General features: G+C 45.7%; 4 protein-coding genes, 2 long non-coding RNA genes and 3 other non-coding genes across 12 annotated transcripts in view; 2 read left to right on the top strand and 7 right to left on the bottom strand.

Annotated features, from left to right (window-relative positions):
- Nucleotides 1-1,565, top strand: part of LOC140460682 (uncharacterized) — a 12,189-nt gene extending 10,624 nt beyond the window's left edge. The window contains exon 3 of the long non-coding RNA XR_011954279.1: nucleotides 949-1,565. This is a non-coding gene — a long non-coding RNA (uncharacterized lncRNA). The remainder of the gene's footprint in view (nucleotides 1-948) is intronic.
- A 2,123-nt stretch (nucleotides 1,566-3,688) lies between these two features.
- On the bottom strand, nucleotides 3,689-6,682 carry LOC140460145 (uncharacterized). The gene is made up of 2 exons (XM_072554542.1): nucleotides 6,529-6,682; nucleotides 3,689-5,329 (listed from the first exon to the last, which is right to left on the bottom strand). Exon 2 carries the CDS (start codon nucleotides 4,949-4,951, stop codon nucleotides 3,689-3,691), a length of 1,263 nt encoding a protein of 420 aa, XP_072410643.1. The 5' UTR covers nucleotides 4,952-5,329; nucleotides 6,529-6,682.
- A 5,949-nt stretch (nucleotides 6,683-12,631) lies between these two features.
- LOC140460672 (uncharacterized) lies at nucleotides 12,632-15,192 on the bottom strand. Its single transcript, XM_072555304.1, has 2 exons — nucleotides 15,042-15,192; nucleotides 12,632-14,127 (listed from the first exon to the last, which is right to left on the bottom strand). The coding sequence occupies exon 2, from the start codon at nucleotides 13,731-13,733 to the stop codon at nucleotides 12,834-12,836; it is 900 nt and encodes a 299-aa protein (XP_072411405.1). The 5' UTR covers nucleotides 13,734-14,127; nucleotides 15,042-15,192; the 3' UTR covers nucleotides 12,632-12,833.
- Nucleotides 15,193-24,712: 9,520 nt separating this feature from the next.
- On the top strand, nucleotides 24,713-76,722 carry LOC140460663 (uncharacterized). Of its 3 annotated transcripts, XM_072555278.1 has the most exons (4): nucleotides 55,065-55,163; nucleotides 58,646-64,331; nucleotides 74,546-74,662; nucleotides 74,963-76,722. In XM_072555278.1, the coding sequence occupies exon 4, from the start codon at nucleotides 75,299-75,301 to the stop codon at nucleotides 76,640-76,642; it is 1,344 nt and encodes a 447-aa protein (XP_072411379.1). In that variant the 5' UTR covers nucleotides 55,065-55,163; nucleotides 58,646-64,331; nucleotides 74,546-74,662; nucleotides 74,963-75,298; the 3' UTR covers nucleotides 76,643-76,722. The 3 variants fall into 3 exon arrangements, with proteins under 3 accessions (XP_072411380.1, XP_072411379.1, XP_072411378.1); XM_072555277.1 differs by lacking the exon at nucleotides 74,546-74,662; XM_072555279.1 differs by lacking the exons at nucleotides 55,065-55,163; nucleotides 58,646-64,331; nucleotides 74,546-74,662 and adding an exon at nucleotides 24,713-25,214.
- A 1,901-nt stretch (nucleotides 76,723-78,623) lies between these two features.
- On the bottom strand, nucleotides 78,624-90,411 carry LOC140460691 (uncharacterized). Its single transcript, XR_011954288.1, has 3 exons — nucleotides 90,204-90,411; nucleotides 84,882-85,844; nucleotides 78,624-78,979 (listed from the first exon to the last, which is right to left on the bottom strand). It is a non-coding gene; the product is annotated as an uncharacterized lncRNA (long non-coding RNA).
- A 19,247-nt stretch (nucleotides 90,412-109,658) lies between these two features.
- Nucleotides 109,659-142,052, bottom strand: LOC140460676 (uncharacterized). Of its 2 annotated transcripts, none has more exons than XM_072555308.1 (2): nucleotides 140,370-142,052; nucleotides 109,659-110,721 (listed from the first exon to the last, which is right to left on the bottom strand). In XM_072555308.1, exons 1-2 carry the CDS (start codon nucleotides 141,645-141,647, stop codon nucleotides 109,894-109,896), a joined length of 2,106 nt encoding a protein of 701 aa, XP_072411409.1. In that variant the 5' UTR covers nucleotides 141,648-142,052; the 3' UTR covers nucleotides 109,659-109,893. The 2 variants fall into 2 exon arrangements, with proteins under 2 accessions (XP_072411409.1, XP_072411408.1); XM_072555307.1 differs by having other exon boundaries at nucleotides 109,659-110,747; nucleotides 140,402-142,052.
- trnan-guu (transfer RNA asparagine (anticodon GUU)) lies at nucleotides 129,046-129,119 on the bottom strand. The gene has a single exon. It is a non-coding gene; the product is annotated as a tRNA-Asn (tRNA).
- trnan-guu (transfer RNA asparagine (anticodon GUU)) lies at nucleotides 132,407-132,480 on the bottom strand. Its single transcript has one exon. It is a non-coding gene; the product is annotated as a tRNA-Asn (tRNA).
- Nucleotides 135,717-135,790, bottom strand: trnan-guu (transfer RNA asparagine (anticodon GUU)). Its single transcript has one exon. It is a non-coding gene; the product is annotated as a tRNA-Asn (tRNA).
- Nucleotides 142,053-144,179: the final 2,127 nt, after the last annotated feature.

Raw genomic sequence — 144,179 nt, 5'->3', positions numbered from 1 at the left:
ACTGGTCTTAAAAACTTTTTAAAAAACTTTCCCCGATCACCATCCACTTTTCAAAAATCAGATGAACTCAGCCTTGAATATATTCAATGACCCTTCACAACTGCAGGAAGACATCCCCACTTCTGAACTCAACTCCTTGCTAATATATCACTTGCCTTGCTGATTGCTTGTTTCACCTATCTGACAATTGGCATTGACTAGTGTAGAAGGACGCTGAGCTGAAAATATGTTGCTGGAAAAGCGCAGCAGGTCAGGCAGCATCCAAGGAGCAGGAGAATCGCCGTTTCGGGCATGAGCCCTTCTTCAGGAATGAGGAGAGTGTGCCAAGCAGGCCAAGATAAAAGGTAAAGAGGAGGGACTTGGGAGAGGGGCATTGGAAATGCGATAGGTGGAAGGAGGTTAAGGTGAGGTGATAGGCCGGGGTGGGGGTGAAGAGGTCAGGAAGAAGATTGCAGGTTAGGAAGGTGGTGCTGAGTTCGAGGTTTGGGACTGAGACAAGGTGGGGGGAGGGGAAATGAGGAAACTGGAGAAATCGGAGTTCATCCCTTGTGGTTGGAGAGTTCCTAGGCAGAAGATGAGGCACTTTTCCTCCAGCTGTTGTGTTGCTATGGTCTGGTGATGGAGGAGTCCAAGGACCTGCATGTCCTTGGTGGAGTGGGAGGGGGAGTTGAAGTGTTGAGCCACAGGGTGGTTGGTCCGGGTGTCCCAGAGGTGTTCTCTGAAACGTAGGCGGCCTGTAGAAGGCCTTTTGTACATCCACACATCATTCCTGATGAAGGGCTCATGTCTGAAATGTTGAATCTCCTGGTCCTCGAATGCTGTCTGACCTGCTGTGCTTTTCCAGCGCCACACTGACTCTTAATCTCTAGCGTCTGTAGTCCTCACTTCCTTTACATCCCAATGTGTCACTTTTAACAATGCAACTCCTTTCTGCTTTTTATTCCACAGTAAAGGCTATATTATCACATTGTGGTAATGCAATTGCCATGAGTTTGCCAACTGAGAACAGACCTGGACCAACGTTTCCGTAGTCCGTCCCCTCCCTGGATTCATTCCCTTTCCTTTCACTTGCTGTAAGTCAACAATTGAAGCCCAGAATGTAAAACAAGAAACGGAAAAGAGAGTGCTGTACCTCACAGATGTTGGACAGAGGAATGAAGTTGCAGTCTGGGGTGAAGCTCAACCATTGTTCAGGGAGAGAGTAGCAGCTTCCAAAGCTCATTGTCCAACTTCTGCATTCAGAGAATGGGGGAGCTCTGAATGGCAGGAGGTCCAGTCTCTTTCCGGTCCTCCAGGGCTCTCTATTGGTCCATCAAAAGAAGGTCGCAAACCGTTTTTGCGGAAATCCAGGAGTATGCACAGATTTTTGCTGACACCGAAGAGCATAAGCAGTCCGTTGCTGACTCTGTCACTCTTGTTCTACATAGTTGGAACCTATATCATAAGACTAGGAATACGCCATTCACCCATTACAGCCTGTACTCAACTGTGGCCCAACTGCGTATATTTCAAGGCAGGTTCAGAAAGGTGCCTGCAGCTTTTTAATAAAATTGAAGATGCTTTAATGATGTTTCTGAAGATATGATTTTAGCTATTCTTCATTTTAAAGACCAGCCATTTCTCATACACCCCCATCTCTCCTATAGACTCATCAACATCCATTCTCTCTCTCTCTTCTTAGAAAGTCTTGATACAGCAATCAAAGGAGTCTTGAGGCATAAGAAAGAACTGGGGGGGAAAAGGGAAAGAGAATGGCTGGGGGTCGAGAGAGAGAAAATGGACAGGGATTGGGGGGACAGGGAGAGAATGGACAGCGGGCAGTGACACCACAAACCCCACCTTTCCCAGGACCACAGCAGTCACTTCTCAATCTACATGTGGCCATGGCAGCAGAATCATATAATCCCTAAGCAGGGATGTACTACTAAGACTTTATAAAGCTCTGGTTAGGCCCCATTTGGAGTACTGTGTCCAGTTTTGGTCCCCACACCTCAGGAAGGACATACTGGCACTGGAACGTGTCCAGCGGAGATTCACACAGATGATCCCTGGAATGACAGGTCTAGCATATGAGGAACGGCTGAGGATACTGGGATTGTATTCGTTGGAGTTTAGAAGATTAAGGGGAGATCTAATAGAGACGTACAAAATAATACATGGCTTTGAAAAGGTGGATGCTAGAAAATTGTTTCTGTTAGGCGAGGAGACTAGGACCCGTGGACACAGCCTTAGAATTAGAGGGGGTCATTTCAGAACGGAAATGCGGAGACATTTCTTCAGCCAGAGAGTGGTGGGCCTGTGGAATTCATTGCCACGGAGTGCAGTGGAAGCCGGGACGCTAAATGTCTTCAAGGCCGAGACTGATAGGTTCTTGTTGTCTAGAGGAATTAAGGGCTACGGGGAGAACGCTGGCAAGTGGAGCTGAAATGCGCATCAGCCATGATTGACTGGCGGAGTGGACTCGATGGGCCGAATGGCCTTACTTCCACTCCTATGTCTTATGGTCTTATGCAGGCCATTTGGCCCATCTAATTCACACCAAACTTCCAAACAGCATCCCACCAGACCAACTCACCTACCATATAGCTCTGCAGCTCCCCCTGGCTTACCCACCCTAAACTGCAGATTATTGGACTGTTGGTTGAAACCACAGCACCCAGAGGTAAACCATGCACAAAGTCCACACCGGCAGTCCCCAGAGGCTGGAATCAAACCCAGGTCCCTGGTAATGAGAGGAAGCAGCACTAGCCACAGAGTCATTGTGCTGCCCATAGCTTTGGGGTTCTGCTTTGTCTTTGTAGCTTCTGACTGGCTGTCTTTTCCTGACATTGTTGGACCACACTCACTGCAGCCTCCCTTTCCCACTTCTCCAGCCCTGAGCATGTTGGTTCCTGAATCCTGATGCCATCTGGCCTCCTGCCAACTGCAGAGAACAGAGACTATCTGTCACTATTCTGTCTCTTACCACCACCTTCCCCACCCCCCCCCCCAACTTTGTTCTTCCTCCCACCACCCAGCCAGTTAGCTTCCCCCCCCCCTTGCAGCCCTCTCTGATCCCCTTTACCTGCGTGATTCACACTCTCACCCACCTGATCCTGTCCACTGACCCAATGTGAAGGCTCTGTCTGGAGATGAATGACCATCACCCGGAATAAAATGATGGTTAATTTTCCCCCTGATGCATATGCAGCCTGGCTTCCAGCTCCAACTCTGAGCCAAAGTCTTCCAGCATATGTTTGCTCTCATCCAGAGCCTCCCACCTTCTGCAAAGCAAAAGACAAGTCCCACCCTGCACTCTCCAATGTGTGTTGTGTAACTGCTCAATTGTTTTTAGTGGCCGAGCAGAGGCTGATCCTGCTCCACAGCTACCCGATGAAGAAGCAGTGCTCTGAAAGCTCGTGCATCCAAATAACCTGGACTATAACCTGGTGCTTTTTAACTTTACCCACCCCTGTCCAATACTGGCTCCTCCACATCGTTTCTCGTGAACACGGCCCACACACTTTACTGCTGCCAGGAAACTTTACACAGTGCTGAGGAAATGGTGCAGTACCTGCACTCCTGAAAAATTTACAATTTCTAACAATAGTATCTACTCATTCACTGCTCCATCTGATACATGACATTGGAAACTTAGTGCAGGAGGCTGGAAGAAATGAGCAGCTTTCAAACAAAAACCATTTGGAGCTCAAAGCTTTGAATGAGAGTCTGAGCCCAGCGGTAAGTTCAGGTAACTTTTATTGTGACCTAACTTTGTTACAGCTTCAGATTCCCCCCAGCAAAAAGGCATAGAAAAAGTAGGGTTTTTTTTAAAACACTCAAGGTCAAAGCGCACACACTCTCCCCACCCAACACCACCACCACCACTACCAACCCCTCCAACCCATTGCTCCTTCAATCCTCCTGCAATGGCATGTGAACTCGCTGGTGGCTCCGCGGGTTGAAGGAGCGGGTGAAACCCTTCCCGCACCGAGAGCAGGTGAAGGGCTTCTCGCCCGTGTGGACCCGCTGGTGGTTCAGCAGGTTGGAGGAATTGCTGAAGGCCTTCCTGCACACTGTGCAGGGGAACAGCCTCTCCCCCGTGTGGACCCGCTGATGGGTCAGCAGGTGGGAGGAACTGTTGAAGGCCTTCCCGCACTCGGGGCAGCTGAAGGGTCTCTTCCCCCGTGTGGACACGCCGGTGGGTCAGCAGGTTGGAGGAGTTCCTGAAGGCTTTCCCGCACTCTAAGCAGCTGAAAGGCCTTTCACCCGTGTGGACCCGTTGGTGGTTCAGCCTGTAGGAGGAACTGCTGAAGGCCTTCCCACACTCGGGGCAGCTGAAGAGCCTTTCCCCGGTGTGGACCCGCCTGTGGGCCAGCAGGGCAGAGGAATAGCTGAAGGCCTTCCCAGACTCTGGGCAGGAGAACGGCCTCTCCCCCGTGTGGACCCGCTGGTGCTTCAGCAAGTCAGAGGATTTGCTGAAGGCCTTCCCGCAGTCAGGACAGCTGAAGGGCCTTTCTCCTGTGTGGACCCGCCGGTGGGTCAGTAGGGCAGAGGAATCACCGAAGGCCTGCCCGCAGTCAGGGCAGGAGAATGGCCTCTCCCCTGTGTGGACCCGCTGGTGCTTCAGCAGGTCGGAGGAATTGCTGAAGGCCTTCCCACACTCTGAGCAGCTGAAGGGCCTCTCCCTTGTCTGGACCCACTTGTGGGTCAGCAGGGCGGTGGAATTCATGAAGGCCTTGCCGAACTCAGGGCAGCTGAATGGCCTCTCCCCTCTGTGGACCTGGTGGTGCTTTAGCAGGTCGGAGGATTTGCTGAAGGCCTTCCTACACACTGGACAGGAGAAAGGCCTCTCCCCGGTGTGGCTGCGCTGATAAGTCTCCGGGACAGACGGGGCACGAAAGCTTTTCCCACAGTTACCACACTTCCATGGTTTCTCCATTGCTGAAGCTTCAGCTGTATGCAAACACATGTACAGCCCCTCCCTGCTGTGAATTCCTGTTTTCAGGCCGTATAGCTGTTACACGCTCCACGCTCAGTGCACTGCAACAGTAGGGTCTCTCATCAAGTCCCACTAATGCTGAAAAAGTACTCAAACAAAAACCAAAAAGCTTGTTTCCTTCTCACAGAATCATAGTTGAAAATTGTTGCGGTCCTGATGGATTGGGTGACTGTCAGACATTGATGTCAAAGTGAGGACTGCAGTCGCTGGAGAGTCAGAGTCCAAAAACGCAGCACTGGAAAAGCACAGCAGGTCAGGCAGCATCCGAGCAGCAGGAGAGTCAATGTTTCTGGCATAACGCTTACACCTGTTCATTTTGAAACTTCTGTCTTCAGATCTTCAAATACGCTGCAAAAAGAAATAATAAAATTCATCACTGTCAGTGCAGGGTAGAAATTCAGAACAAGCAATTCTACTTTCTGCAGAATATTATTCTTCCACAAATTGAAAATACCATCCCACTCTCTCTCCCCCTCTGTTCTCACTCTGCTCTAACTAATTTTTACAGGGAAACCAACAAGGTGACTTTGTCACTGTATAAGTTTAAAATTAATATGAAAGTAGTCTTCGATAAGCTGTTGGCACTTAGAAGTTGACAAGGCACTGGGACTCGATGAAATGTATCCAAGGATCTTGAAGAAAGGGACGACAGAAATTGTGGGAGCACTCACCATAATTCAACGGTCCTCCATGGAATTGGAGGAAGTGACTGAAAAACTGCAAACATTGTAGCCTTGTTTAAGAAAGGTTGTAAACATATACTCAGCAATGACAGGGCAGCCAGTTTAAATTTGGTGGAAAAGCAGAAATAGTTATTCTGGTCAAAATTTGTAGTTTTATGGAGAAAGGTGGATTAGGAAGAGTCAGCGTGGGATTGCTGAAGGGGACATTGCATTTAACTAACTTGATGGTCTTTTTTGCAGACGTTACAGGCTTGACGAGGATAACACCTCAGCTCTCCTCTTTGTTATCCATCCTGGCTGTCCTAGGGAGTCTGGTACACCTACAGCCTTGACGTTATGCTGAATTTGAGGGGATTAAAGCACCAAAGTGAGACTTCAAATTACTTGGCTACACGGGTTTTGCTATCGTATCTCTCCCATAAAGGCTGACAGAACAGGCTGTGAGCAGGAGTCTGCTGGGCACCACCTTCATTAATCAAAAGGGAAAGAGCTACTGATTCAGCACCTCAGTAAATCTTGAGACAGTCTTGGCTCCTATGCATATGTTGGGATCCATGTAAGGAGATGTTTATATTTTGCTTCTGTACTTAGAATTCATAAATTGAAGCCAGTGTACATTTAAAAAATATTCAAGATCAAAGTACAGAGGAGATCAATATTATACAACAATCCAACAACCCCGCCCCAAGACAACATGCGCCTGACCCTCACAAAGATGGCGGCCGGTTGCCCGGGCAACCCGAGAGCGCCTTCGCCGGTGAAGTAAACACTGGGGCCTGTGGGGCTTCTATTGGAGGCCTCAGTCCTCCCCCTAGGAGTTTATAAACTCCCCAGTCTCCCTCCTCCCGCGGTTCCCAATCCTACCCTGTCTCACTGTCTCCTCTCCCCGGGGGCAGGAGCCAGGTCTTGGCGCTCGGGCCTGGCGACCTCCCCGGGATGTTTCTGAAACCTGGTCCTGTTCTGAAGGAGGATCACCGGGACCCGAAACCCGTCCTCACATTCCTCCCGACACGAGCTGCCGGACCTGCTCAGCTTTTCCAGCGGCTCCTGTTCTTGTTCCTTCAACCGCCGGCGCCATTCCTCCCCCACACTCAGTAACACGGTCTTTGTCCCATTGCACATGCGCCAAGTCACAGGGGGCGGGGTCCCTCCTGGTGACGTCATCACCCGTCGAAGTGGCGCGGTTGGAGGAGTCCTCCAAGAATTCGAAGACAATGGGGGCGGGGCGATCGTTTTCCCCGCCCTCAGCCACTTGAAAGGTGGGTTTCTTTTAAGTTTGAACGTATTTTCTTTCAATTTTCAGAAATGTTATTCCAGACCTCTGGAAGGCTGAAGCATTGAGAAACTTTCAGACATAAACAAATGGATACGAATAAAATCAATAAAAATAGGTAAGTTAAATTGCGAAATAAACCCAGCACAAAATATCAAAAAGAATAGCAAGAGCTTCTATTGGTTTGCTGAAGGGAACAAAATCGCTGAAGTAAATGTTGGTCCGTTGGAAGGTAATACCGCTGAGTTAATGGGGAACACTAAAATAGCAGAGATGCTAAATCAAAACTTTCCTCTGCTTTCACATTGGAGGACAGCAATACTATCCCTATTGGAACAGGCAAGTCAGAGGCTGTAGAAAGGGTAGAACTGAAACAATCAACGTCGATAGGTACACTATCAGGATTGAGGGTGGACAGGTCCCCTGGGCCTAATGGCCCACATTCTCATGTACTAAAGGAAGTGGATACGTTAGTTACAATATTCAAAAATTCCTTGGACCTAAGAAAGATTCATTGAGTTTATTGAAGACTGAGATAGGTAGATTCTTGATTGTCAAGGTTACGAAGAGAAAGCGCTAGAAAGGAGTTGACTTCAGCCATGATTGGATGAAGGAGCAGACTTGCTGGGCCGAATGGCCTCATTTCTGCTCTGATATCTTTTGAATCCACTGGAATGGGAAAATACTAATGTAACACCTGTATTCAAAAAGGGAGAGAGGCAATATGTGAGAAATTGCAGACCAGTTAGTTCAATAGCTGTTAATGGGAAGTTGTTAGAATCAATTATCAAGGAAGCAATATCAGGATGTTTGGAAAGTCAAAACTCTTTAGATAGCTCCTTTCAAACTACCACCGTGAAGAAGGTCAAGAGCAGCAGTTACATGGGAGACCATTACCTGCAAGTTCTGTTCAAAGACACTCTCTACTGAAGCAGCACACTCATCTCAACAGACAGAGATTACAAAGATAAAGGTGGGAGAAACCATTGGAGAGATTTGAAGACTAAAATAAGAATTAAAAAATTTGGTTGTTGATTGAATGGGCACCAGCACAGGTCAGTGGACACATGAGCCACAGAGGAATGAGAATTGTTGCCATGAAACAAGAGCAAAGTCTTAGATGATTTCAAGTTTACAGAAGGGCAAATGTGTAAAATTATTGATTGCATCATTGAAGTAGTCAAGCCTGGAGGTAAGGAAGGGACCAAAGATGATTCCAGCAGCAAAAGCTACTTTGAGAATGGGACAGGCTCGAATGAGATGACAGAGGCGGATACAGGAGGCATTTAGCTGGCACAGGTCAGAAGCTCCTCTCAGAATCCAATGCAGCAAGTTATGAACAGCCTGGCTGAATCTGAGAGTTATAAGGGAGAGGGAGATGGAGGCAGTAGCTCAGGAATGAAGATGGATGCAAAAACTGGAAAGCAGTAGCTTCATCCTTCCCAGTGTTTAATTGGAGTGGATCCATCAATATGAAGAATCTCAGAAACCAGAATGGACCATGAAACTGGTGAGTTTTGAGAAGGTTTGTAGCTCAGGGTGAGGTTCTGGATGTAGGTTTGCTCGCTGAGCTGGAAGGTTCAATTTCCTCACTGTACTAGGTAACATCTGCAGTGAGCCTCCAGATGAAGCACCAGTGGTGTAGCTCACTTTCTATTTAGATGTTTGGGTTTCTTTGGGTCAGCGATGCCATTTCCTGTGGTGGCATCATTTCGTATGGCGATGTCATTTCCTGTTCTTTTTCAGGGGGGTGTAAATGGGATCCAAGTCAATGTATTTGCTGATAGAATTCTGGTTGGAATGTGATGCTTCTAGGAATTCTCGTGCGTGTCTTGGTTTGGCTTGTCCTGGGATGGATGCCAGTCGAAGTGATGTCCTTCCTCATGCATATGTAAGGATACTAGGGATAGTGGGTGATGTCTTTTTGTGGCTAGTTGATGTTCATATATCCTAGTGGCTAGTTTTCTGCCGATTTGTCCAATGTAGGGACACCACATCCATCCTCGGATAAGGGTCTGTTTCTGTGTTGTTTGACTCTAACTCCTCTGTACTGGTCTTCACAACCATTTTCTTGTCTTCCCCAATACCCATCCAATTCATTGTTGTTTAAAATATCAGATGAACTCAGCCTTGAATGTATTCAGTGACCCCATAACTGCAGGAAGACATCCCCACTTCTGGACTCAATTCCTCTTGCTAATATACCGCTTGCCTTGCGCATTGCTTGCTGCACCTGTCTGACAACTGGCATTGATTGGTATGGAAGAACATGTTGCTGGAAAAGCACAGCAGGTCAGGCAGCATCCGAGAAGCAGGAGAATCAGCCCAAAATCAGCTTTTCCAGCAACACTCTCAACTCTGATCTCCAGCATCTGCAGACCTCAATTTCTCCTGGTGTGAAAAAACGCTGAGACCTCTTTGTCCATCCACACAGCATTCCTGATGAAGGGCTTGTGCCCGAAACATCAACTCTCCTGCTCCTCGGATGCTGTCTTTCCTGCTGTGCTGCCAGCGCCACATTTTTTGACTCTGATCTCCAGCTTCTGCCATCCTGACTTATTCCACATCCCAATATATGATCATTTAAGCAATGCTTTGTGCCGTTTTCTTTTTCCACAACACCGGCGATAACTTCACACTGAGGTAACGCATTTGCCATGTGTTTGCCAATTGAGACACAGACCTGGACCAACTTTTCCAGTCTGTCCCCTCCCTGGATTCCCTCCCTTTGCTTTTAATTGCTTCAAGTCAAAAATTGAACCACAGCTTGAAAAAAAGAGAATGGAAGAGGGGGGAGAGAAGAGAGATCGCTGTGCTCACAGATGTTGGACAGAGGAAGTTCCAGTCTGTGGTGAATCTCAATCTTCATTCATAGAGAGAAGCAGCAGCAGCAGCCGCTTGAGAAGCTAATGGTCCACCTTCAGACAATAGAGAGGCTGTGTTTAACAAGAAGACTAATCTCCTACCGGTCCTCCCGTACTCCTCATTGGTCCATCAAAACAATGTAGCTCCGTTTTTGCGGACAGCTACAAGCATGTGCGGTGTTTTTGCTGACACTGAGGAGCACGCGTAGTAGACTCTGTGGAGATGAAGTTACTGACAGTTTCTAACTGTCCAAAGGCCAATGGGAGAAAAAAAGATAGAGCCACAATGACCACCACCACCACACACACACACACACCTCCCCTCCCCCCACCCCCCATAGATCGACATATCAATATGTGCGCCTCGCTATTTTTGCTAATCACTTTACTACACCTCTCATGATTTTATATATCTCAATAAGGTCACCCCTCAACCTCCTCTGCTCTAGTGAAAGAAGTCTCAGCCTCTCCTTTTAACTCAAACCCTCCAGTCCAGGCAAATCTTTTCCGAACCCTCTCCAATAGTATTCTTCGTATATCAGGACAAACTGTACTCAGTACTCCAATAGTAGCCTCACCATCATCCTGTATAAACTCAACATTATGTCCCAACTCCTATACTCAATGGTGTGAACAATGAAGGCACGTGTGCTAAATGCCTTCTTAACCACCCAGTCTACCAATGATGCAACTTTCAAACTACTATGTACCTCAACACCCTCAGATCTCTCTGTTCTACAATACAACTCAGGGCTCTCCCATTAACTGTACAAGTCCTGTACTTCTTTGTTTTAGCAAAATGCAAGCTCTTGCTTTTATCCATACCTCTCAAACACACACCCCAACACTCTCAACTCCTGAGGCTTATACTCCAACACACCCACACTTTACGAAGCATGGTACGCGCACTCTGATGCACGAGGTCACATGCATACACACACATACACACATATATATAAAATCTATGGGGTGAATTTGCATTTGTAGAATTACATTTGCAGATACATGCAATTTCGCTCAACAAAGCACACAATCTGCAGACAGTTAATGCAGGCAGTCAATCCATGTAGTATTTTATAAATTCCTACTTTAGAAATGAAACCAGTCTGATTCAAGATGAGATACAGACAGACTCAAACCTCACACCTGCCATGCATTGTCTGAGCTGAGAATTCACTTATTTTTATAAAACCTTAAGTCATCATGAGATTGTAACTTAAAAGAAATTCTGAGATTTATACATTAAGGAAACCTGCAACCCATTCGAAAAGATGAAAGACTTAACAGCAATCTAGGTTTGTTCAATATATCCTATCAGTTGCATGACACTGTGATATTTTGCTTTAAAATCTGTGTGCTTTGATCCTGCTCCACAGCTACCTGATGAAGGAGCAGCACTCCGAAAGCTCGTGATTCCAAATAAATGTGTTGGACTATAACCTGGTGTTGCGTGATTTTTAACTTTATCCACCCCAGTCCAAGATCGGCTCCTCAAAACAGTTTCTAGCGAACACATCCCACACCTCCCTGAAATGATGCAGCACCTGCACTCCTGAAAAATTTACAATTTCTAATGATACAAGCTCCTCATTCATTGCTCCATCTGATACATGACATTGGAAACTTAGTGCAGGAAGCTGAAAGAAATGAGCAGCTTTAAAACAAAAACTACTTGGAGCTCACAGCTTTCAACGTGAGTCTGAGCCCAACGGTAAGTTCAGGCAACCTTTATTGTGACTGAACTTTGTTGCAGCTTCAGATCCCCCTAGCAAAATGGCATAGAAAAAAGTAACTGATTTTTTTTAAACAGCTCAAGGTCAAAACCCACACACTCCCTCCACTTTCTTTGCTATTGGTTAGCATCTAGTTGTCCCTTTGTAACTGGATCCTTGGTACAGCCTTAACCCATAGAAAGTATTGCTTCACTCAATAATTTCAACCCATACCCTGTATCCAAGTAAGTTTCTCCCTGTGTATGGGTGGGGGGAGCCGTGTAGACAACCACACTGCTGTAGGTCTGGAGTCAGTCATGCATAGGCCAGATCAGGGAAACAATGCAGCTGGGACAACTGAGTGAATCCTTTCCCCTAACAACAGTTTCCTTGTAGTCCCCTGCAACCGTAGATTGCGGTGGTTCACGGACTCCCAGCCCAACTGCTTGTTCTGTGGCACTGTGGAGTCCGTGGACCATGTATATATTGGGTGTGGGCGTTTGCACTCCCTTTTTGATTTTCTTAAAAACCTTCTCCTCTGCTTTTGGCTGCACTTCAGTCCCACGCTCCTGATCTTCGGGCACCCGGTACGGAGGAGGGAGGGCAGGTCCGAAGACCTCCTCGTAGGTCTGCTCCTGGGCCTGGCCAAACTGGCCATCAACAGGTCCAGGCAGCGGGCCGTGGAGGGGGTCGTTAGGGCCGACTGCTTGCCCCTCTTCCGGGGTTACGTTAGAGCCCGGGTGTCCTTGGAGAAGGAGCACACGGTGTCCACCAACACTCTGGAGTCGTTCAGGGAGAGGTGGGTGCCGCAGGGAGTGGAGTGCATTATTTCTCCCTCCAACTCTATTTTGATTTAGTCCCTGCCCTCCCCTTCACTGTTTGATCACACAGCATTGCCCTTTGATGTGAAGGGCAGTGCTTGTCACTGGCCACTCGGGTGTTTTCCTATCTTCCTGGTGGTGGAAATTGAATAAAGATTCGTGCACTTTGTGTCTTTCACTGTGTCTCACACCTGCCCACACACACCATGGGTGCTGGGGAAAAATAAGCACTACCACAGTTAGGCGGTTGTGTGTGTGTGTGTGTGTGTGTGTGTGTGGGGGGGGGGGGGGGGTGGGTTAAAAAAAAACAAAAATAAAAAAAAACAACAGTTTCCTTCCCTAAAAAGGACATGAGTCAGTCAGATGGGGGTTTTCTTCGCCCCCAAAAGTGGTTTCATCGTTAAATACTGAACTCCAGGTTTCTGACCGAATTCCATTTCCGTCTTCTTCCGCAGCAGGATTCGCCGCAACTGGGTTGTTAGTCCAGTTGATAATGGCACTAGGCCGTCATTCCTTCAACCTCCTGCGATGGCAAATGAACTCGCTGGTGTCTCCGCAGGAGGGAGGAGCAGGTGAAGGCCTTCCCGCACTCAAGGCAACTGAAGGGCCTCTCCCCCGTGTGGACTCGCCGGTGGGTCTGGAGATTAGAGGAATCGCTGAAGGCCTTCCCACACTCAGGACACCTGAAGGGCCTCTCCCCTGTGTGGATCCGCCGGTGGGTCTGGAGATTGGAGGAATCGCTAAAGCCCTTCCCGCACTCGGGGCACCTGAAAGGCCACTCCCCCGTGTGGACCAGCTGATGCCTCAGCAGGGCAGAGGAATCGCTGAAAGCTTTCCAGCACTCGGGGCAGCTGAAGGGCCTCTCCCCAGTGTGGAGCAGCTGGTGCTTCCGCAAGGTGCCCACTTGACTGAATCCCTTCCCACACTCGGGACAGCTGAAGGGCCTCTCCCGCGTGTGGACACGCCGGTGGGTCAGAAGATGGGAGGAATTGCTGAAGGCCTTCCCGCATTCGGGGCAGGGGAATGGCCTCTCTCCTGTGTGGACCCGCTGGTGGGTCAGCAGGATGGAGACCCGGGTAAAGCCCTTCCCACACTCGGGACACCTGAAGGGCCTCTCCCCCGTGTGGCGCCGCTGGTGCCTCAGCACGGAGGCTGCCTGGGTAAAGCCCTTCCTGCACTCAGGGCAGGAGAATGGCCTCTCCCCCGTGTGGACCTGCTGGTGCCTCAGCAGGGTAGAAGCCTGAGTAAAACCCTTGCTGCACTCAGCGCAGGAGAATGGCCTCTCCCTGGTGTGACTGCGCTGATGAATCTCCAGGGCAGACGGGACACGGAAGCCTTTTCCACAGTCACCACACTTCCACGGTTTCTCTACAGGGTGAGATTCCTCGGCATTCTCCATGGCCAAAGCTTCAGCTGCTCACAAATACGTGTATAGCCTCTCCCCACTGTGAATTCCTCGTTCCAGGCCGTATCACTCTTCCAGGCTCCACACTCAGTGCAGTTCAACAGTAGGGTCTCTCATCCAATCCCACTGATGCTGAAAATGTATTGAAACAGGAACCAAAAAGCTTTGCTCCTTCTCACAGAATCTAAGTTGAAAATTGCTGAGGTCCTGATGGATTGAGTGACTGTCAGCTATTGATGTCAAAGTGAGGATTGCAGATGCTGTACAGTGAGTCGAGAAGTGTGCTGGAAAAGCACATCAGTTCAGGCAGCATCTGAGGAGTAGGAGAGTTGATGTTTTGGGCATAAGCCCTTCATCTGTTGATTTGAAACTTCCATCTTCAAATACTCTGTAAAAAGAGATTACAAATGTCATCACTGTCTGTCCAGAATAGAAACTCAGAACAAGCAATTCTACTTTCTGCAGAATATTCCACAAAATTGAAAGCACCATCCCACTCTCTCTCTCTGTTCTCACTCCATTCTAACTAATTCTCCTGAAGGTATTGATTCAGGATCTTACAGGGGCAGAAAAGCAAAAATATCAAGACTGACATCTCTTTGAAGTTTGGATGACTCCACCTGAAAGTTAATATCTTCCACGACATTGGGATGCTGCTGAGAGCGAGCAGGTCTGATTTTGGGAAGCAAACAAAAATGTTAATTCAGGGTGAACCTGCCATGCAGCTTCTTGAGGAACAACCAGACACAAAATGGTTAATGCCCCTAGGAAGAGGGGAACAAAATGAGACATCAAGGCATTAACACTGACACCAGAGAGAAACTGAACATACAGATGTGACAAACATTAGTGGAAAGACAGAGTCATAGAGATATACAGCACAGAAACAGACCCTTCAGCCAAAGTCTTCCAGATACCCTAAATTAATCTATTTGCATTTGCCAGCACTTGGCCCATATGCTTCTGAACCGTTTCTATTCATACACCCATCCAGATATCTTTTACATGCTGTAATTGTACCAACCTCCATCACTTCCTCTGGCAGCTCATTCCAAACATGCACCAGGCTCTGCGTGATAAATTTGCCCCTTCGGATGCTTTTAAATGCCCACCCCACCCACCCTCACCCTCACCCTAAATCTTGTTACTATCTTGTCCTGGACTCCCCTATCCCAGGTAAAAGACCTTGTCTATTTACCCGATCCATACTACTGATGATTTTATACAAGTCGATAAGGTCACCCCTCAGACTCTGCCGCGCTAGGGAAAACAACTCCATCCTATACTTCCATCTTCACTCACCCAGGTAATGAAGATTCATAGCTGAGTTTGCTCCCTCCCTGGATTCACTCCAGTTGCTAAAGTGAATAAGTGTCCCTCCCTTCTCTCTCTCGCTCCCAGGATGAAGAGTTGCCCAGACGGAAAGAGTTTCACTCTGAAACTGACAGGGCCACTTCCGCGTTGTGACATCAATAATGATTCACAAGGGCGGACCTAGGCCAACACCCAGCCCCCGCACTGCGCCTGCTCCAGACGCCGGCGTCCCACTGACCTGCATTATGCCTGCTCCGGAGGGACGGCATCCGGCTGGCCCTCGCTGCGCCTGCTGCGGACGGACGGCACCCGGCTGGCCCTCACTGCGCCTGCTCCGGATGGGCGGTATCGGCTGGCCCTCACTGCGCCTGCTCCAGACGGACGGCACCCGGCTGGCCCTCACTGCGCCTGCTCCGGATGGACGGCATCCAGTTGGTACTCACTGCGCCTGCTATGGTCGGTGTCAGACTGATCCGCATTACGCCCGCTCCAGACGACCGGCGCTGCCCTGCACAGTTGGGAAAATCCCTTCCCTTCAACAAATCCCCATCGTGTGGAAACAGGCAATTCGGCCCAACGAGTCTACACCGACCCTCCAAAGGGTAACCCACCCACACCCATTCCTCTACATTCACCCCCTGACTAATCCACCCGAACCTACACAACCGTGCCACTATGGGTAATTGAGCATCGCCAATCCACCTTAACCTGCACAAAGTTAAAAATCACACAACTCCAGGTTATCGTCCAACAGGTTTATTTGAAAAGAGTAGCATTTGGAGCGCTGCTCCTTCATCATGTGGTTGTGGAGGATAAGAACATAACGCACAGAATTTATGAAAAATCATCACAGTGTCGTGCCACTGAAATGATCTATTGAACAAACCTGGATTGTGTAATCTTTCATCTTTTAGAATGTGTTGCAGGTATCACGAATATGTAAATCCCACAACTTGCTGCAAGGCACCTTCGAGATAAATAAGATTTTATAACACAAGATGCCATTTTTCAGAGTGGGGGGGAGGAGGAGAGTGGGGGGGAGGAGGAGCGTGGGGGGAGGAGGAGCGTGAGGGGAGGAAGAGAGTGGGGGGAGGAGGAGAGTGGAGGGAGGAGGAGAGTGTGGGAGGTGTGGGATATAGGTAAATTAATGTTACTTCTGCAATTCTGCAATTCCATCTTACAAAGTAAAATGAACTCACACCAGTGTATAATTGTTTTAGCCAAGAGCTGAGTCAACAAGAATGGAAACGATGTGGAGGAAATATATAATTGTTTTTGTATTAGCTAAAACTGTATGTCAGAAGGTAGACATTATGGGCAAATAGATAAGATGTTGTGAGGGGATGAAGTTAAGCTAGATACGCCTGTACAAACAGTAGATATAAACATGTGCTTCCCACTTTTACAAAAACACAGGAACAAACCCCAATTAAAAGGGTCATAGGGATCAGAACGGCCTCGGGTAAGGCACAGATGAAGGGGGTAGATAATGATGAAGAAAGAATATGCCCAACAATGACCTACAGCAGGATGAGGTCAAACAGCCTTGTGAGGCCAGGAATAAGCATTTTGTCACAGACAAGGCCGGATAAGGCAAGAGATAAACAGGGGTAATGGGGGCCAGTCTTAGGGAAGTGGACGATGAAAGCAGGGGAGGGAGCAGTGTAAAACAATAGACATCAAATCATATAAATGTTGTGTATGAATTGAATTTGGTGTGTATGTCCCTTGCCTTGTAGATAGTGGACATCACACCTACTTGCAAGTGTAAAATAAATGGCACTACTGATTCAGATCGTGTCTCGGACTGAAATTATTGAAGTGAGTGGGCTTTGTTTCTCACAATTGGGGGCTCGTCCGGGATTTTCTTCCATCACCGGGGGGAGTGACTGGCCTTGGACACTGGGAAGACGCGTCCTGTTCCCCATTGAGGAGCGGTCTCGTGTCCTGGTTTGGTCCGCTCCCTTGGGCGACTGGTACGAATCCCACCAGAGCGACATCTGAATCAGACAGTGATAGGAGCTCGATAGTCAATACGGCACAAAGGGGCCAGGCAACTCTGTGCACAGACCAAGGTAAGAAACCTGACTTTTAAGTATTGCCTTCGTGGCCAGGATTGAGTTTTAGTAGTTAATAAGGGACTAACGAAGGAACTCAATATGGGTTGTGCCGTGGGTAAGGAAAAAGCCTCCGGGAGAACAAAAGAAGGAAAAAGCAATGGAATTGGAGGCGGGGTCCCTTACAACATACCTCCAGAAAGTCCTTTGGGGAGGATGTTGTGGAATTGGCAAAATAATACTTGTACAGGGGAAAAAGATGATTAAATATTGTTGCTTCATATGGACTAAGGAATCCATTCTTCGTCCCGCCTCTTCTGGCCAAAATTCAGGTCGGACAAAGACTGGGTTTGTAAATATCTGAATTTATTTGTCAATGAGTGAGAGAGAGAGAGAGCGAGAATGAAGAGAGCTGTACAGCTGGTAGAAAGTTTAACCCTTTGTGATTTGGTTTGAATGCACATTTGTTTGTTGGTGATTGAATGTTTGCGTTTTATTCCCTGGAGCTTGAGTTCCGGGACTGTTTTGAATCTGATTTTTACGATGGAAACTTAACATGATTTCTTTTAAGGTTAAGGATTCTATAGAGATTATGAAAAAAAATGATAACTCCTGTTCTTCTGACAGGTCATGACTGCCTTACTATCAGTTTCTAACTAATCTCTTTTATCTTTACATAAAAGCGATTTATAGAGGACAGTTGAAGTTTCAGTTCAACATTAGATTGTAGTAAAAACAAGATCCTATGGTTAATATCTGTGACCTTGGTTTCGGCCATTGTTCATGCATTAGAAGTTTTTTTTTAACTTGAATAGACAAATAATTTTAAGGCAGCTCTGATTATTTCAAGACCTATAGTATTGTAATTGAGCATTGATTGGTCAGCACTACTTAAGAAAACTAATTTTGGATTTAAATTAAGGGACTAAAACTGGGTGATTACAGTGGATTTCAAAATTGAGAACTGTATGCATTTTACATTTTGAATATTAAATACTGAATAAATGAATGTAAATATATAAATATATTTACATGTTTGGAACAGGCTTTAAAGTTAGTCAAGCATGAATTGATGAATTGGTGTTTGAAGTTATGGGGAGCTAGAAATATTGCAATATTTCTTTTAAAAAAAAGAAAAAGGGGAAGAACGTAATGACTTATCCCCTTCGGGAGGTACCAATAGGGGACAAAGAGATTGGGTTTGTAAGTGTCCCCCTCAGCAGTGGGGAGGTCAGAAAATTTAAAAAAGAAATGAAGGTCCTGGTTGAGGATCCGGTAGGGTTGTCTGAACAAACTGATCAATTTTTGGGGCCCGGTCTGTGTACGTGGGCTGAGTTAATGTCTATTTTGAACATACTATTTACTGGGGAAGAAAGGGGACTTATATGGGGAGCAGCCATTAAAATATGGGACAGGGAACACCCCATTGGAGATGGGGATGCTGGACAGGGAGAGGTGAAGTTTCCCCTCAGAGACCCCCAGTGGGAAAATCAAAATCCGGAGCATAGAGAAGAAATGAGGGAATTGAAAGACCTGATTCTAAAAGGTATAAGAGAGGCAGTTCCGAAGTCACAGAATTTGACTAAAGTCTTTGAAGTTAGACAGGAGAAAGATGAGACTCCTTCAGCTTTTTTTTTGGCAGAGATTAAGAGACTCAATGTGGAAATATTCTGGAATGAACCCTGAGAACCCAGTGGCACAGGGTCTTTTGAAAGTACATTTTTGTGACAAAGGAATGGCCAGACATACAGAGAAAGATACAGCAAATAGATGGGTGGAGTGAAAAGCCGTTAGATGAATTGTTAAGAGAGGCACAGAAAGTGTTTGTAAAGAGAGAGGATGAGAGACAGAAGCAGAAGGTGAAAATGATGGTAGCTGCGGTTGATGAGGTAGTTAAGAAAAGAGTGGAACCAATAGTGAGCAACCGGAGCGGTGGGTGGCAGCATGTCGGACAGAGAGGACAAGGGGGAGCGTTTGATAGAGGGTTCGAGCGACAGGGGCAGAGCTGGAGGTCTCCACAGGCAGGATGCTATTATTGTGGAAAGATAGGGCACTTTAAGCAGGCATGTCCTGCTCTGAAAAGGGAAGAGAGGGCAATTCCGCTTATGAATTTTGATGAAGAATAGGGGTGTCAGGGGTTCTTGCCCCCGGGGACCCACCAGGAACCCTTGATAAACCTGAAGGTGGGACTCTGTAGGGAAGAGGTAGTCTTCCTAGTAGATACGGGGGCAGCACGGTCATCGCTGAATTTTAAACCAAAGAAAGTAGGAATGTCAACACGGTCAATTACTGTTTTAGGGGTAAAAGAGGAAGGATTTACTGTTCCAGTATTTGAACCTATGATGATAGAAGGTCCTAAGGATAGGGTCACAGGGGAACTGTTGTATATCCCTGATATAGGAAGTAACTTATTAGGGAAAGATTTAATTATCCTCTTAGGACTGGAGATTGGAATTCAGGAAAAAGAATTAGTTGTACAAAAGGCAATGTTGACAGAGGATGTGGAGAGAGAGATAGACCCTATTGTATGGGCTAGAGAAGGGAATTGTGGAAAACTACAGATCCCTCCCCTTGAAGTAAATTTTTAAAAGAAGGAAAGGGGACGTTTTCTGTGAGCGACAATATCCCATTTCCATAGAAGGTAAACGAGGACTGCAGCCAGTAATTGAAGGATTGATTAGAGATGGACTGTTGGAGCCATGTATATCTCCTTATAATACCCCAATACTACCAGTGCGGAAATCCGATGGAACTGATCGATTGGTGCAGGATTTGAGAACATTAAATTGAATAGTACAGATCATGCACCCAGTGGTGCCAAACCCCTCTACGTTATTAAGTGAGATCCCTCATGACCACAAATGGTTTAGTGTGATAGATTTAAAGGATGCCTTTTGGGCTTGTCCCTTGGCAGAGGAAGGTAGGAATTTGTTTGCCTTTGAGTGGGAAGACCCTAAGACAAGACAGAAACAGCAATACCGGTGTACTGTGCTTCCCCAGGGGTTTACGGAATCCCTGAATTTTATTTGGACAGATGTTAGAACAAATATTGGAGAAATTTAGCAGCCCCAAGGGGACTACCCTGTTGCAGTATGTAGACGACCTCTTAGTAACAGGAAAAAAAAGAGAAAGAGTAGTAGAAGCCACTAACAAATTATTGAATTTCCTGGGTCAGCAGGGACTGCGAGTATCTAAAAACAAACTACAATATGTGGCGCGAGAAGTGAAATACTTGGGACATTTAGTTAGTGAGGGAAAGCGAAAGATAAGCCCGGAACGGATAGAGGGAATAGTGGGAATGCCGCTGCCCAGCACTAAACGGGAGTTACACAAATTTTTGGGTCTCACGGGTTATTGCAGATTGTGGATTGATTCCTATGCACAGAAGATTAAGAAATTATATCTCAAAATATTAGAGGGGGAACCAAAATGTCTAAGTTGGGATGATGAGGCAAAAGAGATCTGATCCATGCCCCGTGTTAGCCTTACCTTTCCTAGATAAACCTTTCCACCTCTTTGCTTCCGTGGATAAGGGAGCGGTTTTGGGAGTATTGACCCAGAGGTGGGGGAAGGAATTAGTACATGAAGAATTGATTAAACGGGTCTTGGAGTCCCTATTACTTCCCCGAGAAATAGCAGTAGTGCATGTAAATGGTCATCAGAAAGGAAATGAACCAGAGGTTAGGGGAAATAGATTAGCCAATGAAGTGGCTAAGGAAGCAGCCCTGAACCCACAAGAAGTGGTGATTCATTCCCTAATACCTACTGTCCCAGGTCCTCGGGAAGCTCCTATATTTACTGAAAGCGAAGAAAATGAATTGAGAGATTTAGGGGCTGTAAAAACAGCAGACGGGCATTGGAGGTTACCTGATGGAAGAGAAATGTTGAACAAAATGATGATGCGAGAGATTATGGCTGTCCTACACCAAGGCAGCCATTGGGGAGGACAAGCAATGTGTGATTTGGTGCTTAGGGAATATGGATGTAAAGGAATATATACAATTGCTAAACAAATATGTGAGGGATGTATCATATGCAGAAAGGTAAATAAGAAAGTCTTGAGAAAACAGACCCCGGGAGGAAGAGACCCAGAACTGAGACCTTTCCAGAGTATACAAGTAGATTATACTGAACTCCCCAGGGTAGGGAGACTAAAACATAAGCTAGTCATAGTAGATCATCTATCTGGTTGGGTTGAGGCATACCCCCTAGCTACCGCCACTGCGAGTGGAGTGTCTAAAACAATATTGGAGCACATAATTCCCCGATATGGGCTCGTGAACCATATTGATTCCGACCAAGGAACTCACTTTACCTCTAAAGTGTTACGAGGGGGGGTAATGAAAGGGTTGGGAATTTCCTGGGAGTTCCATACTCCATGGCACCCACCATCATCGGGAAGGGTTGAGAGAATGAACCAAACACTCAAACGACAGCTCTCTAAATTGATAATAGAAACCAGACTCCCTTGGACCAAATGTTTACCTATAGCTCTCTTGCGAGTACGAACAGCCCCAAGGAAAGATTTGGAACTATTCCCCTATGAAATCTTATTTGGATTACCTTACTTGGGAACGAATGGAGAATTGCCAAGTCCCGAAACTAAAGATTTGTTTTTAAAGAAGTACATACTGGGCTTGTCCTCCTCTTTGTTTTTCCTCAGGAAACAGAGTTTATTGGCACAGACTCCAGCCCTTGAATGCACCATTCATCCCATCCGGCCGGGCGATTGAATCTTAGTAAAATCATGGACAGAGACTAAATTGCAGTCGGACTGGGAAGGGCCGTACCAGGCTCTTTTGACCCCTGAAACAGCGATAAGGACAGCAGAGAAAGGCTGGACTCACTACACTCGGATCAAAGGGCCAGTGGACCCTCCAGTTGAGGAAGAAGTCTGGACAGCCGAATCAACGCAAGATTCGCTGAAACTCAGACTAAAGAGACTTTGAGTAACTGATTATACAGTGGCGACGCGAGCGCGGGATTATTTCTGTAAGATTGTATATTCAGCATGATGGTTAGAATACTGGGAATGCTGCTAGAGATATGATGCTAGCCCTTTTAGTATTGGGATTTTGTCAAATATCATTTTCATATGTATTATTAACGGTCCCCAAGTCTGATAATCCACAACTAATAGACGCTGATGTATGCAGCGTAGTAAATTGTGGGGATGTAGATAATCAGAGACAGTACCGCAGCTCTGAGATACATCTTAAGTCCTATGGGGATGACCTTGGGGATGGTACTTAGTATAATGGTCTCGTCACAGTACACCGGGCCCCCTTCCGACCAGCTCGTGATTGTCCTGATAAAAAGTGTAACCCAATATACCTAACGATAAGGAAAACCACATGGCACGAAACAATCCTGGTGGGGGGGGGCACCTATGAGATACAATGAAATGAAATGTTTGGGATAGAAATGAAAGCAAATGGGAAGGATTTCTTGGGCTATTGTTTTTGAATTAGTGTAGGACAGGGAAAACGGGTAGAACTACTGGGTAATAAGATACAATCTTTCACCCCTCCCGCTGATCCTAAAGTAGTAAAATTTATAGAGGTAAAGGACTTGAAACAGACCATTGAAATAGAAACTGGGTACGGGGATGCAAATGCCTGGGTTGAATGGGTAAAGTATATTGTAAAAAGTCTGAACAAGAGCAATTGCTATGCATGTGCCTCCGGTCGGCCAGTGGCCCAGGTGGTTCCCTTTCCGCTCGGGTGGAAGCGAGACAGGAAGGGCATGAAATGTATGATAGCCCTGTACCAGGATGAGACTGCATGGAATGATAGGAATTGTACCTCCCTATCACTGATGTTCCCTCCCTTGGAGAAGAAAGATGTAAAAGATCCCCCCCTGTTTTCTGCCGCAGTTGGAAATCACACATCGTGTGTGTAGACGGGGTACAAGTCAGTCGAAAGATTTGGGGGGAGCTGAAATTATGTACAGAAATTAAGAATGTAACCGAAATGGAGAAGGGAGGGAACTACTCAGCACTGAAGGTTCCCCGAGCGGATCTGTGGTGGGAGTGTGGAGGCAAAATATAGAGACCCACCCTGCCTCCGGATTGGAGAGGGATATGTGCAATTGTACAATTGGCAATTCCATTTACCCTGGCATTTGAGAAGGAAAAGATAGGAGGGAAAAAGGGAAGGGGTAAGAGATTACAGTTAGACACTTCTTTCGATGACAGGATTTATCTCGATTCGGTAGGAGTCCCTAGGGGTACCTGATGAATTCCAGGCTCGTAACCAGATTGCAGCAGGCTTTGTGTCAGCTCTCTTTTGGTGGGTAACAATTAATAAAAATGATCATACCCTGTATACGAGGGCTCACCCAAAGACTGATTGAAACAGCCTTGATGAAACAGGTGCCCCTAAAAGAAAAATGCAGAAGATAACAAATGGTAATTAAAGAAAAGGGGGAAATTGTGGGATATAGGTAAATTAATGTTACTTCTGCAATTCTGCAATTCCATCTTACAAAGTAAAATGAACTCACACCAGTGTGTAATTGTTTTAGCCAAGAGCTGAGTCAACAAGAATGGAAATGATGTGGAGGAAATATATATTTGTTTTTGTATTAGCTAAAACTGTATGTCAGAAGGTAGACATTACGGACAAATAGATAAGATGTTGTGAGGGGATGAAGTTAAGCTAGATATGCCTGTACAAACAGTAGATATAAACATGTGCTTCCCACTTTTACAAAAACACAGGAACAAACCCCAATTAAAAGGGTCATAGGGATCAGAACGGCCTCGGGAAAGGCACAGATGAAGGGGGTAGATAATGATGAAGAAAGAATATGCCTAACAATGACCTACAGCAGGATGAGGTCAAACGGCCTTGTGAGGCCAGAAATAAGCATTTTGTCACAGACAAGGCCGGATAAGGCAAGAGATAAACAGGGGTAACGGGGGCCGGTCTTAGGGAAGTGGACGATGTAAACAGGGGAGGGAGCGATGTAAAACAACAGACATCAAATCATATAAATGTTGTGTATGAATTGAATTTGGTGTGTGTATGTCCTCTACCTTATAGGCACTGGACATTACACCCACTTGCAAGTGTAAAATAAATGGCACTACTGATTCAGATCTTGTCTCGGACTGAAATTATTGAAGTGAGTGGGCTTTGTTTCTAACAGAGCCATTGAGTTGTATAGCACAAAAACAACCCTTCAGTATGTGTTGACTAGATAGCCTAAATTAATCTAGTCCCATTTGCCAGCACTTTGTCTATATCTCTCTAAATCTTCCTATTCATATACCTATCCAGATGTCTTTTAAATGTTGCATTTGTACCAGCTTCCACCATTTTCTCTGGCAGCTCATTCAGTTCACACACCACCCTATACGTGAAAATGTTGCCCCTTGGGACCCTTTTAAATTTTTCCCCTCTCACCCTAAACCTGTGCCCTCCAGTTTGGGATTTCCCCTCCCCCCTCGGAAGAGAAAAGCAAAGGGAATGAGATGTGCAACCCCAGGGAAAAGAAATTGTGGCTCCCGCCATTTTTACCCCAAACTGCCAATTGGACACAAGATCTGTCCGTAACAACTAGCGCCGACCACCATTGGTCAGGTGGAGTAAGGTGCGCTCTGATTGGAGGAAGCGCGGATGACGCGCGTCACAGAAGGAGGAGACGGAAAGAAGAAGAAAAACAAAGATGGCGGCGCGAGGCTGCGGTTTTCTCATCGACTCAGCGGGCGGTTTCTGACGGAGGGAGGGGGCAGACAGGCATCGTTTACCTCAGAAAATACCTTTAAAATACATTTCAAATTAAAGCCGGAACTTTTCAAACAAAAGTTGTGAAGAAAAGGAGACAGTCCCCGGTGGTGTTTATTGTTTATTTTTGTATAATTTCCGGGGCCCGGGAAGGGGGAGGTGACGGTTACCGGGTGAACGAGAAAACAAATTAAAAATGTCGGCGGTGGAGGAGAGAGAGCCGGCGCCCGCGGCGGGAGGTGGAGGAGCGGCGGCGGCGGCGGCGGCGGCGGCGGGGGGTAAAGTCCGGCGCGGATCACAAGCTGGAGGAGAGGCTGCACTCGGTGCTGTGCTGGACCGTGTCCCTGGAGCTACCCGCGGCTTCACTCTACCAGGTACCGGGCTGGGCTGAGGGAGAACCCGGGGGATAAGGTGGATCACCATTAACCTGGAGCCACAATCACTGCCATTCCTAAAACAAACATAATTTATATTAGAATCACCATCTAATTCTCCATACACCTTCTGTAATCCATGTAGGAGGGCAGGCTGTACCATCTGACTGAACTGTTCCGATATTCAATTGTGTATAACGTGTGTACATATACTTCTTTTTATAAGATATACAATGTTATTTAACACATTTGGATATAAAATACTATCATCATGGGATTTGCAGCACTTCACAGAGCGCTGTACAAGGTCACAGGCAATATTGTGTACGAGAGCCTGTGTAAACCTCTATGGTTATGTTTTATTATTGTGATTTGAGGTAATCGCACGTAAAATGGGTAGGATTGTGTGTGTGTAGGTATGTTATTTAGATCCTGGGGTTTTGTCTTGTCCAGTGATGATTTGGCTGTGGGGAGGGGGGGAGGAGAGTGGGCATACTAATTAATCTTTCTGCGAAATCCAGCATTTTGTTGAAGAGCTTCATTTCTTTGCAATTGTCATCTTCCAAAGAATCAACCTACCCAGTATTTAAATGGACATGTGCATATGTATAGTTGTGTCTGAATGATGGAAATTTTTTTTTTTAAAATCCTTTTGTATATTTCCTGTGCTCCATGCATGGCGAATTGGACGTGTTTGATTTTTTTTCTTGCAAGTGCTGTGAAAAGTAGTCTGATCGTGTAAAAGTCGACCCTAGTTCTTCATAGACAACAGACCAATGTTTGTGAGACAGTGTGATGGCCGTCATGTTCCACTCCAGCTTTGCAGTCTGTCGGTTTTTCGGCTCTGTTCCCGTCTTCCAGTCCGTTCTCTGTATGTTCCACTCAGTTTTCAGAATTACCATAATTGATTTTTTTTTGCTTTATTCGTCAGTTGAGCTTCTCCTTATGATACGGTATGAATCTTGACAGGCATGAATTTCAGCCCCTCAAGTAGTATCCAAGTAACAGTCGACCCCCTAAATTTAACCTTAAAAAGTCGTCAAAAAATTGACTATTACTTGAGTATATACGATATAAATGAATTAATGTTCACTGCTTCGCCTTATGCTATTTTGCCTTATGAAAGGTTTCATAGGAACACTCCACTTTTGGATAGTGGGGAAACCTGTATCAGTACAATACAGCACAGTCACAAGCCCTTCTTATTTGGTTTAGGCACCCCTGTCAAGCCTGTGCCAATTCTTAATTCTCACTTGGACCTGCTATTTATTGCCCACGTGCGGTTTCTATCCTTCTGTTCATCTCGCGTTCATGTGTCTATCAAGATACACCTTAAACGTTGCTAAGGTGCCTGCTTCCACCACCCATTACCCCTCTGTCTGAAAAACCTTCCCCTCCACTTCTCCTGTAGACTGCCCTCCTCTTGCCTTGAACCTGTGCCCTTTTGTAGTTGATCTTTTCACCCTGGAAAATAAAATAAATCTCTGAGTAACATAGAATCCCTAGTGTGGAAAAGACCATTCGGCGCAACATGTGCACACTGACCCTCTGAAGAGTAACCGACACAGACTTATTCACCTACTCCTATTACGCAACATTAGCCCTTGACTAAAGCACCCTCTCCCAGAGCATCCATATCCTTCTGATAGTGTGGTGACCAGAACTGCATACAATATCCCTAATGTGGTTGAAATAAATAGCTGTAACGTAACTTGCCAACTCTTACACCCAGGAAAGGCAAGCGTGCTGTGTGCCTTCTTGACCATCATACCCACCTCTGTTTCCACTTTCAGGGATCTATACGCCCAGATCCCTCTGCATGCTAGTGCTCCTAAGAGTTCTGTCGTTTATTGTACAGTTCTTGTATTTCTTTCTCCCTTGTGTCTGTATCCAGCTTCCCCTTAATTCTACTCTCCTCTTCATCTCTTTGCCCATTCATCACCCCTCCACACATTAGCATATCATAAGACCATAGGAGCTGAAATTAGGCCATTCGCCCCATTGAATCTACTCCACCATTCAATCGTGGCTGTTAACTTTCCCTAGCCCATTCGTCCTGGAACCCTTGATACTCAAGAACATTTCTGTCTCCATCTTAAATATGCTTAATGACCTGGCCTCCACAGCCTTCTGTTGCTGTGAATTCCATAGATACACCACTCTCTGGCTGAAGAAGTTTCTCCTTATCTCCCAACTAGAGGGTCTTCCTTTTCTTCTAAGGCTGTACCCTCGGGTCCTAGTTTGTCCTAACAATGGAAACATCTTCGCAACATCCATTCTGTCCAGGCCGTTCAATATCCTGTAGGTTTCAATTGCAACCCCCCCTCATCCTTCTAAACTCCATATAGTCCCAGAGTCCTCAAAAGTCCCTCATATGTTAAATGTTTCATTCCAGGGACCATTCTCGTGAACCTCCTCTGAACACCCTCCTGGGCCAAAACATCCTTGCTAAATAGGAGGCCCAAAACTGCACAATGCTCCAAATGTGGCCTGACCAGAGCCTTTTAGAGTCTCAGAAGTACATCCCTGCTTTTGTATTCAAGTGCTGTCAAAATAAATGCCATCATTGCATTTGCCTTCCTAACTACTGACTCAACCTGCAAGTTTACTTTGAGAAAATCCTGATCTTGAACTCCCAAGTCTCTTTGCATTTCGGATTTCTGAATTTTCTTCCCATAATCCTTCTGTTCCAACAGTGACTGTCTGGTGTCAGGGTAGCACCAGTGATTTCCTGACATGTGGATTGTATTTGGGGATACCAAGGGATGTCAGGAACTGCGAGTATCTCAGGAGCAATCATTATTCCTGGAGGAGGCAGAGAGAAATGTGGTGTGGTCCTGTAAACTCCAGAACTTTGATAACTTAATGAGTCAGCAATAACTCCTTCTGGACTAAAAAACAAAAGGGCCAATGAGAAACTGCTACAAGACAGTTAACAAATAACATACATTAACTATCGTTGGGAAGGAGGAGGCAAAACAATGAGCTGTTTCTTTGGACAGATGAAATAATGGTGTTTAATAACTGTGTGATAAAAGGACAATTAATTCTGCTTGGAGAAGGAAGGCCTTGGCGTGAAGGGCATCTAAGGAGCAGGAAAATCGACATTTCGGGCAAAAGCCCTTCATCAGGAATACAGGATTCTGCTCCTGCTGTCTGAACTGCTGTGCTTTTCCAGCACCACTCTAATCTTGACTCTGGTTTCCAGCATCGGCAGTCATTGTTTTTACCTTGGCGTAAAGGGGTTAATTGCAGGACAGGCTGTTTCAAACAGGTGGAAAACCCTCAAGGATAAGAAGGTAAGCTACAGACCTGAGGTCTCCAGAAGTGTGGAGAGATGGTGGTTAGAATCTAAAGAAACGTTACACCACAAATCTGAAAGTGATGGAACTCCACCAGAATTCAACTCCAGCACGTTTCAGCTGCAGTGCTTGGAGGAACAACACTGCATCAAACCCCTGTAAACTTCCAAAGATGAGCACTGTTGGTAGAAACAATGTTAAATTCCGCCATCACTTGGGTGATAACCAAGATTTTGCGGGGGGAGAAAGAGTGGTAAGGGTGAATTTGCGTACTTGACGGTTTTTATATTTTGGTTGCTACCGACAATAAAGTGTAAATCATGGTTCAACACTTGGTTGTCTGTGCAGTTTCTGAGTCAGTATTCAAATTAAAGCGATTCACCCACAACCAGAGTGAGTGGCTGGGATTAATAATGACTCCTTTGCATTCAGCAGGATGGCACGTCAATACTGTTACAGCGAATGCTGAACTCCCTCCCCCTCTCTGAGATCTCAAACCAAAACACCAAAAGAGGAGTGCATTGCCCCATAATCTACATAAAATTAGTGTGAAAAGTGGTGTCATCTGCTCTAGTCTTAAAAACAAAAATAAATACCTGACACTTTAAAATCAACAAAAAGTAATTTACGTATCCAACTTGAGTGGTGAACAACTGAACTAAACTATTAACAAACCGAATAAATCCCTTCAAACGACTGACTATGCTGGCATAAAACAGGATTTTTGTCATATGCTGTTCCACTAAATACAAGACTCACTAATACAACAAGAAATAGAATTTAGTCTCTCAGATTACAGCCAGGTTACGTCTTCCAGAATATTCTAAGCATCCTTCTATTGAATCTTTTCTCAGGAATGCCTCCTCCAATTCCTGCTCTTCTGGTATTTTTGTAAATGATGCTGTCTCATTCACAGATGACTGTCAGAGCTGATGTCTCGCTCGAGTGCTGAGGACTCTTAGCTGTAGCAATGGGGAGTTAGCTCTGCGGCTCTGTCCAACTGTCCCCTTCTTTTATACCCTTGATGCCATATTGAGTTTTTACAATGGTTTTGATAACAGAGGACCAATCCTATCAGATTTAAGTTTAATAGGTATTGGTAGCCAAAGGACCTGACTTAAATTGATTGGCTAAATTGAAAAGTCATTATCTTGGCCTGTTAACTGTACAACCTTGTGATAGAAATGTTTCTGCTTGTGTGCTCTCTTTTGTGATGATGTTACTCCTTTAAGAAGATTATGTCATCTTGATTTTTTTTCCCCAAGAGGGGTTGTAAAAGGCAGAGGGTCCAATTCGACTGGGCTAAGGGACTTCACTAATGGCCAACAGATATTGGCAAAGGCAACAATCGGAAAAAGGTTTGAGATTTTTTTTCTGAAACACTCTACAGTGAAACAGTCTGTAAGGTCACCCCTCAGCCTCTGACCCTCCAGGGAAAATAGCACTAGTCTATTTCAGCCTCTTGCAACAGCTCAAACCCTCCAACCATGGCAGTATCTTTGTAAATCATTTCAGAACCCTTTCATGTTTCACAACTTGTTACAAACACGTCACTAATTCAGAGAAGCCTCTCAATTACAGCTGTAAATGGAGAAAGTGTGTTTAATAATGAGTCATGAATAAAGGCTGTATTAATCTTTTACTGTGAAGTTTTACTCCTACATCTCCAAACAGAGCATACACACCTGGTCAGAAGCAGCCTATGGGATTTAAGACACCATTGGCTGTTTTCCAGAAAGGACTGACTTTGCACAGAAACCATAGACATTTTAAATGAATGGGGTACCATTTGTTTTAAGGTCAGGTAAACTTAAGAGGCACTGCATTGGCTTAGAAATGAGAGATCCTTGACACACACACAGCTGGAATCATCACTGCGCCATTATTAGCAAATTGGAATTAAGACTGGGATGTTTTCCCCGTGGAGCAGAGGAGGATGAGAGGCGAAGTTTATAAAACTGTGAGGGTTATAGATAGGGTTAAGGATTGTTGCCTCTTACCTAGGATGGGGAAATTTCAAGACTGGGGACACATTTGTACGGTGAGAGGGGAGAGATTGAAAAAATATGTAGGGCACAAATTTTAGAGAGTGGTTTGTGTATGGAATGAACTGCCAGTGGAAGTGGTTGAGGTAGATACATTAACAACATTTAAAAGGCATTTGGTCAAATACATGGAGAGGAAAGGTTTAGAAGGATAATGGCCAAGTGCAAGGAAATGGGGTTACTATTGATGGACATTTTGGTCGGCATGAACCAGTTTGGGCCGATGGGCCTGTCTCCGTGTTGTAACACTGACTCGTGTCTCTTTGTCACTCCAACAGTTTTGAGTTTTCAGATGAGCACCTCACTTAATCACACCGAATAAAATCCGATCTCATTAGTCAACTCTGATTTGGAAGTGCTGGTGTTGGATTGGGCTGGGACAAGGTCAGAAGTCACACGGCACCAGGTTAGAGTCCAACAGGTTTATTTGAACTCACGAGATTTTAGTGCACTGCTCCTTTGTCGGTGAAGTGATGAAGCAGCAGCATTGAAGAAGGAGCAATGCTCCTAAAGCTTGTAATTTCAAATAAACCTGTTGGTCTGTAAGCTGGTGTTGTGTGACTTCTGATGTCTTCAGCTGTGGGTTTGAGTCAAACTTAATGGGATATTTTGTCCAACACGGCATTTTTAAACAGTATCACTTGGAGGGATTAATTTGAAACCTTTCAAGAGGGGAGTTCAACAAGACTGAACTATTCAAAGTTACTTGGACTCCATTTTAAAACTTACATCAGGACAGGTAGACAAAGAGATATACAGCATGGAAACAGACCCTTTGGTCCAACTCATCGATGCTGACAAGACATCCTAAATTAATTTGGTCCCATTTGTCAGTATTTGGTCCATTATCTTTCTAAACCCTTCCTGTTCATGTCCGAAACCAGATGCCTTCTAAGTGGTATAATTGTACCAGCCTCCACTTTCTCTGAAAACTCATTCCATAACGCACTACCCTCTGCATGAAAACATTGCCCCTTATGTCTGTTTTAAATCTCTCACCCAGCCAAATAGCCTCCCTGCAGCTCAAACCCTCCAACCCCTGGCGACATCCTGGTAAATTGTTTCTCATACAGAAGTCAATGTTTTGGGAAGAACCCTTCTTCAGTCCTGAAGGAGGGTTTATACCCGAAACACTAACTTCACCTCTTAAAGCTACCTGGCTTGCTGCATTCTCCCAGCCTCCTGCTTGCCTACTTTGGATTCCAGCAACCTCAATTTTTTTTTGTTTCTAACAAATGGCGGAGCAGACTTAATGGGCTGAATGGCCTAATGTCTGCTCCAGTGGTCTTAGCTTTCTGCGGATTGTTTCAATGGGAACGTGCAGTCCCGGACTCAGAGTAGTGTCGCCCACTGGAAGCAAAGTTTATGGAATCACAGAATCCCTACAGACTGTAAACAGGCCCTTTGGCCCAACAAGGCAACACCAACCCTCCATACAGTTACCCACCCAGACCCATTCTCTTAACCCTATTACTTTACATTTACTTGGAGAAAGGGAGGACTGCAGATGCAGGAGATCACAGTCGAGTGTGTGGTGCTGGAAAAGCACAGCAGATCAGGCAGCATCCGAAGACCAGGAGAATCAACGTTTCAGGCATCATTCCTGATGAAGGACTTCTGCCCAAAACGTCGATTCTCCTGCGCCTCAGATGCTGCCTGACCTGCTATGATTTTCCAGCACCACACTCTTGACCAGTCTACATTTACCCCTGACTACTGCACCACACTTACACATCCCTGAACACTATGGACAATTGAGCTAGGCTAACTCACCCTAACTTGTACATCTTTGTATTGTGGGAGCAAAACCGGAACAACCGGAGGAAACCCACGCAGACACGGGAGAATCAAACAGTAGAATCAAACCCGGGTCCATGGCTCTATGAGGCAGCTGTGCTAACCACTGAGCCACCACGTCGCCCCGAACCACTTTAGGATTGCACTTGGGGGTGCGAGGCGGTGTGCAGTCCAGAAAATGTTTTTAAAAGCCCACCAACTTTCCCACTGCACCCATTGTCAGAGTGGGGCACAAGGTTTAGTCCACAGTAGCGTCATTGGCGGTATCTGTTTGTTGGGAGCACTGGTGCCCTTGCTGGTGTCTTCGCAAGTTGCTGGAAAATGTGAACCTCTTGCTGCACTCAGGGCAGCTGAATGGCCTCTCCCCTGTGTGGACCCGCCGGTGGGTCAGCAAGTTTGAGGAATCGCTGAAGCCCTTCCTGCACTCAGGGCAGTAGAATGGCTACACTCCTGTGTGGACCCACTGGTGGGTCAGTAGGTGGGAGGAGCGGTTAAAGTGTTTCTCGCACTCTGGGCAGGAGAAAGGCTTTTCCCCGGTGTGAACCCGCTGGTGCCTCAGCAGGTGGGAGGAATTGCTGAAAGCCTTCCCGCACTCGGGACAGCTGAAGGGCCTTTCCCCCGTGTGGACCCGCTGGTGGGCCATGAGGTTGGAGGAGACCGCAAAGCCTTTCCTGCACACTGAGCAGGAGAACGGCCTCTCACCGGTGTGGACCCGCTGATGTGTCAGCAGGGAGGAGGAACTGCTGAAGACCTTCCCACACACAGGGCAGGCGAACGGCCTCTCCCCAGTGTGGACCCAATGGTGCATCAGCAGGTCAGAGGATTTGCTGAAGGCCTTCCCACAATCAGAGCAGGGGAAGGGCCTCTCCCCGTGTGGACACGCTGGTGCGCCAGCAAGTGGGAGGAGTGGGTGAAGCTGTTCCCGGACACAGGGCAGGTGAATGGTATCTCCCCAGTGTGGACCCGGCGGTGGTCCAGCAGGTGGGAAGAGCGGATAAATCCCTTCCCACACTCTGGGCAGGAGAACAGCCTCTCCCTGGTGTGACTGCGCTGATGAATTTTCAGGGCAGATGGGACACTGAAGCCTTTCCCGCAGTCACCACACTTCCACGGTTTCTCCATGGGGCGATCTTCCTCTGGTTTCTCCATGGACAAAGCTTCAGCTGCACACAAACGCATGTATAATCCCTCCCTGCCGTGAATTCCTCTTTCCAGGCTGTATAATTGTTACAGGCTGCATACTCAATGCGCTGCCACAGAAGCGTCTCTCACTGATGCTGAAAGTGGACTGAAACAGAAAGCAAAGAGTTTTGCTCTTTCTCACAGAATCATAGTCGAAGATCGTTACAGTCCCAATGGATTGATTGACTGTCTGTCATTGACGTGAAAATGAGGACTACAGACGCTGGAGAGTCAGTCAAAATGTGTGGTGCTGGAAATACACAGCAGGTCAGGCAGCATCCAAGGAGCAGGAGAGTTGCTGTTTCGGGCATAAGCCCTTCAACTATTGAATTTGAAACTTTAGTCTTCAGATCTTCAAATGCACTGGAAAGAAATGATTATGAAAGTCATCACTGGCAGTGAGGGTAGAAATTCAGAACAAGCAATTCTACTTTATGCGGAACATTCTTTTCTTTTGTAATTCCATGAAATTGAAAGCACCATTTACCCTACTCCGATTGCTCTACATTTACACCTGATTAATCCATCTAACCTACACATCCTGGACACTATGGACAATTTAACATGGCTAATTCACCCAAACCTGCACATCTTTGGATAGTGAGAAGAAACAGGTGCACTGGAAGAAATCCGCTGCAAACGTCAGTTGGAGAATGTGCAATATCCACACAGACAACGGCCCCAAGGCTGGAATTGTATCTGGGGCTCTGGTGCCGTGAGGCAGTAGCACTAACCACTGAGACACCGTACCTTCCTTTTCCAGTCCCGCCACCAAGTCACTCAGCTTGAGCTCAAGCAAAGCACTACGTTTAATTTTCGCTTCACGTTCATTGAACTTTCAGCCCGTCCCCACTTCCCCTCCGGGAAATGCAAAAAGCTGGGGGTTGCCACTTAGAATCCCTACAGTGCAGAATGAGGCCATTTGGCCCAACAAGTACATACCAACACTCCGAAGAGTAACCCACCCACACCCATTTCCATACTCCTATCACTCTCCATTTACCTCCGACTAATATACCTAACCCACACATCTCTGAATACGATGGGACAATTTAGCATGGCCAATTCACCCTAACCTGCACATATTTGGACTGTGGGAGGAAACCGGAGCACCTGGATGAAACCCACACAGCCACCAGGCAGGGGGGAGGGGAAGGACAATGTGCAAACTCCACACAGACACAGTCACCTGAAGCTGGAGTCAAATCCTTATCCCTGGTGCTGTGAGGCAGCAGTGCTCCCAGTGAGCCACGTGCTGCCCATATGTGCTGAAAGAGATGCAATGTGGAACTTTATTGACTGCACCGCACAGTGGATTGTTAAGTAAGGTCGAGTTTCGAAGGATCTGGGAAGAGGTAGCCAACATTTAGGAGTGCATTGCTACAGATACTGGAATCCATCCTGAAAACGACAAATGCTGGAGATCACAGCTGGTCAGGCAGCGTCCACATAGAGCAAGCTAACATTTCAGGTCTTCTTAGAGATTTATAAAATCTTGCTGGATACAGAGAAAATGAATCTCAGGAGTCATTTCCCTGGAATGGGGGATTTCAACACTAGCGGACATATTTTTAAGGTGAGAACAGAAAGATTTAAAAACAAAATAAGGGCAACAGAGAGTGCTTCATGTGTGGAATGAATTTCCAGAGGAAGTAGTAGATGCGCTGACAGCCACAACATTTAAATGACATTTGGAATAATACATGAATAAGATATGTTCAGAGGGATATTGGGCCAAGCACATGTAGGTGGGACTAGCTTAGTTTGGGATTATGGTCGACATGGACTGGTTGGACCGAAGGATCTGTTTCCGTGCTGTGTGACTCTGACTGGATACAGTGGATGTGGGGAAGAGGTTTCCACCAGTAAGAGAAACAAGGACCAGAGGACACAGGCTCAGGGTGAAGGAATGCCCTTCAGAACTGAGAGGAGGAGGAATTTCTTCAGCCAGAGGATGGTGAATCTGTGGATCTCATTGCTGCACTGCGCTGTGGAGGCCAAGTCATTGAGGGTATTTAAGACAGGGATAGATAAGTCTTTAATAAATAAGGGGATCAAGGGTTATGAGGAGAAGGCAACAGAATGCGTTTGAGAAACATATCGGCCATGATCGACTGGTGGAGCAGACTCAGTGGGCCAAATGGCCTCATTCTGCTCCTGTATATTGTAGTCTTAAAACTGGGCAGATTACTGAAGTGGTTTTCATGAACAATTTCAAAGTTCTGAAGTAAAGTCGTAGAGGTGTACAGCATTGAAACAAACCCTTTAGTCCAACTCGTCCATGCCGACCAGTTATCCTAGTCTAATCTCGTCCCATTTGCCAGGACTTGGCCACTATTGCTCTAAACCCTTCCTATTCATATACCCATCCAGATGCGTTTTAAATGCAGTAATTGTACCATCCTCCATCACTTACATTCCACACATGCACCACCCTCTGCATGAAACACTTGCCCCTGAGGTCCCTTTTAAAATCTTTCCCCTCTCACTCTAAACCTGTGCCCTCTAATTCTGGACTTGTCTGTTTATAAAATCATGAGGATTATGGATAGAATAAACATGTGGAAGGTCACCACCACCCCCTCAAAAGCCACTTACGGTCCGGGAAAACAGCCCGAGTCTATTCTGCCTCTCCACATAGCTAAAATCCTCCAAACATGGCAACATTCTTGTAAATCTTTTCTGAACCCTTTCAAGTTTCACAGCATCCTCCTGATAGGATGAAGACCAGAACTGCACATAATATTCCGAAAGTGGCCTAACCAGTGTCCTATACAGCTGCAACGTGACCTCTCAACTTTACTACCCAATGCTCTGACCGATAAAGGGAGGCATACCAAATGCCTCCCTCACTGTTCTATCTACCTGCGACTCTACTGTCAAGGAGCTATGAACCTGCACTCCAAGGTCTCTTTGATCAGCAACACTCCCTCGGACCTTACCCGATTTGCCTTTCCAAACTGTAGTACCTCTCATTTATCTAAATTAAACTCCATCTGTCATTCCTTAGCCCATTGGCCCATCGGATCAAGATCCCGTTGTGATCTGAGGTAACCTTACTTGCTGTACACTACACCTCCAATTTTGTTTTTTTCTACAAACTTACTAATATACCTCTGATGCTCACATCCAAATCATTCATATAAATGATGAAAGGTAGTGGAACCAGCACCAATCCTTGCGGTACAACACTGGTCACAGGCCTCCAGTCTGAAAATCAACCCTTCACCACCACCCTCTGTCTTCTACCTTCAAGCCAGATCTGTATCCAAATGGCTAGTTCTCCCTGTATTTCTCAGATCTAACCTTGCTAACCAGTCTGTCATGAGGAAACTTGTTAAATGCCTTTCTGAAGTCCATGGAGATCATGTCAACTGCTCTGCCCTCATCAATCCCTTGTTACTTCTTCAAAAAGCTCAATCAAGTTCGTGAGACATGATTTCTCACGCACAAAGCCATGCTGACTATCCCTAATCAGTCCTTGCCTTTCCAAATACATGTAAATCCCGTCCCTCAGGATTACCTCCAACAACTTGCCCTCCAGCAATGTCAGGCTCATTGGGTTGATAGTTACCTGGCTTTTCCTTGCAATCTTTCTTAAATATTGGTACCACGTTAGACAATTTCCAGTCTTTCATCACCTCACTTGTGACTAACAATGATACAAATATCTCAGCAAGGGACCCAACAATCACGTCTCTAGCTTCCCACAGAGTTCTAGGGTACACCTGATCAAATCCTGGGGATTTATCCACTTGCATGCATTTCAATACATCCAGCACAACCTCCTTTGTAGTATGGACATTTTTACATTTTTCAAGATATCATCATCTGTTTCCATACATTCTATTTCTTCCATGTCCTTCCCTACAGTCAACACTGATGCAAAATAATTGTTTATTATCTACCCCAACTCCTGTAGCTCCACACATAGGCTGTCTTGCTGATCTTTGAGGTGGCCTGTTCTCTCCCTAGTTACCCTTTTCTCCTTAATGTATTTATAAAAACCCTTTGGATTCTCCTTAACTCTACTTGTCGAAGCTATCTCATGGTCCCTTTTTGCCTTCCTGAGTTTACTCTTAAGTATACTCCAACTGCCTTTGTACTGTCAGGATTCACTCGATCTCTCCTGTCTATACTTGTCATATGCTTCCTTCTTTTTCTGAGCCAAAAGCTCAATTCCTCGAGTCATTCAGCATTCACTACACCTACCAACCTCCCCTTTCACTCTAGGTTCTAGATTAGAGTGCTGCTGGAAAAACACAGCAGTTCAGGTAGCATCCGAGGAGCAGAAAAATCGATGTTTTAGCAAAAGCCCTTCATCTAATCTAGAATCTGATTTCCAGCATCTGCAGTCCTTGTTTTTACCTAGTTTTTCCCCTTTCACCCTAACAGGAATATACTGTCTCTGGACTCAGTTTCTTATTTTTGAAGGTTTCCCATTTTCTAGCCATCCCCTTACCTGCGAACATCTGCTCCCAGTTAGCTTTTGAAAGATCTTGCCTAATACCAAGTTAGCCATCCTCCAATTTAGAGCTGGTCTATACTTTATCATCATTCTTTTATAGCTCATAGAATTATGGTCACTGGCCCCAAAGTGCTCCTCCACTGACAGCTCAGTCACCTGCCCTGCCTTATTTCCTAAGAGTAGGTCACGTTTTGTACCTTCACTAGTCAGAACATCCATTTACTGAATCAGAAAATTTTCTTGTACACATTTAAATTCCTCTTCATCTAAACCCTTAACACTATGGCAGTCCCAGTCTATGTTTGGAAAGTTAAAATCCCTGACCATAAACACCATTACAGATAACTGAAATCTCAATTTTTTTCTCAATTTCCCTCTGACTATTAGGGAGTCTGTAATAAAATCCCAATAAAGGTGATCATCCCTTTTCTTATTTCTCAGTTCCAACCAAATAAGCTTCCTGCATGTATTCCCAGGAATATCCTCCCTTAGCACAGTAATATTTCCCTTCTCAAAAAAGCCACTCTCCCTCCTCTCCTGCCCCCCCTTTCTATCCTTCCAATAGCATGTGTGTTCTGGAACATTAAGCTGCCAGTCCTGTCCATCCTTGAGCTATGTTTCTGTAACTGCCATGATATCTCAGTCCCAAGTTCCTAACCATCATCTGCCTTCCCTGTTCGGCCTCTTGTAATTGAAATAAATGCAGTTTAATTTACCAGTCCTACCTTGTTCTCTGCATTGTTACTTCCTGCTCTGAAGGTTTGACTCAATCCCTTTCCCAACTGGACCAGTCACAGATTGATCTCTTTCCTCACTATTTCTCTGGGTCTAGCAATCCCTGCCCCCCACCCACCCCCACCTTACTCATTTAAATCCTCCTGAGCAGCTCTCAAATCTCCCAGCAATATATTAGACCCCTTCCAATTTGGGTGCGATCCATCCTTCTTGTACAGGTCTTTTCTACCCCAGAAGAGATTCCAATATTCACATTTTTGGATCCTTTCTCCCATGCACCAGTTCCTCAGCCACGCATTCATCTGCCCTGTCCACCTATTCTCACCCTCACTAGCAACATTCCCCATTAACTGGTTAAGTCCTGGATTGCTTTCCTAAAATGCAACACCTCACGTTCGTCTAAAGTAAACTCCATCTGCCAATCCTCGGTCCGTTATCTTGTCCAATCGATTATAATTTATAGCAAACACTCTTTCCTCCCTTATTCCCTAAAAGCTAAACATCTCAATCCCACACACTCTCCTTTCATTCTCATTTTATTGAACCTAATCCCTGCTCTGCCTCATCCTGAAAAGTCTGGTTCATGCTGATTAACAGGCCTACACTCAAGGGGGATTTAATTGAAACATAAGAATGCTGAATGGCTTGGACAGAGTGCATGTTGGGGGAGATGTTTCCATTGGTAGGAGAGATGAGGACTTGAGGACACAGCCTTCGAGTAAACGGAAGATCTTTTCGAACTGAGATAAGGAGAAACTTCTTCAGCCAGACAGTGGCGAATCTATGAAATTTACTGCCACAGAAAGCTGTGGTAGCCAAGTCACTGAGTATATTTAAGACTGAAACAGATAGGTTCTTGAGTATCAAGGGGCGAAAGCTGGAGAACGGGGTTGAGAAACTGATCAGCCATGATTGAATGGTGGAGCAGACCCAGTGGGCTGATTGGCCTAATTTCTGCTCCTGTGTCCTATAGGCTCTTGCTGTTTTGGACACAGTGAGAGAAACTTGGGAGCAGGAGTAGGCCATTTGGTCTTTCAAGCCTGCACCAGCATTCAACAGATCATGACTGGATATTAATCTACCTACATCTAGGTGGATAAACTGGGATTTTCTTTCACTGGAGCATAGGATACTGAGAGGTGAACTTACAGAGGATTATAAAATCATGAAGGATAGAGATGTCCTTTCGCTCAGATGTGAGCTTCAAGATTAGGGAGCAAATTTTTAAGGTGAGAGGAGAAAGATTTTAAAAAGACATCAGAAGCACCCTTTTTAAAGAGTGGTTTGTGTGTGGAATGAATGTCCAGAGAAAATCCAGAGGTCAGATCAGTTTTCCTCCGTGTGAATCCAAGGAAAGCGATGGGTCAGATATAGGACCAGGCCGTGCACTCAGAGCATGTGCAGATCAACTGGCAGAGGTCTTCTCGGATATCTTCAACCTCTTCCTGCAGCAGGTGATTGTCCCTGCCTGTTTCAAGAGGGCCAACATCATCCCTGTGCCTCAGAAGACTCATGCAACATGTCTCAATGACTACCGCCCAGTTTCCCTAACTTTGGTGGTGATGAATTGCAATTAAAAGCTGGTCATGGCATTAATCTTCCAGCCTTCCCACTACTCTTGGCAAATTGGGATCCACGTCAGATGCCATATCATTTGCCCTTCCCTCCTCCCTAGAACATCTTGACACTAAGAACAGGTACGTAAGAATCCTACTTGACTACAGTTCAGCCTTCAACACTATTATCCCCTCGAGACTGATTACTAAACTTCATGATCTCGGATTAAGCCCCACTCTCTGCAACTGGATCCTCAGTTTCCTGACCCACCGGCCACAATCAGTGAAGACTGCGGACAATATTTGATCCTCACTAACACTCAACACTGGAGGCCTCCAGGGGTGCATACTCAGCCCCCTACTGTACTCACTGTATACCCATGACTGCGTCAACAAATACAAGACTAATGCCATTTACAAGTTCACTGGCACCACCATAGTCAGTCAAATCTCAGATGGCAACAAAACAGACTGCAGACGGGAGGTGAAAGACCTGGAAAAATGATGCACTGAAAACAAACTAGATCTCAATGCTAGCAAAACCAAGAAACTCGTTATTGACTTTTGGCGGGATGTTACTCATGCCCCCATACACATTAACAGCACAGAGGTGGAATGAGAGGAGTGTGTCAAGCTCCTGGGAGTGGTCATCCACAACAAGCTGTCTTGGATGTACCACTACCTAGTATGGCAACTGTACCATTCAAGATTGGAGACGGTAACAGAGACTGGTGAACTCAGCCCAGACAATCACAAAGGCCAACCTCCCATCTATAGAATCCATCTACCAGGCCTGCTGGCAAGGGAAGGCCACCAGCATTCTTAAAGATCCATCCCACTCTGGCAATGTTTGTCTACAACCTCTACCATCGGGGAGAAGGTACAGAAGCCTGAATACACGCACCAGCTAGTTTTGTAACAGTTTCTACCCTACTATTATTAGAACACTGAATGGACTCTCAAACTCTCAGGATTTGCTTGAACCTGTGTCTTTGTTTTTGCCACCGTTTACCTATTATTTACTATGCCACTTCACTATGTGATCCTACTTTTTGATCGCAAGACAACGCTTTTCACTGTGCCTCAGTACATGTGACAATAAATAAATTCAATTCACTTCAAGTGGTGGACGTAGTCCAGTTAAAAGGGTTAAAAAGCATTTGGATCAGAGGGATATGGGCCAAACACTGGCAGGTGCAACTAATTTAGTTTGAGAACATAGTCAGCATGGACTAGTTGGACAGAACAGTCTGTTTCTGCACTGTCTAACTGTTCTATACTAGTCTTAAACCCATTTTCTTGCCTCCCCCATAACCATCCACTTCCTCATTGTCAAAAATTCAAATGAACTTAGCCTTGAATATATTCAGTGACCCCCCACCCCCACCCCCAACTGCAGGAAGACATCTCGACCTCTGAACTCAATTCCTCTTGCTGATGTACCACTTGCCTTGTTCATTGCTTGCTGATATAGAAGGACGCTGAGGCCTATTTGTACATCAACACATCATTCCTGATGAAGGGCTCTTGCCTGAAATGTCGAATCTCCTGCTTCTCAGGTGCTGCCTGAACCTGCTATGCTTTTCCAGCCCTACACTTTTCGACTCTGATCTCCAGCATGTGCAGTCCTCACTTTCTTCACACCCCATTATATCACTATTTAAGGAATGCGTCTCCTTTCTCCTTTTTTTTAAAACAGCAAATGCGATAACTTCACATTGTGCTACTACATTTGTCATGTGTTTGCTAACTGAGACACAATCTTGGACCAACTTTTCCAGAGTCTCTCCCCTCGCCGGGATTCACTCCTTTTCCTTTCAATTACTGCAAAACAAAAATTGAACCGCAGAATGAAAAAAAATGGAACGGGGTGAGAAAAGAAAGTGCCGTACTCACAGATGTTGGACAGAGGAAGGAAGTTGCAGTCTGGGTGAAGCTCAATCTTTATTCAGAGAGGAACAACAGCAGGAGCATCTTCAGAAGCTCATGGTCAAACTTCCGTATTCAGACAATAGCGGGGCTCTGATTGACAAAAGAACCGGGGTCCTTCTGGTCATCCCGAGCTCCCCATTGGCCCATCAAAAGAAGTTCGCGGTCCGTAATTGCGGACAGCACAGAGCATGCGCAGTTCTTGTTAACACCGCTGAACATGCTCAGTACTTACTGTCACCGAGGAGTATGCGCAGTGTGGTCTGTGGTGATGCTGGTGTTGCTGACAAGATTTTGTACCCGAATGTCAAATGTCAACAGGAGTTTAAAAAAAAGCTGAAGCCACATTTTTTTTTAACCTGTAGCTCGACATTTTATTGCGTTTGCATTTTGTGTGACTCCTCAACTTTTGAATGTCTTTTCCCCAGGGTTGGGGAATCCCAAGCTAGAGGGCATAGATTTCGGTTGAGAGGGAAAAGATATAAAAGGGACCTCAGGGTCAGAAAAAACAGTTTGAAAGTTAATTCACCTCAATAAATGCCCCCTCTTATACCCTGAACAAGATTGTTCACAGCCTATTAATCATGAGTAGCAATGATGTTGTGAAACTTAGAAGGGTTCAAAAACGATTTATAAATATGTTGCAAAGGTTGGAAGGGTTTAGCTGCAGGGAGAGGCTGAATAGGCTGGGGCTGTTTTTCATACAGCATTGGATGCTGAGGGTTTATAAAATCTTAAAGAGATTTATAAAATCATGAGGGGCATTGATATGTTAAATCCACAAGGTCTTTTCGCTGGGGTGGGAGAGTCCAGAACTAGAGGGCATTCATTTTGGGTGAGAGGGGAAAGATATAAAAAGGACCTTAGGGGCAAATTTTTCATGCAAAGGGTGGTGCATGTATTGAATTAGCTGCCAGAAGAAGTGGTGGAGGCCAGTACAATTACAAAATTTAAAAGTCAGTTGGATGGGTATATGGGCCAAGATTAATTTAGGATACCTGGTCAGCATGGACCGATGGGTTTGTTTCCATACTGTTCAACTCTATGGTTCTATTTCTGCATAGACAGAATCAATTTCACAAGACTAGGGATAGGCCATCCACAACTTACACCCTCTCCTCAACTGTGGACTAACTAGACATAGTTGAATGCAAATCCCAGAAAGATGTCTGCAGCTTTTCTATAAAGTTGAACATGCTTTCATAATACTTCTGAATATCATTTTAGCTATTCTCAATTTTAAATATCAGTCATTTCTCGTGCAGCCGTGTCTACCAGGTCGAGTCATCAACATCCATTCTCTTTCTCTCTTCCTAGAAGGGTTTGATACAGCGATCGAAGACGGTTTGAGGCATCCGCAAGGACAGGGAGTGGCTGGAAGAGAAGGGGATAGAATGGACGGAGGGGCAGAGTGTCAGGGAGTGAGAGAGATAATTGACATGGGGACAGAGGGTGGGGGGATGAGAAAGACTGGGGGGAACAGAGGGTGATGGGAATGGAGAAGATTGTGGGGACCGATGGTGAGAGGAAGTGAAAGACTGGTGGGCAGAGGTGGGGAGGAAGAGAATGCAGGGCAGAAGGGTGGGGGTTGAAAGTTAATGGACGGGGACAGTGGGTGGGGAGAGATTGGACAGGGGGGCGGGGGGGGGGGGGGGGGGGAGAGACTGCCCAAATCCCACCTTCCCCAGGACCGGTGTTGATATCTCATTAACTGGAACCCACTCCTCCCACAGCAGACTTGTGTCAATCATTTCTCAATATATACGTGGCGAAAGCCGTAGAATCATAATTCTGACAGGCCATTCGGCCCATCAACTTCACACTGACCTTCGAAATAGCATCCTATTCAGACCCATCTGCTGACCTTACAGCCCTGCAGTTCCTCATGGCTCACCCACTCTAATCTGTACACTTAAGCATGGCCAATCCACCCTAAACTGCAGACCTTTGGACTGTGGGAGGAAACCAGAGCACTAGCAGGTAACCTACGCAGTCACAAGGAGGAGGACGTGCCAAAGTCCACACAGACAGTTGCCCAAGGATGAAATCAAACATGGACCCCTGGCACTGTGAGGCAGCGGTACTAACCACTGAGCCACTGTGCTGTCCAGAGTTAGCTTCTAATGTTTCACGCACCCTCAGCAGAGACTCTCTACTGACATTTGTGGATCACACCTGCTGTAACCTCCCTTTCCCACATCTTCAGCCCTGAGCACATTGGTTCCCGAATCCTGGCACCAGATAGACACCGATGTCATCTGGCCTCCTGCTACCAACTGCGGAGACCGGACACAATCCCTGTCACTATTCTGTCTCTTACCACCACCTCCCCACTGTTGTTCATACTCCCAGCACCCAGCCAGTTCGCTCCTCCACTCCCTTGCAGCCCTCTCTCAGATCCCCTTTACCTGCCTGATCCACGCTTACACCTCCTGACCCTGTCCACTGACTCAATCAGAAGGGTCTGTCCGGAGAGGAATGACCAACTCCTGGAATAAAATGTCTGGTTATATTTTTCATCAAAGGTCTGTAGCCTGGCTTTCAGCTCCATCTCTCTGAGCCAAATGTCCACCAGCATGTGTTTGCCCTGGATCACAGCATCCAGAGCCTCCCACCTTCTGCAAATCAACAGACAAGTCCCACCTTACACTCTCCAATGTGTGTTCTGTAACTGCTTAATCATTTCTGGTGGCTGAGCAGAGGCTAAGTTCAACTTGGATTCCAAACTTGGGTATCAATAGCCATGAGGATGGCTTCAAATGGACCTTTGGTTCATGTCACACTACAGGTGACTCCACTACACTATACAGTCTCACTCTCTCACACACACACACACTCATATACACACACACTTGCTCGTAAGTCAATAGGGTGAATTTGCGGAATTATATTTGCAAATACATTGTACATTGCTCAGAAAGTGCACAATCTGCAGACAGTCAATGCATGTAATATTTTATAAATTCCTACTTTGGAAATAGAACCAGTCTTACTCAAGATTGGGATACTGACAGACTTGAACCTCACACCTTCCATGCATTGTCTGAGCTATCACTTCTTTTTATAAAATAGAGTCATGGAGTCTTAGAGATGTAAAGCATGGAAACAGACCCTACGGTCCAATCTGTCTACGCCGACCAGACATCCCAACCCAATCTAATCCCATGTGCCAGCACCCAGCCCTTATCCCTCCAAACTCTTCCTATTCATATATCCATCCAAATGCCTCTTAAATGTTACAATTGTACCAGCCTCCACCACATCCTCTGGCAGCTCATTCCATACACGTACCACCCTCTGCATGAAAAAGTTGCCCCTTTGGTCTCTTTTATATCTTTCCCCTCTCACCCAAAAGGAATGCCCTCTAGTTCTGGACTCTCTGATCCCAGGGAAAATACTTTGTCTATTTATCCTATCCATGCCCCTCATAATTTTGTAAACGTCTATAAGGTCACCCCTCAGCCTCCAACGCCCAGGCAAAACAGCCCCAGCCTGTTCAGTCTCTCCCTATAGCTCAAATCCTCCAACCCTGGCAACATCCTTGTAAATCTTTTCTGAACCCTTTCAAGTTTCACAACATCTTCCCGATAGGAAGGAGACCAGAATTGCACGCAATATTCCAACAGTGGCCAAACCAATGTCCTGAACAGCTGCAACATGACCTCCCAACTCCTGTACTCAATACTCTGACCAATAAAGGAAAGCATACCAAACGCCTTCTTCACTATTCTAATTACCTTAAGTTATCTCGAGGATATAACTTAAAAGAAGTTCTAGGATTTGCATATTAATGAACTGAAACCTGCAATCCATTCCAAAAGATGAAAGACTTAACAGCAATCTTGGTTTGTTCAATATATCATTTCAGTTGCAAGACACTGATCTTTTGCGATAAATTCTGTGACTTATGATTCTGCTCCACAGCTACCTGCTGAAGGAGCAGCGGTTCGAAAGCTCGTGCTTCCAAATGAACCTGTTGGACTATATTCTGGTGTTATGTGATTTTTAACGTTGTTTCTCATGAACACAGCCACAACACTTTCTGCTGGTGCTAGTAAACATTACGATGTTGATGAAACGATGCAGTACCTGCAGAGATCTTAACAGTTTCTAACAATACTTGCTCCTTCTGATTCAAGACTTTGGCAACTTAGTGCTGGACTGAGTGAGCAGCTTTAAAACAGAAACCTGTTGAATTTTAAATCTTTCAATGTCTGAGTCCGAATTTACATAACTTTTATTGCGACCCAACTTTGTTACAGCTTCATGATCTCCCCAGCAAAAAAATTACAAAAAGTAGCTTTCCTTTTCTTCAACAGCTGAAACTCAAAGCACACACACACACATCCCTGACCTCCCCTGCCACCCCAGTTGCTTTACTATTGTTTAGCACTGAGGTGTCCCTTTGTAACCGAATCCTTGGTACAGTTTTAACCTGGAGGAAGTAATGCCTCATTCAGCAATTTCAACCCATATACTGTATCCAAGTAAGTTTCTCCCCACTCATTTTCCGGGGGCAGGGGTGGGGACAGTGGTTTAAAGTCAACCATATTGCAGAGAGTCTGGAGTCATGTGTAGGCCAGACCGGGTAAAGGATGCATCTGGGATGACTGAATGAATCCTTTATCACAACAGCAGTTTCCTTCCCTAAAAAAAACCATGAGTGAATCAGATGAGGATGTTTTCCCCCTGAAAATGGTTTTATCATGAGATTCTGAACTCCAGATTTCTGACCACATTCCAATCTGCCGTGGCGGGATTCAAACCCGGGAGTTCCCAGGGTTGAGTGCGTAATTTAGTTGACAATACCACTTCGCTATTGTTCCTTCAGTCGGTGCGATGGCACATGAACTTGCTAGTGCCTCCGGAAGTTTTCCACCCAACCAAATCCCTTCCTGCACTCAGGGCAGGAGAACAGCCTCTCCCACTGTGGACCCACTGGTATGTCTGCAGGGTGGATGAACTCATGAACCCCTTCCTGCAATGACAGTAGGTGAACGGCCTCTCCCCAGTGCGGATTCAAGGATGTTTCAGCAGGCCAGGAGAATTGACGAATGTATCCCTGTACTTGGAGCAAGTGAATGGCTTCTCCCCGGTGTAAACATGCCAGTGCATCAGCTGGTTGCACAACCAACTGAATCCCTTCCCACACACAGAGCAGGAGAATGGCCTCGATCCTGTGTGAATGCTTCAATGAGTCTCCAGCACTGACGGGGAAGGTAACCATTTCCCACAGTCCCCACATTTCCACAGTTTCCCCATGGGGAGAGGTTTCCTTGTGTCGCTCTGGGTTTGAAATTACCAACACCGTGAGGGGTGAGACTTTGATTTCCCAAACTGTGTAACTGGTTTCAAGCACCTTTCACAGTCAGTGCACTGAATCTCCCTCACTCGGGTGTCTCCGTATTCTTCCTGCTAAAGTGTCCAAAATCGCTCAAACAGAGAAAAGCAAATATTTCTTCTCAATTGGAACGGTTGCTGATATTCAAGTCCCAATGAATCAAGTGGCTCTGTCAGAATTGATGTACCATTTGCTTTCAGATTTCTTTCTATATGTCTTCCTGCAAAAATAAATTCACAAAATACGTGATCACAGTCAGTACTGTTAAATGAACAACATAGGTGACAATTCCTGTAGTTTGTTAGATGCCTGATCGCATATTATCCAGGACACAGAAACCCGAAAACCCTCATGCAGCCAGATAGCCTTAAGTGTGTATGGAGGAAATCTTCATTTCGGTGACAATAACCTGGAATAAGCTGCCTACAAAGGCACTGGAAATGGAGCTGAATCCAGGACAATGAAAATGAAATTTCAAGGCCACTTGAGAAAACCAAACCAGTAAAGTTGCTGAATGACTTTCTGCTGTCCTATTCAATAAAAAAGATGACAAGAAATACAGAATATAACTTCAGTGCTAGATTAGAGTTTGAAAAATAATAGCCACAAAGCTTTTATAACAGCGAATAATATCAGATATACACCATATGAAGCAATATACGTCTACATTTTATATCAACGTGCCAATCCCTTAGATTCTGCTCCATCCCATGAGTAACTACCCTTTTAAATCTGAACATGAGGAAAGAAGCGATCTTTTTCCACAATGCAAATTGTACTTAAATAAACGTGTCAAACTGAGGGGAAAAAATTAATATACCGTTAAGAAGAACAGAGAGCATCTGACACCTTTGCAGAGTCTGCTCCCTCCCTGGATTCACTTCAGTTGCTACAAGTGAATAGTGTTTCCTCCCTCTCCCTCCCAGGATGAGGAATGGAAAGGGCGAAGATATTGCTTTGCTCCCATGATTTCACCATGATGTGGGAATCCTTGTCTCTCTCCAGCTTTGACAATTAGTTGAAAGACCACTCATGTACGAAACATGTTCCATCTATTGCTGCTGCGAATGGGGTGTTGCTATTTCAGGCTGTGTACCCACTTAAAGCTCTTCCCATAGTAATTTCATTGGAACACTCTCACTCAGGTATGCATACCTCAGTCTCACTGATGTTTGAAACCTTGTGAAGCAGACAGGACAGGAGAGAAATAAAAATATTCTACTAGATTCAAAGGCCGATGATATTCCCATGTCAATGAATTGATTGTCTCTGTCAGATCCTGTTTTGAGATTTCTGGCTGCAATTCCTTCCCTTTCTCATATCCTGTAAAAGGAGATTACAGAAAGCATCACCATCTGCACAGGATAGAAACTCAAAATAGACAATTCTGGTTTCTGTGGAATCCTAAGTCTGAGTATCATACATAAGTTGAAGCATTTTATCCATATCTCCCCTGTCAAGGTCCCACAGGATGTTTATAAGACCTTCGGCCAAAATAATCCATTCACCCCATCGAATCTGCTCCACCATTTATTACCATAATGATTAATATTATAATCCAAAAATCCACATTCATGCCTTATTATTGATTCCCTTATTGATTAAAATTCTGCCCAACATCTGCCTTAACTATACTTAGTGATAGAACTTCCATAGCCCTGTCATTCATTACCCTCTGAGAGAAGATATCCACCTCATCTCCATAATAAATATGCAAACACTTAAAGTTAGAGGCTATTCCTTCTGGTCTGATACTCTCCCACGAATGAACACTTCCTTTTTGGCAACTAACCTTTCAGGCCCCACTCAGATTCTGATATGTATTCATTCAGATCTCCTCTCATTCTTCCAAACTCGAACGAATGCTCAACTGAGCTACTCAACATTGCATCATTAGCAAACACGTCAATTCCAGGGATTAATTTTGTGAACGCTCTCTCACCAGTTTCCAATGTTTCTGTCATCTCCTCTACTTCGAGGGACCCGAGTGCAAAACACGCAAGTTACAGCATAATAAAAGAATGATAAATAATAGACATTTTTCAAACAGAAATTCGAAGATGTGCAAAAATATTTAGATGGAAAAGAGTCCAATCATATAGTGGTAAGGAGCCTGATGGCTTGGGGGAAGAAACTGCTGCCTAGTCTGGTCGTGATAGACTGATTTGGGAGGTGGGTGTGAGGATCCAAAATTGGAATTTAGGAGACGCAGATCTTCATTCTGGTGCCGTGACACGTTTCGTCTCCGACAGTTTGTGAACAGCAGTGTACGAGTTAAATGTCCTTCACTATCGAGTGTTGAGGAATTCGGCCTGCCAGACGTGATTATCTTTAGAACGTTTGGTTTTCATGTCATTCAAGTGGTGTCTGACGTGACCAGCCCAGCCCGAAAGGATCGGTCTTAGCAATGGTTGAGTCTGGGGGACTTGTTAAATGATTAAAAAGAGGGAAAAGATTAATTGAAGTTGAGGGTGCTTTGGTACTTACGGACAATGGTCTTCGAAAATTGCTGAACTCTGAGGGGAGGGTTGGAATCTGAATTCCCAAGCTTTGTTAAGTTTTGGTTTTTTTTAAAAAATTCTTTTTCCCGAACTTCGTTGCTTTCAGAAGTAAAACAAAATCAGTCTCCAGAGATTGGTTATTTTCTGGTGTTATTTTTTTTAAAAGTCGATCGTTTAAACATCATTTATTTTCGGTTTGGGTTGTGTTAATTTCGTTGCTTTTCAGTTTTAAAAAAACTCCACTGGCATGCGGGAGCAGAGTGGCGCAGCGGGATCATGCTGGGCCTATAACCCAGAGGTCGATGGATCGAAATCATCCTCTGCTATCGTTCACTGTGCTTGGTGGATGCTGCCTGAACTGCTGTGCTCTTCCAGCACCACTAATCCAGTCTTTGGTTTTCAGCATCTGCAGTCATTGTTTTTACCTTGTTGATTTTAACCCTACTGCGAATCCTCTTGCAAGGATGCCTGCCTTGAAGAAGTTTTCCTCCTCTCTCTACAAGAATCTCAGGGAGTCCCTCTCCCACTGCAACTCCCAGGTCATTTCCTCTGCTCTGAAGCTCTTCAACCATGTTGTGAAACAAACTCGGTACCACAGCCACATTTGCTCCTAGTTTCAAACTTCCAGCTCAGTTACTGTCTCCTTGACTTGTCCGACCTGCCTATCTTCTTTTCCACCTATCCACTCCACCCTCTCCTCCTTGACCTTCATCTCCTCCCCCACTCACCCATTGTACTCTATGCTACTCTCTCCCCACCCCCACCCTCCTCTAGCTTATCTCTCCATGCTTCAGGCTCACTGCCTTTATTCCTGATGAAGGGCTTTTGCCCGAAACGTCGATTTCGCTGCTCGTTGGATGCTGCCTGAACTGCTGTGCTCTTCCAGCACCACTAATCCAGTATTTGGTTTTCAGCATCTGCAGTCATTGTTTTTACCTTATCGTTCACTGTCACCTGGAGCTGTTTTCCTTTGGATCGGTGCTCTCTTCAGCAAACTGTCTTTGCATCTACTTACCGAATGTCCAAATGCATGTTTATATCGATGCACTCGCCAAATCTACTCCATTCAAGCGGCACGGTTTTAGAGGTCTCAGTGGTATTCTGTTCTTGGTCGGTTTCCTCTGAACTGAATCGCAAAACCAGTTCTCTATGATGCTAATGAGCTGGTAAAGTTGAAACCCATGCCTTGCGGTTTCGGCCATTCCCTGCAGTAATTCGCCACCCTGGTTCAGACGTGAATGACAAGCATGTCAGAAACCGCATCACGACTCAGACATCGTCCCCCACTGTTAGGACGGATACCACCGATTGTGAATAACCTCAAAGAGAGAGAGGGACAATTGACAGACAGTCGCCGTGGAATCCATGGACTGAATGGCCTCTGTCTGCGCGAGGATGATGCTTCGTGTTTATGCCGTCCCACTGCCTGTCTCTGGGACCGGAGGGCTGGAAGGGCTCCACGTGGAAAATGAGGTGTTGTTCTTTCATCTGGAGCTAGAACACTGCTGCAAGCCTGAGACAGGGATGTTGGCCAGGGAACAGGGTGATGTGTTAAAGTGGCAGGCAACCGCAAGGTCAGGGCCTTTTTAGTGAAACTGACACCTCTCACCCAAGGGATTCAGAGAGAGGGAGAGAGCAGAAGTGCAAAAGTGCTAGATCACTTTTCCACAAAAGCATCTTCGTTAAACGAGATCGGACTGCCAGAAGTAGGGGATGGGGCTGAGCTACCATTGCAGCGAACACAGCGAAGGGAAACATTTGTTCAAAGTTAGAACATGTTTTGCAGATTGTTCGCCCACACAATCCGAGTCTGAATGAATTCTCCAGCTGCGTTATTGCTAAAAATCTGAGAGTGAAATTTCAGGAAGCGGGGAGTTGAAGTGATTGGAGAGAGCGCTGAACAGGTTGTCGTGAATTGTGCCGTGTATGAGGAATGTCAATAATGAAGGCAGATCGGAAAGTTGGGACAGTTCTCCTTGGAGAACAGAAGTTTGAAATCTGGCCCAGTTGATGTTTTCCAAGATATGAAGGGTCCAGACAGAGAAAATAATATAGTGAAAATGGTACCACGCCTGAAAGGATCGCTAACAATGAGGCAGAGTCTTGAGCAAAGGAAGCAAAAATGACATTATGAAGAACGTTTTCGTGCAGAGAGTGGTTAGGGTCAGATTTACACAGTTGCGCTGGCACCCTTGTAGAGCTCTGAGTTGTCTTGTCCCCTTCTGTCGCTGTGTTCTGATCTCAAGGGTGAAACCTCTTCCCTCAGATGGTAATGAACTGGTGAAGTAGAAACACATGACTTGCTGTTTTTGTCCATTTCCTGCAGTAAAGAAACAGACACCCTTGTAACAAAATACTTTCTGCAGGATTGCTGTGTCAAGGCAAATTCTGAACACCAAACAGGCTGCACAAGAAGGCACTCATATCAATTTACCTGAGGGAAGAGTCTCCGGTGTCCATTTCTGTCTGTCCCGATAGCACATCACCTTGCCATTTCTCCAATAACAGACCGTTGGAACAAGTTCAAAGTTGCCATTTGATGTATTCGTGTCAATGACGTCTCCTACCCCAAGTGATAGGGAGAGAGAGCAGAAGAGCGAATGGGCTCTGTCTTCCACCAGCACAGCTTGTAAGGAGAAACAAAATGGTTCAATTATCCGCTAGTGAGGAGAGCCCGGTCCCTGGGGACGGGACAAACAGCAGTGTCCTGGGAGCAGGGAGACAGACTGAGAAGCAGATGTTCTTGAAGCTCGTTGCTGCTTGAAATTCTGGGAGCAATGTACAATGTATTTCGTGCTGAGCAAGTCTCAGCTGCTTCTGCGCCCATGGCATGTGGCTCGTTGGTCTCAGGGTATGAACAGGTTGACGTGAATGGTGCCGCGCCTGAGGAGTGTCAGTTCTGAAGGTAGATTGGAAAGTTGGGACAGATCTCCTTGGACCTATGGTTGCTGTGGAGGAGGATGATAAGACACAGAATATCGAATAAAATATTACAGTGTTAGCAACTTAAATGATATATTGAAGAAACCGAGATTGCTGTTGAGTCTTTCATCTTTTAAAACGGGTTGTAGATTTCGGTTCATTAATCTGCAAATCCCAGAACTTTTTAAAAGTTACATTCTCCAGGTAACTTAAGGTTCTATAAAAGGAGGTGACACCTCAGGTCAGACAATGCATGAAAGCTGTGAGGTTAGGGTCTATCTGTATCCTAATCTTTAGTGAGACTGGTCCAATTTCCAAATATATAATCCTGCAAACGCAGAATCACCCCAAAGACTTCTATATGTGAGTGCATGCATGAGAGAGAGCGTGTGTGTGCGTGTGCATGCTGGGTACAGTGTGTGTGTGTGTGATGGAGTATAAGCATGTGAGATGGCGTATGCGAAGATTTCAGTGTGGGGATGTATTACTGTGTGTCTGAGAGAGAGCATGTCTATCAGAGAGGGTCTGCACAAGCGTGTGAGTATGTAAGAGAGTGTGCTTGTGTGTGTGAGTGTATTGTGTCGCTGGGTCTCCTGTAGTGTGACGTGAACCCAGGGTCTCGGCTGAGGCCATCCTCATGTGTTCTAAATTTGGCTATCAGCCTCTGCTCGGCCATTCGATCAAAGAGGGCTGAGGTACGAGAAAGGACGGGCGGGGGCACTGGTGGTGGTGGAGAAGGGAGAGAAATGGAGAGGGGACAGAGGTTGGGGAGTAGAGAATAACTGGGGTTCAGAGGGTTGGGGAGAGAATTGGGGTGCAGTATGAAGAGGGGAGAAAGGGCGGGGACAGTGGGTGGGGAGAAAATGGACAAGGTGCAGAATGGGAAGCGAGAGACAGCACAAATCCCACCTTCCCCAGGACTGCTGTCAGTGTCCCACGAACTGGAACCCACTCTTTCCACAGCAGTTTTGGGGCAACCATTTCTCAATATAAGCATGGCGAAGGCATATCATCCCTGCAGGCCATTCACACCGACCTTCCCAACAGCATCCCACTTAGACTCACTCGATTACGCTACAGCCCTGCAGTTCCCTATGGCTATTTCCTGATGAAGGGTTTTGCCCGAAACGTCGATTCTCCTGCTCCTCAGATGCTGCCTGACCTGCTGTGCTTTTCCAGCACCACACTCTCGACCCTAATCTCCAGCATCTGCAGTCCTCACTTTCGCCCTGTAGGGGGTGAATGTTATATTCCTAGTCTTTTAAATCTTTTAAAATCTTTTCCCCTCACCTTAAACCTATACCCTGTAGTTTTGGAATACCTCTACCCTGGGGAAAAGACAGAAACGTTGAGCAGCCAGACAAAATGCAAAAGGAATAACATGTCGAGGCACAGGGGAAAAAACATTTCGACAAAAAATTGCTTTGGTATTTTTCTCTCGTATTCTCATTTGGACACTTAAAATTTGTCATGATATGGAGGTGCCCGTGTTGGACTGGGGTGTACGAAGTTAAAAATCACACAACACCAGGATACAGTCCAATAGGCTTGTTTGGAAGCACTAGCTTTCGCAGCGCCGCTCCTTCATCAGGTGGTTGTGGAGGATAAGATCATAAATTCTGTGTCTTATGATCTAGGATTTGCACATTAATGAACTGAAACCTGCAACCCATTCTAAAAGATGAAAGACTTAACAGCAATCTTGGATGGTTCAATATATCATTTCAGTTGCATGACACTGATGTTTTGCTATAAATTCTGTCTCTTACGATCTTAGACTCCACAACCACCTGATGAAGGAGCAGCGCTCTGAAAGCTAGTGCTTCCAAATAAGTCTGTTGGACTATGACCAGGTGTTTTGTGCTTTTTAACTGTAAAATTTGTAACAAATTCCTGCACACTGAGCATGCTCCGCGGTGTCAGTAATCAATGTGCATGACCGCCAGTGTCAGCAAAGCACTGCGCATATTCCTTGGTGCCCGCAGAAACTGCGCGTCAGCTCCTTTCCATGGACCAATGAAGAACCTTGGAGGACCGGAAGGAGATTGGTCCTCCTGCAAATCAGAGCCGGCCATTTTCGAAATGTGGAGGTTGGACCGTGAGCTCTGAAGATGCTGCTTTCTCTGTGAACTTCACCCCAGACTGTAACTTCCTTCCTCTGTCTAACTTTTGTGAGTACAACAGTCTGTTTCTCACCACTTTTTCCATGTTTTGTTTCATTCTGGGGTTGAATTGTTGACTTGCAGCAACTGAAAGGAAAGAGTGAATCGATGGAGGGGACAGAAAAGTTGATCCAGGTCTGTGTCTCAATTTGCAAACACATGGCAAATGCAGTGACACAATCTATAGCCTTTGATGTGTTTTAAAAAACGCAGAGAGGAGGCGCATTGTTTAAATGGTGATATGTTGAGATGTAGTGAAAGTGAGATGATGGAGATCAAAATTGAAACGTGTGGCGCTGGAAAAGCACAGCAGGTTAGGCAGCAACTGAGGAGGAGGAGAGTAAATGTTTTGGGCACGAGCCCTTCATCAGGAATGATGTGTGGATGGACAAAGGGGTCTCAGCGTCCTTCCACACCAGTCACTGCCAGTTGTCAGACAGGACCAGTAAGCAATCAGCAAGGCAAGTGATATATTAGCAAGAGAAGTTGAGTTCAGAAGTGGGGATGTCTTCCTGCAGTTAGGTCAGTCATTGAATGTATTGAAGGCTGAGTCCATTTGACTTTGAAGAACAAAGAAGTGGATGGGTATTGGGGGAAGGTAAGAAAATGGTTTTAAGAACAGTTACAGTCACACAGCACAGAAACAGACCATTAAGTCCAACTAGTCCATGCTGACTGTGTTCTGAAACAAAACTCGTCCCACCTGCCAGTGTTTGGCCCAGACTCTCTGAACCTTTCCTATTAAAATTGCAACATTTAAGAGGCATTTGGATGGGTATATGAATAGGAAGGGTTTGGAGGGATATGGGCCGGGTGCTGGCAGGTGGGACTAGATTGGGTTGGGATATCTGGTCAGCATGGACGGGTTGGACCGAAGGGTCTGTTTCCATACTGTACATCTCTATGACTCTATGTACTTATCCAAATGTCTTTTAAACACTGTAACTGTACCTGCATCCACCACCTCCTCTGGACATTGATACCACATGAGAACCATTCTCTGTCTTAAAATAAAAAGGTGCCCCTCATGTCTTTTTAAAATATTTCTCCTCTCATCTTCAAAGTTTCCTTCCGAACCTTGAAACACCCATCTCGGGGAAAGAATACCTGCAGTTCACCTCATCAATACCCCTGAAGATTTTGTAATCCTCTCTAAGGTCATCTCTCAACATCCGATGCTACAGTGGAAAAAAATCCCACCCTGTCCACCCAGATGCCGGTATATTTATATCCAGTTATGAACTGTTCAATGCTGGTGCCGACTGGAAAGACCAAATGACCTATTCCTGCACCTAATTCTCACACTTTGTGTCCAGGACAGAAAGAGACCAAATGACATCGGTGCAGAAATTAGGCCATTCAGCCCATCAGATCTACTCCACCATTCAATCACAACTGATACGTTTCTCAACCCCATTTTGAAATGTTGATTTTGGAAAGGCAGATCAGGGCAGGATCTGCAAAGTTAATGGGGAGTGTTGTTGACCCATTACCTTGGAGTGCTGGTTCATAGTTTCTTGAGTCGCAGGTAGACAGGATTGCGAAGGAGGTGTTTGATGTGCTTGCCTTAAAAGGTCAGTGCAATTTAGTACAGATGTTGGAGGTTATGTTGCCCCTGTACTGGACATTGATGAGGCTACTTTTGGAATCCTGTGTTCAGTTCTGGTTACCCTGCTGCAGGAAAAGTGTTGTGAACCTTTGAAAGGGTTTGGCAAAGAATTACAAGGCTATTGCCAGAGGTGGAGGGTTTGAGCTATAGGGAGAGGCTGAATAGGCTGGGGCTGTTTTCCCTGAAGCATTGGAGGCTGAGGGGTGACTTTATAGAAGTTCATAAGGAGCGTGGATAGGGTGAATAGCCAAAAACATTTCCCCAGAGTAGGGAAGTCCAAAACTAGAGGGCATAGATTTGAGGTGAGAGGGGCAAGATTTAAAAGGAACCTTATGGACAACTTTCTCACACAGAGAGTGATGCAAAAGCATGGAATGAGCTACCAGAGGAAATGGTGGAAGCTGGTATAATTATAGCATTTTAAATGGCATCTGGTAACAGGGTGAATTGAGAGGGAGAGAGGCTAAGTGCTGACAAATGGGACTATGTTACTTTGGGATATTTGGTCAGCACAGACAATTTGGACTGAAGGAAAGCAGAAGTATTGTTGTGAAGACTGGAATTTCAGAGCAGCTTTCAAAGATATTTTGTCCTTACTGGGAGCAGAAGCTACAATGAAATCTTTCATTTGAGAGACAGCAACTGAGTAAGTGAGGACATCCAGAATTTTGATGGAATGTGGGAATTTATTGCAATGTGGGGTTTAAGTGTTTTAAGTAAAGTGTCCTGAGCGGGAAGCCTAGTGAAGGGTTAGGTGGGTTTGTGTTTTAAACTGCTCATTTCTTTCAGCCCCCAACAATGTATTTCCAATGCTGTGCATCAGAAGGAGCGGTGAATCATTAACTGGTATCATCAGAAGTCTTACGGTTTTCAGTACTGCAGGTATTGCATTATTTTATCAGCATTGTAAAGGTCACTGGCAGCAGTGGGAGGTGTGCGCTCTATTCACTGGAAGCGATGAAGCAGTTAGATAACACACATATGAGAGGGCTGAGTGGGACTTGTCTTTCAATTTGCAGAAGTTGGGAGGTTGTGGGAGCTGTGGTTCTGGGCAAACACAACTGTAGTAAATCATAGAAGCCCTACAGTGTGGAAGGAGGCCATTCAACCCATCAAGTCCACACTGACCCATTGAACAGCATGCCACCCAGACCCACCTTATCCCGTCGTTTCTGCTGGTGGGTTAGACTAGGTAAAAAGATTAGGGGTAGGTTTAAGGCAGAGGAGGAGGGACTACGTTTCCTAGAGAGAGTGGTAAATCTGTGGAATTCTTTGCCCAATGAAGCAATAGAAGCAGGCATATTGAAGACACAGTTCGATGGGATTTTGGATGGTAGGTGAATTTAGGGTAGTCATGATAATGCAGGTAAGAGGAGCTGAGATGATGGATAGATCAGCCATGACCTTAAAGAATGGCGAAGTAGGCTCGATGGGCCAAATGGCCTCTTTCTGCACTGCAGGGATTTTCTGATATTCGCTGTTGTACACGCTGCATGGCTATGATTTTTCACCTTCTAATATAGTAATGGAATTACATCGTGTATTTCTTGTATTCATTTTTATTGAACAGGTCAGCAGGAAGTCTTTCAGCAACTTTACTGGCTTTCTTTCCTGAAGCAGCCTTGACATTTCATTTTCATATCCTTGATTCAGCTCCATTTCCAGCACCTTTGTAGGAAGGTTGTTCCAGGTCATTGTCACCTAAATGAAGCTTTCCTCTTTATATACCTAATGCTACCTTGCTGAATGAGGGTTTTCAGGTTTCTGTGTCATGGATAATATATGATCAGCAATCATATATCTGGCAATCTAAGGAATTGTCACCGATGTTATGTTCATTTGACTGTACTGACTGTGACTTATTTCGTGATTTCTTTTGCAGGAAGACATGGGGAAAGAAATCTGAAACCAAAAGATTACATTACTTACAGGAAACAGGCCCTTCGGACCAACAAGTCCACACCGCCCTGCCGAAGCGCAACCCACCCATGCCCCGACATCTACCCCTTACCTACACTACGGGCAATTTAGGATGGCTAATTCACCTGACCTGCACATCTTTGGACTGTGGGAGGAAACCGGAGCACCCGGAGGAAACCCACGCAGACACGGGGAATTGAACCCGGGTCTCTGGCGCTGTGAGACAGCAGTGCTAGCCACTGTGCCACCGTGCCGCCCACAAGATACAACAGCTTCTGACAGAGCCACTTGATTCATTGGGACTTGAATATCAGCAGCCATTCCAGTTGAGAAAAAATGTTTGCTTTTGTCTGCTCGGACACTGGTGTGGCAGGAAGAATACTGATACACCCGAATGAGGGAGATTCAGTGCAGTGACTGTGAAAAGTACAGTACTTCACACCAGTTTCTCAGCTTGGAGGATCAAAGAGACCGTTCACTTGCTCTCCGTGCGGGAAGGGCTTCACCCGCTCCTCCCACCTGCAGAGACATCAGTGAGTTCACCAACCATCACAGGGGGATTGAAGGAGCTTCGGCCGAGTGCCGTTATCGACTGCATTAATAACCCAGTTCTGGGGACTCCCGGGTTTGAATCTCACCAAAGCAGATGGCGGATTTGGAGTTCAGTCAGAAATCTGGAGTTCAGAATCTCATTATGAAACCATTTTCGGGGAACAAACTCCCCAATCTGATTCACTCATGCTTTAGGGGAGGAAACTGCCGTTGTGGGAAAGGATTCACTCAGTCGTCCCAGCTGCATCCTTTCCCTGGTCTGGCCTATATGTGACTCCAGACCCACAGCAGTGCGGTTGACTCTTGACAGCCCCTCTGCAAGTGCGCGGGGGGAATCTTACTTGCATACAGGCTATGGGTTGCAATTGCTGAGTGAAGCAATACTTCCTCCAGGCTAAGGCTGCACCAAGGATCGAATTACAAAGGGACAACTCAGCTGACCAATAGTGGAGAAAGTGGGATGCAGGGGACTGTGTGTGTGTGTGTGTGTGTGTGTGTGTGTTTAAAAAAAAAGCTACTTTTTGTGCACCTTTTTGCTGGGACGACCTGAAGCTGCAACAAAGTTAGTTCCCAAAAAAGTTACCTGAACTTACCGTCGGACTCAGACATTGAAGGCTATGAGATCCAACAGGTTTTTTTAAAAATCTGCTCATTTCTTTCAATCTCCGGCGCAAGGTTTCTAATGTCTTCTCTCAGAAGGAGCAGTCAGTGTGTAGCTCTTAGTATTAGAATCGTACATTTTTCAGGACTGATGGTTCATTGTTTCCTCAGCATTGTAAAGTTTACTGGCAGCAGTGGGAGGGGTGGGCTGTCTTCACTGGAAACAAAGTTAAAAATCCAGTTATAGTCCAACAGTTTTATTTGGAAGCACTCGCTTTCGGAGTGTTGTTCCTTCGTCAGGTAGCTGTATAGCAGGATCATAAGACACAGAATTTGAAGCAAAATGATATATTGAACAAATCTCGACTGCTTTTAAGTGTTTCATCTTTAGAATGGGTTGCAGGTTTCAGTTCATTAGTATGTAAATCCCAAAACTTCTTTTAAGTCACAGTCTCGAGATAACTTAAGGTTTTACAAAGAGGTGCCATCTCAGCCCAGACAATGCATGAAAGATGTAAGGTTAGAGTCTGTCTTGAGTCATACTGGTTCTGTTCCCAAAGTAGGAATTTAGAAAATATTACATGGAGTGGTTGCCTGCAGATTGTGCACTTTTTGAGCAAAATAGAATGTATCTACAAATATAATTCTGCAAATGCAAATTCACCCCATGGTCTTATCTATGTGTGCATGCATGAGAGTGAGTGTGTGTGTGCATACACGCGGGTCTGGCTGAGAGACTGTGTGTTTGCGTGTGTGCATGCTTGGTAAAGTGAGAGTGTGCAGGAGTATAAGTCTGTGAGAGGATGTGTGTGTGGGTGGGTACATGTGTGTGCATCTGAGAGAGCGCGTATATCTGAGAGAGTGCCTGCGTGAGTATGTGAGAATGTATGGCTGTCTGTGAGAGACAGCCAGTGTAGTGGGGTCACCTGTAATGCAACATGAACCCAAGGTCCTGGTGGAGGCCATCCTCATGGGTTCCAAACTTGGCTATCAGTCTCTGCTCAGCCACTAGAAATGATTAAGCAGTTACACAATAGACACGGGAGAGGGCAGGGTGAGACTTGTCTTTCGATTTGCAAAAGGTGGAAGGCTCTGGATGATGTGATCTAGGGCAAACACAACTTGGAGGACCTTCGGCTCAGAGAGGTGGAGCTGGAAGCCAGGTTGCTGACACGCTGGGAGGGCAAGGAGGAAAGTTAATCAGATGCTTTTTATTTCGGGAGATGGTCTTTCCCTCTGGACAGAGCCTTCTGATGGGATCAGTGGACAGGGTCAGGAGGGTGTGAGCCCGGGTCAGGCAGGTAAAGGGGATCTGAGAGAAGGCTGCAGGGGAGAGGAGCTAACTGTGGGGTGGTGTGAGTAAGAACAATGTTAGGGAGGGGGAGATAACGGACAGAATAGTGACGGGGATTGCCTCCGTTCTCTGCAGTTGGCAGCAGAAGCACAGATGGCATCAGAATCTGATGCCAGGATTCAAGAACCGCTGTGCTCTAGGCTGGAGAAGTGGGAAAGGGAAGTGCAATGGGTGTGGTCCAACAATGTCAGCAGGACACAGCCTCTGCTGAGGCTGCATGAGAAGTTAAAAGCTGCAAAGACAAAGCAGTACCTCAAAGCACTGGGTGGGATGGTGGCTCAGTGGTTAGCAGTACTGTTTAATAACGCCGGGAGCCTGTGTTTGATTCCACCCTTGGGTGAGTGTCTGTGTGAAGTTTGGCATGTTCTCCCCCGTGTGTCTGTGTTGGTTACCTCTGGGTGTTCTGGCTTCCTCCCACAGTCCAAAGATCTGCACTTTAGGGTGGATCAGCTGTGCTAAGGTGTGCAGGTGAGCTTGCATCTTGGATGACCATGTTAGTTTTGGTTCCTTCATTTGTAAATCCCAGAACTTTTTTAAACTTACATTCTCAAGATAGCTTTTAACAATAGTTGTCATCTCAGCTCAGATAATGGATTGAAGGTGAGACATTGAAGTCTGTCTGTGTCCCAATGTTAGCTGAAACTGATTGAATTTCTAAAGTGGGAGCTACAGAATCTTACATGGATTTATGCAGTTTTTGAGTAATTCGGAATAAATGGACTTCTGCAAGGAAGTGTACAAACAACTGACCAGGAACACGACAGGCAACTACCAGCTGATCTGACCAAAGAGCACAACCGTGAACTGACAGCATTCATCAAGGCTTCTGATCCAATCCTTCCAGAAGCTCAGCATCCACGGACTAGTTGAATCCGTGGATGTGTCAGTCCTCTACACCAGCATTCCTCATGATGATGGCATCACGGTAACAGCTTCAGTACTCAATACCAACAACTGCCAATCTCTGAGCACTGTCCTACAACTCATCTGCTTCATTCTCAACCACATTTTCACCTTTGGTAACCAGTTCTTCATCCAGACACATAGAACAGCCATGGGGACCAAATCTTCACCCCAGTATGCCAACATTTTCACGCAGGGGTTCGAATAAGGCTTCTTTTCTGCACAGGACCTCCAACCAACACTATACACCAGATATATTGATGACATTTCTTCCTCTGGACCCATGTTGAGGAGTCACTGAAACAACGATACTGTGATATTAACAAGTTTCATCCCACCATCACACTCGCCACACTCTTTAGTATCTGTCTCATTTTTGAACACATGCAGCTCTATCAAGAATGGGTATCTCAGCACTTCTCTGTACCGCAAACCCACGGATAACCTGACAGTGCTACACTTCTCTAGTGAAACATATTAAAACAGCCACCCCCTCTGGACAAGCCCTTCACATACACAGGATCTGTTCAGGTGAGGAGGAACGTGGCAGACACTTGGAAGTACACAAGCATGCTCTCATAAGAAGGGGGTACAATGTTCAACTTATCAACTGCCAGTTCCAATGTCACAGCAAGAAATTGGAATGACTTCCTTTAGGAGACAGATACGAGCTGCAACCAAAATGGTACCATTTGTTGTCCAGTACTTCTCAGAAGCAGAAACACTACGCCATGTTCTTCACAGCCTGCAACACATTATTGATGAGGATGAGCACCTCGCCAAGACCTTCCCCACGCCTCCACTTCTCGCCTTCAAACAACCGGCAAACTTTAAACAGATAATTGTTCTCAGAAAACTGCCTGGCCTTCAGGACAACACAATACAACTCTGTCACGGCAGATGATGAAAGACGTATCAGAGTGTTGACACAATTACCACCATTACACGTGTGACACCACCCACCATGAGTACAGCAGGTACTCATGTGACTCAGCCAACATTGTTTATCTCATACGCTGCAGGCAATGATGCCCTGAGTCTTGGTATATTGGTGAGACCCAGCAAAGGCAACAGCAACAGATGAATGGACACTGCACAACAATCACCAGCGAGGAGTGTTCCCTCCCAGTTGGGAAATACTACAGTGGTCTGGGACATTCAGACTTGGACCTTCGGGTGACTATCCTTCAAGGCAGACTTCAGGACAGGCAATCACGGAAAGTGGCTGTGCAGAGGATAGCCAAGTTCAATACCCATGGAGATGGCCTCAACCAGGACCTTGGGTTCATGTCACACTACACTATACATTCTGTCTCTCTCTCTCCCTCTCTCTCTCTCTCTCTCTCTCTCTCTCTCTCACACTCACTCACTCAAACACACAAGCATACATTCACACACACCCTTTCGCAGACTTATACCCCATTACACTCTCTCTCACACACATGATCACTCGGTTTCTCCTGCACACACTCACACATAAAAGTTTGTGGGTTGAATTTGTACTTGCAGAATCGCATTTTAATTTGCTCAAAAACTCATACACGTAATATTCTGTAATACCACGATAGAAATAGAATCCATCTGACCTAACACTGGGACACAGACAAACTTTAACTTAACATCTGTTTGAGATGACGCCTATTATTAAAAGCTAGCTTGACAACGTAACTTTTGAAAAGTTTTGGGATTTACATGTGGAGTAATCAAAACTAACATGATCATTCTAAAAGATGGTAGAGGTCAGCTAAAGTTGTTTAATATTCCATTCCATGACACTGCAATCCTGTTGCTATAAAGTCTGTGTGTTATGATTCTGCTCCACAACCAACCGATGAAGGAGCAGCGCTTCGAAAACTAGTGATTCCAGATAAACCTGTTGGGCGACAACGTGGCATTGTGTACTTTTTAACTTTGAAAATCTGAGTCATGCCAACATCTCCATACTGCGCTTGCTACGCGGTGTCAGCAACGAAATGCGCATGTTCTACAGTGTCAGCAAGACATTACGTATCATCACGCAAAAAGCGGAAACACTCTGTGACTTTGTTTTGATGGACCAATGAGAAGCTCTGGAGGACCGGATGGAGACTGGTGCTCCTGCCAATCACAGCAAACCCATCGTTTGGATGCGGAAGTAGGACCATGTGCTTCTGAGGTGGTTGCTGCTTCTGCTCCTCTCTCTCTGAATGAAGATTGAGCTTCACCCCAGACTGCAACTTCCTTCCTCTGTCCAACAGCTGTGAGTACAACACACTTTTCTCAACCCCTTTTCCATTCTGGGGTTGAGCTGTTGACTTGCAGGAACTGAAGGGAAACGGAGTGAATCCAGGGAGAGGACAGACTCTGGAAAAGTTAAAAACAATGACTGCAGATGCTGAAAACCAAATACTGGATTAGTGGTGCTGGAAGAGCACAGCAGTTCAGGCAGCATCCAACGAGCAGCGAAATCGACGTTTCGGGCAAAAGCCCTTCATCAGGAATAAAGGCAATGAGCCTGAAGCGTGGAGAGATAAGCTAGAGGAGGGTGGGGGTGGGGAGAGAGTAGCATAGAGTACAATGGGTGAGATGGGGGAGGGGTTGAAGGTGATAGGTCAAGGAGGAGAGGGTGGAGTGGATAGGTGGAAAAGAAGATAGGCAGGTCGGACAAGTCAAGGAGACATTGGTGCCCTGAGGTTGAAGTGTTCCGAGGTGGAAGAACACCTCATCTTCCGCCTCGGAACACTTCAACCCCAGGGCATCAATGTGGACTTCAACAGCTTCCTCATTTCCCCTTCCCCCACCTCATCCTAGTTTCAAACTTCCAGCTCAGTAACTGTCTCCTTGACTTGTCTGGACTTGTCCGACCTGCCTATCTTCTTCTCCACCTATCCACTCCACCCTCTCCTCCTTGACCTATCACCTTCATCTCCTCCCCCACTCACCCATTGTACTCTATGCTACTCTCTCCCCACCCCCACCCTCCTCTGGAAAAGTTAGTCCAGGTCTTTTTTCAATGGCAAATACAGGAGAATTGACATTTCAGGCTCGAGCCTTTCATCAGTAATGATGTGTGGATGAACAAAGGGGCCTCTGCATCCTTCTAATCCAGTCAGTGCAAGTTGTCAGACAGGTGCAGCAAGTAGTGAGTAAAGCAAGTGGTATATTAGCAAGAGGAATTGAGTTCAGAAGTGGGGACGCCTTCCTGCAGTTTGGGCGTAACTGAATATATCCAAGGCTGAGTTCATCTGAGTTTTGAACAACAAGCTGTGATGGTTATGGGGGAAGCAAGACCAATACAGATCACTTACAGAAACGGACCCTTCAGTCCAACTCGGCCATGCTGACTATGTTCTCAAACTAAACTGGACCCACCCACCTGCCTGTGTTTCACCTCTATCCCTCTGAACCTTTTATATTGCAGTCATAGAGATGTACAGCACAGAAACAGACCCTTCGGTCCAATTTGTTACTGCCTATTAGTTATCCTAATCAAGTCTATTTGTCAGCCCTGGGCCCATATCCCTCGAACCCCTTCTATTATAGACCAATCCAAATGCCTTTTAAATTCTGTAATTATACCAGTCTCCACCACTTCCTCTGGCTGGTCATTTCATATATGCACTACTCTGTGTGAAAAGGCTCCCCTTAGAGCTCTTGTATGTCTCTCCCAGTTCGCCCAAAACCTTTAGTTCTGCACTCCCCCACCCCAGGAGAATACTTTGTCTATTTACCCTATCCATGCCTCTCATGATTTTATAAACCTCTAAGGTCATCCCTGAGCCTCCGACGCTGCAGGGAAAACAGCCCCAGCCTATTCAGCCTCTCCCGAGGGCTAATTTTTTCAAATCTGGCAACATGCTGGTAATCTTTTCTGAACCCTTTTCAAGTTTCACACCGTCCTTCTGATGGGCAGGAGACCAGAGTTGCACGCAATATTCTAAATGTGGCCTCACCAATGTCCTGTAGAGCTGCAACATCACCTACCTCCCAACTCCTTTACTCAGTGCTGTAACTGATAAAGGAAAGCATACCAAATGCTGCCTTCACTATCCTATCTACCTGGGAGTCTACCTTGAAGGAACTATGAACATGCACTCCAAGGTCTCTTTGTTCAGCAACACTCCCCAGGACCTTACCATAAAGTGCATAAGTCCTGCTTTGATTTGCTTTTCCAAAATAAGGTACCCCATAGCAGGCTAATGCAAAAACTATGGAAGTATGGCATTGAGGGTGCATTAGAGGTTTGGATTAGGAATTGGCTGGCTGGAAGGAGACAGAGGGTAGGAGTTGATGGTATAGGTTCATCTTGGAGTGCAGTTACTAGCGGTGTTCCACAAGGATCTGTTTTGGGACCATTGCTGTTTGTCATTTGTATAAATGACCTGGAGGAGGGGCTTGAAGGCTGAGTGAGCATGTTTGCAGATGACACGAAAGTCGGTGGAGTTGTGGACAGCGAAGAAGGATGTGGCAGGTTACAGCGGATATAGATAAGTTGCAGAGCTGGGCAGTAAGGTGGCAAAGGGAATTCAATGTAGCTAAGTGTGAAGTCATTCACTTTGGTAGGAGTAACAAGAAGATGGATTACTGGGCTAATGGTAGACTACTTGGTAGTGTGGATGAGCAGAGGGATCTTGGTGTCCATGTACACAGATCTTTGAAAGTTGCCACCCAGGTAAGTAGTGCTGTGAAGAAGGCATATGGTGTACTGGGCTTTATTGGTAGAGGAATTGATTTCCAGAGTCCTGAGGTCATGTTGCAGTTGTATAAGACTCTGGTGCGGCCTTATCTGGAGTATTGTGTGCAGTTTTGGTCGCCATACTATAGGAAGGATCTGGAGGCTTTGGAACGAGTGCAGAGGAGGTTTACCAGGATGTTGCCTGGCATGGTAGGAAGATCGTATGAGGAAAGGCTGAGGCACTTGGGGCTTTTCTCATTGGAGAAAAGAAGGTTTAGGGGAGATTTGATAGAGGTGTACAAGATGATTAGGGGTTTAGATAGGGTTGACAGTGAGAACCTTTTTCCGCTAATGAAGTCAGCTGTTACTAGGGGACACAGCTTTAAATTAAGGGGTGGTAGGTATAGGACAGATGTTAGGGGTAGATTTTTTACTCAGCGGGTTGTGAGTTCATGGAATGCCCTGCCAGTAGCAGTGGTGGACCCTCCCTCTTTATGGTCATTTAAGCGGGCATTGGTCAAGCATATGGAGGTTATTGGGCTAGTGTAGGTTAGGTAGGCTTCGGTCAGCGCAACATCGAGGGCCGAAGGGCCTGTACTGCGCTGTATTTTTCTATGTTCTATAATCCAGCACTTCACACTTATTTAAATTAAACTTCATCATTCATATACTAATCCAAATGTCTTTTAAATGTTCTAACTGTATCTGCATCCACCCCTTTGTCTGGTAATTCATTCCACACGCAAACCACTCTCTGGGGGGGGGGGGGGGGGGGGAGGAAAATGGCGATCCTCATGTCCTTTTAAAATCTTTCTCCTCTCTCTCTTTCAAATTTTGCTCCGTAGTCTTGAACCCCCATTCTAGAGAAAGGATTTTGGCCGTTCACCTCATCTATACCCGTCACAATTTTATACTCCTCCTCTGCTCCAGTGGAAAAATTTCCAGCCTATTAACCTGAATGTAGGTATATTCATGGCAGGTCAGGCAGCATCCAAGGAACTGCCTGACCTGCTGTGCTTTTCCAGCACCACTCTAATCTAGACTCTGGTTTCCAGCATCTGCAGTCCTTGTTTTTACCTTTTACGTCAGTATACTCATATCTACTTATGATCTGTTCAATGCTGATTCAAGCTTGACAGGCTAAATGGCCTATTCCTGCTCCCAATTTGCACACTCCTAGTCCAGGACAGCAAGAGACCATAAAACACAGGAGCAGAAATTAGGCCTCTCAGCCCATCAGGGCTGCTGCACTATTACGTTCTGGCTGATTAGTTTCTCAATCCCATTCGCCCACTTTCTCCCTGTAACCCTCGATCCCCTTGATACTCAAGAACCTATCTATCTCCATCTTAAATCTACTCAGTGACCTGGCCTCCACAGCCTTCTGTAGCAATGAATTCCACATATTCACCACTCACCAGCTGAAAACGTTTCACCTTATCTTTGTTCTCAAAGATATTCCTTTTACTCTGATGCTGTGCCCTCAGGTCCTAGACTCTCCGACCAATAGGAACATCTTCCCCATGTGCACTCTGTCCAGGCCATTCAGAATTCTGTCTGTTTGAATTAGATCTCACCCCTCCCCGAGTGGGGGCCTGTTAATCAGCATGAACCACACCCTTCAGGATGAGTTACAGCAGGAATTAGGTTCAGCAAAGTCAGAATGGAGGAAGTGTGTGTGGGATGGAGATTCTCAGCTTTTAGGGGATGAGAGAGGAAGCGAAGTTCAATATAAATTAGAATTGATCGGATGGGCTGATGGGCCAAGGAGTGGCAAAATGAGTTTAATTTAGATAAATGTGAGGTGTTACATTTTGGAAGGCAAATCAGGGCGCGACTTACATAATTAACGGGAAGTGATGCTAAACAAAGTGTCCTTGCAGTTCATAATTCCTTGAAAGTGGAATTGCAGGGAGACAGGATTGTGAAGAAGGCATTTGGTACGCTTTCCTTTATTGGTCAGAGCATTGAGTACAGGGGTTGGGAGGTCATGTTAGGCCACTTTTGGAAAACTGTGCAATTCCAGTTGCCCTCCTCTGGAAGAATAGTGTGAAACTTAAAAGGGTTCAGAAAAGATTTACAAAGATGTAGGCAGAGTTGGAGGGTTTGAGCGATATGAAGATGCTGAATATACCAGGAATAATTTCCCTGGAGCATTGGAGGCTGATGGGTGACCTTACAAGAGTTGATAAGGGGTATAGATAGGTTGGATAGCCAAAATCTTTTCCCCATGATAGGCGACTCCAAACCTAGAGTGCATAGGTTTCACGTGAAAGGAGAAAGATTTAAAACGGACCTGAGGGGCAACATTTTCACACAGAGGATAGTGCATGTTTGGAATGAGCTGCCAGAGGAAGTGGTGGAGGCGACTACAATTACAACATTGAAAAGGCATCTGGATGGGTATGTGAATAAGAAGGATTTAGAGAGATACAGGCCAAATGCTGGCAAATGGGATTAGATGAGTTTAGGATATCTGGTCGGCATGGATGAGTTGGACCGAAGGCTGTGTTTCTGTGCTGTATGACATTAATCATCTTGCGTGAAAGCAGAAGTGTTGTTGTGAAGATTGAACTTTCAGAGCAGCTTTCAAAGATGTTTTGCCTTTACTGGAAGCAGAAGAAGTGACAATGAAGTATTTCATTGGTGAGACAGCAACTGAGTACGTGAGCACGTTTAGGATTTTGGTGGAAAGTGGGAATTCATTGCACTGTGGGGGTGAAGTGCTTTAAGGCTTCCCAGCAGTAAGGACAGTGTGCTGATTGGGGTGCCCAGTGAAGGATTAGGTGGATTTTTGTTTTAAACTGCTCATTTCGGCCAGCCTCCAACATTGTATTTCCAATGCTGTCCATCAGAAGGAGCTGTGTGTAACTGGTATCGTTAGAAGCCTTACGGTTTTCAGTACTGCAGGAATGGCATTGTTTCATCAGCATTGTAAAGGTTACTGGCAGCAGAGGGAGGTGTGGGCTGTGTTCACGAGAAACGATTAAGCATTTAGATAACATACATACGAGAGGGCAGGGTGGGATTTGTCTTTCGATTTGCAGAAGGTGGGAGATTCTGGGAGCTGTGATCTGAGGCAAACACAACTGCGGTAGATCATAGAAGCCCTACAGTGTGGAAGCAGGCTATTCAGCCCATCAAGTCCATTCTGACCCCTCCGAAGAGCATCCTGCTCATACACCCCTCCCACCCCCACCCCTTAGGGAATCAAGGATTCGGGATAATGCAAGTAAGAAGAGCTGAGATGATGGATAGATCAGCCACGATCTTAATAAATGGTTGCCAAAAGGCACAAACAAATTCAAATTCGGCCAATCAGTTTAGATTTTGCCCCAAAATACCAAAGTCCAATCAAGTTTGAATTAAATATTTTGATAATATTAACACCAATAAAATGATCCGATGTTTTGGACTATAACACCAGGCATTTTTGTGAGTTTTAATATTCTCTGTGTTGGACATAAAGAGTAAAGTTGTTAATTTTTACTTTTAAATATTTACCTCTGGGATAGTTCTTTGCCTCTCAAACTTTTACATATTACTGCATGGGGTGAATCACTTCTGTGTTGATGGTTTAATTTAGCAGAGGGGGTTACCCCGTGTCGTACCAGTGCTGCAACATAACAAAAGTGAATGAATTGACTGTACACAATGAAGAGAATGATTTTGATCTGGGACTCCTTACAGAGACATGGCTTCAGGATGACAAGGATTGGATCCTAAATATTGAGGGGAGATGTGGCATTCAAGTCGAATGGGAAGCTAGGTAAAGGTAGAGGGTTGACACTGCTAATCAAAGCACTGATCACAGGGTAGTCTGGTGTCAGCTCGGATTTCAGGTCCTGGTTTATTTGTCCTCTATTGATCTCCCTGTTCCCACACAGTTGTTGTCTGTTCTCAGCTCTGCTTCATTTCTGCTGAAGCTTTAACCTCCTTTGACACCTTCCGGAACAATAAATCATTCAGTCAATCAAAGTCCAACCCACAATCTCCCAGCCTGTCAACCATCCAGACATAGAGTATCATACCAGAAAATATAACAAAAAAGATGAAAAGTTAGAATTAAATAGGTGCTTGTGTCTGTTCATTGGCAAGTAAACTAGAAATAGGGGTCTGCCAAGAATCTTATAGTGCCCTAATTGAAGAATTGTCTCTCCCTTACATCTATGTATTAGGACCCAGCTATGATTTATAACAATATTTACATCAACAGAAATAAAGCACCTGTTATGCAATAGACCTAGAGATATACAGTATGGAACTAGACTTTTTCTCTCTCTCGTGTGTGCGTGCGCACACACACACACCAAGGTCTATGGGGTGAATTTGTATTTGCAGTTACCATGTATTTTGCTCAAAAAATGCACAATCTGCAGGCAGACAATACATAGAATATTTTATAAATTCCACTTTGGAAATAGAACCAGTCTGATTCAAAAACTGGGATACAGACAGACTCTGGCCTCACACCTTTAATGCATTGTCTGAGCTGAGTTGTCATCTTTTCTAATAAAACCTTAAGTTATCTCGAGTAGGTGTCTTATAAGAAGTTCTGGGGTTTCCATATTAATGACACCAGCAACTCTTTCTAAAAGATGAAAGACTTTACAATCCAGGTTTCTTCAATGTATCATTTCAGTGGCATGACTCTAATGTTTTGCTGTAAACTCAGTGTCTTATGATCTTATACTCCACAACCACCTGATGAAGGAGCAGTGCTCAGAAAGCTAGTGCTTCCAAATAAACGTGTTGGACTGGCGTCATGTGATTTTTATCTTTGCCCAGGTTAGGGTGGATTGGCCCTGCTAAATTACCCATAGTGATCAGGGTTTTGCAGGTGTGGGAGAATTGTTAGAAGCGATTTGATTCCACCTTCTCGTGACTGTCTGTGTGAACTTTGGTATGTTCTCCCCCTTCTGTCTGCGTGGGTTACCTCTGGGTGCTCCGGTATCCTCCCACAGTCCAAGGATCTGCAGTTTCGGATGGATCGGCTGTGCTAAAGTGTCCAGGTATGTGCAGGTTAGAGTGGGTTAGCTATGGGGAACTGCAGGGCTGTAGAGTAAGTTGATGAGTCTGGGTGAAATGGCCTGCAGGGAATATATAATTCTTCTGCTTTAGCCACATGTGGATTGAGAAATGACTGCTGTGGGAGGAGTAGGTTCCAGTTCATGGGACACTGCCCCAGTCCTGGGGAAGGTGGGAATTGTGCTGTCTCTCTCCCCACCCACTGCCCCCATCCATTCTCTCTCGCCCCGCAACTCTCTGCCCCCCATTTTCTCTCTCTCGCCCTCATTGTCTTCCTCCACCCTTTGATCCCCGAGTCTTTCCTTTCCACCCCCACCACCCTCTGTTCCCCCCAGTTTCTCAATGACCCCCACACTCTGTCACCCTGTCCATTCTGTATCTCTTCCAACTCCCACTAAACTTTCTCATGCCTCGAGCTCTCTTTGATCGCTGTATCAAGCTCATCTCAGAAGAGAGAGAGAGAGAATGGTTGGTGATGACACTGCCTGGGAGATAGGGGTGCACGAGAAATGGCTGATCTTTCAAACTGAGTATAGCTAAAATAATATATTCAGAAACAGCATTAAAGTTTGAACGCATGTTCAATTTTATATTAAGACAAAGCTGCAGCCATCTTTCTCAAACTTGCTTTGAACTATGTGCAGTTGAGGACAGGCTGTTCGGGCTGAATGAGGCTTTTGTCCAAAATGTCAATTTTCCTGCTCCTTGGATGTTGCCTGACCTGCTGTGCTTTTCCAGCACCACAGTCTTGACTCTAATCTCCAGCATCTGCAGTACTCACTTTCGCCTGTTAGGGGTGAATGGCCGATTCCTAGTCTTGAAAAATTGGTTCTGTTAGAAGGTGTAGAGGTGTATTCTACCTTCAAGAGAGTTGAAAAGTGAGCAGAACCAGCTGACATAGCACCAAACGTTCTGAACAAGTTAACAATTTAACATTTTAACAGCTCAGTAGCTGGGTTGCCTGGAGACTAAAATATACTCAATTTTGGCCAATTGATTTAAATCTTGCCCCAAAATACTGAATTCCAATCAAGTTTGAATTTAGTATTTTGCGAATATTGGTTAGCACTGCTGCCTCACACCACCATGGTCGATTCCAGCCTTGGGTGACTGTGTGGAGTTTGCACATTCTCCCCGTGTCTGCTTGGGTTTCCTCTGGGTGCCCCGGTTTCTTCCCACAATCCAAAGATGTGCAGGTTTGGACAGGGCACTTCTTCAGGGGAATTAACTTTCACACTTTTTTTTCTACTCCTTAGGTCCTTTTTAAATCTTTCCCCCCTCACCCTCAACCTATGCCCTCCAGTTTGGGAGTCCCCTACCCTGAGAAAAAGATGAGTAGTCAAATAAAATGCAAAAGGAATAAAATGTCGAGTCGCAGGATAAATATAAAATGTCGCTCCAGCCTTTCTTGTCTCCAGTTGTCATTTGGGCACAAAACCTGTCAGTAACACCAGCAACTTCACAGAGCGTCTTGCGCATGCTCCTCGGTGACAACGCACACTATGCATGTTTGCCGGTGTCAACAAAACCTGTGCATGCTCCTGGTTGTCCGCGGAAACTGCGCGTGATCTCCTTTTGTTGGGCCAATAGGAAGCACTGGAGGACCGGAAGGAGCGTCGTCCTCCTGCTAATCAGAGACACCCTATTGTCTCTCTCTCTCACAATCTCAATTTATGGAGGAGGCAGATTCTGGAAAAGTTGGGCCAGGTCTGTGTCTCAGTTGGCAAACTCATGGAAAATGCAGTACCATGATGTGTAGTGATATCATTCGCTTGTGGGGTGGGGAAGCAGAAAGGAGATGCATTGTTTAACTGGTGATATATTAGGATGTGGAGAAAGTGAGGACTGCAAATGTTGGAGATCAGAGTCGAAAAGTGTGGTGCTCGAAACGCACAGCAGATGAGGCAGCATCCGAGGAGCAGGAGAGTCGGCGTTACAGGCACGAGACCTTCATCAGGAATGTGTATAAAGGGGCCTCAGCATCCTTCCATACCAGTCAATGCCAGTTGTCAGATAGATGTAGCAAGCAATGAGCAAAGCACGTGTTATATTAGCAAGAGTAATTGAGTCCAGAAGTGGGGATGTCTTCCTGCAGTTATGGGATCATTGAATATAATCAAGGCTGAGTTCATCTGATTTTGGAACAACAAAGAAGGGGATGTTTATGGGGGAAGGCAAGAAAATGGTTTTCAGACCATTGCAGAACAGTTACCGAGTCAAACAGCACAGAAACAGTCCCTTCAGTCCAACTACTCCATGCTATGTTCTCAAACTAATCTAATCCCACCTGCCAGTGTTTGGCCTATATCCCTCTGTCACAAAGCTGGTCCTTTTACTAAAAGCTGGTCCTTCTTCTCAAGGATGCTGTGTCCTTAGTTTTTTTCAGAGCGATGGTAAAAAAAACCCGGGCTCCGAAGCGACTAGTTTAGTACAGAGATGAAAAACGGTATTGGGAGGCATTTTTGGTTATATGTGAACAGATGAGACTTGAGGCCAAAGCTTTTATGTTTTAGAAGTGACCTGTATAATGAAAGGGTGTGGTCAGTCCTGAAAGCTGAAGTCTCGTTTGGGTTAAGCAGTGGACTATGTGGAGAATGACTGCTAACATTCTCTCCTTCTTCTGGCCTTCTAACTTCACCTGTCAGCCTCTGTTTCAGTTTTACTTTGTTTAAGGGGTTTTTGTTTGGTACTGTTGTGTACAAGCATTGCAAAGAGTGTTAATAGTTTCTCCACAGCTTGTACTGTACTTAATAAAGTTTGGTTGTTCACAGAAGTTGGCGTATTGCAGTGTAAGAAGCTCAAGCAAAAGAACTTAACAAAGGAACCTAAGGGATGAGTCTTTCATGCAGAAAGTGGCGTGTTTAAGGAAAGAGCTGTCAGAGGAAGTGGTGGGTGCTGGTACAATTATGACATTAAAAGGCATCTGGATGGGTATACGATTAGGAAGGGTTGAGACGATATGGGCCAAATGCTGGCAAATCGGCCAAGATTAGGTTAGGTTATCTAGTTGGCACGGATGAATTAGACCGAAGGGTCTGTTTCTGTGCCTAATATCTCTATCACTCTGGCTTGCCACTAACATTTGCCACATCTATGTGTACAGTTTCTCTCTGGTGTCAGTGTCAATGCCTTGATATCTCATTCTTAACCGGACTGGCAGTGATGACTTTTGTAATCTTTTCTTACAGACTATCTGAAGACAGAAGTTTCAAAGTCAACAGATAAAGGGCTTATGTTCAAAATGTTGATTCTCCTGCTTCTCTGATGCTACGCTTTTCCAGCGATGCAGTTTTTGACTCTGACTCTCCAGCGTCTCCAGTCCTCACTTTCACGTCAGTGTCTGACAGTTACTCAGTCCATCAGGACCACAACAATTTTCAACTATGATTCTGTGAGAAGGAGCACTGGTTGAAAGACCCTATTGTTGCAGCGCACTGAGTGTGGAGCCTGAAACAACTCTACTGCCTGGAAAGAAGAATTCATGGCAGGGTTGTACACGTGTGTGTGCAGCTGAAGCTTCGGCCATGGAGAAACCCGAGGAAACACAACCTGTTGAGAAACCATGGAATTGTGGCGACTGCGGGAAGGACTTCTGTGTCCCATCTGTCCTGGCGGCTCATCAGTGCAATCACACTGGGAAGAGGCCATTCTCCTGCCCCGAGCGGGCAAAGGGCTTTACTTGCTCCTGTGTCCTGCTAGCCCACCAGCATATACACACTGGTGAGAGGACGTTTTACTGCTCCGTATGCGGGAAAGGGTTCACTTGGGTGGACAACCTCCAGACCCACCAGCGATGTCACGCAGGGGAGAGGCTCTTCAGTTGCCATGAGTGTGGGAAGGCCTTCAGCAATTCCTCCATTCTGCTGGCCCATCAGCGGGTCCATACGGGAGAGAGGCCCTTCAGCTGCCCCGAATGCGGGAAGGCCTTCAGCGACTCCTCCAACCTGTTGAGGCACCGGCGGGTCCACACGGGGGAGAGGCCGTTCAGCTGCCCAGAGTGTGGGAAGGCCTTCAGGAAATCGTCCCACCTGCTGGCCCATCAGCAGATCCACACGGGGGAGAGGCCCTTCAGCTGCCCAGAGTGCGGGAAGGCCTTCAGCTATTCCTCCTCCCTGCTGACCCACCGGCGAATCCACACGGGGGAGAGGCCCTTCAGCTGCCCAGAATGCGGGAAGGCCTTCAGCTATTCCTCCTCCCTGCTGACCCACCGGCGAATCCACACTGGGGAGAGGCCCTTCAGCTGCCCAGAGTGTGGGAAGGCCTTCAGGAAATCGTCCCACCTGCTGGCCCATCAGCGGGTCCACACGGGGGAGAGGCCCTTCAGCTGCCCAGAGTGTGGGAAGGCCTTCAGCAATTCCTCCAACCTGCTCTCCCATCAGCGGGTCCATACGGGGGAGAGGCCCTTCAGCTGCCCCAAGTGCGGGAAGGCCTTCAATAGGTCCTCCAACCTGCTTGCCCATCAGCGGGTCCACACTGGGGAGAGGCCCTTCAGCTGCTCCAAGTGCGGGAAGGTCTTCAGGAGTACCTCCACCCTACTGAGACACCAGCGGGTCCACACGGGGGAGAGGCCTTTTGCCTGCTCTGAGTGTTGTAAGGCCTTCAGCAATTCCTCTGACCTGTTGTCCCACCGGCGGGTCCACACCAGGGAAAGGCTATTCAGCTGCCCCGAGTGTGGGAAGGGGTTCACCCGCTCCTCCAACCTGCTGGCCCACCAATGGGTTCACACCGGGGAGAAGCCGTTTGCCTGCCCTGATTGTGGGCGGAGGTTCACATTGTTCTGCAACTTGCGGAGGCACCAGCGGGGGCACCAGTGCATCCAACAATCAGATTCCACCAGTGACACTGCTGTGGGTCACCCCCAAGGCTGAACCTCCTGCCCATTCTGACAGTGGGTGCAGTGAGCTTTTTTTTGTTTTGTGCTGGACTCGCACCACCCTCTTCCCCTCCCCCCCCCCCCCCCCCCCCAACAAGCCCACCTACATGGCTCAGGGGTGGCATGGTGACTCCGTGGTTAGCACCACTGCCTCACAATGCTGACCTGGGTTCAATTCCACACTCGGGGTGACAGTTTGTGTGTAGCTTTCACGATGCCCCACCCCGCCCCAGCACGTCTGTATGGGTTTCCTCTGAGTGCTCTGGTTTCCTTCCCATGGTCTAAAGGTGTGCAGGTTAGGATGGATTGGCCCATCTAAATTGTCCCATAGTGTTCAGGGATGTGTAGGTGTGGTGCATTACAGGGGTAAATGTAGAGGGATAGGGGAATGGGTCTGGCTGGGTTACTCTGCGGAGGGCCAATGTGGACTTGTTGGGCCAAAGGGCCTGTTTCCATACTGTAGGGAATCTATTCTTTCAAAAAAATTCCTCCAAGCAATATTGATAAAATATGCCGAGTTGGACAAAGTATCCCGTCAAGTTTGAGACAAACCCAGAGTTGAAGAAGTCACATGACACCATGTTACAGTGCAACAAATTTACTTGAAATCACAAGCTTTAGGAGCATTGCTCTTTCATGAGTGCTGCTCCTTCATCACTTAATCTGGCGCCATGTGACTTCTGACCTTGTCCACCCCAATTCAACACCAGCACCTCTGCATCAGAGTTGACGAATGAGATTGGATTTTATTCGGCCTGATTTAGTGAGATGTTCATTTGGAAACTCAAAACTGTCGGACCGACAAAGAGATGCGAATCATAGAGTCCCACAGCAGGAGACAGGCCCTTCGGCCCAACATGGTCCACGCCGAACAAACTGTCCATCAACACTAAGCCCATTTCCCTGCACTTGGCCCGTTTCCTTCCATACCTTTCCTATCCACGTATTTGTCCAAATGCCTTTTTAAATGTTGTTAATCGACCCACCTCAACCACTTCCGCTGGCATTTCATTCCATATGTGTACCACCCTCTGCGTAAAAAGAAACATTGCCCCTCACATTCCCTTTTATTCTTTTTCCTCGAACCTTAAACTGATGCCCTCTAGCCCTCACTTCCCCAACCCTGGAGTAAAAGTCTGAGTGCATTCACCCTCTCACGATCTCTTCACTTCTCTCAGGCCCTCTCTCAGTCTCTAATGCTCTAAATAAAAATATCTTAGCTTGTCCAACCTCTCCCTTTTACATAGACCCTTGAATCCTGGTAACATCCTTGTGTATGTCTTCAGCACTCTTCCAAGTTTAATAACATATTTGTTATAGACACTGCCCTGTCTACATATTTTGTTGGAAATATAGGACCTAATCCAAACTGGATAATCTGGCTGATGGGGCAGGAAACCACTTCCTTTCTTGAGAGACAAGTCTCCTGGAAAGAACTGGCTGGCTGACTGATCTACTGACCCTCACAGTGCCCCACTACCCTCAGTTATCTGGAGGGAGTCCACACATTTGCCTAAGGTGGTGGTTGAAACCTTTATCATCTTTGGGATGGATCCCCATTCATTCCGTGCTATGGAGTCATGCAGCCTGGAATCAGACCAACCAGTCCATGATCCCGAACTAAACTAGTGCCACCCATCTGTTCCTGGCCTGTATCCAGTTTGTTAATAGTTTTGTTCAACGTGAGAGTTGGACAAATAAATAGCTGATTGTTGATTTTAAAGTGTTGGGGATTTATTCTTATCACTAGAGACATTTACACCACTTTTAATGCTAATTTTACAGATTATTAGGTGACATAGTCCTCTGGGTGTTTCTGTTTGAGAAAGGTGGTGCTGTCAGCCTTCGCTTTATAAGAGTATTGACGTGATGTACTGCTGAATGCAATGGAGTCAACATGAATCCCAGCCCCTCTCTGTGGTTGTGGGTGAATCGCCTTAATTTGGCTCTGAACTCAGAAACTGCACACAATTAACTGCTGAAACAATGATTTACACTTTATTGTATGTAGCAACCAAAAATAAAACTCCTCAAGTAACCAAGTTCAACCTCACAATTTGGCTATCACCCAATTGATGGCAGAATTTAACTGAGTTTCCACCATAAGAATCTGTCTCTGGAAGTGTCCAGGGATTCAATGCAGCATTCTTCTTCCAAGTACTGCTGCCACATCATTCTGAGGTTGAACTCTGGTGGAGATTCCTCGCTTTCAAATCTGTGATGTGATGCTTCTTTCGATTCTAACACCACCTCCCCACACTTCTGGATTTCTCCGGTCTGTCGTTTACCTTCTTATCCTCGAGGTTTAGTGGTTTGCTTGGTACAGCCTTTCCTGCAAAAAAACCCCTTTACGTCAGGGCCTTCCTTCCACAGACAAACTTAATTGTCCTTTTGTCATGAGCTTATTAAACACTTAGCTCATCTGTCCCAGGAAACAGCTTGTTGTTTTGCGTCCTTCTTCCCAGGGATGGTTAACTAGCAGAAATTAGGCCATTCAGCCCATTGAGTCTGCTCCACTATTCAATCATGGCTGATACGTTTCTCAACCCAATTCTCCCCGTAACCCTTGATACTTTAGAATGATTGAGTCTACTCCACCATTCAATGGGCTGAATGGCCTAATTCCTGCCTCTGAGGTCTTCTGATGTAGCAGTTTCTCAGTGGCCGTTTTGTTTCTTGGTCCAGAAAGAGTACCTGCTGACTCAGGGAATTTGGAAAGTTCTGCAGTTTAAAGGACCACGCCACATTCCCATCTGCCTCCGCCTGAGATACTGGCAATTCCTAAGATCCTTTGATATCCCTGAAAACAATCGAGGTGTCTGGAAATCTCTGCTGCTACTCTGGAACAGAAGGATTATGGGGAGAAAATTCAGAAATCTGATGTGCAAAGAGACTATGGAGTTCTACTCCAGGATTCTCTCAACGTAAACTTGCAGGTTGAGTCAGTGGTTAGGAAGGTAAATATTTTGATCAGATTTGAATATAAAAGCAGGGATGTACTTCTGAGGCTCTGGTCAGGCCACAATTGGAGTACTGTATGTAGATTTAGGCCCCATATCTCAGGAAGGATGTACTGGCCCTGGAACATGTTCTGACGTGGTTCACAAGAATGGTCCAGGAATGAAGACTTTAACATATGAAGAACATTAGAGGAGTCTAGGTTTATACTTCATGGAGTTCAGAAGGATGAGAGGGGATCTAATTGAAACCTACAGAATAATGAATGGCGTGGATGTTGGGAAGATGTTTCCATTCGGAGGAGAGACTAGAACCTGAGGGCTCAGCCTTCGCGTCAAGGGACGACCCTTTAGAACAGAGGCAAGAGAAACTTCTTAAGCCAGAGTGTGGTGAATCTATGGAATTCACCGCCACAGAAGGCTGCGGAGGCCGAGTTACTGAGTATATTTAAAACTGAGATAGATCGGTTCTTGAGTATCAAAGGGTTCAAGCGTTACGAGGAGAATGGGGTTGAGAAACGTATCAGCCGTGATTGAATGGCGAAGCAGACTCAATGGGCTGAATGGCCTAATTTCTGCTCCTATGGTCTTATGATATGCTGATGTGTGGAGGGGTGAGGAGGGGGAAAAAAAGAGATGAAGAGAGAAAGGCAGTTAAGGTGAAGCTCGATAGAGACGAAGAAAATATAAGAATTGTATGATAAATGGCAGAACACATAGGAGCACTGGCATACAGAGGGATCTGGGCATATAGATCCGTGGAAGTGGTAATGCAGGTCGGCACGGTGGTCAAGAAGGTACACTTACACTAAAGGAAGCGTGCTGAGTTACATTACAGCTGTTTATTCTGCACACCTGCGTTCGATTTTAGTGTCAGGCAACTATCTGTGTGGAGTTGGCAGATTGTCCCTGCACCCCACCTCCCGTGTCTGTGTGGGCTTCCTCCGGGTGCTCCGGCTTCCTCCTACAATCCAAACTTGTATAGGTTAGGATTAGCGAAGCGTCCAGTGAGAGGCAGGTTAAGTTGGATCGTCTGTGTGTCAATTGCCCCAATGTTCAGGGATGTGAAAGTTCGGTACATTAGTCAGGAGTAAATGTCGATAATGGGGGTAAGAAAACGGGACTCCACGTGTTAATCTTTAGAGGGCCAGTGTTGACTTGTTGGGCTGAATGGTCTGTTTCCATGCTGGAGGGATTCTGTGATAGTCAGAGGTGTTTTTTTCCCTGCAAAGTGGAAAAGTCAACTAAAAGAGGTTCAAGGTGAGAGGGGGACTGTTTGGGGGAGAAGTGGTGGGGGTGGGGAATTTACACAGAGGGGTGGTGGGTTTCTGGAATGCACTGCCAGTGCAGGTAGTGGAAGCAGGCACCTTAACAACATTTAAGACGCATGAACGGGAGGTGAACAGAGGAACAGAAACTAAACATGGGCAATAAATAGCAGATCTAAGTAAGGATTAAGAATTAGCACAGGCTTGGAGGTGGTGCCTAAACTAAATAAGAACGGCCTGTGATTGTGCTGTATTGTATTGATACAGCTTTCCCCCACTATTTGAAAGTAGAGTGTTCCTTTCATAAGCCGAAATGGCCTAAAGCAAAGAAGCAATTACCATGAATTAATTTATATTATGCCTTTCTTTGTAAAAGCGACAATCCTCTTCAAATTTCTTTCTGTTTGTGAGAACAGGTATTAATGTAGGTCTTTTGTAAAAGTGAAGTAGTGTAAAGTGAACTTACGAAAAGTGGGGGATACCTTTATGTTGATGGAGGGAAGATGGGGGGCAATGAAGAGGGGTGGATGGAGGCTCCGGTGGAGAATAAGCACAGAGACCAATTGAGCAGCTTGGCCTGGCCCTGTGCTGGAGACTCAGTGGGATAGAGACAAATGTATCTATTTCAGGTATACCTGCAGTATGCTCCATCCAGGATAAAAAAAAATGTCCTTCATCTGCTTCAGCATACAGGGCAGATGAGCAGTTTCTCCCCGGTGTGGACCAAGAGGTGATGCGACTGAGTGGAGCCTTTCCCGTGCTGAATGCAGGTGAATGGCCGCTGCCCGGTGTGCAAATGCTGATGAATATCGCGCAGGCGGGGAAGGGAAACCATTCCTACACTCCCTGCATTTTCATGATTTCTCCATGGTGCAGGTGTCCTCATATTTCTCCAGGTTCAACAATCAGTTGTAACTCACTCACACTTACAGCATATGCGTGGTGTTACTGGTGAACCCTCTGATCATTGGAGGACTCTCTCAATCAGTCTGTAAAGCATGTTCCAGTCACGACTCTGGTGTGTGGGTATGTGAGACTCTGAGTTTCCAGTCACACTGACGTTTAAAACCTAACAAGGCAGGCAGACCTTCTCCCCTTTGTTTTCAAGGCCATCAATATCCAAGTCCTGGTGAATCAAGCAACTGTCAGACTTGTTTGGTCTGAGATTTCTGCCTCTAAATTCTTCTCTTGCAATCTCTTTCCACAGGAATATTACAAAGGTAATCGCTGTCAGTCCACAATCAAAAATCAGAACACACAATTCTAGTTTCTGTGGAACATTCTTTCCTCTCTTAATACCCAAGATCTTTGTGTTGATCTATATGTAAATGTATACAGCAGGGTAATGTGGTGGATTGCATACTCCATGAAGAGTTCACTCAAGTTGCTGAATGAACATCTATCGTGCGGTATTGACGTTCTTACTGAAGATATACAATATTCTGCAGTACAAAATTATGAGCCCAGAAACACTGCAAATCATGCTTTTAGAGCCATAAACATTCCATCAAATATGTAACATATACCCCAGACTTATCTGTCTTATATTAACGCACGGTTGTCTTACATTTCCAGAAGACTCAGATTTAAGTTTTAAGTGTGACTTTTTGTAAAAGAAGCTGTCTTTTGGACTCCTTCCATGCTATACTGACTCTATTACTGGAAATACATCCATACAACCAGGATTCATGGATCAACGACGTGAGGCTTATCTTTACTCTCTTATAATTTTCTGTTGCATAAATGTTTCGACAAATGCTTTTCACTAGTCACAGAGTCAGAGACATAAAGCACAGAAACAGATCCTTCAATCTAACTTGTCCATGCTGACCAGATATCCAAAATTAGTCTAGTTCCATTTGCCATCACTTGGTCCATATCCATCTAAACCCTTCCTATTCATATACCCATCCAGATGCCTCCACCACTTCCTCTGGCAGCTCATTCCATACACTCATCACCCTCTGCAAAAAAAGGTTGACTGCAAGGTCCCTTTTAAATTTTTCCCCTCTCACCCTAAACCTATGCCCTCTAGTTCTGCACTCCCCCTATCCCAGGGAAAAGACCTCTTCTACTCACCCCGTCCACACTCCAAGTTTTTATAAACCTCTTTAAAAAAACACACACTCAGCCTGCGATGCTCCAGGGAAAACAGCCCCATCTTATTCAGCCTCTCCTTGTAGTTCAAACCCTCCTACCCTGGCAACAGCCTTGTGACTCTTCTCTGAATCCTTTCAAGTTTCACAGCATCCTGCCTATAGGCGAGAGACCAGAATTGCACACAATATTTCAGAAGAAGCCGATTGAAACTGACATTTGCAGAGTCTGCTCCCTGCTTGGATTCATAATCTCTGCCTCCCGTTGCTGCAAGTGAACAGTGCTTCCCCCCCTTCTCTCTCCCTCCCAGGATAAGGAATGGAAAGGTGGACACATTGCTTCATTCCCAGATTTTGCGCAGAATCCCCCCCTCCCCCCCATTGTCTGAATGCACAAGTTGGACCATGAGCTTCTGAAGCTACTGCTGCTCCTCTCTCTCTCTCTGAATGAAGATTGAGCTTCACCCCAGACTGCAACTTCCTTTCTCTGTCCAAGCATCTGTGAGCACAGCACATTTTTGTTGAAGTAAGGCATCTTTCCTGAATGTTACAATTAAAAGGGTGTCTTCCCCCTGATATTCAAAGGGATGGTAAGTCAGAGAAGGACCACGCCTTGTGTTGTGTGGCATGTGTGACAGTTGCAACAGGATGTCCCAACTCCTATGCTCAATTCAAAGTTTGTGAGAAGATTTGTAGCTCGGGTGCTCGTTGTGATTGTGTTTGCCGAGCTGGGAATTTTTGTTGCAGACGTTTCATCCCCTGTCTACGTGATATCCTCAGTGCTTGGGAGCCTCTTGTGAAGTGCTTCTGTGATGTTTCCTCCGGCATTTATAGTGGTTTGTCTCTGCCGCTTCCCTTTGTCAGTTCCAACTGTCCGCTGCAGTGGCCAATATATTGGGTCCAGGTCAATCTGTTTGTTGATAGAATCTGTGGATGAGTGCCATGCCAGAGAACAGCCAGGGAATTCCGAGACGCATGGCCTCTCGGCATTATTCCAGTACCACATTTTTCAACTCTGATCTGGGACAAGGTGTGTGGTGTGGGGGAAGGGGAGGGGAAATAAGGAAACTGATGAAATCTACATTGATCCTATGTAGTTTGTGGGTCCCAAGGCAGAAGACGAGGTGTTCTTCCAACAAGTATCAGGTTGCTAGAGCTTGAAGGGGGAGGCAGCAGAGTACTTGCGTGTCCTTGACGGATTGGGAGGGGGAGTTAAAGCGTTCAGCCACAAGGCGGTGGGGTTGTTTAGTTTTGGTGTCCCAGAGCTGTTCCCTGAAATGTTCTGCAAGTTGGCGTCCAGTCTCCCCAATGTGGCAGAGACCACATCGAGAGCAATGGACGTATAAATAAATCTTATAAACAAATTGTACAAATCTTAGATTGCCAGAGTTATTTTCTTTAATTAAGTTAAAGAAAATTTTAATTAAATTGGGTGAGTACATGAAACGGTTTGTTAGTCAGACTCAAGTCATCATCCTCAAATGAGACAATGCCATTAATATCAGTGAACTGCTTTTTTGTAAGAACCACAAGTTCTTGATTTATTTTCACAACTTACTGATATTCACATCTGCACATTCAATGTCAAACTCTGACATCAGAAATGACATGACACCATTATTTTTTTCTTACAATAATCCAACAAACAAATTAATAACACAGTGAATACCAAGTCTCATTAATATAAAATTAAATTTGACCAAATAAAATGTAAAATCGAGATGTGAAATAACAAATGGGGGAAGGGCAGGAGGCAAGAAATGCAGCATCAGAGAAGGTGCTCCTCCAGGGAGTGTATTTTACCAACTACAACTGCTCAATATAAACAAACACTCTGACATGATCCTCCGGTTTTAATGTAAACCATAGCCCCATACAGTAGGTACCATTTAAATAAGTTAATAGATACAAGCCTTGAGCAAATCCAGCCTCCAGCCGGACCCCCCGCTTCTTGGAGCTCGGACCTTCCTCCAGCTCCGGGGGGTTGTTGAGCTCCTGGGCTCCGGCCGCCGCCGAAGAAGCCGCGGGCGCCGGCTCTCTCTCCTCCACCGCCGACATTTTTAATTTGTTTTCTCGTTCACCCGGTAACCGTCACCTCCCCCTTCCCGGGCCCCGGAAATTATACAAAAATAAACAATAAACCCCCCACCACCGGGGACTGTCTCCTTTTCTTCACAACTTTTGTTTGAAAAGTTCCGGGGCTTCAATTTGAAATGTATTTTAAAGGTATTTTCTGAGGTAAACGATGCCTGTCTGCCCCCCTCCCTCCGTCAGAAACCGCCCGCTGAGTCGATGAGAAAACCGCAGCCTCGCGCCGCCATCTTTGTTTTTCTTCTTCTTTCCGTCTCCTCCTTCAGTGACGCGCGTCATCCGAGCCCCCTCCAATCAGAGCGCACCTTACTCCACCTGACCAATGGCGGCCGGCTTTGCAGTTAAAAAGGCTGCCACAACCCGGAATGTCACTCTCCGATTCGGCCGCCCCGACCGCAGCCTTTGGGATTGGCGGAGAGGTTCGCAGGCCCTTCACTGTCCCCGCCCCTTTACTACAATGGGCTCGAGGGGTTCAGGAGGAAGGTGTTCTCACTCATTCATTCAACAGGAGATGGGCTCAATTTACTGTAATGGCCTGTGGGGGTACAGTGGTCATGTCTATGTTGAGGAGGAAGGTGTTTCCTCTCATTCAACAGAAGAGGACCTATTTACTACAGAGGTTTTTTTTGTGATGCAGCTGTAGTCTCCCATAGAGCCCTGAGGCTCAGGTTTAAATCCCACTGCTCCAGTATGTGTAATAACATACTCAATTTTTTTCAGTCATAAGTTACACAACTATAGTCCAACACGTCTATTTGAAATCGCACCCGCTTGGAGCGTAGCCTCTTCATCAGGTGAAGACATGGAAAACAAAACGTACAGGAAAGAGAATTCAGATAAATGGTCAGCCATGGATGGTGATGAAAGACAGAGCATCTCAACAGTCAATTACCTATTCCCATTCCTATTTCTGATCTTCTTCATACATGATAAGTTGTATATTTTCCAAACATTAATTTTATTTCCATGGTTTAAAAATGAATATTTAAGAATGGTCAGTTTATTCTTTCTCACTTGGGCACATTGTGACCCACAACTATTTAGACACCACTGTTAATATCATAGCCCCTCTCATGAGATATCAGAGGAACAATTCATAAACAAAATTTGACACTGAGTCACTCGAGTAGACACTTGAACAGAGAAAGCACCCGACAGATATTGGGAATCTTAAGGTTATTGAAGTGAAATGTTAAGAAGAGAAGGTGAACACCCCCAATAGGGAACTCACCTGACTGACCTAATTATAATCACCACAGTATCCAGTGCTACTCTTCACCGAACACTGATTACTTTCCTTTTCAGTTTAATGATCCAACTATCTTTTGAATGCCATAATTGAATCTGACTCCAACACACTCTCGCAGACCATTCCAAAGGTCGAAGATTTTCAATCATTAATGAAATATGTTCTGGATCGCTCCCAAAACACAATTCATATGGATCTTGCTTCAAATCATTTGCAGTAAGTTCTTCACATGGACAAATTTGCAGCTCAGAGCATTTGTTTAAATTTGATATCATATTGGGGAGGCACAGTGGTTGGCATTGCTTCCTCGCAGCACGAGGGACCCAGGTTCAATTCCAGCCTCAAGTGAATGTCTGTGTGGAGTTTGCATGTTCTCCCTGTCTGCATGAGTTTCCTTCCACAGTCCAAAGATGTGCAGGTTAGGTGGATTGACTATGCGAAATTGCTCTGTGATGTGTAGGTTATGTGGATTAGTCATACTAAATGCAGGAGAATGGGGTGATCCTGGGTGGGATGCTCTTTGGTGTGTCAGTGCAGGCTCAATGGGACAAATGGCCTCTTTCTGCACTGTAGGGATTTTATGATCTCTGTCTGATTTCTTGCACATGTTACTTTCTGAAAGGGACATTTTACTGTCATGTTCAGTATTGCAGTCTCTATATTTTCATACATACCTCTAAATTAGGTTTGAATGAAATCCCCCCATTTCACTGTATTTTAGCTAATATTCCCCCCCACCCCTTCCATTCCTTATTCATTTTTACATGACCTATGTTATGATCCCCTCCTCTTTATATATATTAGTGTAGACAAGCTAAATCTAGTTACCATGTCCTATCAACTGGACTGTGGATCAGTTTGGAGCAGGTCCTATATCTCTGAACAACATAGGTGGATAGAGTCGAGAGTGTGGTGCTGGAAAAGCACAGCAGGTCAGGCAGCATCCAAGGAGCAGGCGAATTGACGTTTAGGGCATAAACCCTTCATCAGCAATGAGGCTTGTGTGCCGGGAACGCTGAGAGATAAATGGAAGGGGGGGTGGTGTTGGGGAGAAGGTAGCTGAGAATGCGATAAGCAGATGAAGATGATTGGTCGGAGAGGAGGGTGGGGCGGATAGATGGGAAACGTGATGGACAGGTCAGGAGGGTGAGTGGAGGCTTGGGGCTGTGATAAGGTGGGGGGGGGGGAAAAAAAGAGGAGGAGGAGGAGGATACATGAGGAAACGTTTGAATTCCACATTGAAATAAGAGGTCTTCTTCCTCCAGGCGTCAGGTGGTAAGGGTTTGGCGATAGAGACAGCCCAGGACCTCAATGATCTTGATGGAATGGGACGGGGAGTTGAAGTGTTCAGCCACAGGTTTGTGGGTGTCCCAGAGTGGTTCTCTGAAACAATCCACAAGTTGGCGTCCTGTCTCTCCGACGTAGAGAAGACCACATTGGATGCAATGGATACAGTGGATGTCGAAGTAAATTTCTGTTAGATGTGGAAGGATCCTTTGGGGCTTTGGATGGAGGTGAGAGGAGTGGTATGGACACATGTTTTACACTTCCTGTGGTGGCGGGGAAGGGGCCGGGAGTGGGGTGTGGGCTGGTTGTGGGCACACGGACCTGACGAGGGAGTCGCAGAGGAAATAGCTTCTCTGGAATGCTGGTAGGGGTGGGGAGAGAAAAATATACCTGGTGGTGGGGTCCGTTTGTAGGGAGCAGAGGCTAATGTGATGTATCCGGAGGTTGGTGGGGTGGAAGGTGAGGACGTTTGGGGTTGGGTTCTGTCCTTGTTCCATTGGGAGGGGTGGGGTTCAAGGGCGGTGTTGTAGGATGTGGAGATGATGTGCTGGAGGGCATTGTCGACCACGTGGGAAGGGAAATTGCGAACTTGGAAGGAGGAGGCCCTCTGGGATTTTCTACGGTGGAATTGGTCATCCTGGGAACAGATGCGGCGGAGGAATTGGGAATAAGGGATTGCGTTTTTACAGGAGGTGGGGTGGGAGGAGGTGGAATCTAGGTAGCTGTGGGAGTCGGTGGGCTTGTAGTAGATGTCCACGGTTAGTCGGTAGCCAGAGATGGAGAGGTCCTGGAAAGGGAGGTGGTCCACGTGAATTTGAGGTCGGGGTGAAAGGTGTCGATAAAGATGATGAACTGTTCAAACTCCTTGTGAGAGCATGAAGTGGCACCAATATGGTCATCGATGTACTGGAGGAACAGGTGTAGCTGAGGAAAATGGACTGTTCCACGTTCCCGACAAAGAGGCAGGCATAGCTGGGTCCCATGCGGGTGCCCATGGCTACCCCTTTAGTTTGGTACATTGGTTTGGATGCCATCTGAGGTTTGAGCGGATCACTTCAGTGGGAACGTGCAATCCCGGGCTCAGTGAGCAGCACTGCAAGCAAAGCTCACAGAATCCTACAGGGAAACAGGCCCTTCAACCCAACAAGTCCACACTGACCCTCTGAAGAGTAACCCACCCAGACCCATTCCCCTACCCTATTCGTCTACATTACCCCCTAAACAATACACTGCACCTACATATCCCTGAACACTCTGGGACAATTTCGCTTGGCTAATTCACTTGCCCATGTTTGGATTGTGGGAGCACCAGAGGAAACCCTTGCAAACATGGGGGGAGAATGTGCAAACTCCACAAAGACAGTCACCCTGAGGGTGGAATCGAACCCTGGTCCCTGGCGATGTGACACAGTGGCACTAATTACTGAGCTACTGTGCCACCCGTGAGCCAACCTGGGGTTGGGGGAAGATGGGAGGGATGTGGGGGTGCTGTCTCGCAGAAAACAAAGAGAGCTCGCTGACGCTCCCACTGCACCCACTGTCAGAACGGGCAGGAGGTTCATTCCTGGGGGTGACCCTCATCAGTGTCGCCGGCGGAATCTGCTGGTGCCCCCTCTGGTGTCTCTGCAAGTTACTGGACGACGTGAACCTCCACCTGCATTTGGGGCAGGCAAACGGCCTCTCCCCAGTGTGGACCCGCTGGTGGTCCAGCAAGTCAGAGGAACGTTTAAACTGTTCCCACACTCAGGGCAGGGGAATGGCCTCTCCCCGGTGTGGACCCGCTGGTGCCTCAGCAGGGCAGAGGAATTACTGAAGGCCTTCCCACACTCAGAACAGATGAAGGGCCTCTCCCCAGTGTGGACCCGCCGGTGGGAGGATTTGCTGAAGGTCTTCCCGCACTCAAGGCAGGGGAAGGATCTCACCCCAGTGTGGACCTGCTGGTGAGCCACGAGGTTAGAGGCCTGGGCAAAGCTCTTCTCACACGCGGGGCAAGAGAATGGACTCTCCCCAGTATGGATTCACTGGTGGGCCAGCAGGTTGGAGGAGCTGGTAAAGCCCTTCCCGCACTCTGGGCAGGGGAATGGTTTCGGAATGTCAGCCGGTGACAAGCAGTGTCCCGCAGGGTTCAGTGTTGGAGCCACAGCTGTTCACATTATATATTAATGATCTGGATGAAGGGACTGGGGGAACTCTAGCGAAGTTTGTCGATGATACGAAGTTAGGTGGACAGGCAGGTAGTACTGAGGAAGTGGGGAGGCTACAGAAGGATCCAGACAGTTTGGGAGAGTGGTCCAGGAAATGGCTGATGGAATTCAACGTGAACAAATGCGAGGTCTTGCATTTTAGCAAAAAGAATAAAAGTATAGACTACTTTCCAAACGGTGAGAAAATTCGTAAAGCCAAAGTACAAAGGGATCTGGGAATGCTAGTCGAGGATTCTCTAAAGGTCAACATGCAGGTCGAGTCCGTGATTAAGAAAGTGAATGCAATGTGGTCACTTATCTCAAGAGGGTTGGAATATAAAACCACCGTTGTGCTACTGAGACTTTATAAAGCTCTGGTTAGGCCCTATTTGGAGTACTGTGTCCAGTACTTCTGGTCCCCACACCTCAGGAAGGACATACTGGCACTGGAACGTGTCCAGCGGAGATTCACACGGATGATCCCTGGAATGGTTGGTCTAACATATGAGGAATGGCTGAGGATCCTGGGATTGTATTCATTGGAGTTTAGAAGATTAAGGGGAGACTTAATACAGACGTACAAGATAATACATGGCTTGGAAAGGGTGGACGCTAGGAAATTGTTTCCGTTAGGTGAGGAGACTAGGACCCGTGGACACAGTCTTAAAATTAGAGGGTGTCAATTCAGAATAGAAATGCGGAGACATTTCTTCAGCCAGAGAGTGGTGGGCCTGTGGAATTCATTGCCACAGAGTGCAGTGGAGGCCGGGACGCTAAATGTCTTCAAGGCAGAGATTGATAGATTCTTGTTGTGTCGAGGAATTAAGGGCTACAGGGAGAATGCGGGTAAGTGGAGTTGAAATGCCCAGCCATGATTGAATGGCGGAGTGGACTCGATGGGCCGAATAGCCTTACTTCCACTCCTATGTCTTATGGTCTCTCCCCGGTGTGACTGCGCCGATGAGTCTCCAGGGCAGACGGGAAACTGAAGCATTTCCCACAGTCGCCACACTTCCACGGTTTCTCCATGGGGCAGGATTCCTCGGGTTTCTCCATGGCTGAAGCTTCAGCCGCACACAATCGTGTGTACAGCCCCTCCCCGGTGTGAATTCCTCTTTCCAGGCCGTATAACTGTTTCTGGCTCCACACTCAGTGCACTGCAACAGTAGGGTCTCTCATCCAGTCCAACTGATGCTAAAAACGTTATGAAACAGGAACCAAAAAGCATTGCTCCATCTCACAGAATCAGAGTTGAAAATCTTTGCTGTCCCGATGGATTGAGTGACTGTCAGACATTGATGTGAAAATTATGACTGCAGACGCTGGATATCAGATTCGAAAAGTGTAGTGTTGGAAAAACACAGCAGGTCAGGCAGCATCCGAGGAGCAGGAGAGTCAAGCATAAGCTGTTGATTTTGAAACTTTCGTCTTCAGATAGTATGTAAAAAGAGATTACAAAAGTCATCATTGTCAATCCGGGGGGAGGTGGGGTCGGAATGAGACAACAAGGTATTGACACTGACACCAGAAAGAAACTGAACATAGAGACGTGGCAAACATTAGTGGCAAGCCAGAGTCAGAGAGAGACACAGCACAGAAACATACCCTTTGGTCCAACTCATCCATGTCAACCAGATATCCAAAATTAAACTAGCTCCATTTGCCAGCATTTGGCCAATAACCCTCTAAACCCCTCCTATTCATATACCTATCCAGATGCCTTTTAATGTCATAATTGTACCAGCACCCACCACTTCCTCGAACAGCTTTGTACACACACCACCTTCTGCATGAAAACTTGCCCCTTAGGTCCGTTTCTAACAAATTGCTCTCCATCTAAACCCGTAGCACTATGGCAATCCCAGTCTATGTTTGAAAAGTTAAAATCCCTAACAATAACCATCCTATTACTCTTACAGGTAATTCAAATCTCCATACAAATTTGTTTCTCAATTTCCCACTGACCATGAGGGTGTCTACAACACAATCCCAATAAGGTGATCATCCCTTCCTTATTTCTCTGTTCCAACCAAATAACCTTCCTGGATGTATTCCTAGGAATATCCTCCTTAAGTCCAACAGGAATACTATCCCTCATCAAAAACACCACTCCCCCTCATCTCTTGCCTCCCTTTCTATCCTTCCTGCAGCATTTGTATCCTGGAACATTAAGCTGCCAGTCCTGCCCATCCCTGAGCCACATTTTTGTAATTGCTATGATATCATATCCCATCTTCCTAATTATGCCCCGAGTTCAACTGCCTTCCCTGTTAGTCCTCTTGCAATGAAGTCAATGCAGTTTAATTGGTCAATCCTACCTTGCTCTCTGCTTTGTCTCTTCCTGACCTGACTGTTTGACTCACTTCCTTTCCCAACTGTACCAGTCTCAGATTGATCTCTTTCCTCACTATTTCCCTGGGTACCTCTCCACGCACCAACCTTGCGAGTTTAATTCCTCCCGAGCAGCTCTTGCAAATTTCCCTGCTAGTATATTAGCTCTCTTCCAATATTCAGGTGCAATCTATCCTTCTTGTACAGGTCACATCTACTCCAGAAGAGATTCCAATGATCCAAAAATGTGAACCCTTCTCCCATGCACCAGCTCCTCAGCCATGCATTCATCTGCTCTATCCTCTCTATTCCAACCCTCACTAGCTCATAGCACTGGCAGTAATCCAGATTTTTCTTGACTCTAGGACCTCTTTTTTAAAATTTGTGCCTGACTTTCTACACTTTCCCTTCAGAATGGCATCCTTTTCCCTTCCTATGTCATTGGTTCCAATGTGTACAATGACCTCCAACCAGTCCCTCTCCCTTTTGAGAACATTCCGCACCCTCTCGGAGACATCCTTGATCCTGGCACCAGGGAGGCGACACACCATTCTTATTTTTCGCTGCTAACCACAGAAGCGTCAGTTTGTACCTCTGACTAGAGAGCCCCTTATCACAATTGATCACTTGGAACCTGACGTTCCCTTCATTGCATGAGAGCATGTCTCGAGACCAGAAACTTGGCTGCTCGTGCTACATTCCCTAAGAGACCATCACCCCCTACATTTTCCAAAACAGCAGACTTGTTTGAAATGGGGACAGCCACAGAAGACTCCTGCACTACCTGCCTACCCCTCCTACCTTTCCTGGAGTTAACCCATCTCCCTGACTGTAGCTGCGGCTTTTCTCCCTTCCTATCATTGCCAAACCATCATACCCCCAGGTCTTGTAAATTCCTCATTACCTCGAACTGTCACTGCAACTTATCCACACAATCCAATAAGATTTGCAAGCAAACACACTTACTGCAGACATAATCACCAGTAACATGGATACTCTCCCTAATCTCCCACATCTGACAGGAAGAGCATATCACTCTCATAAAGGCCACCTTTGCTCCTTCACAATCTACAGACCCAGAAAATAGCACCGTCTTTTTGCTCTAAAAAAGTGCTCTGGGCTAACACAGTACTTGTGGTTTATATTTTTAAAATTTAATCAAGAGACAGATGCCAGTAAAACATATAATCAAGAAAGAATCCACTCCATTCATGACTGCAGACTTACAGCTAAATTACAAGTTAAAGACTATACACTTCTCTGTTCCTGTTCTGTGAGCTCCCCCACACAGGTTCCTCCATGGTCAGCTGTGAATTTTGCTGTTCATTAACCTTTCCCAGATGCACTGCAATGTCCAGTAACTGTGCAGATTCACTGCAATGTAAATTTCTTTTTCTCTCTCCCTCATTTTGGACTCCTATCCATGCCCCTTATAAACCTCTATAAGGTCATCTCTCAGCCTCCTACGCTCCAGGGAAAACAGCTGCAGTCTTTTCAGCCTCTCCCTATAACTCAAACCCTCCAACTCTGGCAACAGCCTTGTAAATAATTTCCAAACACTTTTTAAGTTTCACAACATCTTTCCAACATAGGAGACCAGAACTGAATGCAGTGTTCCAAAAGTGGCCTAACTAATGTCATGTACAGCCATAACATGAATCCCAACTCCTGTACTCAATGCTCTGCTCAATAAAGGCAAGCGCCACCAAACGCTTTCTTCACTACCGTGTCTACCTGTGACTCCACTTTCACAGAACTACAAATCTGCACTCCATGGTCTCTTGATGCAGGAACACTCTCCACGGCCAGTGTGTAAATCCTGCCCTGATGTGCCTTTCCAAAATGCAACACCTCACATTTATCTAAATGAAACTTTACCTGCCACACCTCAACCCATCAGCCCATCCATTCAATTCTAATTTAGATTGAACTTTCTTTCCTCTCTTATTTCCTAAACGCTGAAAATCTCCATCCCCACATTCTCCCTCCATTCTCACTTTGCTAAACCTAATCCGTGCTGTAGCTCATCCTGAAGGGTCTGGTTTACGCTGATTTACAGCCCACACTTGGGGGATCTAATTGAAACATACAGAATACTGACTGGCCTGGACAGGGTGGATGTTGGGAAGATGCTTCCATTGGTCGGATACACGAGGTCCCAAGGGCACAGCCTTAGAGTAAAGGGAAGACCTTTTAGAACACAGATAAAGGGGAAACCTTTGGAGCCAGAGACTGCGAAACCTATGGAATTCATTGCCACAGAGACTGTGTTGGGCAAGTCACTGAGTATATTCAAGACAGAGATAAATAGGTTCTTGTGTATCAAGGATATTGAGGGTTGCGGGGAGAAAGCAAGAGAATGGGGTTGAGAAACATGTCAGCCATGATTGAATGGTGGAGCAGACCTGATTGGCTGAATGGCCTAATTTCTGCTCCTAGGTCTTATGGTCTCTTGCTGTCCTGGACAGAGGGAGAGAGAACTGGGAGCAGGAGTAGGCCATTTGGTCTTTCAAGCCTGCACCAACATTGAACTGGATATGAATATACCTACATCTTGGTGGATAGGCTGGGACCTTTTTCACTGGAGCATAGGAGGTTGAGAGGTGATCTTATCAAGCTTTATAAAGTCATGAGGGGTATAGATGAGGTGAATGATGGGTTTCCTTTCCTTAGAGTGGGGGTTTCAAGGTTAGGGAGCAAATTTTGAAGGTGAGTGGAGAAAGATTTTAAAAAGACAGGAGGGACACCTTTGTTTCCCCATAGAGAATGGTTTGTATGTGGAATGAATGTTCAGAGGAAGCGGGGATGCAGGTACAGTTACAACGTTTAAAAGACATTTGGATAAGGACATGAATGGGAAAGATTTGGAGGTGTTATGGACTAGGCCAGACCACTCAGAACATTCTTAAGCAGGCAGCACAGACCGTAACTTTGCTATTTGTTTCAGTAAGTGCACAGTGAAAATTACCCGAAGTTAGCTAGGTTGACTATCAGGATTTAAAACAGATAAACGTATTCACAAGAATACAGAATGAAACACAAAGAACAGAATATAGAATACTCACAGGACTCAGTCTATCTAAACTAGACTTAATTATGCTGTTCCTTTCTCCACACAGTCCACTGCTGAACTCACTCAAACAAGGCCTCAGCTTTCACGACAGATCACTTGTCTTTCATTATGTAGATCACTTCGAAAACATAAAAGCTTGGGCCTAAAGTCTCATCTGTTGACGTGTAAACAAAAAAGCCGACCAATACCCTTTTCATTTCTGTACTAAACCATCCATTTTGGAGCCCGGGGCCGTTTTACCACCACTCTGAAAAAAACCAAGGACACGGTATCCTTGAGAAGAAGGACCAGCTTTTAGAAAAAAGACCAGCTTTGTGACAGAGGGATATGGGCCAAACACTGGCAGATGGGATTAGTTTAGTTTGCGAACATAGCATGGAGTAGTTGGACTGAAGGGTCTATTTCTGTGCTGTATGATGCTGTAATGGTCTCAAAACCATTTTCTTCCCTTCCCCTATAACCATCCACTTCTTTGTTGTTCAAAAGTCAGATGACCTCAGCCTTGAATATATTCAATGACCACCCCACCCCACCCCACCCCACCCCAATTGCAGGAAGTCAACCCCATTTTTGAACTGAATTCCTATTGCCTTGCTGACTGCTTGCTGCACCTGTCTGACAACTGGTGTAGAAGGACGCTGAGGTCCCTTTGTACATCCACACATCATTCCTGATGAAGAGCTCGTGCCCAAAACATCGACTCTCCTGCTCCTCGGATGCTGCCTGACCTGCTGTGTTTTACAAGTACCACACTTGACTCTGATCTCCAGCATCTGCAGTCCTCACTTTCTCCACATACCAATATATTATCATTTAAACCATGCACCTCCTTTCTGCCTTTTTTATAATCCTGACAGGCCATTTGGCCCATAAAATTCAGACTGACCTTCCAAACAGTATCCCATCCAGACCCACCCGTTTTTCCTGCAGTTCGCCATGGTTAACCGACCCTCCGTTGCACATATGTGGACACTTTAGCACAGCCGATCCACCCTGAACTGCACCCAGAGTTAACTCATGCAGACAGAAGGGTGAGGACGTGTTAAAGTCCACACAGACAGCTGCTCAAGAGTGGGACCGAACCCAGGTCCCTGACATTGTGAGTCAGTGGTACCAACCATTGAGCCACCGTGCCACCCAGAGCTTTCATGTTCTGCTTTGTCCTAGTAGATTCTAACTTCTCATGTGCCCTCAGCAGAGGCTCTCTCCTCCTGACACTGTTGGACCACACCCACTGCAACCTCCCTTTCCCACTTCTCCAGCCCTGAGCACATCGGTTCCTGAATCCTGGCACCAAACAGACACCAATGCCATCTGTGCTCCTGCTGACAACTGCAGAGAACGGAGACCATCCCTGTCACTGTTCTGTCCCTTACCACCACCTCCCCCTCCCCAATGTTGTTTTTACTCTCACGGCCCAACCAGTTAGCTCCTACCACCTGCAGCCCTCTCTCAGATCCCCTTTACCTGCCAGACCTGCACTTACACCCTCCTGACCCTGTCCACTGATGCAAACAAAAGGCTCTCTCCAGAAGGGAATGACCGTCTCCCAGAATACAGTGCCCGGTTAACTTTCCCACTTTACCCTCAACATGTCTGCAGCCTGGCTTCCAGCACCATCTCTCTGAACGAATGTCCTCCATGATGTGTTTGCCCTGGATCACAGTATCCAGAGCCTCCCACCTTCTGCAAATTGAAAGACAAGCCCCACCCTGCCCTCTCCAATGTGTGTTGTATAACTGATAGCCAAGTATGGAACCCATGAGGATGGCCTCAACAGGGACCTTGGTTTCATGTCACACTACAAGTGACCCCACTCACACAGACTTGTACCCCATTACTCACACACGTTACCAAGCATGGTCGAATGCAAACACATGCTTTTATGCACAAACACACACGCTCTCATGCATGCACCACATCAGTTTATGGGGTGAAATTGTAATTGCAGAATTTTATTTGCAGATACATTATATTTTGCTCAAAAAGCACACAATCTTCAGGCAGTCAATCTATGTGACATGTTATAAATCCCTACTTTGGAAACAGAACCAATCTGACTCAAGGTTGGGTTGCAGACAGACTCTAACATGAGTGAATCAGAGGGTTTTCTTTCCCCAGAAAATGATTTGATCATTAGATTCTGAACTCCAGATTTCTGACTGACTTCCAATTCCGCCATCTGCTGTGGCGGGATTCAAACCCAGGAGTCCCGAGAAGTCCCCAGAACTGGGTTGATAGTCCAGTCAATAATGGCACTCGACCCTTGTTCCTTCAATCACCCTGTAATGGTACATGAACTCACTGGTGCCTCCGCAGGTGGGAGGAGGGGGTGATGCCCTTCCCGCACTGAGAGCAGGTGAGCATACTGTGCCTGGTGTGGACCCGCTAATGCGTCTGCAGGCTGGAAGAATTGATGAATCCCCTCCTGTGCCTGGAGCAGGTGATTAGCCATTCCCTGTTGTGGACTCGCTGGTAAACTTCTAAAATCTCAAGACATATAATCAAGAAAGAACCCACTCTATTCACTACTGCAGACTTACGGCAAGGTTACACATTAAAAACTCTGCAGTGATCTGTTCCTGTGCTGTGAGCTCTCCTACACATGTTCCTCCAAGATCAGCTGTGAATTTTGCTGTTTGTTCATTTTTCCAAGGTGTTCAGAGATATATGATTTCAAACAGCAAAGGCAGTAACTGCAGATTCACTGCTGTATCCGTTAGTAGTATACGTTTTTCTCTCTCTCTCTCTCTCTCTCTCTCTCTCCCTTACAGACCACGTGCTTGCTGCCTTTGGCTGTCTTTCTCCATTTTAAAATTGCTGTTGTCTTGATTTTTTTACTCTAAAGTTCCAAAACAATGCATCAGCATATAAAACATTAATTGCTGCTCCTGGAATTCAAGGAAATCGCCTCCAACACTGAAAATACCTCAAAAAAGGAGCAGCTCTTACAGCCACAAATTTTCCAGTCCTCCATCTTGGATTAGTTCTTGGTGAACCTTCCCATCTTCTAGGTTACAGTTATTCAAATAATTTGCTTTTCTATTTTTGCTAGAAAAGTGGATAACCTCACGTTTATCCACACTAACTGCATCTGACATACATTTGCCCACTCACTCAGACTGTCCAAATAACATTGTATCCTCCTCACAGCTCACCCTTCCACCCAGCTTCGTGTCATCTGCAATTTGTGACATATTCCAATTAGTTCCCTCATCTAAATCATTAAATCACAGTAAAACATACTGTGAATACCTGGGGTCCTAGTCCCAATCCCTGCAGTTATAAAACATTGATCTGATTGACCATACAAAATAGCAGATGTTAGCTTGATATTCACAACTGACGAAGACCTGAGAAGCAATTATGAACCACTGAATTACTAAATCACAGAAGCAGGCCATTCAGCCCATCGTGTCCATGCAGCTCTCTAAATGAGCTTTCTGATGTTGTGCCATTTTCCTGACGTTTCCTTGGAAACTGGTACATTGCTTGTCATCAAATAATTTTCCAATGCTCTTACCTGAATCTGTTTCAACCACTGCTCCATGCGATGTCTTCCAGATCTATTTACTCACTGTGTGAAATTTCTTTCTCACATCACATTTTCTTCCTTGTAATGGATTTGAAATCTGCATTCTTATTCTCAATGCTTTTTCCATGGTGAACAGTTTTTCACTGCCTTTTCTGGGTATGATATTTCTCATAATTTTCAAAACGTATTTTGAATCTGACTTCAGAGAGCAGTCCATGAGGCCAAGCCTCATCAACAACACAGAAACAACCGAGCATCTAAAGGGACGGCCCCTCAGTCATCACTGTGAGCCCCATAGCAACCATTGTTACCTGGGCGGCCATGCATTCCAAACCTGGTCTCTCAACATCACTAGTATTGTCCCACAGTTTGGAAAACTGTGATTCTCGCTGCGACCATAAAAGTGGATTTTTTTTAAAGCGGTTGTTGGTGAGAAGTTTAATCCTTTCTGTCCAGTAGGAAGTCAATGATGTGTTTGAATTTGAATGACTCAGTGAATCCCTTCCCACATGTGGAGCAAGTGGATCACCACTCCCCCTGTGTGCCTGTGGGGATTACATTCCAGGTCAAACTGGGAATTGGATCTCTTCCTACAGCCTGAACACACCTCTGGTAACACTCCAGGGGGACTGTGTTTGTGTGGCACAGGTCAGGTCATTGGCTGGCTTAGTCCTGCTCCTCGGATGCTGCTGGCCTGCTGTGCTTTTCCAGCACCACTCTAATCTAGATTCTGGTTTCCAGCATCTGCACTCCTTGTTTTTACACAGTACATAAAGATGCCATTCACACTTTCATGTCTATAATAGTTCCTGAAGCACCCACCTATTCTCCACCCCTATCCCCATCATCTTGCAACTGTCCAGCATCCTCGGTAGTGGAGTGGTTAGTATCCCCATCTGTGACTCAGGAGACTGGGGGTGCAATTCCCCGATGGGGAGGATTTGATATTTTTCTGGATGTCTTGTCACACAGAGGTAGTGACCCTAACCCTGGATCGGGTTCAAGTCCTGCCTGCTCCAGAGTTCAAAAGTTCACAAATATAGGAGCAGAATTAGGCCATTCAGCCCATCAAGTCTGCTGCTTCATTCGATCAAGACTGCTCATCACCCCCATTTTCCTGCCTTGTCCCTTGAAAGGTTCAGAAAATATTTACACTGATGTTTCCAGAGTTAGAGCATTTGGGAGAGGCTTAATAGGCAGGGGCGGTTTTCCCTGGAGGTTCGGAAGGTGAGGGGAGATTTATAAAACGATGACGGGCATGGATAGGATAAACAGACAAGGTCTTTTCGATGGGGTGGGGGAGTCTAGAACTAGTCGGCATAGATCTAGGGTGAGAGGGGAAAGACGTAAAAGGGACCTCAGGGGCAACTTCTTCATGTAGAGGGTGTGCTTGTATGGAATGAGCTGCCAGAGGAAGTGGTGGATGCTGGTACAATTACAGCTTTTAACAGGCATCTGGATGGGTAGATGAATAGGAAGGGTTTAGAGGGATATGAGTCAAGTGCTGGCAAATGGGACTAGATTAGGTTAGGATATCTTTTGACATGGTCAAGTTGGATTGAAGAGTCTGTTTCTGTGCTGCACATCTCTATGACTCTATAACAAATGTTCAACGAACTGGTCTGCAATTTCCCACATATGGCCTCCCTCCCATTCTGAATAGAGGTGTTACATTAGCATTTTCCAATCCAATGGAACCATAATATCATACGACACAGGAGCAGAAATTAGGCCACTCAGTCTATCGAGTCTGCTCCACCATTCAATCATGGCTGAGATGTTTCTCAACTCCATTCTCCAGCTTTCTTCCCGTAACCTTTGATCCCCTTGACAATCAGGAACATATATGTATCTCAGTCTTAAATAAACACAATGAATCTTTCCCATGTTAAGAGATTTTTGGAATATTGTAACTAATGAGTTCACCATCTCCACTGCCACTTCCTTCAGGACCCAGGATGTAGGCCATCAGCACCAGTGGACTTGTCTGTCCTCAATCCAAATAGTTTCCTGTGGACCTTTACCCTCTCAACGTTGATTGTTTAAGTTCTACCCTTTCTAAAGCCTCTGACTTGCCAATTCTAAGAGGAATAGTTCTGTTGTCGGCCAACATAAAAACTGAGATTATCTCTGCCCCCATGAATGTTCAATGTTCAATGTTCCCCCATTAACTCACAGTTTTCATCTTCCAAGGTACCACACTTAGCTTAGCGACTCTGTTCCCATGAGCATACCAACAGAAGCTTTTGCTGTCCTTTTTAATATTTAGTGGAGGTCTTTTTTGTAAGTTAACTTGCCTATTTTTATTTATATTTTTTAATATCCCTTTGTTTATGTTTGAAACTTTCCTAATGTTTGACCCATCCATAGGTCCAGAATAACATTTCACAACAGGCTGAAAAGTTAAAAAAACACTACGTTGAAACTTTTTGAAATCGCCCCTTTCTGGGGCTGGGGGCCGGCAAAACGATCGCCCCGCCCCCATTGTCACCGATTGTTTGGTGGTCTCTCCAACCACGCCCCCTCAACTCAGGAGACGTCACAGACCTTGGCCCCGCCCCTTGTGAGTTGGCGCATGTGCAGTGCAGGTCCTGCAGCGGGACTGAGGCAGTGTTATTGAGTGTGGGAGCAGAATGGTGTCGGTGGCTGAAGTAATAAGAACCGCTGGAAAAGCCGAGCAGGTCCGGCAGCTCGTGCCGAGAGAAATCATTTCGGGTCCCGGTGATCCTCCTTCAGAACAGGACCAGGTTTCAGAAACATCCCGGGGAGGTCGCCAGGCCCGAGCGGCAAGAGCTGGCTCCTGCCCCCGGGGAGAGGAGACAGTGAGACAGGGTAGGATTGGGAACCGCGGGAGGAGGGAGACTGGGGAGTTTATAAACTCCTCGGGGGAGGCCTGAGGCCTCCAATAAAATCACCACAGGCCCAGTGTTTACTTCACCGGCGAAGGCGCTCTCGGGTTGCCCGGGCAACCGGCCGCCATCTTTGTGAGGGTCAGGCGCATGTTGTCTTGGGACGGGGAGCGCGGGCGGCCATCTTGGTGAGGGCACCATCAACTGTCATTTCTGGGAGAGAATTCCAACCTCGTGGTAACCTCGGCCTTTGCCGAGTTTAATTCCCCAGACTGTCCAGCGATGTGCAGGTTAGGGGGGGTTCAGCCATGCTAAATTACTGATAATGCCCAAGGATGTTCTTGTTAGTGTATGTTGACCATGCTAATTTACCCCCAGTGTCCAGAGATGTTCAGGTTAGAGTGGATTGGCCGAGGTAAGTGTATCCATAGTGTTCGGGGTTCTGCAGGTTAGGGTGAAGGTCTGGACCCCCTCAATCGGCTCTCTCGATCCGAGATCGGTCAAAGGAATCACCAGGAGTACGGTCTATTTAAAGAAAGGTTATCAGCTTAATGACATAAGGCAGCCTAGCACAGATTTGTCCAGCAACACAGGTTAAAAGCTTCTGTGTTCCGTGGCAAAATTACACAATTACATTTGAAAATTACGCATTATTTATTTTTGCGACAGCACAGCCTGAATTACAAAAGACCAATAAAATGTAACAAGGTGACATGATTGACAGCAGGTTAGTCCAATGATATTTCCCGGGAAACCGATTGTTTTACGTGCAAAATCATCCCACGCTTGCTAGTTCAAGATTAGTTCGAATACCAAATTACTTAGATTCATATTATGCAAACTTCATTGTTCTCTTTTATTTCTAAATCCACCCAACTCAGCAAAGCAGCAGTTCAAGTTCAATGTCAAATCATTACCTAAAGCCATTTTGTTATACTTATTTTAAAATATTATTTACAATTGAAATGCCATTTTGTGGTTAATAAAAACCTACATACACCTGTTGCTCCTAACAACAGCCTAAATTCAAATTTTAAATCCTGATCTCAATAAAGCAGCAGTTGTCTCATTACCCAAAAGGTTGAGACCACAACCGATATAAGTATGGTTTTGATGGCTAATAATTCCTGAAAAATCTTCCTACAGAAAAAAGTCACTGAGAGCTGCATATCCCAAAGAGTGATATTACTGTTTTGTAGAGCTTTTGGATTCTTCCATTCTATTGCAAAACTCAGGGGAGACTATATTCCTACAGTTACAGCATGAGGAGTACTTCCTTTATTCAAAATAATAACCAGGTTTAGTCTAGGTAAGGGAGGGACCTTGCCAGTAAGAGGCATGCCTGTCTTTCTGACTTCCTTGAGGCTGTTCAATAGATGGGTCTTTTGGTAAGAGAGGCAGTTATTGTCCCAGAACAGTTCCACCCATCCCATAATTGGGAAGGCATTGGTGCCAGTAGGGGTCAAAGAATCTTTTGCTGAAGTCAGCACATAACAGACCACTTCATCTCCACCAAATATTCTATTGTGACTTTGAAGAAACAAATTGTAATCGAAAAATAACATTTCCCTATCTTCTCTTTTGTGGTGTGACCTATTTGGATGGGGGCAAGGCTTACCAGGGTAGCTCATAGCACAACTGGTATCACACTGGCACACAACACCTTTACAGGGTAAAGACCATTTAGACTTGCTCTGTAAATGAACTGTTCAATCTCTGACCACTGCAATAGTCATTCTTGGTAATGTTCAGTCCCTCAGCAGACGAGGACATCTTCCTGGCATAGTTGGTGCACAGTCTCTGGTTGCTCAGGATCGCACAGGTAAACTGTTCCTTCTTGTGCACCAATGCTGGCAATGGCAAGTCCACACAGAATGGCTTTTCAATTTAAAATGGCTTCAGGTTATGATTTGATACTGCGAACTTGAATTGCTGCTTTGCTGAGTTGGTTAGCTTTGGGGAAAAGAAAACAATGGGGTTTAATAATATGAATCATATGAATTTGGTATTCGAACTAACCTTGAACTAGCAAGCACGGGATGATTTTGAGAGTAAAACAATCTGTTTCCTAGGAAATATTGGACTAACCTGCTGTCAATCATGTCACCTTATTACATTTGATTGGTCTTTTAAGGCTGTGCTGTCTCTTAAAAAACATGTAAGTGATGTGTACTTTTCGAAAGTAATTCTGCCATTTCGCCACGGAGCTCAGAAGCTTTAACTTCTGTGTTGCTGGACAGAATTGCGTCAGACTGCCTTGCTTTATTAAACTGATAACTTTGCTTTGTACAGTCCGCATTCCGTTCGTTCTTTGACCGATCTTGAGACGGAGGGGTCCCGCCTGGGATCCAGATCCTCAAGGGTGGATTGGCCATGCTAAATTCCCTCCATAGTGTCCAGGGATGTGTAAGTTCTGTGTATTACTCTGGGATAAATGTAGGGCAATAAGGGGAGGATATGGGTGAATTACCATTCAGAGCATTGGTTTGGAGTTGTTGGGCTGAGTGGCCTGCTTCCACACTGTGAGGATTCTTTGAAGGGAAGGGATTTTTGCAAACTGCTCTCCTTCCATCTGCTGCAGAGTTCTGCTGTCGGCCTGTCCCCGCTCCCTGCCCCATTTTTGACATCACAACGCGGAAGTGGCCCGATCAGTTTCAATGTGAAATACCCTCCTCTGGGCAACTCCTCATCCTGGGAGGGAGAGAGGGAGGGGGTAATCTGTTCACTTGTAGCAACTGGAGTGAATTCAAGGAGGGAATCTACTCTGCCAACTCAGGTATGTGTCTTAATTATCCGGGTGAGGAGGGACGGATGATAGCAATTGGGGAGGGGGAGATACTTTATTTTTATTTATAAAATGCATCTGATTCCCACAAATAAATGCATCAGGTTCAAGTACAGCATGTGCAATGATCCACATTGCAGCTTCAAGCTGGCTGCAACAGTTTTACATCCTCTGTTCTTGCTCCGTGTTGGCTGCAGCACATTTGGCTTCCTTCCCTCATCTCTTCTTTCTGCCCCCCTCCGAAGTATTCATGTTTCCAAACTGACCCTCAAAAGTTCAGGTTATACTTCCATTCTTTCCCAGTTTTCAAAACCCACAAAATACAACTTTCCCAATCCTCTGGGTATCGAAGTTGGGAGGTTATGTTGTGGCTGTACAGGACATTGGTTCGGCCACTTTTGCTCTTGCTCCTATCAAAAGGAGGTTGTGAAACTTGAAAGGGTTCAGAAAAGATTTACAAGGATGCTGCCAGTGTTGGAGGGTTTGCACTGAATTGTTTTGGGCTGTTTTCCCGAGTGTGGCAAAGGTCTTTGTATACATTTATAAAATCATGAAAGGCATGGATTGGGCAAATAGACGAGATATTGTCCCCTGGGTTTGGGGGTGTCCAGAACTAAAGTGTAATAGCTTTAGGGTGAGGAGGATGAGCAAAGATTTAAAAGAAACCTAAGGGCAACTTTTTAACTCAGAGGGTAGTGAGCGTAAAGAATGAGCTGCCAGAGGAAATGGTGGAGGCTGGTACAATTACAATATGTGAATGGCATCTGGATGGTTTCTGAATAGGAAGGGTTCAGAGGGGTATGGGCCATGTGCTGGCATATGGGACTAGATTAATTTAGAATATCTAGTCAACATCAATGAATTAAGACCATAAGACACAGAAGTGGAAGTAAGGCCATTCAGCCCATTGAGTCCATTCTGTCATTTAATCATGGCTGATGGGCATTTCAGCTCCATTTACCAACACTCTCCCCGTAGCCCTTAATTCCTTCATCAAGAATTTATCAATCTCTGCCTTGAAGACATTTAACGCCCTGGCCTCCACTGCACTCCCTGTCAATGAATTCCACAGGCCCACACTCTCTGGCTGAAGAAATATCTCCTCATTTCTGTTCTAAATTGACCCCCTCTAATTATCAGGCTGTGTCCCTGGATCCTAGTCTCCTCCGCCTAACGGAAACAACTTCCCAGTATCCATCCTTTCTAAGCCAAGCATAATCTTGTAAGTTTCTATTAGATCTCTGCTCAACCTACCGAACGCTAATGAGTACAATCCCATGTTGAGAAGGTTGTTACGAAGGTGTACGGTGTGTTGGCTTTTATTAGCAGGGAGTTTGAGCTTACGAGCTGCAAGGTTATGCTGCAGCTGTATGGTGTACCGGTTAGATCACACTCTGAATATTGTGTTCACTTTTAGTCACCTAATTTTAGGGAAGATGTGTAGGGAAGTTGCCAGAGGAAACATCACAGAAGTGCTTCACAGGAGGCTGCCAAGCACTGAGGATGTCACCGAGACAGGGGACGAAATGTCTGCAACACAAATTCCCAGCTCGGCGAACAGACCCACAACAGGAAGCTGTGTAAGCTGAGAGAGGGTACAGAGGAGATTTACCTCGATGCTGCCTGGAATGGAGGGGATGGCTTAGGTTGGGGGAGCTCGGGCCTTTCTCATTGGAGCGAAGAAGGATGAGAGGTGACTTTATAGAGATGTTGAGAGGCATAGATAGAACGAATAGCTAGAGACTTTTTCCCCAGGTCAGAAATGACAGGGTGTAATTTTAAGGTAATTGGAAGAAGGTTTAGGGGAGATGTCAGAGGTAAGTTTTTTATCCGATGGTGAGTGCATGGAATGCACTTCCAGGGTTGGAATGAGAGTCAGATACATTTAAGGACATTTAAGCGACTGCTGAACAAGCACATGGACGGCAGTAAATTGAGGGGTGTGCAGGCTAGTCTCATCTTCAAGTTAGATAAAAGGCTGGTACAACATAGAGGGCTGAAGGGTCTGAACTGTGCTCTATTGTTCTATGTTCTCACTCCAGAACGATGCAGCAGCAGTATTGGAAGAACAATATTGCGTCAAACCCCTTGACCCTTCCAGAGATGGGCACTGTCGATTGAAACTCGGTTAAATTCTGCCAGTAATCAGGTGATAGCCGGGTGGGGGGAGGGTGGCAGCCGTGAGACTGAACTTGCTTACTTGAGGGTTTTTAGTTTTGGTTGTTACATGCAATGAAGTGTGAATCATTGTTTCAGCAGTTGGTTCTGTGTGTTGTTTCTGAGTCAGTGACCAAATTAAGGCGATTCACCCACAACCAGAGCAAGAGGCTGGGATTAATATTGACTCCACTGCATTCAGCGTGACATCACGTCAATACTGTTAGAAAGGGAAAGCTGACACCAACTCCTACCCCACCAGAGATCTCAAACCGAAACACCCAAAGACAAGCGCATCACCCTATAATCTGCAAAATAAATGTGAAAAGTGGTGTAACCTGCTCTAATGTTCAAAAATAAATCCCTCACACTTTAAAATCAACAAAAATCCATTTATTTATCCAACAGTAACGGTGAACAGATTAAATCATCTATTAACAAACCAAATAAGTCCCTTCTAACTACTGACTGTTCCGGAATAAAACAAGATTCTCGTGATATGATGATCCAATAAATATGATTCCCTCTCGTAACAAGAAATAGAATTTAGTCTCAGATTACAGCCAGGTTACGTGTCTCTTGGAACACTCTGTGCCATCTTCTGTCAGGAATGCCCTTCTCAGTTTAATTTAAATGATGCATTCTCTAATACAGAGATGACTGACATCCAATTTCCCCCCCCTCAATAGAACTGAGGACTCTTGGCTCTCGCGAGGGGGAGTTAGAGATCTGGGTGTTCAGTCGATTGTACCCTGAAGGTGGCAACACAGGTCAATGGAGTGGTCACAAAGGTTTCATTCGGCGGTGTGTAAATAAATTGTTTCCTGGAAGCCAAGTGATTTGACCAGTTACATCACTCCTGAGATACCTCTGCCTAAAACAACTAAAAAAAAGTTAGGGTCTGGGTGGCACGGTGGCACAGTAGTTAGCACTGCTGCCTCACAGCGCCAGAGACCCCGGTTCAATTCCCGCCTCAGGCGACTGACTGTGTGGAGTTTGCACATTCTCCCCGTGTCTGCGTGGGTTTTCTCTGGGTGCTCCGGTTTCCTCCCACACTCCAAAGATGTGCAGGTCAGGTGAATTGGCCATGCTAAATTGCCTGTAGTGTTAGGTAAGGGGTAGATGTAGATGTAGATGTAGGGGTATGGGTGGGTTACGCTTCGGCGGGGCGGTGTGGACTTGTTGGGCCGAAGGGACTGTTTCCACACTGTAAGTAATCTAATCTAAAAATGTTTTGAGGGGATCTGGCCTGGTCCATAACACTGAACACCTGCAAATTGTGTCTCCAGGAAGGATGTCGTGAAACTTGAAAGGGCTCAGAAAAGATTTAAATGGATGGTTGTGAGGTTGGAGGGTTTGAGTTACAGGGAGAGATTGAATAAGTTGCAGGTATTTTCCCTGGAACATCGGAGGCTGAGGAGTGACCTGGTAGATATTTATAAAATTATGAGGGGCACAGATAGGGTAAATAGTCAAAATCTTTTCCCCAGGATGGGGAATCCAAAACTAGAGGTTTAGGATGATGGGGAAAAGATTTAAAAGGGACCTTTTCACGGAGAGAGTGGTGTATGTATGTAATGAGCTGCCAGAGGAAGTGGTGGCGTCTGGTACAATTTCAACATTTAAAAGGCATTTGGATTGGAACATGAATTTGAAGAGTTTAGAGGGATATGGAGAAGTGCTGGCAAATGGGATGAGATTAATTTAGGATATGCAGTCAGCATGGACGAGTTGGACTGAAGGGTCTGTTTCCCTGCTGTGCATCTCTTGACGCGAAGTCTCTAAAAGATACCACATTGTTTCAACCGAACACTGAAACCCAACATTACTGACAGATTCTTTGTGTGTGAACCCGAGAGGCCGAGTCGTACAGATGTACAGCACTGAAACAGACCCTTCGGTACAACTCGTCCATACTGACCAGACATCCAACATTTAATCTACTCCCATTTGTCAGCATTTAGCTCATATACCCATCCAGATGCTTTTTAAATGTTGTCATTGTACCAGCCTCCACCACTTCCCCTGGCAACTCATTCTGTACATGCACCACCCTCTGTGTGAAAACTTGTCCCTTGAGGTCCATGCTAAGTTGCCTGTAGTATTTGGGTGGGTTACTCTTCGGAGGGTCGGTGAGGACTTGTTGGGCCGAAAGGCCTGTTTCCACGCTGTAGGGAATCTAATCAAAAGGCGCCTGAATGGGTGTATGAACAGGAAGAGTTTCGAGGGGTGCTGGCAAATGGGACTAGATTAATTTAGGATATCTGGTCAGCATGAATGAGTTGGACCAAAGGGTCGGTTTCCAGCGCTTGGCCTATATCCCTCTCAACCATTCCTATTCATGTCCCCATCCAGATGCTATTTAAAGGCTGTCATTGTACCTGCCTCCACCACTTCTTCTAGCAGCTCATTCCATCCATGTGTCACCCTCTGAATGAAAAGGTTGCCCTTTAGGTCCCATTTAAATCTTTTCCCTCTCACCATAAACCCTCTGGTTCTGGACTGCCCAACCTCCAGGGAAATGACCTTGTTATTTACCCTATCCATACTCCTCATGATTTTATAAACCCATATAAGGTCACCCCTCAACCTCTGACACTCCAGGGAAAACAGCCCCAGTCTATTCAACCTCTCCCTGTAGCCCAAACACTCGGCAACATCCTGGTAAATCATTTCTGGTGGAGAAGTCAATGATTTGGGTTAATACCTGAAACACTGACTTCACTGCTGGTGGTGCCTGGCTTGCTGTGTTCTCCCAGCCTCCTGCTTGCCTACTTTGGATTCCAGTATCTGCAGTTTGTTTTTGTCTCTAACGAATGGCAGAGCAGTCTCGATGGGCTGTATGGCCTAACTTCTGCTCCAATGGCCTTGCAGTCTTAGGTTTGTGCAGATTGTTTCAGTGGGAACGTGCAGTCCTGGGCTCAACGAGCAGCAGTGCCCAATGGATCAAAGTTCATAGAATCACAGAATCCCTACAGTGTGGACACAGGTCCTTCAGCCCAACAAGTTCAAACTGACCCTCTGATGAGTAACCCACCCAGACCCATTTCCCTACCCTATTACTCGACATTTCCCCTGACTAATGCACCACACCTACATATCCCTGTACACTGGGACAATTTAACTTCACCAATCCACCCTATCTGCACACCTTTGGACTGTGGGAGGAAACCGGAACACCCAGAGAAAACCCACGCAGGCACAGAAGGAGAATGTGCAAACTCCACACAGATAGTTGCCCCAATAGTGGAATCAAAGCCGGGTCCCTGGCACTGTGAGGCAATGCTCCTCACCACTGAGCCACCGTGGGAGTGGGTGCAGTCCAGCAGAAAACAAAACAAGCCCACCAACTCTCCCACTGTCAGACTGGACAGGAGGTTCAGTCCTAGGGGTGACCCACAGCAGCCTCACCGGCAGAATCCGATTGTTGGGAGCGCTGGTGTCCCTGCTGGTGCCTCTGCAAGTTGCAGGCCTGGGTGAAGGCCTTCCCGCACTCAGGGCAGCTGAAGGGCCTCTCCCCAGTGTGAACCCGCTGGTGCTTCAGTAAGTCAGAGGAATTGCTGAAGGCCTTTCCGCACTCAGGACAAGCGAATGGCCTCTCCCCGGTGTGGACCCGTCGGTGGATCAGCACGTGGGAGAAATTGCTGAAGGCCTTCCCACACTCAGGGCAACTGAAGGGCCTGTCCCTGGTATGGACCCACCGGTGGGTCAGCAGGTTGGAGGCATGGGTGAAGGCCTTCCCACACTCAGGGCAGCTGAAAGGCTTCTCCCCAGTGTGGACCCGCCGGTGGGTCAGCAGGGCGGAGGAATCACTGAACCCCTTCCCACACACTGGGCAAGTGAATGGCCTCTCCCCTGTGTGGACACTCTGGTGCCTCAGCAGGGAAAAGGCCTGGGTGAAGGCCTTCCCACACTTGGGGCAGCTGAAGGGCTTCTCCCCTGTGTGGACCCGTCGGTGGGTCAGCAAGGCGGAGGAACTGCTGAACCCCTTCCCACACTCTGAGCAGGCGAATGGCCTCTCCCCGGTGTGGACCCGTTGGTGCTTCAGTAGGTCAGAGGAATTGCTGAAAGCCTTCCTGCACTCAGGGCAGCTGAAGGGCCTCTCCCCCGTGTGGACCCGTCTGTGCCTCAGCAGGGTGGAGGAACTGCTGAACCCCTTCCCACACTCTTTGCAGGAGAATGGCCTGACCCCAGTGTGACTGCGCTGATGTGCCTCCAAGACAGACGGGACATGGAAGCCTTTCCCACAGTCGCCACTCTTCCAAGGTTTCTCCACGGGGCTGGATTCCTCTGGTTTCTCCATGGCTGAAGCTTCAGCGGCACACAAACACGTGTACAGTCCCCTCCTGCCGTGAATTCCTCTTTCCAGGCTGGATAACTGTTTTAGGTTCCACATTCAGTACGCTGTAACAGTAGGGTCTCTCATTCAGTCCCACTGATGCTGAAAACGTACTGAAACAGGGATCAAAAAACTTTGCTCCTTCTCACAGAATCTTAGTCAAAACTCGTTACAGTCCCAATGGACTGAATGACTGTCAAACATTGACTTGAAATTGAGGACAGCAGACGCTGGAGAGTCAGAGTCAAAAAGTGCGGAAAAGCACACCAGGTCAGGCAGCATCTGAGGAGCAGGAGAGTCGGCGTTTTGGGCATAAGCCCTTCATCTGTTGATTTTTAAACTTCAGTTTTCAGATCAAATACTCTGTAAAAAGAGATTACAAAAGTCATCATTGTCACTGAGAAGGTCTATAGCCTTAAAACTTGTCTTTAAACATTTAGACTAAATGTAATGCTGAATTATAGAACACATTTATTACACTAGAAAATAGACAGACAGCAAGGCTCAGAAAAGGGGGGCATCTTAAAGAATGTAAAAGATAGGGACACCTGGGCTTAGCAAGTGATAACAGGATGCTGTAAGACAATTAAAAATGTTTGCCTTAGCATCGGTGAATCTGTATGAACAGGACACCAAGTGATAACATTCACAGCAGTTCCCTTGTGAAATTAATGACAGTGTTTGGTTCTGACCCTGAAACGAAACTCGGTACTATCAAAAACGTTGTAATTAACACTCAGTTGCTGTCAATTATAATGGATTCGTATACCCCTTGCAAGCAGGGCAGTCACAGAGAAAATAAATCTTTGCTGTTACAAAACCCTGACTTGAGATTTCAAAAGGACACTGGAGAGGGACACTATTTTAGTGCTGAGGCTGTTGAATCCAGCAGAAAATTAACTCTTAGTGCTTAGCTGGTATGGATTGAATTTAATTGCATTTTGAGAAGCCAATTCTGGTTATGAAATGCAAATTCTGTAAAAGGAAATACTGATAAAGCTTTAATTTACTTGTTTTTACGGACTGCCCCACTGTCAATTCTAACTAATTAGATCCTATGTCTTATTTGAATTTGAATCACAAACTTGAAAAGTAGGCATGTTTCATTCGAAGACGAATGAATCAGTTTGAACGCAACCTTACGGTCACATCTCTGCCTCAGGTACAGAATGGTTTAGTGCTTAAAAAGCAGTAGTCTGCTCCTAGCTTAGAAATTATTTGAGGTCGAATATTGAAGAGATTCTTGCACAATGTGTCGGGAAGCCATTTTATGATTGAACGTTTGCCCTCCTTACTAAGAAGCCGTTTTATAAAAGAACTGTATCTGACGTGTGAGCTGTGCAAGGTTATCTTGTGAACTCTCCAATTAGCTGAGACTGGTACCTCTTTATGAGAGGAGTTTCTCTCACGAGCAGGCGCCGAACTCAGCTGTTTTTCCCACCTGACGAATGGCTTAGGGCCTGTAGGAGTGATTAGTCAAGCTTCACAGACCTGTCAATTCGCTTTTCTTCCTTATGAATTATTGTCTTTCACTGTTATCTGTCTAATTAAGAACATGCAATTTCTTTTTCAAAATTTTGTACAAAGGAAGCCACTTTGTATCAATACATTGGAGTAGCCTGCTGGGCATTTGAACAGCTGGTAACCTACTCTCCGAGATTATTAGAACCAAGTTAGTTTAGCTTATAGGTATCAATGTTATGTTGTCACAGTGATGCTAGTAGTGAATAAAGTGGAGAACTAAAATTATACTAAACTGTCCATAACAGGTTTTTATTCCAGACTTCCAAACAGTACGATTTCCAAGACGAACCAAGAGGGAGACTTTACAGGTCTGAGTCCACAAGGGATTCCCTGGTGGGTCTCAAATCTCCACTTTAGCATCAGTCCAGGTTAGAAATTCAGAACAAGCAATTCTTTTTCTGCAGAACAATCTTTTCTTTTGTTATTCCACAAAATTGAAAGCACCATCCAAATCTCTCTCCCCCCATCCATTCTCACTCCACTCTAATTTTCCTGATGGATGCTAATTCAGGATCTTACAGGGCCAAAAAAGTAAAAACATCTCTTTTGAATGACTCTACCTGAAAGTTAACATCTTTCACGACATTGGGATACTGCTCAGTGTGAGCAGATTTGATTTTGGGAAGCAAAGAAAAACTGTATAAATTCAGGATAAACCTGCAATACAGCGTCTTTAGAAACAACCAGACACTGAGTCAAGGCATTGACACCAACACCAGTGAGAAACTCAACATACAGACGTGGCAAACCATCAGTCTTTAATCTTTTAGAATGGGTTGTGGGTCTCATTAATATGTAAATCTCAGAACTTCTTACAAATCACCTTCTCAAGATAACTTAAGGTTTCTAACAAAAGGTGACACCTCAGCTCAGACAATGCAATAATGGTATGAGGTCACAGTCAGTCTGTATCCCAATTTTGAATCTGACAGGTTCTGTTTCCAAAGTGAAATTTATAAAATAGTATATGCATGCACTGCCTGCATTGACTACCAGCAGACTGCGCATTTTTTGAACAAAATCAAATTTTTGGATCAGAAATTGGCTAGCTGAAAGAAGACAGAGGGTGGTGGTTGATAGGAAATATTCATCCTGGAGTTCAGTTACTCGTGAGGTACCACAAGGATCTGTTTTGGGTCCACTGCTCTTTGTCATTTTATTAATGACCTGGATGAGGGTATAGAAGGTGGGTTTGTAAATTCGCGGATGACACTAAAGTCGGTAGAGTTGTGGATACTGACGAAGGATGTTGTCAGTTACAGAGGGACAGAGATAAGCTGCAGGGCTGGGCTGAGAGGTGGAAAATGGAGTTGAATGCGAAAAAGTGTGAGGTTATTCACTTTGGAAAGAGCAACAGGAATGCAGAATACTGGGCTCATGGTAAGATTCTTGGTAGTATAGATGAGCAGAGAGATCTTGGTGTCCAAGTACATAGATCCTTGAAAGTTACCCAGGTTGAGAGGGCTGTTAAGAAGGCATACGGTGTGTTAGTTTTTGTTGGTAGAGGGATTGAGTTTCAGAACCATGAGATCATGCTGCAGCTGTACAAAACTCTGGTGTGGCCAGATTTGGAGCATTGCGAACAGTTCTGGTCACTGCATTATGGGAAGGATGTGGAAGCTTTGGGAAAGGTTCAGAGGAGATTTAGATTAGATTACTTACAGTGTGGAAACAGGCCCTTCGGCCCAACAAGTCCACACCGCCCCGCCGAAGCGCAACCCACCCATACCCCTACATCTACCCCTTACCTAACACTACGGGCAATTTAGTATGGCCAATTCACCTGGCCTGCACGTCTTTGGAGTGTGGGAGGAAACTGGAGCACCCAGAGGAAACCCACGCAGACACGGGGAGAATGTGCAAACTCCACACAGAGAGTCGCCTGAGGCGGGAATTGAACCCGGGTCTCTGGCGCTGTGAGGCAGCAGTGCTAACCACTGTGCCACCGTGCCGGATGTTACCTGGTATGGAGGAAAGGTCTTAGGAGGAAAGGCTGAGGGGCTTGTGGCCGTTTTCGTGAGGGAGAAGAAGGTTGAAGGATGACTTAACTGAGACATAAGATAATCAGAGAGTTGGACAGTGAATGCCTTTTTCCTTGGTTGGCAATGGCTAGCACGAGGGGATATAACTTTAAATTGAGGGGCGATAGATATAGGACAGATGGTCAGAGGTAGAGTCTTTACTCAGAGTAGTAGGGCTGTGGAACGTACTGCCTGCAATAGTAGTAGATTCGCCAACTTTAAGGGCATTTAAATGGTCATTGGATAGGCATATGGATGAGAATGGAATAGTGTCGGTTAGATGAGCTTCAGATTGGTTGCATAGGTCGGTGCAACATTGAGGGCCGAAGGGTCTGCACTGCGCTGTAATGTTCTATTTATTTATAAATATAATTCTGCAAATACAAATTCACACTATACACTTATATGCATGCGTGCGTGCATGAGAGAAAGCAAATGTCTATGTCTATGCTGTTTGTCTCTATGTCTGTTTGATAACAAATGGTTTATTTCTGTAAGTGTTGTTATAAATCAGAGTTGGGTACTAATAGTTAGATGTAAGGGAGAGAGAATTCCTCAAGTTGGGTACCATAAGAATCCTGGGAGACCCTTATTTCTGGCTTACTTCCCAATGAACAAACATTAAACACGCTCACCTATTTATTTCTAATTTTGTTTCATTTTTCTTGTTTATTCCCCACTACGATGAGTCTCTCTGTCTGGGTGGTTGACAGGCTGGGGCAATGTGGGTTGGGCCTTGAGCGACTGAATGTTTTATTGTTCTGGAAGGTGGAAAAGAGGGTCAAAGCTTCAGCAAAAACCCAGCAGAGCTGAGGACATACGACACCTGACTCTGTGGGAACAGGGAGATCAACAGAGGACAGAGAAATCAGGACCTGAAATCCGAGCTGACACCAGACTACCCTGTGATCAGTGCTTTGATTAGCAATGCCAACCATCTACCTTTACCGAGCTTCTTATTAAACTTCTCTGGAAGGAGTCTCAGATTATAATTATTCTCTTCAATGTGTGCAGCCAATTCATTCACTTTTGTTACAATGCAGCACACATTCAGCCTTCACTTTTATTTTTTGTGATCTTTTGAATCCAGCTTTGATTGCTGGTAGGTTTATCCTCCTTGTACCTTTTCATCGTTCTCTAACATTCATTTTCCACATCACCACACTGCTCACCGGCCTTGATTTGGATTGGCCATGCTAAATTGCCCATTGTGTCCAGGGATGTGCAGGTTAGGTGGGTTAGCCAAGGCAAATGCACAGTTATAGTTTCACAGTAATAGAAGCAGGAGTCGGCCATTTGGCCCATCCAGCATGCTCTGCCATTCATTAAGGTCATCATCTCAGCTCCTCCGATCTGCATTGTCCCAACTACCCTTTAATTCTCTATAATGCAATAACCCAGCCAACTGTATCCTGAATATACTTAATTAAGCTGCTGCTACTGCTTCCTTGGGCAGAGAATTCCATAGCTTCACCACATTCCAGGGAAAGCAGTTCTTCCTCATCTCTGTCCTAAATCTACTCTCCCTAATCCTGAGGCCATGTCCCCTAGTCCTAGTCTAATTCACCAGCAGAAATGACAGGATAGGATAGGTGGGGTAGGGGTGGGTCTGGGTGGCATGGTCTTCAGAGGGGTCAGTGTTGCCTTTATGGGCTGAATGGTCTGATTCCACACTGTAGGGCTTCAATGATTTACCAAGGTTGTGTGCGCTCCGGATTACAGCTCCCAGAACCTCCCACTTTCTGCAAATCGAAAGACAACTCCCACCCTGCCCTCTCGTATGTGTGTTCTGTAACTGCTTAATCATTTCAAGTGAATACAGCCCACACCTCCCGCTGCTGCCAGTAACCTTTACAATGCTGATGAAACAATGCAATACCTGCAGTACTGAAAATTGTAAAGCTTCGAATGATACCAGTTACTGATTCACCGGTCCTTCTGATGGACAGCGTTGGAAATACAATGTTGAAGGCTGAATGAAATGAGCAGTTTAAAACAAAAACCCACCTAACCCTTCACTAGGTTCTCCACTCAGCACACCGTACTTACTGCCAGTAAACCTGAAAGCACTTCATCCCCACAGTGCAACGAATTCCCGCTTTCCACCAGAATTCCAGATGTGCTCCCTCACTCAGTTGCTGTCTCACAAATGAAAGATTTCATTGTAACTTCTGCTCCCAGTCAGGGCAAAACATCTTTGAAAACTACTCTGGAAGTCTAGTCTTCACAACCACACTTCTACTTTCACTGAAGACGATTAGAGTCATACAGCACAGAAACAGACCCTTCGGCCCAATCAATGGTGCCAACCAGATATCCTAATTAATCCAATCCCATTTGCCAGCATTTGGCCCGTATCCCTCAAAACCCTTCCTATTCATGTACCCATCCAGATGCCTTTTAATATGTTGTAATTGTACCAGCATCCATCACTTCCTTTGGCAGCTCATTCCACAGAGACATCACCATCTTTGTGAGGAAGTTTCCCCTCAGGTTATTTTTAAATCTTCCCCCTCTCATCTCAAACCTATGCCCTATACTTTTGGACTCACATATCCTTGGGAAAAGATCTTGGCTATGCAGCCTATCCATGCCCCTTATGAACTCCTATAACGTCACCCCTCAGCCTCCAACACTCCAGGGAAAATAGACCCAGTCTATTCAGCCTTTCCCTGGAGCTCAAACCTTCCAACTCTGGCAACAGCCTTGTAAATTCTTTCTGAACTCTTTCAAGTATCACAACATCTTTCCTGCAGCAGGGAGATCAGAACTATATGTGGTATTCCAAAACATGGTCTAACTCAATGTACTGACCAATGGAGGAAAGCATACCAAACAGCTCCTTCATTATCTGATCTACTTGCGACCCCATTTTCAAGGAAGGGTCTGGTCCATGCTGATTAACAGGCCCACACTCGGAGGGGATCTATAAAACCGACAGAATACTGAACAGCCAGGACAGAGTGGACATTGACAAGATATCTCCATTGGTAGGAGAGACTAGAACTTGAGGGCACAGCCTTCGAGAAAGGGGAAGACTTTTCAGAATGGAGATAAGAAGAACTGTCTTCAGCCAGAGAGTGCTGAATCTATAAAATTAATTGCCACAGGAGGCCAGGTCACCGAGTATATTTAAGACTGAGGTAGATATCTTCTTGAGTATCAAGGGAATCGAAGGCAATGGGGAGAAAGCAGGGGAATGAGGTTGAGAAATTTATCAGCCATGATTGAATGGCGGAGCAGACTCGATGCGTTGAATGGCCTAATTTCTGTTCTCATGTCTTATGGTCTCACACAGTGTGACAGAATTGGGAGCAGGGGTCGACCATTTGGTTTTTCGAGCCTGCACCAGCACTGAACAGATCATAACTGGATAGGAATATACTTACATCTGGGTGGATAGGTTGATATGTTTTTCACTGGAGTGTAGGAGGTTGAGAGGTGACTTTATAGAGGATTATAAGATCATGAGGGGTATAGATGAGGTGACCAGCAGGTGTCCTTTCCCTAGGGTGGGGGTTTCAAGATGAGGGAGCAAATTTTGAAGGGGAGAGGAGAAAGATTTTAAAAAGATATGAGGAGAAACTTTTTTTTAAGAAAGTGGTTTGTGTGTGGAATCAATGTCCAGAGGAAGTGGTGGATGCAAGTACAGTGATATCATTTAAAAGACATTTGGAGAAGTACATGAATAGGAAAGGTTCGGAGGGATATGGGCCAATCACTGGCAAATGGACCAGTTTAATTTGAGAACATAGCATGGACTAGTTGGACTGAAGGGTCTGTTTCTGTGCTGTACGATCCTGGAGCTGTTCTCTCCTGGTCTGAAAACCATTTTCTTGGAGATCCAAGATGGCGGTGGTCTGAGTGGTCTGCTGTGTTGGGCTCTGTGCCATATCCTACGGCAATGTGGACCTTTACCCCCCCCCTTGTTAACCCTCCTTCGGAGAAAAAAAATCTAATATAAACTTAGTGAACATCTGGAGCAGCTAAAATTGTGGTTTGACAGCTTTAAGACCAGGATGAAAGCAAATGAAGGAAAGGGGCCAAAAGGAGTGCAACAGGCAGGGCACTCCCCTACTGCATCGGGGGTGCCTGGAGCCATTGCTCAAACTCCCAGGGTAGTCCCTTTGGATTTAATGGTGCAGCAGCAATTACTCTCGGAGTTTGACAAACTCTGAGAAAAGATTGAAGCAGCGGTGGAACCACTATCTGCCACGCTGAAAAAGCATGAGCAGTAAATTCAAATGTTGGCCCGAAGAGAATAGGCAGCAGAGGAGAGGACCGTGGCGGAGGTCTCAGGAGGAAGGATCCAAACGCTGGAAGACCAGGTTCGGGTCCTTCAGGAGCAAGTGGACGACCTGGAAAACAAAAGTAGGAGAAAAAGCTTACAGCGCGTGGGTCTTCTGGAACGTGAGGAAGGCGAAGACCTCATTGGAATCCTGGAGAAGTGGTTCCTGATGTTCTTGGGGCTGGAGTTGGAGTCCGGCCTGTTGGGTTTGGAGCGGGCCCACTGGATTGCAACGTGCAAGTCAGGACCGGACCCACGCCCCCGCACGGTCCTTGTGTGACTCCTGCATTATAAAGAAAAACAGTTAGTGATTGAAACAGCAAGAAGACTGGGAAGAGATCCACAGGCTTTGTGCATTAAAGGCTCAAGAATAATATCTTCTCTGGAGCCAGAATTAAGAAGAGAAAGAGTTTTTGATGAAGTTCAGAGAAAATTAAGGGATCTGAACATTCAATGTTCCTTGAGGTTCCTGGCCGTGTTGCATTTCGCTCATGGCGGGGGACGGTATATCATTTTTATTCAGCAGAAAAGGCGAAGGACTTTGTGAATTCTCTGAATTCAAGGACTCAGGTCGGGATGGGGCCATCGATACAGACAATGGTACAGTTCTTTCTGTCCCTTCTTTTCTTTTCTCTCTCTACATTTTTTTTGTGGTTATCGGCTTCTCCATACTGCCTTGATGTAAAACCGGAATTATTTAGTACATCGGTCAGTTGTGCATTATGTGAGGACTTTTGTTTTAACTGCTGTCCTTTTGGTTGTGGTTTGGGGGTGGCTATACCTGTGGTTAAGATGTATGGAGAAGGGGTGTGAGTGTGTGTGTGGGGGAGGGGGGGAAGGGGGGAGTGGGCATCCATTTTTAACTCTCAGAATGTAAATAATGTGTTTTTTTTCATCTGTGAATTGCTTGCGGTTAGGGCACGGCCTCAGTTGGAAGGATCCAGGATGTTAGCTGTGGGCAAGGTGGGGTGGGGTGGTGGGGGTGTTATGATAGGGTATTCTTCTCCTTTAGCTCTAAGAGTAGAGGAGTGGCTATACTGATAAGAAGGAACCTCCCTTTCCAGGTAGTTGAGAAAATTAAGGACGAACTTGGACAGTTCATCATTCTTAAAGCTCAACTACATGGAGAAGAGTATGGCGTCCTGAATGTGTATCTCCTCCCCACCCCTCCCAACGTGTACCCTCTTACATTTCTAACTGATGGAGTTGCTAAATTAATGAGTCTTGGGGTGCACAGCACGATCATAGGAGGGGATTTTAATCACCTCATAGATCCTGAGGTAGACAGGGTGACAAGGGGCCTGGCATGTATGACTGCACGATCTAAGCAGTAGGTGGACATGATTAGTTTGATTAGTTTCCCTACAGTGTGGAAACGGGCCCTTCGGCCCAACAAGTCCACACTGACCCTCCGAAGAGTAATCCACCCAGACCCATTTCCCTCTGACTCATGCACCTAACACCATGGGCAATTTAGCATGGCCAATTCACCTTACCTGTACATCATTGGACTGTGAGAGGAAACCAGAGCACCCGGAGGAAACTCGCACAGACACGGGGAAAATGTGCAAACTCCACACACAGTCATCCAAGGCCGGAATCAGACCTTGGTCCCTGGTGCTGTGAGGCAGCAGAGCTAACCACTGAGCCACCGTGCTGCCCCAGTGTGAGGAGTTGGGGTTAGTGGATGTGTGGAGGCATCTCCACCTGAATGGAAGAGACTTTACTTTCTGTTCCAACCAACACAAGTGCCACACGCGAGTTGACATGTTTTTATGCCATCAGATATTTTGGATAGAACACTGGCTTGTAAAATTGGGCAGATAGCTGTCTCAGACCATGTGCCAGTGTATTTAGATGGTAAAATCAAGGGTTGTGGAATGGATGCACGGCACTGGTGCACGGACCCATTCCTGTTAAGGAATGGCAAATTCGTTGAGTACATCAGAAGAAAGTTCAGGGTCTTCTGGGATATCAACTCTGGTAAGGCCAGTAATCCGGCAATACTGTGGGAGACCACTAAGGCATATTTATGAGGCCTAGTTATTTCGTATTAAACAACTAGAAGGAAGCAGAGAGAGGAGCAACAATAGATGCTGAGGAAGTATATTATATTAGGACTTCACTGGTCAAGCTGCAGCTCTCAGGGTTGCTCTCGACTCATTGCACACACAGGTGGCAAAAAAGGGTCTCCTTTGCCAAACAAAGATTGTTTGAATTTGGAGAATCTGCCCCTCCCCAGTATAAAGGCGGAACAGGTTTCCCTGTTGAATGGGCCTATGATGATACAGGAGTCATTTTCTCGATTGATGCAAACAATTAATTTATTTGGCTGTTTTTCGGGCTACAGGATCAACTTTACAAAATCGGGAGCCATGCCGGTGGGGGGATTAGTGGAGGTGCCTGATCTGAAGGATGGAATGCAGTTCCTGTTTAGACGGTTGTCAAAAGGATTTTTGTATTTGAGAATTTTTATTACTCCTGCCTTCTACCAGCTGTATAAAGCTAACTGTACAATTACTGCAGAGGATAAAGCAGGATTTGCAGCAGTGGAAGGGATTACCGAAATCATGGTTAGGCCGAATAGCCCTGAATAAAATGAATGTTCTTCCTCGCCTGTTGTACCCCTTGAGAATGCTCCCGTTGTTGCTACCCAGATGAGTATTACGGAGTCTCAACGGTTGGCTAGGTTCTTTTATTTGGTGTCGCAGGCACACCCGAATTAAGTTTACCAAATTGCAGCTCTCGCAGGGTGAGGGAGTGGGGTGAACCTTCTGGACTTGAAGAGACATCAAATGTGCACTTTGTTCCCATATCTGGGTGGCGGGACATTGGGGTTATTCAGGGTCAATTTGGCTTGATGTTGAGGCCTCGCAGTTGCGTTGTTCCCTAATTATTTATGGATAAGATGAAATCCATGACCGAGCAGTATAAGAGTCCAATCATTTTAAATACGGTGAAAACCTGGAGGATAATGAGGCAAGATGAGGGCAATTGGCTTAAGACCTCACTGTTTACCCCATTGGTGGGATCCCAAGGATTTAAACCTGGGGCAATGGACTCCGGCTTTAGGTCATGGGAGAATAAGGGAATCTCCTGTCTGGGAGATTTATTCAAGGGGGAGGTCTTGATGTCATTTAGCCAGCTAAGTCAGAAATATGGATTGTGCCTATTCCGGTACTTTCAGATAAGGGATTATATACAGAAAAAGACGATGGTCCCAGCTCAGCTTTACAGGTCAGACGTGGAGAAAAAGTACTCCAGTGTGCTGGTGTTCTTTCAGTCAGTACTTTGTATTATTTACAAAAGGGACATGCCTTCGGGGACGTGGAGGGAACCTGTAGGACGTGGAATCAGGAACTCAGAGATGATACTTTATTGGAAGTATGGAAAAGAAATATGGGAAAATGTAAGGAATATTTCAATACGTAACAAAACACAGGCCATGAAATTGAAGATTTTACACAGGGCTCATATGGCGCCAGAGAGGCTAGCTAAGTTCAAGAGAGGCATATCACCAGGTTGTCCCAAATGTAAAATTATTATACGCACTCTCACACACTGCTATTGGTCATGTTTTAAGATCCAGACTTACTGGAGTGCTATAGTAAGGGACCCGAAGGACATTCTCGGGATTGAAGTTAAAGTGGATCTGGCATTTCTTCTTCTGGGGTTAGCAAATTTGCCCTCTCCTGGGGAAACATGTGAAGAGACTGTGTAACATTCTTACCCACAATGCAAGGAAGAACATTTTAATGAAATAGACATTGGAAAAAACCCCAAGTCTTACGGGGTGGCGTCAGCTAGTGATGGAGCATCTCCCCCAAGACTACCACATGAATATGGTGCACCACAGAACAGGGCGGTTTTACAAGACGTGGCAATCCTTTCTGAATGATATGGGTGCAGACTTATCAGCAATATTGATTAGGGCCGTGGTATGCCATGGGAATCAGTTTGGGCACCAGTGGGGCCCTGGGAAGGGAGGCTGGGGGAAAAGAATATGGGTACAATAACTGGAGGTCCCAGGGATGGGAGCCTCAGTGGAGGTGGAGTGAGTTAAATAGAATAAAATAATGTGATGTAATTTAATTTGAATTCAGTTTAATTTAATATTTTTTAAACTTGATTGTAGTTTAGTTTAAGCTAAGTAGGTACAGTTGTTCTGGTAGAATAGTAGTTAGTTCATTATTAATAGTATCATGATATGACATTGTTGTACTGCCTCTCTCTTTCTGAATTTTGGTATTGTTCTTTTTTTGTCTATAGATGTTTTATAAAAGATTTGAAAAAGTTTCTAATAAAATATTTAAAAAAACATTTCCTTGCCTTCCCCCATAACTACTTTTAACATTCAAAAGTCAGATAAGGTCAGCTTTGAATATATTCAATGACCCCCTAACTGCAGGAAGACATCCCCACTTCTGAACTTAGTTCCTCTTGCTCACACACCACTTGCCTTGCTCATTGCTTGCTGCACCTGTCTGACAACTGGCATTGACTGGGATAGAAAGCCTGAGTAGAAGGTAGCTGAAGCACCTTTGTACGTCCACACATCATTCCTGATGAATGGTTTTTGCCCAAAACATTGACTGCCCTGCACCACGGATGCTGCCTGATCTGTTGTGCTTTTCCAGCGCCACATATTTCGACTCTGATCTCTAGCGTCTGCAGTTCTCACTTGTTCCACATCCCAATATATCACCATTTAAACAATGCGTCTCCTTTCTGTTTTTATTTCACAGGAAAGACTATAACTTCATACTGTGTAATTGCATTTGCCATGTGTTTGCCAATTAAGACACAGACCTGAACCAACTTTGCTGCAAGTCAAGAACTGAACTCCAGAATGAAAAAATAAAATGGAAAAGGGGGGTGAGAAAAGAGTGTGTTGTACTCACAGATGTTGGACAGAGGAAAGTTGCAGTCTGAGGTGAAGCTCAATCTTCATTCAGAGAGAGAAGAACAGCAACTACAGCTTCACAAATTCATGGTCTAATGTCCGCATTCAGAGAATAGGGGCGTTCTCAATGGCAGGAAGACCACACTCCTTCCGGTCTTCTGGCGCTTTCTATTGGTCCATCAAAAGAAGGTCGCGTACTGTTTTCGCTGTCAGGTAGGAGAATGCGCAGTATTTTGCTGACACCGGCGTACATGCGCAGTGCCTGCTGACACCGAGAAGCATGCGTAGTCTGTCCTGTGGAGGTGTTGGTGTAAATGACATTTTCAGTCTAAATGCTAATAGGAGAGAAAAAAAGACTGGTGCCACAAAATTGTTTTCCCGAGACTCAACATTTTATTATTTTTGAATTTTGTCTGGCTGCTCAATTTTGTCTGTCTTTTCCCCAGGTTAGAGGAAGTACAAAACAAGAGGGGCATCGGCTTAGGGTGAGAGGGGAAAGATTTAAAAGGGACAAAAGGGATAAATATTCACGCAGAGCGTGGTACGTGTATGGAATGAGCTGACAGAGGCCGTGTGTCAAGGCTGGTACATTTACAACATGTGAAAGCCTTCTGGATGGGTTCTGGAAAGGCCTCTATATGAATAGGAAGGGTTGAGAGAGATATGAACCAAATACTGGCAAACAGATCACTAGATTAATTTAGGATATATGGTCGGCGTGGACCAAAAGGTTTGTTTCTGTGCTCAGCAATTCTATGACTCTATTTCTACATATTCTGAACCAATTTCACAAGACGAGGAATAGGTCATTCCTCCCTCACAGCCTGTTCTCAACTGTGGCTTAACTGCAAGTTTCAAAAAGATGTCTGCAGTTTTTTAAAAGCAATTGAATATGCTGTCAGACTTTATTGATGTTTATAAATACATCATTTTATCTATTCTCAATGTTTTACAGATCAGCCATTTCGCTGGCTCAGTGGTTAGCGCTCCTGCCTCATACTGCAAGGGCCCGGATTCGATCCCACCGTCTGGCGACTGTTGGTGTGGGATTTGCACATTCCTTTGCCCTCCTTTCAGTGCTCCAGTTTCCGGCGATGGTCGCAAAGATGGGCAGATTAGGATAGTCCGTGCTAAATTGCCCCACAGTGTGCAGAGATGTGTATGGGGTGGGTCTGGGTGGGATGCTTTTCGGAGAGTCAGTGCGGACTCGATGAGCCAAATCTCCTGCTCCCACACTGTAGGGATTCTATGATTACAAGAGTTGTCAAACCAGCAATCTAAATTGGTGAAGTATAAGACCAGGAGCCAATCTTTAAGCAGTTTTCCGTTCATTCACAGAGGGAAATTTTAGAATTGTATCACTCTGAGCTCTACTCCCACCTCACTGTCAATAAATGTCTTTTTATCTGTCCTCAAACAATCATACAATCAATCTGTCCCTCCTTAACCTTGATTTTTTTAAAGTTAGCAGATTTCTTCCTTTAGATAAACCTTATCAATCAAAACACAAAACAATGTTTCAAACCTAATTAAAGATTTTTAAAGTTCTATATGAATCTTCTGGGATCCCCAGTAATCACCCCATATGAGCTGTTATCTTCATCAAATAATCTGACAATTATTGACTGCTATCAACCTCTTCTGTCCCAGGAAATTTCCTTTCTCTGCAAAGTTTGGTTCATGTTGGCAAGTTCAATTCTCCTCCATTTCCCAGGAACACACTTTATAACGTTTTACATTCTCAGTATCTGTTTAACGTTCAGTGGGAAAACTGTTTTCAGTCTCACAGTAAAACAGTATTCCTCCAAAATGTTTTTGAGGATTGCACTCCTCCCACAAGAGCTGGCAGTTCCACAGTTAAAATGCTATTACCAGCAGTTTTTCTTATTTACCCACCTTCCCAGGATACAGGATTTCTCTCACCAGAAACTGTGCCCCCTGAAAAAAATCCAGCAGGAAGATCATTGTGCAGCGATCAGTGAAAATGTCTCATTTGGGTCACCCAATGATAGAAATGGAAGAACCTGCCTCTTCAAGGGAGATATCCAGCTGGCCTTCTGTTGGTGCTTGCTTGGTTGTCTTTGCTGTTTCCCCTCTAATTGTTCAAAATGTCTGGTTTTATACCCCAAAACATTAGATCATTTCATTGGTTTGGTGTCATTCCAAACTGTAAAATTCAAATTCGATAGGATTTTGGTATCAGGGGCATACTTTAAACTGATTGGCCAAATTGGAATTTGTGTTTTGTTCCATGGCAACACAACTCCAGCTATTTGTTTCAACCAAACGTTACATTTTTAAATTATTCAGCACGCTTTGTGCTTTCAGTCAGTCCTTGCTCGTTTCCTCTCTGTCAAAAGGTACACTATACACCTACACCTTTATTACACCATCCAAATGTTTTTTTAAATGTTGTAACTATACCTGCATCTATCACTTCTGGAAGTTCGTTCACTCACAAACTAACATCTGTGTAAAAACGTTATCCCTCAGGTTCCTTTTAAAATCTCTCTCCTCTCACCTTAAAAAAAAGTCCCCTAGTTTTTAATTCTCCTTCACTAAGGAACAGACAGTTGCTAATCACTTTACCTACAACCTTCATGATTTTGTAAATTTCTACAAGGTCACCCTCAACCTCCTACACTCCAGTGAAAAAGGTCCAAGCCTCTCCTTATAACCTGAACCCTTCAGTCCAGGCAACATCCTGGGAAAGCTTTTCCACACCCTCTCCAATAGTATTCTTCCTATAACAGGGCGACCAGGACTGTACTCAGTACACTAAAAGTGGCCTCATCAACATCCTGTACAACCTCAACATGACGTCCCAACTCCAACACTCAATGGTGTGAAAAATGAAAGCAAGTGTGCTAAACACCACCTTAACCACCCTGTCTACCGGTGATGAAACTTTCAAAGAACTATGTACCTGAAACTTCCCCTCCACCCCCCCCCCAAAAAAAAACAGGTCTCTCTGTTCTACAACAAGACCCAGGGCCCTACCATTTACTGTACAAGTCTTGCCATTGTTTGTTTTACCAAAATGCAACCCCTCGCTTTTATCCACACGCTCTCTCTCTCTCAGGTACACACACAAATATAGCCTTTCACAGCCTTACACTCCATCACATTTACACTTTACCAAGTTAAAAATCACACAACACCAGGTTATAGTCCAACAGGTTTTATTGGCAGCATTAGCGTTCGGAGCACCGCTCCTTAATCAGGTGGTTGTGGAGGACACAATTATAAGACGCAGAATTTATAACAAAAGTTTACAGTGTGATGAAGCTGAAATTATACATTGAAAAAATACCTTGATTGTTTGTTGACTCTTTCATCTGTTCGAATACCATGATAGTTTCACTTTTCTCATATGTAAATCACAAAACTTATTAAAATTTACATAAGTTACATTTTCAGGTTAACTGTAACAATTGATGTTAGCTAACACCAATTGTTACAGTTAACCTGAGAACATTTAAGAGGCATTTGCATGGGTATATTAACAGGAAGGGTTTGGAAGGAGGTGCTGGCAGGTGGGAGTAGATTGGGTTGGGATATCTGGTCAGCATGGACAGGTTGGACCGAAGGGTCTGTTTCCACGCTGTACATCTCTATGACTCTATTTACATATGAAAGATGTGAAAATATCATGGTTTATGAACAGATGAAAGACTCAACAAACAATCAAGGTATTTTTCTATGTACAATTTCAGTGACATCACACTGTAAATTTTTGCTATAAATTTTGTGCCTTACAATTGTGTCCTCCACAACCACCTGATGATGGGACAGTGCTCCAAAAGCTAGTGCTTCCAATTAAACCTATTGGACTATAACCTGGTGTTGTGTGATTTTTAACCTTGTACACCCCAGTGCAACACCGGCATCTCCAAATTATGACACTTTACCAAGCATACAAACACGCACTCTCTTATGCACACACAAGTCTATGGGGTGAATTCGGATTTTCAGAATTATATTTGCAGATACATTCAGTTTTCCTCAAAAAGTGCGCAATCTGCAGGCAGTCAAGCCATGTCATATTTTATAAATCCCTACTTTGAAAATACAACCAGTCTAACTCAAGATTGGGATGCAGACAGACTCAAACTTCACACCTTTAATGCATTGACTGAGCTGAGATGTCACCTCTTTTTATAAAACCTGAAGTTAACTGGAGAATGTGACTTAAAAGTAGTTCTGAGATTTACATATTAATGAACAGAAACTAAAACTGGCCTCATCAACATCCTGTACAACCTCAACATGACGTCCCAACTCCAACATTCAATGGTGTGAAAAATGAAAGCAAGTGTGCTAAACACCGTCCCTGAACCATCCAGACTGACGTAGATTCTAGGAGCAGGGCTTGTCTCTCATGGATGAGAGGGAGTGTATGAAACCATAGAGAAAGCTGGGACCCACTGGAATTGTATCCCTTCCTCAGTCTCTCTGTGTTTTTCCTTAACTTCTGTTTTTCTGACACTTCACCCTTTTCTCGCTCACTCTGTATCTCTCTTTCTTCTTGTCTTCCACTCCCATCCGTCTGTCCTATGGGTTTAGGGCCTGAAATCCGCCATGTCCTGTTCTCTCCGATTCACGTAATGTTATCTTTTGCAGCTTTCCCGTCTAAGGGCGCACTGTTCTGCACCTCGCCTTCTCATTTCCTTCCCAAAACACTCAACATAAATATTTCACATTGATATACTGGCCCAATGTGCACATTTGAGATGACACACTCGTGGAGGTCTGCGGGGTCTTCTCCTGTTCTCTGTGCCCTATGTTGAGGAGGGCAATACTTGTCACTGGTCACTCAGGTGTCAGAGAAAAGTTTCGAAACAAAAAGGTTAAATTTTCTGCCAGTGGAGAGGGCCCGGTTCCTGGACACGGGACAAACGACAGCAGCGAAACAGAATGAGAAGCACCTATTCTGGAAATTGTTTGCCTGACCCCATGAAAAGCAGACAACTTCGCAGTTGGAGGGAGAGCAGCAAATAGACCACCCCTGTGCAGGGTTGAATCACCAACCTCCCGGTAAACTGCTGAACGCACAGCCCAATGGTGCGATAGAGAAATGTGACTGCGCCGGCTGCACCATCGCTTAGGGGAGGCTATTAGTGAATTCATAATTCAGCCTCGCCGCCTAGAATTACATTTGTCGTCTATAAGTCTTACTTTTCCATAATAAAGCCTGGGACATTCATTGTGGAGAGATGAGATCGAATTGAACTACACACATTGATGAGAGATAGAGCGGGTGGGTAGGATCCATTCCCATGCGGAGAGAGATTAATAATCAGGGCCGAAAATAAGGAGCCACTTCAAGAAATATGTCCCTTACGTTAGACATTAATTCAATTCCGAAAACCCTCTGTGGAGAAGATTTCCGTTTGGGAAACATTTTCCTGACCCCATTAAAAGCGCACTACTTCGAAGCCAAAGAAGAGCATCAAACACACCGCCCCTGGGTGGGCTCGAACCACCAACCTTTCGGTTAACAGCCGAACGCGCTGACCAATTGCGCCACAGAGACAGTCGTAGACATGGGCTGCACCATCGCTTAATGATTTTATAATTCAACCTCCCCGCCAGGAATTACAATTGTCGTCTATCTGTTTTACTTTTCCATAATCAAGCCTGGGAGATCTCTTGTGGAGATACCGGGGACAGTCTGCAGACACATCCATGTCACGAGGAACTAGCTTTCTTACTCCGGGGCCGTCGCCCTTCCAGCCTTTCAGTGTTTTGCCTGTTCCCGAGTTCTCTCATTGGCTCGCAGGGGAGAAGGGGTTTGAATTCCTGATGTGCAGGAACGACAATTCTTTCAATGTCTCAGATCAGTTCATGTGCCGAGAACATCAGAGTCAACCTCCTGGCCTCTTCAACAAGGGGACGGTGTCTGGACTGTCTCTGCTCACTCGGACAGGTCATCTTTCATTCTCCTCTAAATCCGCTTCCCAAAGTGTTTCTAAAGGTTCACAAAGCTGGAGACTGGGATTTCTGTTTTGCTTCATGAACATTTGAACATTTTTCCATTTCCTAACTGACAATATTTTGCCAAAATCTCTTCCAATTGTACGCCTTGCCATCATGTCCAGGGATGAGGAATTTCCATTTTGGGGAGACATTCCCAAGGTTGGGAATGTTCGCTTTGGAGCAAAGAAGGATAACTGGAGATTTCCTGGGGCTGTTGGTCATGATGGGAGAAGAAGCGGTGGGAATAGGCAGATTAATGATCAGAAGAACCAATTGCCACTGACCAAAGTCAGTTACCTGAGGACAGGGATTGAAGTTCTTGAATGAAAAGCTGCACTTGTGCCTAATAAACACAGAGAATACTGCAGAAAGCCAACGGGTCGAGCAGCATCTGTGGAAAGGGAAACAGAGCTGACGTTGTGAGTCTGGTACGTTGTTTGTTCAGAACCCGAGTTTCCTGCATGGCAATCAATTCCCAGACATGAGAAAACGGGTCTTTATTGAGACGGGTTTTGTGAAGTTTGAGCGATAATGCAACCAACAGGAAGTCATTTAAAATCGCCAGCGAAGAAAGCATAGCCAGCAGGTTACCACCCTGGGCGGGGAGCCCCAAAGGATCTCTACGCCAACACCTTAAGTGTTCGGCCACAACTACACGCCCAAAGTTGTGGTCTAAACTTTCTCATGGAATAGTTCTAACAGGAAAGGTGAGTATTGGGATTGTCCTGTCCGCGCCATAGCCTCAACGTTTCCTGTTCCCCTGGATTTGATCAGGACAGCGGAGGCTGATGGGAGATCGAATTGAACTAAACACATTGATGAGAGATAGAGCGGGTGGGAAGGATCCATTCCCATGCGTAGAGAGATTAATAATCAGGACCGAAAATAAGGAGCCACTTCAAGAAGTATGGGGTTCATTCAGCATAGCTAATGTATGACTGTTCACAGAAAATTGTGATGAAAGTCTCTCGAGTTATTTTGATGAGAAGTTTTGATGATGCTAATACAATCGATAGGATGAACGTAGATTGGTCAATGTATTTGGTGACAGTTCTGTTCTAGCCCTGTGAGCGCAACCTGGATCTGAAGGAGTATAAGGGACATTAACAACATCGATCTGAAATTGGACACGTGACAAGAAACAGAGCCATCATTAACAGTTGGCTTTTGAACTGGAGAAGGTTTCTCGTGAAATTCGCTTGAGGCTTGAGGTATGCAAGGTCAAGATAATTTAGGTAAAACACGGAAACGCGATCCTCATTAGCAGACAGTGAAAGGATTACAAGACACAAATTAAACATTTTCGACAAGTGATACAGGGGACTGGGAAGATAAGTATTATAAACTGTGAACAGCAAAGTTCTGGAGCACAACACTTGCATTCAAAGACCGAAAACATCCAGGTCCTGATTAATCAGATTGCATTGTGGTGCTTTTTTGCAAAACATCCACTTGCAATGTCCTACAAAAGAGTGACAAAACCCATCCCTGTCAGCCCAGGATAGAAAATCCGAAGGGATGAACGTTTGCTGATTTTCTGAAGATTCACAGAGTTTAGACTGGGTTTTGGTGATTGTTTCTTTTCCACTCCCAGGAGCCGCAGTGGTTGAGGCGTTGAGTTGGGGAGAATAAAATGTGCCCGTGAGCAGCATGTGGGGCTATTTCAGCTTCCCCTCATCTGACTGCGCTGTGAGTTGACTCAGATGTTCTCAGGGACGTTTACTGACGCGAGACAGTGAAAGGATTCTCATTCCCGCAGATCGGGAATTCAAACCGTATGCCGGCTTCAGGACAATGAGAAGATTAATTGGGGTGTGTGAAGAAGCTGTGAGCTGCATTTCAAACAGGTAGGTGGAGTCAGATGCATCATCCATTGCGCCCCGGCCCTGTGCGTATCTAACGCCACCATGCTGCAGAGTTCTGACGTTAACACGGACAGGCGCAGCAATGGGAATATTCACAAGGTGAAAAACCAAAGATAATCACCGTCACTGATTCCCTTCCACAGGCCCAACTTTGTGAAGTAGTATCTTTCACTGGCAAAGGAAACACCCTTGTCCTCAGGTGCCTGCTTCATTTCGATCACGATTTCAAGCCCCTCACTGTTCTAGTCTCATTTCCAAACACTTTGCTCATAGCCTCAAAAGAAGCTCTGCGGGTATCGGCTTGCTCCACCCGAACAGGCAGTGGGTTGCAGATTCCCACCAGTCCCAATTTGAGTGAAATAGTTTTCCCCCTCCACTTATTTGAATCTTAAAGAAGAAGCCGGGGAGCAAGCTCCCTTTCCTTTCGACGACAGTTCTCAGTTTGTACTCGGCAGGGTTCACACCTGCGAGGGGAAACCGCAATGGATTTCATGTCCATCGCATTAACCAATCGGCCCACGAATACAGAACCACACTGACAGCTTGACTTCCCAGGTCTGTCTGCCTGTGGAGCTGAGAAAGAGTGAATCATCGCAGAGTTTGTTTGAATCCAATCACTTCACAGTGATTCGAAAGGGTTAAATATCGGCACATGGTGTTTGTAGATATTTCGGTGTTTCACCCCAAAAGATGAAGTGAACTTTCAGTTAGAAATTGCAGGAGGAACTCAGCAGGTCAGGCAACATCTGTGGAAAGAGAATCAGAGGCAACATTTCAAAATTCTGTTTTCTCCGACAGGTACTGTCAAACCTGCCGAGTTTCTCTTTTGGTCTCGTCTTCTCAGCATACGCAGTCCCTTACATTAGACATTAATTCAACTCGGAAACCCCTTTGTGGAGAAGATTTCCGTTTGGGGAACATTTTCCTGACCCCATTAAAAGCGCACAGCTTCGAAGCCAAAGAAGGGCAGCGAACACACCGCCCCTGGGTGGGCTCGAACCACCAACCTTTCGGTTAACAGCCGAACGCGCTGACCAATTGCGCCACAGAGACAGGCGCCGACACGGGCTGCACCATGTACAGTTGTCGTCTCTCAGTTTTACTTTTCCATAATCAAGACTGGGAGATCTCTTGTGGAGATACCGGGGACAGTCTGCAGACACATCCATGTCACGAGGAACTAGCTTTCTTACTCCGGGGCCGTCGCCCTTCCAGCCTTTGTGTTTTGCCTGTTCCCGAGTTCTCTCATTGGCTCGGAGGCGAGAAGGGGTTTGAATTCCTGATGTGCAGGAACGACAATTCTTTCAATGTCTCAGATCAGTTCATGTGCCGAGAACATCAGAGTCAACCTCCCGGCCTCTTCAACAAGGGGACGGTGTCTGGACTGTCTCTGCTCAATCGGACAGGTCATCTTTCATTCCCCTCTAAATCTGCTTCCCAAAGTGTTTCTAAAGGTTCACAAAGCTGGAGACTGGGATTCCTGTTTTGCTTCATGAACATTTGCACATTTTTTCCATTTCCTAACTGACAATATTTTGCCAAATTCTCTTCCCTTGCCTCATGTCCAGGGATGAGGAATTTCCATTTTGGCGAGACATTGCCAAGGTTGGGAATGTTCGCTTTGGAGCAAAGAAGGATAACTGGAGATTTCCTGGGGCTGTTGGTCATGATGGGAGAAGAAGCGGTGGGAATGGGCAGATGAATGATCAGAAGAACCAATTGCCACTGACCAGAGTCAGTTACTAGAGGACAGGGATTGAAGTTCTTGAATGAAAAGCAGCACTTGTGCCTAATAAACACAGAGAATATTGCAGAAAGCCAACAGGTCGAGCAGCATCTGTGGAAAGGGAAACAGAGCTGACGTTGTGAGTCTGGTACGTTGTTTGTTCAGAACCCGAGTTTCCTGCATGGCAATCAATTCCCAGACATGAGAAAACGGGTCTTTATTGAGACGGGTTTTGTGAAGTTTGAGCGATAATGCAACCAACAGGAAGTCATTTAAAATCGCCAGCGAAGAAAGCATAGCCAGCAGGTTACCACCCTGGGCGGGGAGCCCCAAAGGATCTCTACGCCAACACCTTAAGTGTTCGGCCACAACTACACGCCCAAAGTTGTGGTCTAAACTTTCTCATGGAATAGTTCTAACAGGAAAGGTGAGTATTGGGCTTGTCCTGTCCGCGCCATAGCCCCAACGTTTCCTGTTCCCCTGGATTTGATCAGGACAGAGGAGGCTGATGGGAGATCGAATTGAACTACACACATTGATGAAGGATAGAGCGGGTGGGAAGGATCCATCCCCATGCGTAGAGAGATTAATAATCAGGGCCGAAAATAAGGAGCCACTTCAAGAAATTTGGGGTTCATTCAGCAAAGCGAATGTATGACTGTTCACAGAAAATTGTGATGAAAGTCTCTCGAGTTATTTTGATGAGAAGTGTTGATGATGCTAATAGAATCGATAGGATGAACGTAGATTGGTAAATGTATTTGGTGACAGTTGTGTTCTAGCCCTGTGAGTGAAACCTGGATCTGAAGGAGTAGAAGGGACATTAACAACATCGATCTGAAATTGGACACGTGACAAGGAACAGAGCCATCATGAACAGTTGGCTTTTGAACTGGAGAAGGTTTCTCGTGAAATTCGCTTGAGGCTTGAGGTATGCAAGGCCAAGATAATTTAGGTAAAACACGGAAACGCTATCCTCATTAGCAGACAGTGAAAGGATTACAAGACACAAATTAAACATTTTCGACAAGTGATACAGGGGACTGGGAAGATAAGTATTATAAACTGTGAACAGCAAAGTTCTGGAGCACAACGCTTACATTCAAAGACCGAAAACATCCAGGTCCTGATTAATCAGATTGCATTGTGGTGCTTTTTTGCAAAACATCCACTTGCAATGTCCTACAAAAGAGTGACAAAACCCATCCCTGTCAGCCCAGGATAGAAACTCCGAAGGGATGAACGTTTGCTGATTTTCTGAAGATTCACAGAGCTTAGACTGGGTTTTGGTGATTGTTTCTTTTCCACTCCCAGGAGCCGCAGTGGTTGAGGCGTGGAGTTGGGGAGAATAAAATGTGCCTGTGAGCAGCATGTGGGGCTATTTCAGCTTCCCCTCATCTGACTGTGCTGTGAGTTGACTCCGATGTTCTCAGGGACATTTCCTGACGCGAGACAGTGAAAGGATTCTCATTCCCGCAGATCGGGAATTCAAACCGTATGCTGGCTTCAGGACAATGAGAAGATTAATTGGGGTGTGTGAAGAAGCTGTAGCTGCATTTCAAACAGGTAGGTGGAGTCAGATGCATCAACCATTGCGCCCCGGTCCTGTGCGTATCTAACGCCACCATGCTGCAGAGTTCTGACGTTAACACGGACATGCGTAGCAATGGGTTCATTCACAAGGTGAACAACCAAAGATAATCACCGTCACTGATTCCCTTCCACAGTCCCAACTTTGTGAAGCAGTATCTTTCACTGGCAAAGGAAACACCCTTGTCCTCAGGTGCCGGCTTCATTTCGATCACGATTTCAAGCACCTCACTGTTCTAGTCTCATTTCCAAACACTTTGCTCATAGCCTCAAAAGAAGCTCTGCGGGTATCGGCTTGCTCCACCCGAACAGGCAGTGGGTTGCAGATTCCCACCAGTCCCAATTTGAGTGAAATATTTTTCCCCCTCCACTGATTTGAATCTTAAAGAAGAAGCCGGGGAGCAAGCTCCCTTTCTTTTCGACGACACTTCTCATTTTATACTCGGAAGGGTTCACACCTGCGAGGGGAAACCGCAATGGATTTCAAGTCCATCGCATTAACCACTCGGCCCACGAATACAGAACCACACTGACAGCTTGACTTCCCAGGTCTGTCTGCCTGTGGAGCTGAGAAAGAGTGAATCATCGCAGAGTTTGTTTGAATCCAATCACTTCACAGTGATTCGAAAGGGTTAAATATCGGCACATGGTGTTTGTAGATATTTCGGTGTTTCACCCCAAAAGATGAAGTGAACTTTCAGTTAGAAATTGCAGGAGGAACTCAGCAGGTCAGGCAACATCTGTGGAAAGAGAATCAGAGGCAACATTTCAAAATTCTGTTTTCACCGTCAGGTACTGTCAAACCTGCCGAGTTTCTCTTCTGGTCTGGTCTTCTCAGCATACACAGTCCCTTCCGTTAGACATTAATTCGATTCCGAAACCCCTTTGTGGAGAAGGTTTCAGTTTGGGGAACATTTTCCTGACCCCATTAAAAGCGCACAGTTTCGAAGCCAAAGAAGGGCAGCGAACACATCGCCCCTTGGTGGGCTCGAACCACCGACCTTTCAGTTAACAGCCGAACGCGCTGACCAACTGCGCCACAGAGACAGGCGATGACGGGCTCTGCACCATCGCTAAGTGAATTCATAATTCAGCCTCCCCGCCGAGAATTTCAATTGTCGTCTATCAGTTTTATTTTTCCATAATAAAGCCTGGGACATTTATTGTGGAGATAGCGAGTCCTCCAAGCATTCGGGGTTAAAAATCACACAACACCAGGTTATAGTTCAACAGGTTTAATTGGAAGCACTAGCTTTCGGAGCGACGCTCCTTCATCAGGTGATAGTGGAGGGCTCGATCGTTACACAGAATTTCTAGCAAAAATTTACAGTGTGATGTAACTGAAATTATACATTGAAAAATTGATTGTCTGTTAAGCCTTTCATCTTTTAGAATACAGTGATAGTTTCACTTCTTTCATTTGTAAATCACAAAACCCTTTTTTTAAAAGGTACATTCTCGAGTTCGCTGTTACCAATGGTGATAGCTAGACAATATGTTGAAGGTGTTAGGCCCCTGTGTTCTCTGTCTATGACCTGATGTTTAGATTGTTATCTCACTCTTTAGATTAGAATCAGAGTTTTACATAAATTCATGCAGTTTTTGAGCTCAGAGTTCTGCATGAATGGATGCAGCTTTTGAGCAAAGGGCAATGTAACTCTGCAAGTACAAATTCACCCCACAAAGTATATGTGTGCATGTGGGTCTTTGTCTGTGTGTGTGTGTGTGTGTCTGTCGGTCTGTCTGGGATGGGGGTTGTGAGTGTGAGAAAGTGTGTGTGTGTGTGTGTAATTAAGTAGTAATCATGACTACTATTGACACCACTAACCACCAGCTTAAAGTGGAGAGGATCTCCAAGAAGATTGCACATATCGACACAGACATCAAGTTTCTACAGGAATACTGGCAAGATCCCGAAAGGATTACGGATCACGAACCCACTTAGGTCGACCTACAACACAGACTACGCAGAGAGACTTTGCCACTGCACCTCTCGTAAACTTCTCCATCATCTCATACACCAACTCTACAGCAGGCGCCACAACCTTGAAATTCAGATGGAGTCCACACTCAGCCTGCACACAGGATACATCAGTACAATTATGTGACATTGCCAAACAGACAAGGCGACAAAACTACATCACGTACATACACACCAAGAACAAAAAACTGGAGAAGCTTGGCATTCTTACCAGTAATAGCAAAGCCCGCCCTGAAACCACAGTAGACAACATTATCACTGCGGGGAAGTCTATTGTCAACTTATCGGACTCTACCCTTCGACCGGAAGAGATTGAAGTCCTGAGGAGGGGTCTCAACTTCTGCCCCACCACCAAAATGGGCTCGTTGGTTCTGGCAGCAGACACAGGAGTTCATCAGACGAATGAGACTCCGGGAATTCTTTCAAGGTGCCGGCAGTGATTCCACTGATGAACTGGAACAGTCATCACAGGGATCTGTAGAGGAGCGACCAAAGGAGGTGTCAACATGGACCCCACCGGAGGGCCGCTGCCTTGGGCTTGACATGTATGCTCAAACCGTCAGGAATTATATAAATGCCAGATTCATCAGCCGTACCCACAAGGTAGAGCAAAACATCACCCGCTCACAGCGCAATGCCATCCACGCTCTCAAAACCAATCACAAAATTGGCTCCTCCTTTATCTGCTGGTTTGATGACTGTCATTCAGAATAGATCAGATTACTGGAAGGAAGTGTACCAACAACTGAACAACCAGGAACACTACAGGCAACTACCAGCTGATCCGACCAAAGAACACACCCGAGAATCAAACACACTGATCAGAACTTTGGATCCAGTCCTTCAGAATTCCCTACGTGTCCTCATCCCACGTACTCCTCGTGAAGGCGACTTCTACTGTCTTCCAAAGGTACACAAAGCCAACACACCGGGACGTCCCATGGTGTCGGGCAATGGGACCCTATGTGAGAATCTCTCTGGCTATGTGGAAGGCATCTTGAAACCTATTGTACAGGGGATCTCCAGCTTCTATCGCGACACTACGGATTTCTTACAGAAACTCGGCACCCACGGACCAGTCGAACATTCCTCATCACAATGGACGTTTCCACACTCTATACCAGCATCCCCCACAAGGATGGCATCGCGGCAACAGCCTGGAAAGCTAGTCCAATTAAACCTGTTGGACTATAACCTGGTGTTGTGTGATTTTTAACTTTATACACCCCAGCCCAACACCGGCATCTCCAAATCATGGCCACCAAAAGAAAGTCGTGATGTGTACCTTCCGTGCAGTCAGGATCCTGCGCATTTTCTTCCTGACCCCGGCAGTATGCGCTCTGGCGATGCTGACAGAATTTAAGTGTCCAAATGCCAAGTGAAGTAAAAATAGGGGAGATTCACAACTTTTTTCCCCTGGTGATATTTACCTTTCCAACGTGCCTCATGAGTTTATAATTCGAAATAAGGTCACCCGTCAACCTGTGGTCGTCAATAAGGTGAACAGAACTGTACTCGGTGCTCTAAACGTGGCCTCACCAATATTGCAAAAATCCTGTACAACATCAACATGATGTCCCAATTCTTACACTGAACGGCTTTAACAATGAAAGCAAGTGTGCTAAACGCCTCTTTCACCATCCTGTCTACCAATGATGCAACTTTCAAAGAATTATGTACCTGATTTGGAGATGCTGGTGTTGGACTGAGGTGTACAAAGTTAAAATTCACGCAACACCGTGATACTCCCAACAGGCTCATTTGCAAGCACAGCTTTTGGAGCACTGCTCCTTCATCAGGTGGTTGTGTCTTATGATCCTGCTCCACAAACACCCAATGAAGAAGCTTGTGCTTCCAACCTGATGATGTGTGAATTTTTACTTTATGTACCTGAACTCCCCCACCCCACGTCTCTATGACGACGTAGGGCCCTACCATTAACTGTACAAGTCCTTTCCGTCCTTGTTTTAGTAAAATGCAACTCCTTGCCTTCATCTGTTAATCTCTCAGACACACCCAATACTCACTCCGTCTCACAGGCTTATACTCCATCAAACACACACTTCATTAGCATGCATGCATAAGCTTGCATGCACACACAAGTCTATGGAGTGAATTTGCATTTGCAGATATATTCAATTTTGCTCAAAAAGCACACAAACTGCAGGCAGTCAATCCATGTAATATTTTAAAAATTCCTATTTTGGTTAATAGAACCAGTCTGATTCAAGATTGGGATATAGACTCGAACCTCACACATTTTTTGCAGTGTCTGAGCTGAGATGTCACCTATTTTTATAAAACCTTAAACCATCTCGAGAAGATGAATTAAAAATAGTTTCGGGGTTTACATATTAACGAACTGAAACCTGCAACCCATGGTAAAAGATGAAAGACTAATCCACAATCTAGATTTGTACAATATCTCCTATCAGTTGTATGACACTGAGCTTTTGTTCTAAATTCGGTGTTTTATGATCCTGTTCCACAGCTCCCTAATGAAGGAGCAGCATTCTGAACTAGTGCTTCCAAATAAACCTGTTGGACCTTAATCTGGTGTTGTGTAATTTTTAACTTTATCCACCCTAGTGGACACAGCCCACACCTCCCAGCACTGCCAGGAAACTGTACAATGCCGATGACATGATGTAGTACCTGCAGTCCTGAAAAATTTACAATTTCTAACAATACTGGCTACTCATTCACTGCTGCAACTGAGACACAACATCGGAAACATAATACAGGAGGTTATAAGAAATTAGCATAGCAGGTCAGGCAGCAGCCGAGGAGCAGGAACATCAACGTTGCCCAAAATGTCGATTTTCCTGTTCCTCGGATGCTGCCTGACCTGTTGTGCTTTGCCAGCACCACTCTAATCTCCAGCATCAGCAGTTCTCACTTTGACTTGTAAGAAATGAGCAGTTTTAAAACAAAAACCTGTTGCAGTTCAAAGCTGTCAATGAGAGTCTGAGCTCGGCGGGAAGTTCAGGTAACCTTTATTGCGACCCAACTTTGTTACAGCTTCAGAAGCTCCCAGCAGAAAGGCGTACAAAAAGTAGCAATTTTTTAAAAACAGCTCAAGGTCAAAGTGCACACACCCCCTCCAACCCCTCACTTTCTTCATTATTGGTCACCACCAGTTGTCCCTCTGTAATTGGATCCTTGGAACAGCCTTAACCCGGAGGAAGTATTGCCTCACTCAGCAATTTCAACCTGTCTCCTAGTAAGTTGGACGGGCAGTGTAGAGTCAACCAGACTGCTGTGGGTCTGGAGTTACATGTAGGCAAGACTGGGTAAAGGATGCAGCTGGGACGACTGAGTGAATCCTCTCCCACAATGACAGTTTCCTTCCCTAAAAAGGAACTGAGTGAATCAGATGGGAGTTTTCTTCCACCCCCAGCCCACCGTCAATGGTTTAATCATTAGATTCTAACCTCCAGATTTCGGACCAAATTCCAAATCCACCATCTGTCGTGGTGGGAATCGAACCCGGGAGCCCTGGAATTGGGTTGATAGTTCAGTCGGTAATGATGGCCGTTAGTCCTTCAATCCCCCTGCAATGGCACGTGAACTCACAGGTGGGAGGAGCGAATGAAGGCCTTCCTGCACTCAGTGCAGCTGAAGGGCCTCTTCCCCCCTGTGGACCCGCCGATGGGTCAGCAGGTCGAAGGAATTGCTGAAGGCCTTCCCGCACTCAGGGCAGCTGAAGGGCCTCTTCCCTGTGTGGATCCGCTGGTGGGTTAGCAAGTTGGAGGCCTGGGTGAAGGCCTTCCCGCACTGGGGGCAGCTGAAGGGCCTGTCCCCCGTGTGGATCCGCTGGTGGGCCAGCAGAACAGAGGAATGGCTGAAGGCCTTCCCGCACTTTGGACAGCTGAAGGGCCTCTCCCCCGTGTGGACCCGCCGATGGGTCAGCAGGTTGGAAGCCTTGGTAAAGGCCTTCCCACACTCAGGGCAGCTGAAGGGCCTCTCCCCTGTGTGGACCCGCTGGTGGATCAGAAGGGCGGAGGCCTGGGTAAAGGCCTTTCCACACTCGGGGCAACTGAAGGGCATCACCCCCGTGTGGATCCGCCGGTGGGTCAGGAGGTTGGAGGCCTTGGTAAAGGCTTTCCCGCACTCAGGGCAACTGAAGGGCCTCTCCCCTGTGTGGACCTGCTGGTGGGTCAGCAGGTTGGAGGAATTGATGAAGGCCTTCCCACACTCGGGACAGAAGAACGGCCTCTCCCCCGTGTGGATCCGCCGGTGGGTTAGCAAGTTGGAGGCCTGGGTGAAGGCCTTCCCACACTCAGGGCAGCTGAAGGGCCTCTCTCCTGTGTGGACCCGCTGGTGGATCAGCAGAGCAGAGGAATGGCTGAAGGCCTTCTCGCACTTTGGGCAACTGAAGGGCCTCTCCCTTGTGTGGATCCGCCGGTGGGTCAATAGGTTGGAGGCCTGGGTAAAGGCCTTCCCGCACTCAGGGCAGCTGAAGGGCCTCTCCCCTGTGTGGACCCGCTGGTGGGTCAGCAGGGTGGAGGCCTGGGTAAAGGCCTTTCCACACTTGGGGCAACTGAAGGGCGTCACCCCTGTGTGGATCCGCCGGTGGGTCAGCAGGTTGGAGGTTTTTGTAAAGGCCTTCCCGCACTCAGGACAGCTGAAGGGCCTCTCTCCTGTGTGGACCCGCTGGTGAGTCAGCAGGTTGGAGGAATTGATGAAGGCCTTCCCACACACAGGACAGGAGAACGGCCTCTCTCCCGTGTGGATCCGCCGGTGGGTCAGCAGGTCGGAGGAACTGATAAAGGCCTTCCCACACTCTGGGCAGGAGAACGGCCTCTCCCCGGTGTGACTGCGCCGATGAATCTCCAGGGCAGACGGGACACAGAAACCTTTCCCACAGTCGTCACACTTCCACCGTTTCTCCATGGGACAGGATTCTTCAGGTTTCTCCATGGCCAAAGCTTCAGCCGCACACAAACGTGTGTCCAGCCCCTCCCCGGCGTGAATTCCTCTTTCTGGGCTGTACACCTGTTTCAGGCTCCACTCTCCGTGTACTGCAATGGTAGGGTCTCTCAGCCAGTCCTACTGATGCTGAAAACGTACTCAAACAGGAACCACAAAGCTTTGCTCCTTCTCACAGAATCATAGTTGAAAACAGTTGTGATCCCGATGGATTGAGTGACTATCAGACATTGACGTCAAAGTGAGGACTGCAGATGCTGAAGAGTCAGAGTCAAAAAGTGCAGCGCTGATAAAGCACAGCAGATCAGGCAGCATCAGAGGAGCAGGACAGTCAACGTTTCGGGGAGAAGCCCTTCATCTGTTAATTTTGAAACTTCCGTCTTCAGATCTTCAAATATTCTGTAAAAAGAGATTACAAAAGTCATCACTGTCAGTCCAGCGTGGGAATTCTGAACAAGCAATTCTCCTTTTTGTGGAACATTCCTTTCTTTTCTTACTCCACAAAATTGAAAGCACCATCCCACTCTCTCTTCCCCTCTGCTCGCACTCCACTCTATCTAATTCTCCTGAAGTTGCTGATTCAGGATCTCACAGGGGCAGAAAAGCAAAAACATTAAGACTGACATCTCTCTGAATTTTGGATAACTCCATCTGAAAGTTAATATCTTTCACAACATTGGAATACTGCTGAGAGTGCACAGGTCTGATTTTGGGAAGCAAAAGGTTTGTGACAATCCCTTCTCTTCAGAGAATCGCCACAGTGTGGAAGCAGGCCACTCGGCCCAAATATTCCACACTGTCCCTCTGAAGGGTAACCCAGCCACACCCATTCCCTTACCCCTATTGCTCAACATTTACCCCCTGATTAATGTGCCTAACCTGCACGTCCCTGGGCACTATGTAATTTAGCATGGTCAATCCATCCTAACCTGGGCAAAGTTAAAAATCACACAACACCAGGTTATAGTTCAACAGGTTTATTTGGAAGCACTCGCTTTCAGAATGCTGATCCTTCGTCAGGTGACTGTGGACGAAAAAGATCATAAGGGTGGTACAGCGGTTAGCACTGCTGCCTCACAGCGCCAGAGACCTGGGTTCAATTCCAGCCTCAGGCAACTGTCTGTGTGGAGCTTGCATTCTCCCCGTGTCTGTGTGGGCACCCTCTGGGTGCTCTGGTTTCCTCCCACAGTCCAAAGATCTGCAGGTCAGGTGAATTGGCTATGCTAAGTGGCCTGTAGTGTTCAGTGAAGGGGTAAACGTAGGGGAATGGGTCTGGGTGGGTTGGTCTACGGAGGGTCGGTATGGACTTGTTAGGCCGAAGGGCCTGTTTCCACACCAAGGAATCTAATCTAAGTCACAGAATTAAAAGGAAAAAATTCTAGTGTCCTGCCACTGAAATGCTGTATTGAACAAACCTGGATTATTAAGTTTTTCATCTTTTGCAGTTATTATTACTATGTAAATCCCAGAAATTCTTGTAGGTCACTTTCTCAAGATAACTTGATTTTATGGCAAACTGTGACATCTCAGTTCAGACAATGCATTAAAGGTGTGAGGTCAGAGTCTGTCTGTGTCCCAATCTTGAGTCAGACTGGTTCTATTTCCAAAGCAGAATTTACAAACTATTACATGGATTGACTGCCTGCAGATTGTGCATTTTTTCAGCAAAATAGAATGTATCTGCATTTATCATTCTCCAAGTTCAAATTCACCCCTATGGACTTATAAATGTGTATGTGCATGAGAGAGAAAAAAAGTCTATTTCTGTGCTGTATATTTCTGTGCCTGTTTGATAACAGTCATGTTGGACTGGGGTGTACAAAGTTAAAAATCACACAACACCAGGTTATAGTCCAACAGGTTTAATTGGAAGCACACTAGCTTTCGGAGTGACGCTCCTTCATCAGGTGATAGTGGATGGCTCAATCCTAACACAGAATTTATAGCAAAAATTTACAGTGTGATGTAACTGAAATTATACATTGAAAAATTGATTGTCTGTTAAGGCTTTTATCTGTTAGATTACAGTGATAGTTTCACTTCCTTCATGTGTAAATCACAAAACCTTTTTTTAAAAAAAGTTGCATTCTCGGGTTAGCATTCTCAGGACATGCAGCAGAGGAAAGTGGCCGAGCGGAGGCTGATAGCTAAGTTCGGTATCCATACGGAGGGCCTCAACCGGGACCTTGGGTTCATGTCACATTACAGGTGACCACCAGTACACTATACACACACACACACACACACACACATATACACACATACGCGCACACAGAACACCCACACACACCCTTACAGACACACACACTCCCACATTCACCGCCTCACAGACTTAAGACACTCTGCACTCACTACACACACATACACTTTCTCACACTCACAACCCCCAACCCAGACCGACAAAGACCCACATGCGCACATATAACGGCGATCTTACTGCTCCTCGGATGCTGCCTGAACTGCTGTGCTCTTCCAGCACCACTAATCCAGAATCTGTCATAGTGACATGTTACACTCACTTTC

The sequence above is a fragment of the Chiloscyllium punctatum genome, chromosome 36 (genome assembly GCF_047496795.1).
Source record: "Chiloscyllium punctatum isolate Juve2018m chromosome 36, sChiPun1.3, whole genome shotgun sequence".
Lineage (NCBI taxonomy): Eukaryota > Metazoa > Chordata > Chondrichthyes > Orectolobiformes > Hemiscylliidae > Chiloscyllium > Chiloscyllium punctatum.
Note: the sequence above shows the minus strand (reverse complement) of the source record. Positions and strands in the feature narration are given on the sequence as shown.

What these genes read in the sequence shown, in the direction of transcription:
- LOC140460676 (XM_072555308.1), bottom strand. Translation starts at nt 141,647, where the DNA reads ATGGAGAAACCTGAAGAATCCTGTCCCATGGAGAAACGGTGGAAGTGT. An exon ending in ACCTGCTGACCCATCGGCGG is followed by an intron (nt 110,722 to 140,369) that starts GTCCACAGGGGG and finishes TCTGTCTTGGAG; the next exon opens with GCACATCAGCGCAGTCACAC.
- LOC140460672 (XM_072555304.1), bottom strand. Translation starts at nt 13,733, where the DNA reads ATGGAGAATGCCGAGGAATCTCACCCTGTAGAGAAACCGTGGAAGTGT.
- LOC140460145 (XM_072554542.1), bottom strand. Translation starts at nt 4,951, where the DNA reads ATGTGTTTGCATACAGCTGAAGCTTCAGCAATGGAGAAACCATGGAAG.
- LOC140460663 (XM_072555279.1), top strand. Translation starts at nt 75,299, where the DNA reads ATGGAGAAACCCGAGGAAACACAACCTGTTGAGAAACCATGGAATTGT.